Below are 144,179 nucleotides of genomic sequence, written 5' to 3'. Positions count from 1 at the left end.
GAAGTGATAAAATACTTCAGTCCAGTGACTTTGAAGTTCTTTCACAACTTCAGGAATGTTTTCAAGGTTTTCAACTAATTTATGGCCTGACCCCAAACAATCAGAGTTGATAGGAGTCTTTCCATTGACTTTAATGTACTCTGAGTCAGGATCCTGGACCCCAAGACTCCAGCTCTGTTGTACCAGCATTGTGTGGTGCTTAATTGAATGGGGATGCTCAAATATATAGCAAGCCACCTTTAAGCTCCCAGGACAAAGGTCTTAATATTCTGAAAGGAATAATGTTTTCAGGGCCCAGCTTTCTCAAATGAACTCTTTAACAGTTGTCCCAGATATGGGAGATATTTTGACCCTCGAAGTGCTAGGTTTTGTTTCAGTGCAGTGCTCACACACACTCTCTATATATGTAATTCTCAAGACTTTTATTTTATTTTGATCAAGGAGATGTGTATATCAGAAAGGGTAGAGAAGCAGAGGAAATGTTTCATTTAGCCTCTGTTATCCGATACGTGTTACAAGGATACAGATTTTTCTCTGCTAAGAAAGCAGTCCCACTGAAATAAGTGAAACTAGCTGCGGTGAATAAATTTAAATATGTCCAAAAAATTTTTGCAAGATGAGGGTTTTACAGGCCTCACTGATTCACTCAGGCATTCACTTAAATGATGTTCTGGAAACTCAAAAGCATTAAAAGTGACACGAACCACTTGATCACTAGGAAGGTTTAAACAGGGATCCCTGATTTTGACCTGTCCTCTCTCCTTTCACGTAGTAAAAAGATTCATTAAAAGAAAACTAAGCCATCACAAAAACTTTGAGTATACTGCTCTGGCTTCTGCCAGAAACCAGAGAGCCTTGCCATTCAATGGGAGTGAGATATCCAGCAGAATATGAATGATCACCTCTCTTAGCCAGGTATTTACGAGTATGCCTCCCTTCAAATTGATGAGGTGGACTGTCTCACAAACAGCACTAGATCTGCAAGATACAGTAATGTCCACTGAGTATGTATGATCTTCTTGATAAAATTCTATACTATTCATCATTATTACAGAAACTTGAACTGTTTGCATGAGGAACAGAATATATCCCCCTTTCTGCTATTTTCCTTTCCAAATCTCCACACATACCATTATTTCTTCTTGATTACAAAAGTCATTATTTTTACTAGAAAATACAGTCAGGTTGCATAAATCATGGTCACTGCCTATGCAAGATTGCTTTCCTATTTGCATATTAATAATTTTGCTAAGAAATAAGCCATTAGAGCCGACTCTAAATGAAAACATTTCAAATTTATAGGCAACACATTTTTCATTTTAGTGATGCTGTGCAGTACTGCTTAGCGTACGCTGTTGGTAAACAAGGTATTGCCATGAATCGCCTCGCTGCTAACTCCCTCTGATTGCCCATCTCCCACCAGGAACCCTGAACCAATGCAGTGAGTTAATTACCTCTTGACTGCAGACGGTTGTTTTGAAGAGAAACTTTGGACTAGTCAACATTTTCCTGATTTTGTTTTCCACAACTGTTTTCCAGTCAGTGACAGAGCTGAAGAAGCAAGTACACTTCACCACCAAGCTTCCTAAAGAAGTAAATAAGTATGCAGTCCTTTTGATTTAAGTTCAGTCTGTCAAGGAGAAATGTAATCTGGAAGCCACAAAATGTTATGCAATGAGACAAAGCAAGACAATTTATAACTGTGAAACATAAGTGGATTGAATAGCACTTAAAGCACAATTATGCTCTGAGATGCAACTTTGGGAAAAGTCACCGTCTGACTGAAGAGATCTGCTATTCATCCTCATTCAGAATCTTGTTCTGATTTAGACCAAACTTACATGTATTTGTGTTGCTTTTACTATATCTTGTGTTCCTAAGCAATAGAATTAAAGAATACACTTTTTAAAAATCTGAAATATTGCTAAAAATTGATAGAGAGTATAGCGAATTAAGCAGTATCAGTTATATACATATAAATGTAAATTATGTATTATATAAATTATTACAACTGAAGTAACATGAAAACCCTGATCAAATCAATGTGGCTATGAGAGAGAAACATAGCTTTTATCCCATCAACGTCAGAAATACTGACCGAGTCTCGCACCCATTCTGCTCACAGTTATAGACAGGTCTTTATGCACTATTCAGGAAAATTAAAATGCAAGCAAAGGCACTGCAAGCAGTACAGGCAGTACTGCAAGCAGTGCTGCAGATTTCATTGCTATGTGAGCCAGCAGAGAGATATCCAGCTCACACTTGTCCTCGAGCAGAGGAGCTGAATCATATGCCCGTTAAAACTGTGACTACACAGTAGTTCCACTGGAATGGGTAGAGTTACTCACATTTCTGTAACTAGATATATCCATAAGTATCTCCTAGAACGAGAATTTGAATCTCAGTTAAGTAAATTGATAGTATGGGTGAGTGAATGGGGTGCATATGTGTGTGGTGTATGTTTTTGTATGGTAAGGGAGAGGCAGATGGATAATCATTATTTACAAACTGAGCACAATCACTTTGGAAGTCCTTTAAAAGGGAGTAGCTGTGGACCTTCCAGTGTATTTGATCCTCACGATGTGTTCAAACTGTTATCATCAATGCAAATGACTATACTGTTATTTACATACTTTTTAGTTAGTTCAGAAAATTCCAAATCAAAAGTATCTAGCTGACTGTATAGCTGTACTTCAGCGAGAAAGAACCTCCCTGGACTGTTTTCTGTAGTTGCTTTTGTATGTCCTTATAACGCTTGCTCCAGATGWTCAGCTTCTGTAGATCAGCAATGCCTTCTCTTGGACTTAGTTAATGCACGTGAACTATTTGACTTATTTATCTAATAATAAACTAGTTACCTCCTGTGACACCAAAGAAAAATATCAGATGTGTCTTCCCATGTTTCTAGTGCATTTGTGATGCCTGAGGGGGTCTGAGAAATCAACAYGGCACCTGAGACAGGATCTGCAGGAGACCTGTGCTCTTCTAATGTGGCAGGTGGTTTGCAGGGAGGATGCCCAAGGGCATTTCATAGGCACTAAAGACATGCATGTGGGCAACTGGGTTGAAGCTCCTGTATATGGATAATTTCCGTGTTAGACTGAATGAAGAGGAATGCTCTCCAGTTCTTTTAACATAGTCTTCAACATAGGCTATCCATTCTTAGTATCATCCTGCTTTGGACAGGGTTAATTGACATTGCTGAATCTGTCCAAGCAGATATACTTCAGTATGTCTTTTGAATTTAAATATCATCTCCTATTAGATCATTCAAAAATAGTTGATATCCCTGAACCCAAATAAAACTGGAGGGTGAAATCTTGTTCCTCTTGAATGTGCTAAAAATGCTGCTAAAGCTCCTGCTAACATTAGCAGAGTAAAGTTTCAATTCACTGTCAGAATTTTTTGAAAGTGCTTAAACCTAGTATGTTCAGGCCTTCAAATCTCATTTTTAACTAACAACCCAACACAGATGTGTTGGCTAAACCTTAATTTGGATGTAACAGATTCATCTGAGGAGTAGCTAAGGCAACCAACTAATTACAAATGCCAAGAGGCTGAATTAAACTTTACTTCCCAGAGATTCTCAAGTGATTTCAGAATCTGAAATACCAGCTAGCTAGGTAAATGTTTCATAAATAGTAGACATCTCTCATCACAGCCACATAGCGCATTTGTAACTTGGCATCAGTATTTTTAACAATAATGATATCTCATTTGAGGATTGTTTCACAGTAATTTCTATCTAAAATGTTCTGAGGACTCTAGTCAGGAATAGAATGTGCCAAAGCATTATTCAGATTTCTCAAAATACAAATAAATGGAGAGAAGTTGGGCTGAGATTATTGAACTTTACTGTACAAAAGTTGTTTTATTCTTTTCAGGAGGCAATTTCAATCTGGCACGTGTATGTGTGTAATACATTCTGTAGCTCATCTGTAAGACATCTGCAGGAGTTACTTCCTGTCTGAAGCCTGGGGAGAGGAATTAGCATGAGAAAATTATCCCTAGTAGGGTTCTAGCTACCTTCAGTTGTCGTATGCTATGCCATTCTTTTTGTGTAAGGAAATGTAAAGTCTTTTCGGTGGTATCAGTTGGTCCACTGTTAAACTTTTTTTCCTGTATCTGCTTCATAAAAACTTTAATTATTATACCATCTTTGCTACAGTGTGAAATTGAGTTTGGGAGTCTAAGAAGGAACATCTGAGGTAGCTGAACCTGCCTTTCCACCCTCCAGAGCAGTATGGCAATGAGGTGCAGGTGGGCAGTAGCTGGCCCATGCTAAGCACTGGGCTATGAGGAGGTGCAGAGCAGGGCCCTCACTCTCCAGGGAGTGGGAACATCCTAGGCATCATCTCCGAGGGCACCTAGAGCTTCAGTTCAGAGATACACAGCAGCATCATGATCTGCCAGAGCTCCCAGCCGTGCTTGTCCCTCCCTCCCATCTGTTCCCGTGGTTGCCAAATCTCAGATACAACACAGTAGCAAGCACTTTTACTGCCYTTTGCTGCACCATTAACACAGCAGGGTGCAACTAGAGGGTATGAGTCATCACCCAGTGCATTTTGGCAGCTCTTGAAGTCATAGTCATACATCCCAGAGCAAATACAGGTGATGCTACCTCTGGTAGCTGGAGAGTCTCTTTTTTTGTTCACAGTGGTTCTGGCAAAGGTTTTGCTGTTACAGAGCCTTGGAAGGGTCCTTCAAGTGGATGACATGGGGAGCTTTCTGCAGTAGTGTAGGCAGAGTTAATGTTGCTTGAAGGGAATTGCCAGAGTGCTTTAGGCTTTCAGATTTTGAATTAGCAAGCCAGGGTAGTCCYCTGCCAGTCCATTCTTCCCTCCCCTTGTCCCTTCCTCCTCATCCTCAAGTCTGTTGCTTGTATCTCTCTGACATGCCCCTACTTCATCCTTGCASATTAGCCTTATTGGAAACAGTGACAGTGCAGATTGCCTGAGCTTTCTGCAGGTGTAAAGCAGTTTGAAAATTCAGTCTTTTTCAGTCTCACACTGAAAATTCAGTCTCAGGTAAGAGAGCACTCTTACCTAGGCACAGTCCCACACTAATACAGTAATACATGTATAGGACTGAGGTGGTGTGTGCCCAGATGCTTGAACTGCACTGCAGAGAGATACCCAGTCATATGAGATACAGCAGCAACGCTATTACTGGCAAGACAGAATTATAAATTAAGCACAATATATCTATGTGACTGAGATTTGTATTCAGGCTTGCTAAACTTGCAGTCCCAACTTGGAATAAGYTTATAGCAGCAAACAGTGAAGTCCCAGTAAATAAATCACTAAGTGCATGCTCAGCTCTCCCACTTCACTTCCTCCCCATTTTTAAATAGTTGAATAGTTGAATTTCCACTCTCCAGATGAAAGACTACCTTGCAGCATGTGCCATCTTCCTTAACAGTAACTAAATTAACCATGAGCAGGCTAAAGCATCCTGTTTATTTGTCAGCATAACAACACATGTTTACACAAACCATTATACTGGTGACTCATCCAGTTCATAAACAAATATAACTCTCACCACCTTTTCCTTGCTTCTTTTGCAGACAGTTCCCACTACYATTCTTCCACTTTAATTGTTGCTTCAACTGTTGGACAGATTAGGAACAGAATCTGGGTTGAAAAAGAAAAGCTAGCACAATCATAGGATTATTTAGCCCTGTTTCAAGGATCATAGAATCATAGAGTTGGCAAGGTTGGAAGGGACCTCTGGAGATTATCTAGTCCAACCCTCAAGCGAGTGGCCCATACAGRGATCAAACCTGTGACTTTGGCGTTATTAGCAGCATGCTCTAACCAACTGAGCTAAACCTAACCCCTCACCTGATCTCTTCTCTGTGCTTAGGTCCATCCACAYAGATTTATTATATCTTAATGGCAAATCTCCTACTTGCTCAGGTTGTGTGATCTTCTGCATGGACTTCTTGAACATGCTTAGCTCTGAAGCATCCTCAGCTTTTTCCTAGATCCTGCATAGCTATGTAGCATAATAAGATTCAGACRATTCTCACTCCAAAGTCCATRCAACACAAGACAATTGTAGCCACCAAGTCAAATTCCTCAGTGTTGGAGAAGAACTTGCTCTGTGGTCAGTTGACATCTTTTCTGAAGAAGCACTCTAGAAAATGTGACTTTCCCAGTGTTGAGTTTGTTGCACTTAATGAGTTTGGGCTAAAACTCTGGCTAGGTGTTTCATGGCCAAAGGCATCCAACATGACAAAAAAATTGTCAGTTCAGTGCTGGTCTGTATAAAACTACACAGTTGTAAAGTAGAATATGAYTATAAAATGCTGCCAATATACTGATATTATAGCTGTAGCTTTGTGTAGCATGAAGAGAGTCTGGTGTAGGGAACTGAGTATCTSTCTGACCAGCCAAGTGACAGAGATTACACCTACCTCTTCCCCACCAGGGCTGCCCAGCTCCTTCCCTATTCAGAAGTGTGTGCTCAGAAAACATATACCTTTGTAATGCCCTGTGTGGACATCCTTATTCTGCTGGAAGAAAGCTTTTTCTTTTTTCTTTTTGTTTTTTGAATTAGTTTGTCACCATCACGCTGTGTGCATGCCTATGAGTCTATTATGTGTACATAACATATCATTACATGCAATGGCAGCAGTGTAATTATAATGATACAGAAGAAAACATTTGCTGTGTAGACAAGTCCTTAATAGCACTCTGAATGCTGTGAGTCAACCCACTCCATCTCCTCCRCAAGCATGTCTGGGCCTTTTCTTGAGTGAAAAAGACCATGTCTTATCAGTCATGTTCACCCTTCCCCAAAGGCAAGCAATTAGCATCTCCTGATATAAGCATAACTAAATCAGACATTTAATTTAATTCAGAAATTTACCAACATAAAAATAATTCCAGCAGGASAGACTTTGTTCATCTCCATTATGAGATATGAATCCTTTGGATCATTTTTTAATTTCAAAATTTAAAAAATGTTTTCTATAAACACCTGAGCCATGYTCAGCTCCAGAAGTTTGTGCAGGTATTACACTGCATATTTTCACATTGCCTTAGCCCCATTCATAAATGRAGGAGGCTCTAAGTATATTAGTGACACAGCAGTGTTTAACAGTTCATCAGTCACAGCAGTTGCAGCCCCTCTGACTCTCTATAGAGAGTTAACAGCTCTTGTTAGCAGYCGGTGGACTATTACTGCAGTACTCTGTTATCTAACAGAGGATTTTAGGGCTATATTTAGTTTAATTGAAGAATGTCCTAGAAAAAGACTAATGAAAAGTTTCATTGTCAAAATACTAGTTCATATACTGATAAAATTTTAAAAAAGAGAGGAGGAAAACAGAACCAGAAATTATATCTGGCATTGAAGTTTCCAACATTTTGCTGATTTATAGCTTGCATCTAATCATTGATTGATACGAACCATGTGTGGGTCTTTTTCTCCTAGTCATTTTGAAACTAAAAACCAAAAACACTCTCACACCCACTGGATAAGCATTTATTTACTTCAGTAATCCCACTGAAGTGAAGTGAATCCCTCATGGAGGCAACTTGTTTACAGTATCATACAAAATCTGCCTTTTAGATGTAAAAAAACATTACTCTGCACTGTACCTGTGGAAGCRGTATTCTCCTCTTGGAAAAACTGGCAGAAAACAGCACATGGTTTTGCTCGTAGGAAGTGGGTTTTTTTAAGCCTTTCATTACCAGATTCCACAATGGTTTGCTTCAGAGTATCACAAGGTAAYTCTGGTGGAAGGGACCTCAGAAAGTCTCTAGACAAACCTCTGCAGTGCTGCAGCTGCAACCATCCTGGGAGCCCCTCTGCTGAATTTTCTTCAGTTCAGCGATGTCTTTCAAGTCCCAGGACAGACCATTGTGGCACTCCACTTTTTACCGGCCTCCAGATGATGTGTGACCCATTAACCTCTTGAGTTTCATTGCATGACTGTCTTTACATGGTATTTCTTAATATCTCCTGTTTGGGTAAGCCTACTCTATATTCACAGGAAGACTGAGTGYAGATATTTGGGGTAAGTCATCACAGCACATTGAGGTGTCAGGCAGAGACAAAGCCAACCTATGTGTTGGAAGCTGAATTATCATGGTACCCTGCCCACGTTCATTAGCCCTGCTGAGTGTCATATTAATGCAGCTATATTGCTTCTGACAGTAGAGCTAACTTAGGCATCCTGCACAGCACTGCATTGTGCTGATGTGTAGGCATGCTCTAACTCATTTTCTAAAACCAGCATCTGGGAGAGGAATTCCCAAAAGGTGCTAATAGAGGGTTGGCTGAGTCAGGTGTGCTGAACAGAGTTTCTTCCCTATAACAAGTATCATACTTAATGCTATGGGTTACTGGACCTATGAAAGAACATGAGTTTCAGTGAGGAAGGATGGGCGCAGGCTGATCTTCATGGAACCTCCATAGATTAGGGTATTTTTTACAGTTTCCCAAAGTCTGAATGCTTCTATGGATGGATGTCAATAAGACTTTCAGGCCTTTTTGATACTCTGGCATTGTTACTTTCATTTTTTTRTTTCCTTTTCCTAAGCTGAGGCTAATTTTCCTGCATTTTGTAGGGTTTCTGAGCAACACACACTGCTTGCTTCAGTATTAGCCAGGATTTAGCTCATGATCCCAATATATCTTAGGAAAGCTGTATTAGCTGCCACAGAGTTTGTGCTGCAGGACCAGTTACATCGTCCTCCCGTTGTCAACTCATTTACGTACCTCATGAATACAGTCGCAGACCCAGCGGGTGTTGTACTATTCCTGTTTCATATATGGAGGCAGTTTTTCCCCCTGCTGATCTGACTTTGCAGGGACTGGATGAGAGCACAATGAAAACTGTTTGGACACTTAGCGATTGCGGAGCCTGCTGGCTTGAGGATCGTGCTGAGAAAATGTCACATATCCTAATCCTTGAATCTCAGGCACCCACAGTGCAGCAACAAAGAAAGGAAGCACTACGACTTYAGGTCTGGCTCCAGCGAACTATGGATTACCATTAACAGTCTCATTGCTATGGGAGCTGTACTGCTTTATCTGTCTGCTTCCCTTTCCCAGCAGCATTAGTCAGCTTAACACCTCGGTTCTTCTTAAAGTCATTTCACAAGTACCAGCATGCTGTTCTTTCTGTCTAAATGATTAACCTACCTAGTCTAACACAGAGAAATTCTGCTAACTTGTTTTTATACTCACATGTATTAAGCTTTAAAGGTTGTTGCTTCCACTTCTGAATTTAGGAAGAGCTTTTGAGCCCCAAATCTCCTGTATTTTTCGTACCATTGTGAGCACTGGAGGTTTTGATAGAGTGGGGTCCATTTAACACTTTTCTTTGGCTCTGTGGTATTACATATTGCTTTTCCCTCATGCCTTTGTGTGTGTGTGKGGGGGGGAGATCCTGCTCTTTTAGGTGTTACTAGAGCTATTTTTACTACCAAAATCTAGAAAAAGACACTTTTCAGAATTTTTGTCATTATTTACTGAAACAGCTGTTCTATCTTTACTGAAAAGGGCTAAGATATTTGAAACTGAAAAATTAATACCTTTATCAGTGTGCCACCAATAGGTCATTTGTTTGCCTCCAACTGAAGCTTATCACATCACTGATAAGTCATATAGTAAATGTATCTGCTAGCACATAAACATTCTGTGTTTAGCAAAATGTAACCAATAACCGTAAACTATATGTGTATGATCTCATACCAGGATACAATGTTTTTTCTTTGAAATCTTGAAGTGCCTTAGATAAGGCAACTGAGAAGCAATTTTTCTGTGTTTCATTGGTATTCAGAGTCCCCATTTGTCCTTTTTGATATTACTGAAGATATTATTTCAGATTACTTTTAGAAACATTTTTGGTGGTATGATTTGGTATGTGTGCTTGTACGCTTTGATGTTAGGGTATTCCCAACTCTGTGCTGGCCTTTACTGTATTTCAGAAATTAACAGTGTGTGGAAAAAAGCACCAGAATTTGTGCAAAAATAATAATATGCTCTGTGCATCTTTGCCTTTCCACTGTTTGTTACGCAGAGGTCAATAAAATATGTTGTTTCAGGATCAGACAAAATTTCTAAGATTTAGCTTACCCAAAGATAYACACCGTACATCACCTGCTTACTGAAGGCAATCTAGATCTCCCAAAGAAGAGAGAAGAAATGGCTTTCAGTGCCATCTCTGTAGACACTATATGGATCAGCCGYCTTTAAAATCTTGAAGTGGTAGGAACCTTGTGATCATAATACTTATCTAGCWACCTAAATATGAATACAAGCCTAACACCCACGTACAAATAACTTTTTGTCCTCGGAGTATTCCTTTATGCATTGTCAGCTGGGCAGTTAAATCATTCACGTATTTGTTCTGTGGTACTAGAGCAAAGCAAAACAGGGGATCTCAGAGATCAGAATGTGGACATAAATGGGTGAAATTCACACTTGCTGAAGGTTAATTGGCTTCAGCTGAAGATTCACCCGAAATTAAATTAGTCCAATAGACGCAAGAATTTTTCTCATTTGTTTTCAGTGATCATGTCCCAGCATTGCATCAYAGGAAGTTGTTACCCCTCAGAAAGTACCCATAATATAAGGCTTCAGGCAGTTAAACTCYCTGTTTCACCAAGCCTGTGCTGACAAAATAGGGAGAGTAAGCATGAGAGTGGGTGGTAGGAAATGTGTAGGATGAGCTGTCAGGAGCTTGGTAYGAGCGAGCTGCCTTCATGTCCCTGATTTTTGCCTGGCCACAGGCAGCTTTATAGAAGCTGCAGTATGACACCAACCTTTGACAATTGGCAGTGGTCCTCAAGGGAGCAAGCTGAGCATAATCAGAGCAAGTACAGCAGTTTATTCTCTTCTTTTCCAACCTGTCCCTTACAGTGGAAGATAATATTGTAGGGAAAATCTGTATATAGGTCTTCTGGGGAATTATACAGGGCTTCTGGGGAACCTACGGTGGTGCAACCAGTCTCTGTTCCTTTTAAGGAATAGGTGAGGAACATATTCTGCCTCTAATTTTCCACATGAAATCCTGTTCTCAGCAGAGGACGTTAGTACTCACACAAATCACAAGTCATCTTAATGGACAGCAGGCTTTTCACAGAACTGTCAGCAACACGAACTACTCTGCGTACATTTCAAATGAGAAATGCAAACCGTTAGATTAAATAACACTAAGCAAAGGCAAAGGTGGATCATTTTAAAGTCATATGAATTGTTCTATAAATGTCTGTTATCCTCGGCAAGGCTTTTATGTCAGTGCTAAATGCCATACAGTGTAGCAGTGTTTGTTTGTTTCATTCTGTAAAGGCCAATTCTCAAGGCAGGACAAATGACAGATGAGCAGATCGTTGTAGCCAAATATTTGCCAAAAGGAAAATCAATCTTTTTTTCTTTCCTTTCCTTTTTTTTCTTTCCTTGCCTGCAATAGTTCACTTCGACACTAAGCAGAAGCCTGAAGTTGTGTCCCTTTTTTCTCTCTCYGTGTTCAGACAGTGGTACCTGCTGGAATAGGTCAGACTCCTCTTAGAAAGTCTTGTTGATTTATTTGGTCAGTAACATGGTCAGTAATAATCACTCCCCAAAACAATATTTTTTTACTATTATAAAAAGRTGAATCATGGAAATTATCCTGTCCCCAAATTCCCCTCAAAGGGGGAGTTTTTTCCTCAGAAAGAGCACTTCTTATCCCTTTGGCTCCTCCATCTGCTGTCTTGCATAAAGCAGGATCTGATCACAGATGCCTTTCTGCCAAATGGAAGGCTGATGACTGCACTGAGTTGGCTGTATTTCAAAAAGGAAGATGATTTAGGAAGTCTTTTTTTTTTTTTTTTTTTTTTTTTTTTTTTTTTTCCCAGCAGTGCCCTAAGCCTTTTGCAGAAAGCAAGGCAGAATTTGATTTGGCCTAAGCTCTCTGCTGTATGTTTTACAAAGGTCTGGATGGTGGGTGACACTTTGAAAAGATGTAGAAGCCCTCAGCTAGGACACTAACTCATGACACCAGAGCGTGGAGTCCCGACCTGAGCAGTGGCCATGACTAAATGCGCCTGGAGACTAAAGTCTTCTTGAAAGCAAACTCACTGGATTTGGCAAGCACAAAGGGCAACACATGAGCCTTTACATTGTTACTGTCCAGGCAGCACCTGACAAAAAAATAGCTTTGCTCTCTGGATTAAGGAAACTGTTATGGCCACCAGAAACTGAAAAAAAGCCTAATTTGGWCAAGTTTCTGTGATTTTTGGAAAGGTAAACTTAGTTTCCTGTCTTGTTTAAAAGCTATCCAACCTCATCTCAGGGGTTAACCTCACCGTCATTTCGTTTGCAACATCGAAAGAATCTGTCGTTCTCAATTTGTTTTGGGAAGGAGGACAAGGGCAGAGATAGGCTTGCCAGATGCAGATTAATTCAAGATATTAACAGTGCATCCAACCCATTTATAATGAAATGGCTTAATATTAATCCCATCATTAGTAATATAATTCTCTAAGAGAGGAGACAGTAAAAAATAGCAATGTTCCAGAGTGTGGAAGTGAATCTTATGAGCAGTGATAGCCTTTAGTGAAATTTAATTAGAAAGCTGCTGCTAATGCAAAACCAGCTACAGAATCTGTCTCTCTCTGTATGAGCTGAACATGAGCTAAATCCACCTGAGGCAAAATCACCTCCATTGACATGCATTGGAAAGGCCTGTCTGGACACTTCCAGTGCTCCTTTGGATATGGTTTTCTCATGTTTGAGTGTTGGTGAACCTTCAGCAAGATGCCCCTTCCAGAGATATGTATAAAGAGGAGAAATACATATAAAGGAAGAGAGCATCTTCTGTGGTCCTTGTGTTTGGAAGGCCCTGAATGCTGTTAAGACTTAACTAGAATGAACTCTCTCACATGCAGGTCTGGGTATTATCTCTTGTTATCCCACCCAAATATGCAGTATTTTGACAGAGTGGTAGCTTCTGACAAGATATACTGAAAAAATGTCAACGTGCAACAAAGGATGTTTGCTGGGATGTAGCTCATTTGGGGAGGAGTACAACATGCATGATAAAGGAAAGTCAGTTCAATACCAGATGGTCCTAGTCTGAATAGGTTTATTAAAACCTGGATAGTGCAAAGCCAAGCTATATTTTTATTGCTGGGTCTCATTCAGATTACGCAATGCATTCTTTTAGTATTTCAATTTCAAGTTAAGTGTGCTGAACTGAATTCCAGTTTTGCCACTTTGATGTCATATTTACATTTCTCGAGTCATGACTGAGAGGAGAACTTCCTTTCTTACCATGTCTGTGCCACACAATTTCATTCTCTCCGAAAGAGAACACTGCAGGCTGTGAGGCTGACTTCCTCTCCAGGTGTATTGCAGAGAGGGAAGAGGCTTTCTTAACAACTGTTATTTAGTTAACTGTTACTTGGTCCATCAAACAATGGATTGGCTTTGCTTAACCTTCTGGTTGTGGTGTCTTCTTCCACAGGAAACAAAAATGTTGATACACTTAACTCTTAGTGGAGAGACGTGGATTCAGATTAATTAAGCAGTATCTGCTGTGTGTATGGGACACAGGAGTTTTTCATGTCTAATAAATTATTTTATTGCATTTATTTTTCTTACAACCTCTCTTAATGCCATGTTCTAAAATAATCCATCGCCTTTAAGCTGACTCAGAGGCAATGAATAGCCATCCTGGTTCTTGTTACTACTGCTCTTGTTYTGTTTTGTTTTGYTTTGTTTTGTTTTAAGTATARTTTTCAAATGTAAAAATSTGTCAAACATTAGAAACAATTACATTTTRTTTTATGTTCTGCATTTTGGAAAAGTTGCACAACATGAAAAAAATGTAAATAACGATAAAGATTATTGTTCTGATACAGATTGACTAGGTAGCTGGGTAAGGCYAGAGTTTTTCATTTGTATGATGATGCTTCACTAAGCTAGCCACAAAAACAAAAATGATCACTTGGAGAGTATACTAGCATCTATTCCTCTCACCTCCTTTCCTTGCAGGAACTAAGTCTGTATTAAGACATATTAGAAAAAAATTAGGCTACCATAACCTCCCTTGTATGTCATTTCTTATATYTCAGCACTCACATATGCTTATCGAGAGATGTAATTGCCATTCAAATGAGAATGAGGGAAGTTTGTTTGTTCTTTTCCTTACCAATAATGGCATTAATAAAATCCTTTTGCCTTTCAGTTGAATCTCAAAGGGCTACATAAGTTATCAGTATGGTAGGCAGGGATTGCTTCCTCCTGCTGCTAAAGCACATATAATTCTGTGGGAAGAAGGAGTAGCAAAGCATGACAGAAAAAACAGCATCATGGAGCAAATGAGGACCACGGTGTAAGGCATGCCTGACTGAAAACACAGTGGTAGTGTTGATAGATTTACCTACGTAGATATTAAAAATCCTGCTGTTTTTTTTTGGGGGGGGGTGTTGTTGTTTGTTTGTTTGTTTTGCAAGCAGTTTAATTGCTTTAACAATGCTCTGTTCCATATTAAAATAATCCTTCTCAAGACCATCAGTAATTGCTCTTATCTGTTTTGGTTCAGTAGTTATCTATTACTGCAGTAAGACGAGGGGGCTTGATTTGTTAGACTTTGTACACCCCATTGCAAGCCCCTCTCCCTACACCAGGAAGTCTACAAAATCATTTTATTTCTTTTACATTAATGTCTCTTCCCTGCAGTTCTGACAACATAAGAAAAGTAGGATATTATTTTATGACTTCTGATTATTAAATTACCACAGCTTTGCAAATCTATGGTAGCAACTGTGTTCGTGCTCGTAATGCATCTGAACTGAGAAGTAAAATTGTCTTAAAGGAGCTTTGAACTTGTATTACTTAGCATGTTGAAAGCTAAGAATTATGGCACCCAGCTGACGTGTGGTAATTCCAGTAATTCAGTTGCTTTGGATTATATAACTATGGGCTTACACTTGTTTTAGCACAGTTTTCATGCTGGCGTAACTATTGTAGGTAAGGAGGGATTTGTTTATGGTTTTACTGGTACAAACCTTAGTATGGATTCATTCAAATATTGACAATGCTTCTTCCTTTACCCAGTAGGTAATAGTAATAATGAAATGCACATCTTCACGTCCATGTAGAYGTGCCATAGGATGGAATTTGCTTTATCTATCAGATTTGTAGGGAAAGCAGCTCAGTATGTGAATAAGCACTTTAAATGTGTGCAGAAGTACTATGGCTGCAGAAGTAATGCTTTCTAAAGCAGAAGTTTAAGTGGCCGTTAAAACAGAAATAGTCTGTTTGACCAGAGAGATCCTGAAGCTCTTCATAGGGGAGATCAGCATGGTTCTGCCCATTTCCCTGAGTGAGAAGTTGAGGCAGGGTTGAGTGGGGCTGATACCAAAGACAGCGGACAAGCTAGTGACAAGGCTGGGGAGAAAATCTGGTCTTTTGAATGCCAAATTGATGATCCTCACAATTTCTCACCATAGATCTTTGTGAAATCTATTTTTTGTGGGCTTGAGGTCTCTGAAAATGGAGAGTGGTTACTATTCAGCTCTGTTCAGTGTTTACCCTCACACATATCTGTTATCACACATATCTGCTTAACCTCACACATATCTGTAACATCGACATACCAACTTGTGCAACTTTTCTATCTCCTAACAGTCTTCCTGACAGTTGAGGCTTGATTTTTGTTTCCCATCTCTTTGCTGGGGAACAAGGTGCTTTGTGGGACAATTAGTTTTTATGAGGTCTATAATTGGCTTTAAACTGATGAGTCCTGCAGAACAACCATTCTCTTTAACAAAWGGTATTACATTAATCACATCCATGCATAGCATATGCTTCCTTTGGGAAGTGATCACCAACAAGTCGTGAATGGCAAAGCCAACTTCATCCGTAGTTTCATGCTSTCACCAGCTTTGATAGTTACCGTCCCAGCAGTAAATCCTTTATTTGTGTTGTGCAGCTGAAAGTATCTAGAAACACACTTTCTGAGAGGTTCAGGAAGGGCTGCAAATACTCACCTCTGTAGGCAGGACCACAATCTCAAATTCTGCAGTAGAGCCTCTGAAATCTCTGTTCACTTTCTTGAAAGGCTTTAGTCTCTCTGTAAGTTACTTTATTAATAATGCATAATTTAATTTTCTATTACTGACTTAAAAAAGAAATAAAATTTTAAACACTGCATTAAAATGTGATGTATGAAGTGAAAGCTGCTCAGAGGAAATTCATTAAGACTCTCAGTTCATTTTCTACTTCTCCCTGGTGCTTCCATTTTGTATCCCTGGTCGTATTTAACGTTGATCAAATTCTGATTAGATTTTGTCATTGCTGACAGCGACAGGTAGCACTGTCACCAGTGGCAGCAGCTATGCACTTGAGCAGAAGAAAACAAAGCTCTTTTAACTTCTCCCACCTAAGCTTGGTGCTACGTAATAGGTGGTCTTGCACATATTGCCCTGATCCACAGAACATCTTGCTTTTTCCAGGCCAGTGGGCATCTCTTATAGAAACACTCACTCTCACCAAACTGCTCAAGCACTTTCTTGTCTTCCCCAGTGGTGCTAAATGACTTGGGATTCAATTCCCTGCTACCACAGCTGCAGTGCAGTAAAGGCGTATCACTTTGAAATGGTTTGTATGCCATTGCTTGAAAGCCCCTGAGATAAAGCAAGATGAAGACAGAGGTAAAAGCCACTTCAGAGACTGTACTGGTCCCTGGGTTTATTTAGCAAGCACTGGCCCTAGTGACTGTTGAGAACAACATAAAGGAACCTATTACACGGTGAAGCAGAGCCTGCTGCATGAGGAGTATGCTAGACTTACCAGCTCGGCCTGGATCACAGAATCACAGAATGGTTGGGATTGGAAGGGACCTCTGSAGATCATCTAGTCCAACCTCCCTGCTCAAGCAGGGTCACCTACAGCATGTTAGACAGCGTTGCATCCAGGCAGGTCTTGAAGGTCTCCAGGAAAGGACACTCCAGAACCTCTCTGGGCAACCTGGTCCAGTGCTCTGTCACTCTCACAGTAGAGAAGTTCTTCCTCACATTCAGACAGAACTTTCTGTGTTTCAGTTTGTGCTTGTTGCCTCTTGTCCAGTCACGTGGCACCATTGAAAAGTTTGTCCCCATCCCCTTGACACCCCCCTTAAGGTATTTGTAGATATTAACAAGATCCCTCCCTCAGTCTTCTTTTTCCCAGGCTAAAGAGGCCCAGCTCTCGCAGCCATTCCTCGTAGGGCAGGTGCTCCAGCCCTCTGTTCATCCTCGTAGCCGCTACACTGGACTCTCTCCAGTAGCTCCATGTCTCTCTTGTAGTGGGGAGCCCAGAACTGGACACAGTACTTGAGATGAGGCCTCAGCAGGGCTGAGTAGAGGGGCAGGATCACCTCCCTCCACCTGATGGCAACACTCTTCCTAATGCACCCCAGGATACCATTGGCGTTCTGGCCACAAGGGCACATTGCTGGCTCATGGTCAATCTGTCATCCACCAGCACTCCTAGCTCCTTCTCTGCAGAGCTGCTCTCCAGAAGGTCAGCCCCCACCTTGTACTCATGCCTACTAGGTTATTTTTACCTAGGTGCAGAACTCTGCACTTGCCCTTGTTGGACCTCATGTGGTTCTTCCCCGCCCAGCTCTCCAGCCTGTCCAGGTCTCTCTGAATGGCAGCACAGCCCTCAGGTGTATCAGTCACTCCTCCCAGCTTGGTATCATCAGCAAACTTGCTGAGGAGGCACTCTGTCCCTTCATCCAGGTCATTGATGAAGAAGCTGAGCAGGATGGGACCCAGTACTGAGCCCTAGGGGACTCCACTAGCCACAGGCCTCCAACTAGACTCCACGCCACTGATGACGACCCTCTGAGCTCTGCCTTTCAGCCGGTTCTCAATCCACCTCACAGTACACTTGTCTAACCCGCACTTCCTGAGCTTATCTAGGAGGATGTAGTAGGATGTTATGGGAGACAGTGTCAAAAGCCTTGCTGAAGTCAAGGTACACAACGTCCATTGCTCTCCCCTCATCTACCCAGCCAGTCATTCCATCATAGAAGGCTATCAGATTGATTAAGCTTGATGTCCTCTTGGTGAATCCAGGCTTTGCATCTTTCCTTCCTCCTCAGGGACCACTTGTTGCCTTGTGCACTCTTGGTTACAAGTCGGGGGGGGGGGGGCCTTGTGCCCAAAGCACATATCCCCAAAGCATTTGCATGCAGATTTTTCCTAACAGGAGCAAAGAAGCTTTCAATGTGAGCTGGAGAACAGTTTATAGCATAGAGCTTTTGGTCATAGCACTGGAACAGGTTGCCCAGAGAGGTTGTRGARTCTCCTTCTCTGGAGATATTCAAAACCCACCTGGATGCAACCCTGTCTAACATGCTCTAGGTGACCCTACTTGAGCAGGGAGGCTGGACTAGAAGATCTCCAGAGATCCCTTCCAGCTTTACCAATTCTATGATTCTGTGATTCTGTAAGCACAGATAACTTGTTTTGATTATAGAAAATGTTCTAGATAGTTCTACAAATAATACAGTAAGGTTGGAAGTAAAGTTCATGCTTTAAAATATAGAATATAGCAGATTTCTTCCTACCAGAACTTTTCTGTAAATGAGACAATTTTTTTTTATTGCAATGGTACAATGATTTTTATTCCTTGTAGGTATAGCCAGACCTCAAGCTGTAACACAATATTCATTGAGCTGTGAGGCAACTGAGGAGTAGCTCGTGAAAGGTTGCTTTCCTATTGAATTCAGACAAGTTCCAACCCCTAGATTTAATTTGGAAGTTGAGAAAATTTATAAATTYAAAACAAAACACAGCTGAATCTGCAAAACTTTGCATGATTTCCAATGAAACTGTGCAGTTCCAGAGAGCTTATTCTGCTCTCTTTCCCAAGCCATGAAGTGGCTTCATGCTCATAAAATTCAGCCCAGTTTTGCTTAAAGTTTTATGAATGTCATTCAACCTGGAAACTAACTCAATCTTGAGGCAGATAACGTAATACCTAGATAGACAGTATGTGGGTGGGAAGATGGATATATGGCAATGGCACAGGTTCTCGTATCTGTTTGAATTCTATTTTAGAAAACCAGAACATTAATAATAGCTGGAAAACTAACTTCAAAATCAATTTTGTTCAACATAGCCTGCCTTGAGTATTTGCAGTCTAAAGCTTATGAGATTTTTTTGTCTTTGATATCACTGCCTAGAAACAAAAAGCGAATATTCAAATTGTATCTACAGAGGAAACTGCTTCCTGGCACTCCCACATAACCACTCACTCTTCTTCTTCAGTAACTGAAATAACTGAAACTCCCACAAGAGAAATTACACATTTTTGGTCAATTTATTTCTGATTGAGGATGAAACCTCACTGTCAAAGATGGTGAAAAAAATCCAAAGATTTTTATCAGGCAAATAAAAAGCATAAAACTAAGGAACTGAAGGCTGTGAGAATTCTGTCAACCTATTATTTGTTGGGAACAATTGCAGGTAGGCATGGTGTTTCCAGTTTATGCCTTACTTCCCCTATCGTAGTTAGTGATCTTTCAAATGGCTCTTTCTTGATGTTTTTTAATAACTAGATCAATCCTAGTTAAGGGCTGTATATTTTTCTCTATCTCCCCTATTCATGACAGTAAGGAGAGCGAAAGTGMAAGTGCACAAGCATGCTTGCCAAACTCCAGCATGAAATAATACTATTTCTCTTCTTTCTGTCCCCTGGTGRGTTTAAATTGCTAGGCCCATGCCATAAATTGCTGGATAGCATCGCTCTGTGTTGTTGTGGGCAGTGACTGTCAAGTGAGAGCAGTGCAACCCCTGGGCAGCTGCCATGCAATCTCCGTAGTGGTCACTGTGAACAGTAGTTGACATATTTAGGCAGAGCTCAGCAGGTGAAAAGGGCCATCATTACGCAGATTCAGCCACTGAGTTAAAGATAAGCTTACTATGTAAGTGTACACTCTTCATACAGCATTTTCATGTGYCAGGTTATTTTCTTTCATTGATGTGTCATAAATCATTGGTGCTGTTAAAAATCAGTTAATGTGTATAAAGTATATAAAATCCTTTATGCCATGAAATAATTTTCAAAATCATTTTCATTGTGATTAGGGCAGTTTTTCTCCCTGAAATAATTTTTTAAACGGTGTAACAATAAAACATACATAATGAGTCAAATTCATGAAGTTAATTAAATTGTACCAAGAAAAAAATTGAAAAAAAAAAAAAAAAAAAAAAAAAAAAAAAAACGAGCAGTTGCAGAAAAAAGGCATTATTCTTGCTGAAACAGCTAACTGGAAAGTCTAAAGACAAGAGCTCTGTAACGTTTTTAATAATTGAATTTTGAATTGCAGAAAAGAGCATGGTTATGTTTGACCACTATAAAGCAAGCAAGTCGGCTTTTTGAGGTGTATTATCAAATTCTTTCCAGAGTTGATATGTAAAGTGTATTAAAACTTCTATATTCTGATGAAAGAGAACTGTAGCTTCCCAATTAAGAGAATTACTGAAGGAAGAAAAGTTGTTCTTCAGGGATCTTTCTTTTTAAAACTACAAAAGCATAGGGTTCTTACATATTGAAATTTACTTCCAAGTTTTCCTTCACTGCAGTATCATGCAAAGTTTGGGCTTTCAGAATTCTTAAGGAACAATACTGCAAAACCAGAGGTAGTGTTTTTTTCTTTCTTACAAAAGATCTGGCACTGTTGTTAGGTYGTGTTTTTGTTTTTTGGTTTGGGGGGGGGTTGCCTATTTTAACAAGTTGTTTTGTCATGGTAGGGGAAAAGGTAGAAACTCCTAAATAATTCAGTTGTATGTGTTTACACAAAACCTTAAGAGAAATGAATCAGAATTTAGGACGTACCCAAACATTTCTCTCACTGCTTCCACCTACACATTTCAGGGCAAAATAAATGTGCCAATCAAGTGCTGCAGGCAGTTGGTATAAAAGACCCAAATCTGGCAGTTTCTATCAGAAGTGCTCCCAACCGAGGGTAGGCCTGCAGCCTGCCTTTCCTCACCACCTAAGGAAGTGAAAAGCTACTTTGAGCTTCTTTCTTTATTCYCTCTTTTTGTGCCAGCTGCCTTCATCTTCAGAAAGTAACGGCGCKAGTGAGCGGGCCTGAGCTCCCTGCAGAGCTGAGCAAGCTAGAAGGAATTAGTTGGGCCTGGGCTTGGGAACAGGTTCTTTCTCTACGAAGCAAGAGGAGGGAAGTGCGAGAGGGAACTGTCGTTGCTGTTCAGCTCTGGAACAGCCTGATGCCATTTTTAAGAATTTTACGGTCTCGTCGTTTTCTTCATTCACTCTCAGTATCGTGGGACACTTTACTTCAAACTACTGCAGAGCTACATGTAGTTTCAAAGGAAGGCCCAGGGTAATATATAGCCTGCGAAACAAAAWGGTACCGTGAGTGGGTGTACAGTTCAGATTAAGCGAGAGCTTTTCACATCTGAAAGGYATTTCCCATTCAATATGGATGGAGAACGAAAAAAGAAATCATTTTGAAGCAATGCCCTGTGCGGATGCTCTCGTCCAGTAACAAGTGTACGCACTTCAATGTTGATTAATTCTTCTCAAAAGTAGATTATGTTTTCARGGAAAGAATGAAGATGTCCAGAAAAGGAACTAGATAAGAAACAGTTCTACGGCTGATTTCACAGCTACTTGAATCCTGATGCAGATGGGCACATACCAATTTATTCTGTTCTGGAGGACTGTCCACGCTGTCTTTTCCACTTCTGAATCAGGCAGCAGTGTGCACCCAACACACAACGGAGTTAATTTTCTGCATCATCCCTAGGAAGTTGCTTAGCAACATCGCGGGACCCAGCATCTTGCGGCCCCAGCCACTTTGGCTGCCACTCAGTGCTGTGGTCCAGCACCCACTGTGCCCAGTGCAGGGGAAAGCTATCCGCAAGCTCATCATGCTTCCTCTAAATCCTGTAGCTTAGTTAGTCTCACCTAAAATAATTGTTTTCTAATTTTCTTCTAGTTACTTAATAATTACTTCACATGTAAAGACTGTCTGTACATGAAAACAAGCAATTATGTAGTTAATATCTGTTCATCTTAGATGTTGAAACCTGTAAGTCCTGCTTGAGATGAACAGAATTTTTTTGTGATTTTAAAGCCTTAGTTGTAATAAATGAACATAAGTATTGAYATCATGTAAATTCTAAAAGCAGATAAAATCTATCCAGTAACTGCAGTAACTGTGGCTTACAGAATTGAGCCTGACATTTTCCAATAACTTACTAGTTATTTTTTAGCCTGGCTTCCTAAGCAAAAGCAAGGTTTACCTGGGCACTTSTAAACTTTGGGCAAATCAGTGAGCACTGAAACCATTAGAAATATAGGACTGTGTACTCCATCACCCCAATTAGATTGCGGATCAAATCTGTAGGTTGGCTCCTGTCCTGATGCTAATGGAGGCACACACGAGGCTGTGTGCGCTGTGCCTCTTGCCCTTTGYTGAGAGTATTAAAGTCCTGAATTCCCCAGAGAGAGTAACCAAACTCCTGATCAGTAATTAATGTTATATTCATTCTCAAAACAAGTCATTCTGCAAATGTCGGGTAAGGTAAGGAAAGGTAAGGTAAGGAAAACTGCATTTTTATGGGTCAGTGTCTTGCAGTGATGATGCAGTCTAACTCAAGACAGTAYCATTTAGGAGGTCTGTTTCCTTTGTGGGTTCTTTGATGTCAAAAGAGGTTAAAATTTGCATTGCAGTTTCTCCCCTTTGCCAAGATACTTGTATTGTCTTGCTCTTTTCGCCTGCTTGAGCCTACAAAATTTGTAGGAACTTAATTAGCAGTCGGTTTGACTGAAGCGGGATCATGCGGAAGTTGCTGGTGGAAAGATGCATGCACAAGCACACAAAGACTATGAATAAATGTCTTTTCCTTAGGGAACTAGTCTAATATCTGAGTGACCAGATGGGAGCCATTCTAAAACAGCTTCCCTGTCTATTAAATGTGGACTGATTTCAGCTAGAGGAAGGCAACACAGATGCATAAAATTGCAACCAAATTCAAATCCCWTGTTAAAATGATTTGTTGCTTTGTATTTTTTTCTAATAAATATTTTGTGTAAATATTCATAATCCTCATGCTCTATGATTAGACAAGTGCAGTTATGACACCTTGTTAGCTCAGCAAGTTCAGCAATATCAAACCCTTTAAAACAACGATTCTTCAAGTTCTTTGAATTTTTGAACTGTTAAAAAATTTCAGAGGTAGTGCAGGCATTTGCAGAATAAATTTATGTTTACTGACAGTATATTTCCTTCTCTTCCTTGCCTTTTCTAGCTTTTCAGAAATAGTTTGTGGTACCATAGCCATTTGCAGGCCATAGGTAGAAATAGCCCCTATAAACTCACTTTTGTGGTCATTTGATTATATTGTGTTTATATTCAGCCGTATCTTAAAACTCAGCTAAAGTCTGAATAAAATACTGTAATGTTTTGGTAGAAACTTTTTGTGTCTTAATTTTCAAGAAAATTTGTCCTCCCTGGGTCTGCATCGGGTTAGTATGTGTAGTCTTGTGGGAGGCATAACTGCAACATCTCTGGAAATCAGATCGAAAGAAAGAAAAATAAGAGGAAAGTATTTCCAGAATCAATTGCATTTTAATAATGATTATAGCAGAGTATAAAATTGGCTGGCACAGTGTACAATGACAAGGTACTAGCCTRTAATTTTGGTCTCAATTAATGGAAGTTTTACCACTCTCTTCAATGGAACTAGGATTTCTGTCTTTCTGAATGTTTGTTTTTATATTTACCGAACACTAGAATATTTTCAGAAATCCAGCATCCTCCTATCTCCCTGGTACTGCTGTTCTTCCTCTCTCTTTCTCCAAGGGTCTTCTGAAGTTCGTTACARCTTTTCTTTTCAGTGAGCTAACCTTTATTTCATTTCTTAACTTTATGGAAAACTTCATCCTGTCACCGTTCACATACTAATTACACACTTTTTTCTCCTTCTGCATAGACAAGAGGTACATTGTCCTTTTCATGTTTGGGGGTCGAGTCTGGATTAGGCCTGAAGTCATCCGAGGCACAGGCAGGAGCAGCAGTGATGCTTTGCCTTGGCTGGCAGCTAAAGGCTTTTCTCCGTTTGCCTTCTGTCCTCTGATAGTGGCTCCATCAGCCTCTCTGGTGCAGAAGCGGTTAGCTCGGGGGACTGGGAATGAGATAAGGAGGCTTTTACAGAAATGTGCTGGAAGGGAGCTCATGAGAACATCTTGTTACAATTCCACTTTTACAAGTGAGAAATTTCTTTGCCTCAAAYAGAGATCTGTCCCTTCCTAGGTATCATTTAATCATGACTGTGAAAGAGGACTTGTCTCTGGGGCTCATAAAAATGTTTTGCCTTCTGACACACATTACATTGTGCAAAAGGCAGGAGACGTGACATAAAAATTCCCAGGGAAAGGAATCCAATAGAGTATTTTCCAGGAGCATTCATATTCCCAGTTCCCTACGTAAAGTCTCGCATCTATCATTTCTAACATCACAAATTGATCCCTGAAGTACATCATCAAAACATTGAGTATTTTCACTCATAAAATGATTGCAGATTGGTTAAGGCAGGGCAATGACAAAGAATTTTCTATTATTAAAGGGAATAAATGAGGAAATCACTACTACTGCTGTCCTGCTCTCACCAAGTAAGTGAATCCCTTGTGTACTGATTAATTGCTGATGGCACGCTGAGCGTTAAGCTAGATATAGAAAAGATACAGGGTGAACTTCTGGTCCCACTGGAACCAATGTTAAAACTTTACTGACTTCAGAGGGATAAAACATTGAGATTTCATTTGGATCTCTGCTCAGGGATTTTGTATCTCAGAGTCTAGCAGGCATGGCACTGAAAAATGCATGCTTGAAGTTAAGTTTCCATGTGCACATTTAGGCCCTGAAATAAATGGCCTAATTTTTGAAAGCATTGAGCACTTACCAGCTCCTGCTGATGAGACCATTCCAATGAATAGTCACTGCAGCTCATTCTCACATACACAGACAAGGGATTATTTAGCCCAAGGAAGCATTATTCACTTTTACTCTTTTTGTGTCTGTCAAACACATTAAAAAAATCTTTAGGTAAAAACAAACAAACAAACAAACAAACYAAAAAACAAAAACAAAAAAAAACTCTGCTTACCAAAAATGAAAGTTGTAAGACTCACCTTTTCTCTTTGCTATTTTCTTCCCTGTATGCTCAGGTATGAAATAAAATGACAATTAGCAACTCAGCTGCAGAATTACAAGCAGATGAGAATCAACAGTCTGTTCCCCACTGCATGGCCTAGATCTTCCACTGGGGACCCAACAGAAAACCTGGCTCTGGAGCATGACGTGAACATATAGATGAGAAAAGGTATTTGGTGTTGTATTGATTCTTTTTCTTTCTGTGCACTGGAAGGAAACATTCTGATGATCAAAATTCACATGTTTTAGGTGTCCTGCATAGGCTAAGATGATCTTTTCTACAAGAATACTGAATATAAGTTTTCCACAAGTATATAAAAGTCACTCATTGCAGGGATGGGGGGACACCATATGTATAMGAAATAAATAAATCAAGACAGAAAAGGATTAATGGAAGATATTAAATCCTTTTAAAAGAAGGGTCTGTTTATAATACAATGATCATAAGTCGATAAAGGAAACTTTCAGATAAGTCTTTCACTTGATCCTTTGTAGTTTTTACAAATAGACGAGCTCAGATCTGTCTCATAAAATTGAACTCAGATTGATTTGAATCTCTGGTTCTTTGAAAATTGACTGTCATCTGCAGGGTGTATGCATGTGTGTGTGTGAGAGTGAGTGTGTTTGTTTAATAATGCCTAACCTGCTATTTAAAGTGTTGCAAAAATGGCTTAACTAAATTCTGGTTTTAAGTCTACTTAAGTGAACTGGTACAGTCTCCTGTAGACACATTTAAATCAATTTATAGCTGCCATATAAAATTCCACCCTTTGAATTAAGCTAAATCAACATAAGCCAGTTGTAAATCAATTTAACTATGTCCACGTGTAGATTTGCTTCAAGTTTAATGAAGCTGATTTAAAGAAACAATCCTAGTGAAACCACTGCCACTTTCTTTTGCAGGCAAAGTCTATGTTATGTTGATTTATTTGGAACTAGAACTCTCCTGGCATACGTATTGAATAGCCAGCATAACTTTTCAGCTGCACTGTTGAATATCAACTGGAATTCTTGGTCTTGTTACGGATTTGGCTAATAAATTTTCTTGCATGAAATCATGTTTCTCCCTCAGTGAGATTTAACCCAGACATTTGTCTTCCCAAACAGGCTGGGGGGKTTTGTGAGTAATCCGATTAATTTAATACAAACAGCATTTCACCCTATGTTTTTGTCCTGTAAGAAGTAACATTGGCTCCTCACATCAGCTGTTATATTCTTACCGCAACAATCTAGCTTTACAGTTGATTTATGGACACACAAACAAGGAAAATTTTAAATTCAATCAGAACAAATGGCCATGAATTGTCTAGCCAGGATGTTCTGGTAGGGTTTCCATTGTACCTAGGAAATTTATGCTTCCATGAATTTATGGCTTCAGCTGACAGCAGTCTTTAGGTTGGTCCTGATTAAATAACAACATTAGTTCTAGGATTGTAGCTCCAACTATTTGTATTTTTGGAAATTGTATAAAGATTAATTCATCTCCATGGCATATGTTTTTCCTTCAGTGAGCAGAGTTTTGTTTTCCTGTCCAGAAGTCATAATACATTGTTTATATATGCAGCTCATTTTAGAAAATACTTTTAAAAAGCTGTAAGAAAGAAAAATCTCAGATCTAGCTGTCCAATTCCTTATGTCTTCTTTGAAAGTCACAAAAAAATGTGAGAGACATATTAAAAAAAAATGTGGGCACCTCTTTTCTTGCTTAGGTTGTTTTTTTGTTTTGTTTTGTTTTGTTTTTTGTTTTGTTTTTTGTTTTGTTTTGTTTTCCAGCTATGTCATTTACTCTAATAAAAGCTATCACCACTCTCTACAGACTTTACTTGACTAGCAGCTCTAGACAGTTGCAGCTACAATAACCCTGCTTCTGCTCTTACGCTCATCGTTGTCACACCTGCTGAAGAGCAGCCAGTCAGAAATTCAGTAGGAGCACAGGGCCACTAAATTATAGAAAAATCAGTAGTGCTGTGGCATTTCACAGTTAGTTGATTCAAAGTGATTTATAAATAAAATAGTAGTCCGAGTTGTGTATACTCACTAGTTCTTTTCTGTACTGCAGGACAATGGTAGATTTCTTGTTTCACAGTGCTAGATCTTAATGAATTTTGTCTGTAGAATAGGCGGTATTATTTTCTGATTTTCCCAAAATAAGGTCATGAGTCTTCTTAGTAGCATACCTGGCATTTTTGCCTGTGATAGTTTTATCTTTGTTTTCTCCTAGTGTAGTTTTCAGTGAGTACTCCAAATTGAACTTCAGTAATAACAGAGATCTGGAAAGGAGAAAATCTGTGGCAGGTACAGGGCATGAGCTAGACACTTGACTCATGCTGGAGATACACTGAGTGTTAGATATATCTGTCAGCTGGTGCTCTCTCAGGGCTGTTATTCCCATTCTAATGTGAACTTAACAGTCTCAGTGCAACACTAACACAATCATCCCAATGCTTTTAGATTTTAGGAGGAAAATTTGGAAAACTCTCCTGGATTTGCCAARAGTACTTTCTGAAAACCTGCTTTGATACAGATAATTTTAGTAAAAATATCCAAAAGAACATATTGAAGGAATGTGACCAAGAGAATAATGAAGATGTGGAGTTACTGACTCAGTGTTTCATTACCAGAAATGGAAGTTCTCCATTACATTTACTGTCTTGCACTACTTGAGCTGAGAGAGCAACTGATAGCAGAAGCAATAGATGGTTAAACTCTATGTAGACCAGTCCCAGAGAACACTTTGCTAGTTGTGTAGCACAAGACTTTGCTGACATCAGTAAATTAAGGAGATTTAGACTGCCATAGGCTCTGGTGATAAACCCTCCTGTTCAGCTACCTCTGTATTTGACCTGCTCCTGCCCCATCCTTTCCTACCTGTCTCTGGTCTTGCCCCAGATTTCCCGATCCCTTGTTCCTAGTCCCATGTCTGTATTTTAGATGTATCAGCCTGGTCTCTCAGATCAGAAAGTCCTGCTATGCTTCTGCCATCCTTCCAGGTTTCTAGTGCTGGATTTTCCTCCTCCTTTCTGGCAGACCACAGTCACTGTCTCCTTGTTTCCAGGCTAATGCCCAGCTCCTTCCTCCACTTCTTCCTTGCATCTTATTCCCTCAGGACTCAAGCTTCTAACATTGTTCAACTCAATAACTACAGATCCATGAGATAGTGGTGAATAGTCTATAAAATCATTTTATTTTCATATAAAGTATCTTTTCTATTCAGGTGGTGGCCCAAGAAGAATTCAGATGGCTGAAAGGTTTTGCTGGCCAGAATTAGTGTTCTAAAAGATGTTTCCATGGCTAATTTGATACACTTAAGGCACTTTTTCTTGCKACATATGTGACTTTAAATACATAGAAAGATTTTTTTCTATCTCAGATTTATAATTCTTTGGGTTGGCAAAACCTCGTATGAATTCCTTCTTTGTGCACTTTGGCCTGACTTCATCTCTCATCCAAACCGTTAATGCTGTTTCTGTTCCACAAACTCATCTATTTTTACATCGAGAGCTTTCTATGTTATCCTTGCTGTTGTGCAGGCCATCACACACTTTCAATCTTCCCTTCRTTCCCTCACATAGCTTCCAGACTCCTCTGTGTTTCCAAAAACTTCTGTCTCCTGTGACTTTGTTTTCAAGCTCTCAGTTTCTCTTCTCAGTTCTTTCTTACTCCTGAGCTGTTGTCTTTAGACTCAAGCCTCTGCCTGGTACTAATCTCACTGCTTCCAGGCACATATATCTTCTCCCAGCCTTCTCTTTCCCCTTTTAAACTCTTCTTTCTGTTAGTACTTTCAGATATGACTTTGCCCTTGTGTAGGGCCAGCAGACCTGCTCCTGCAGAAGCTGGCCTGTGCTTGCCTCTCTTCTTGCTCCAGCACCAGCTTTTGCCCTGTTGCATGTTTATGCTGCTGTTTGCTGCTCGCCATCACATTCAGCAGAAGCAAAGTACATTCTGGCAATGGCAGTGCAAAAAGGGACACCACTGGCTTTAAAATGACGAAGTTGATCACTGTGCCCTTGGAGAGTATGTATTCTAATCTGCTTGTGGGGAACTTTTGATTGATTTTTTTTTTTTTTTTTGGCTACAAAACTGGAAAACAAACGTAGCACGCAGTGCCATATATTTTTATACATGTTCCCAAATCCTGCAGGCTTCACAGGATCTCCGTGAGAACTATGCAATTATGCAGTTTTACAACTTGTCAAAGCTGCAGACAATACAAGACCAGACAATACAGCATAGACATAACATATTGGAGTGAGTGTTAGAGTTATAAAATAAGAGGAGATGTGCCATAATAGGGGAAGGAGTGAATCGAGAGCAGCAGTCTCACTGGCTCTTAAACAACTGGATCTGGCTGCGTGCTCCGAGTGGGTCTGAATTTGTCTCCTTGCTCTCGAGGGTGACAAGCTCGCCTGTCTTTGGCTGTTCCTTCAAAATGGCCAAATACCCTTGTGCTATTCTGGGCACAAGCTCATTTCTCTTTTTTCTGTAAACTCGTGCACTCAGCGCAGGCATGATCTTTGCAGCCGTTGAAAACTAAAGGCATTGTGGTCTGATTTAATACATTTCAGCAAATAAATATAGCGAATGTGATTTTCAGCAGACATTTGGCTCCCAAAGGCCATTTTAGTTCTTGAGTCTCCCTCTTCCTTCAATTGCCTAACTGCTGGACAGTCCCAGGCAACATTTACCTGTGTCCTATTTTTCCTTATTATAGCCCTAGCAGGCATTAGAGAAAAGGGCCCTTTGTCCAGCTCAAACTAGTGACTAATAGAGTTGATATTTACATTTTTGGTTGAAGCAGTCTGCAAGCCATTAAAAAAAAAAAGAAAAAATCTTATATTTGCAAGGTATTGTCTGCCACCGGGACCCTTTTTAAGAGCTATGACCTGTTTTCATAAGGAACTTGAGGCTAGTGGAGTCCTTCATTAGAAACAAAGTGCAGAGAAGAGAGGTGGTAGGCATTCTGGGAGCTGTGACAGTCCGGGAGTGTCTGATCTAGTTTCTGATCTAGATTCTTAATTCTTATTTTTTATCTTTATTATTGATGCACTAGTGAGGGCAACAATTCAGAATTCTGCTTAGCATTAGGAAAGGGAAAAGATCCTTGCCACTTTGCCTACACTAATTTGGATTTCTTTAAATGCAACACGAGGGCGCTAACCGGAATCACACAAGAGACCTGTATAAATGCTGTTAATTTTGATTTAATAAGTTGGGAGGGTATATGCAGGGAGGCAACAGAAGATGTCAGGATATTTATGTAGAATATTCATTTTTGTACTTAAATTCTTTCTGCAGTAGCTCAGGGAGAAATGATGTTCCCTGTTCCCTGTTCACCTCACTGTGGGAACTCAGGGTTTAAATAAGGCTTCTCAAGCTAGTTAAAATTTCTTGGCAGTTTATTACCTTGGTCCTTAATTGCATTCATTTCCCTGTGGAGATTCCTCTGAGAGAGATTCTCCATTACATGGCTCTTGGGAGATTTCCAACAAATCATACTTTTCCCAATTAATTTCAGACTCAAATATTGATTCATTTTTGGAATGAACTGATAATAGGACTGAATTTCTAGTCTGGAGCACTAGACATATGTATCAAGGGGTATTATCAGCACATACTATTAATTTATGTCCTATTGGATGATTCTGTAAGGTCTACTGTCTAGATGAACCCACCGAATTACGGCTTCAAAAACAAATCAAAAATRATAATGTGATGATGTTTTAATGACTCAGAAGATAATGGAGGTGTCAGAGGCTCTTTAGCTCATGATGTGAGAAGCTGGGGAAGAAACAGGGTCTGAATGCTGGAACCAAACACAGGCTCAAATCCAAGTTTGTAGATGGTAGAAGATAAACCTCCTTTTCTCCACATAAGCCTRAAATAGCACATTGAGATCTGTGGATTTCGTGCTATGGTACGAATAAGTTGTCAATGGCTGTCAGAGTTTTTAACAAATCCGACTTGATTTGGATGCAAAACAAAGCCCCAAAGCATTTTCAGGCTCATTGCTAGAATTTATTCTGTCTTTATCAGCTTTTAACCAGGCTTCTGACAGCACTGTTAAAAAGAGATATCCGCCTGAAGTTAAGACATAACACAGCATCCCTGCTTYAGTTGTGGAGCACAGTACTAGGGCTTTCCCCAGAGTCACTCTCCAAAAGTGATTCACTAAATGGTCTAAGCATCTTTTAACAAAAAAGTTCAAGGAAAGGCATGTGATCTCTGTAACCAAATCCTCCAAGGCACAAGCTTTCCCCACTTTCAAATTCTTCACATCCTGCTCTCTCATAGGCGATGAAAGTTTCTGGGCTGGGCTGCCATAGCTTTTGGCAGTTTTTGAATAAATAGCCCCAAAGTACCAGTGTGCTGACACCCAGCTGGTCCTAGTGCTCTGAGAACTGAAAGGATTCTTTCATTTCATCAGAAAGCTTTGGATGATGTTAGTAATCTACTATTTCTTATTACAGAAGATTACGCAAAAAGGCTACTTAAAGTAATCAGAACTTTCATCAGCTGAAAAATGCCTACTTTTTCAACTAATTCCTGGAAATAATACCTATGTCTATAAAGGAGAAATTCAGCCTGACCTGAGCATACTTTTCTGAATTCTTATTGCTATCTGTCAGAGACTGCTRCCTATTTGGAAATAGAACCTGCAATGTCAGGTTAAATCAAAGTCTTTTTATTTTCTCTCAAGGTCTCTTAAGATTTTTCCATAATAATAATTTGACTTTTCAACAGGGCATATCCAGTAGTAGATGTGCTACAGGAAGGGTTTTTACTTCCTTGTTTTCCACAAGCAAGTTCATTTTCCTCCATAAACTTTTTGAAATATCTATCTATAGAATCCCTTGTGTGTCTGTTCCTTGGATCTGTAACCATTCAGCATATTACAGATACAGAATCGGAGAAAACAGTTTTAGCGATGCAGATGTCAGCTAAAAAATTAACAAGCCCTTGCAAATCAGAAAGAAATCTGCACAAGCATAGAACCTAGATAATAGTGAAAGTATGAACAATCACCACCTATTGGAGATACCAACTGCCAGATATCACTTAGCTGTATGCCTTCAAAATGTAATTCCAGCACCATTGTAGTTTTGATTGGCTTACAGTGAAAAAGCGGCACTTGGCATCTCAAGCAAGCTAACCAGCCTGTGTATTTGAGGTGGAGGATAGCATGGGACATGCTGAGAAGATGTGACATGCTGGTAAGCGGTTTTTCCAACACTTAGTACCTTCTCAGATGATTCTATATTTCTCATATGGCAGGATAGCAAGAACTTTATAGGGACATGGAAAATGGAAACTTGGTAAATTTAGTATGTTTTAACTGATGTCAAAAGATTCCTGTGTATTATTGTTTCATCTTAATACATTTGCCAGATACAGCACATGAGTATTTGTAATGGAAGCTAAGGCTTGAACTGAGACATTTGACACTGTAGTAGCTCCATCTCCTTCTCCTCACAATGAGACTTCACATGCAAAGATCTTTTTCTTTCCTATATTAAAGACAGGCAGAAACGAGTGWAGAAAATAAACTCTATTGCCACAACTTATAAACGTTTGGAACATATCAACCACCCCAAAGCAGCCAGTAACTCTTCCATACTCATTTCATACACCAGGTTATTATATTCACGGCCTGAGTTTTTGAGCAGCTCTGGCTAGAATATAGGAGCAGGGAAACTAAGATGCTGGGTGAGAGGGAATGGGACAAGGGGGAAAGAGAGTGGACCTGTGGAAGAGAGGTGACTGGTGGCAGCACAGAGTGAACAGCTGAGAAGAACAAAATCCAAGAAGAAGTAAGGAAAAAAAGATATAAATAAAAGCTCTAGATGGATTGAAATCACTGTAGTCAGATGCTCAGCAACTTGTATTACCTTCACTTCCTTTCAGCAGTCACATCAATGCATCCTTCAGGATATTTACATCATATGGTCTTATTTTGCAAGAGTAGCCTCTTTCATACTTTCAACACATGGAGTAGCAAGCTACTGCGGACTCTGAGAAATCAGGCAGGGTGGCACAGAGGGGTTTTCTGCAGACACTGCTTTTAAAAAGTGGAGTTAGTGCTTTCCTGCAGGGAAACCATCTCTTTGGCGTATTTCAGTGCTGAGATAACATTGTACTGTCTGCAAACAAATTGTCTGTATTGATCTGCCCAGTTAGATGTGTCTGCCAACATGTCATTAACTCCCTGGCATAGCTAAAGGAGACAAAGATACCTCATATAACTGATACACAATTTAAATGCATTCTTCCTACAGGTATTTCATTCCCCTGAGAGCCCAGAGGAATTAGATATTCCTTTTACTTCCTTCCTGGGCCATTGTACACTCAACCATTAGTAAAACTTGCTATACCTATTCCAGGAGATAGTAGTGTATGTGCTTGGAGCTGAAACAGTAACCAGCCATGTTAGTCACAGCCACTGGACAAGTTTTTGTACCTGGGTAGATTAGACAGTTGTAACAACTAGAAAGAACTTGACATGAACCAAACAAAAAAAAAAACTACAAATATTTTAACCTTTTTCCAGCTTCTGAAGAGGATGCACTTTCTCAACAATGTCGAACTAAAGCTGGGCTGATGATCTCCCCTGCTTAGCATACTTGATTGAAAAGTCTGATCTCTCTTATTCTCTGCCTTTTGCCTAAATCTCGAAAAATAATCGTTTTAATACACTGTGTTCTCTGAAAGGGTTTCTTTTTTTATCACAGGCTAGCTGCATTCTTTGTTTTCCTTTTAAGGGGGAATTTGAAAAATGTACCAACCAGTTCCTGAGGTTTAGCATTTAATGGTGGTTTAGGAGCCAGTAACCTATCAACATTAAATGCATTTTTATCCAACAGGGTAAAAACTTCTTCAGGGAAGAGGGAGACATATTTTCAGAGGTGGCTTTCTGTGTCCTCTCAGGAACTCTTACAACTGCAGAATAACCTCCTTTGAAGTTCCTCCATTTAGATTTGATATGAAATATCTCAGACTGTTTCTCTTCAGCTCTTGTTCTTGATCCATCATCACTATTCTCTCTTAACTTCGCTCTTCTGTGGTATTAGTGTTTACAAGACCTTTAACTTCTTTTGTGTTTTAACTACTTTTTCCAGCTGAGTAGAAAGACAGGAAAAGGAGGCACTACTCTTCATATCTTTTAGTCACTTGTGAGCTTGCAACAAGTAATTGCCTTTCAGAGGTTTTGAAGGCAAGAGGGATGACCAAGGGTTTCACATGCTAAGTGGAAAAGAATATAGTACAGAAAACACCACAAACTCAAAAGAAACAAAGGAAAGTGTTATTAAAATATGTAGTTAAGCTGTGGAATTCCTTGCCCCAGGAAGCTGTGGGTGCCAAAAGCTTGCATAGTTTCAAGAGGACATTTGACAGCTAATTATAGGAGAAATATAACTGAATGTTGTTGACTATAAAGATGTCATCACTTCTGTCTCAGGACACCCCTGAGCCACAGGGGTTAGAAATGGAAAGAAATGTTAGAAAATGGAAGAATATTGCTAGCAAATGTTACATTGTGTTTATTCCAATACTTATAGTCCTCCATTGAACAGCTATTTCTGGCTACTGCTAGACACAGGAGATGGCAGAGGTGGMTCTTTAGTCTGACCCAGTACATGAGTTCTTATGCTCTTGAGCAAGTAGCCTTCTTAACCATGGTGGTCATATTTATTTTTATATTGGATTCTTTTCTGAGATGGAAGGTCAGAGACCAAAATGGAACATAAAGGATGGGGGATAGAAGTTCCTCTGCAAGGTTTATTTTTCTTAGCAAAATGTCAAATACCAAAAGTGTTCAGGTTCTTTAAACTCAGCATGTTTTCACATTTCATCTTGCCTTTTTTCCCTATCTAATCTAAATTTATTTAACTACCTAGGGAGTCGTAAAGAATTCCTTTCACGTAACTTCAAGTACCCAGCTAAAGAATCTATATTTGGATTAAGGTCACCATAGTGTCCCTCTGCAGTCAATGAAGAGTGATAGGCACCTCCAGTGGGTGATTCATATCATAGGTGGGCTGAATCTCCCTCAGGAAGCATGAATTAACTGCGTAGGAAGCCTAACATGACCTTGTTTCTAATTTAAGCACGTCAGCTAGGTGTCTAACTTATCAAGGCTTCAAAATAGTTAGGAACAGAACTTATCATCCTAGTACCTACATTTTAGAGGCTTATAATATGTGTGTAAAGTGAAGAGACATTGACTCTTTCAAACTTTTAACCACAGAAACCATGTTACAACTGTTGTGTCATGGATATAAAATCAAAATACACAATAAAAAGAAATAAGAACAATTGCTTGAAATCCTCCATTTGCACATAGTTTTCATATGCAGACAAAAAACAAAATCAGTATAAAACAGAACAAGCAGGATACTTAATAAACAGTGTATTTAATATCATATGAAATCATCATATTTTAACTATACAGTCAACAACACAGGTTCTGGTGTAGTATGTGGCTAATCATTCTTCATTTTCTAAGTATAAGAAAAAAGAGCCATGAGGTTTTTATTTGCCATACTATTGTTATATCTGTTTCTACTGGAATTCCTTTCTAATTTAGTAATCAATTTTGTACACAATAAAATGTTGTCATGATAACTTCATTTTGCCTTTTCCTAGGAAGCAGATGCATAAATGAGTTTCCCATAAGCAATTTTAAAAAATCTTTGGGAGTGTGTTTCTTAAAATGAACACTTAGCAGTTTTTATTTGCAATACACATAGAGACGCACACCATAGTCTCTCTTTTATAAGCATATAAGAATTTACAATATTGCTTCAACCCTAAGCAGCAAACTCTAGGAATCATTACTATGAATTGTACTTTTTTTTTTCCTGCAAGAGTGCCAACAGATGAATAACAGCAGTTTTGTGTTCTCAGTTTTTGGTAATATCCAAAACATGTATTTGGTAATAACATCCATTTGGTGTGAAGTTTAAATACTCTTTCTCAAGTTTTTACCAATTCAACTTTCATTGTATGAAGGGATGATTCATAAATACTTTGTGCACTGTTTTCACATGCTTTTTGTCTAGAAGTAATTTTTTTTCAGTGAGGCTTTTAAAATATGTTTATCTGGCATGCTCCAGCATTCTCATTTTGCAGATGAGAAAACTTCTATTTGAGTATTCTCAGATTTAGACAAAGGTTAATCTCTGTTTCTTGCTTGATACTGGCTATTTCTCTTGAGATTGTTACAAAGCACTAGTTGGCACTTGCCTTCATGTAAGTGTTAGTGGTCATACTATAGCATTTATCTGGCATATCATGTGAGGGTCCACTTTAGGCCCTCCATGGTAAACTTTTCAATGTGAAATAGAGACTTTTTGTCCCAGGAATAATATCTCAGTCATGAAACGGGGCAGAGTCTCAGTTTACCAGTGCACCACAAGATCAATAGATCTCAACCTTGATTGTTCATTTCATAAATTGATGTATATCAATGCAATAGTATAAAAATACTAAAAATACCTGAACTAATACTGAGCAARCTGTGTCTGTTCTAAGAAGCAATACAGTTTCATCAGCCTGTTACTTCTCTTGGGCTCTTTATCAGCTTACTTGGAGATAGCTGAGGCATGTCTACATGGTGTTGTGTGCTGTGACTCCAAGTTATCAACAGAAAAGTCCCCTGCCAATAAGCCATAAAAAAAAAAAACAGAACAGTTGTGATTGCCCCAGAGCTGTGGACCTTTCTTCCCAGCAGTTGGAAATCTAGGTCCTGATCTTGAAGCTGGGACAGAAGGAGCAAACAGATTCTTGTACTCATTAAATCACAATGGGAGTAAGAAACATTTGGCCAATTGTCAGTATGGCCAGGATATGGACATACTGTCAGGCTAGTAGTGTAATATCCTGAACAATAACCAGAGGTGACTGGTACCTTGATGTCTCATACAAAAAACAAAAGTTCTGTCATTTTCCGGCTTTTCTACCATTCTCAACAACTTGATGTTCTCCAAAGGTCTTCCATCCCAACGCTGACTTGGCCTGACCGAGCTTTTGCCTGAGAGCAGTTCAGCCACAGTTCTGGAGTAATGTCACTTCCTCTGAGCATGTCTTGGAATTACGTGTGAACACCAAGAGACAAACAAGTTCTTGTATGGCTCCCAAAAAGAAGACTCATTTGCAAAGACAAATCATAGACCATAAAAATAAGGTTGCAAAAGACCTCGTTTAGCCTATCACTCCCCCAGGAAAGAGTCAACTGTATCTGCATCATTCAAAACAAATGGGAGTACAGACTGTTCTGAAAAACTTCCAGTGATGTTTTCAGCACACAATCTGTCTTTAAAGCCTTATCTACATTAAGGAAACTTTCTTTAAAAATCTCTTACTATTGCTAACACAGATTCAAAAGCAGTGATTATTGCAATGCCATGAATCAAGCACCAATGAGCTGCTGGCTCTTCTAGCATCTTCCTTAAAACACTCTTCCTGTAAAGGCAGGCCAAATACTCCTTCATATCAGTGGGCAGAGAGTTTTATAGTTAAGAAATTCTTATGTTTTAGAATGATCAAAATTAGGGATTTCAACAGAAGCTGAACAGGATATTTAAAGCATAACCCCTTCGATAGCCCTCTCTCTCTTTTCCGAGAACAACCAGCTGTCCTTTTACTTCCTGGCTATTCTAAATTGACCATCTCACCCACTTTCTTCTCTTGTTTAGAAACCTAAGTGCTTTGTCACAATCAAATAGAGAAACTTCCCATGGGAAGGTAATCAGTCTTTGCTAGAGTAATGGGATGTGAAAGCTTCTTCCTGTCCATTTGCTTAAGATGCTACTGACCTTTAATAACCTAGTAGTAAGAAATTCACCACAGAATATTTAAAGAAGTTGTAAACAAAGTTGATCTGTGCTGCCAGATATTAGTGATCTTTAAAGGAATAGTTGTTGGTCTGGTCTCCAGACTAGATTCTGCCCCCAGACCTTGAACTGGTTACCACTCCAGTAATGTAAAAACAAATGTGTAGGAAGTGAAACACTACCTAGCGGAACAGTATCTGCTTTCTTGAAATAGCTTTTCAACATGAGTAAACTCTCTGTGTGACTCTGTGTGTGATTTGGCTTAGCTCAAATCATTAACTGATGACAACAAATACAACAAAGACAGTAAAAGTTAATCTACTTAAGAAAAAGCTAAGCAAGTTCTAATATAAATTTGTTTATAAGCAATCCAGGCTCTCAGCAGCAAAGAATTTCATATTTTGGGGGTCCTTGGATTCAGATTACAAAGACTATTATCTTACTAAATTATTTTTTGTTAAAAAAATGAGTAGTAAGAATTTAGCTAAATCTTCTTTCCTTCATTTGGAGTCATTTTTTTTCTCATATTTTTTCTTGTTTCATAAATAGCTGGATTACATTTAGCAAATAAATATCCATAGAGACAACTATATTTGTTTTATTTGCATGCCAGTTAGAGGAAAAATAGCTATCTTCTCCAGCTTTCATATTTCCTGGTAACTTCTTTGTATATATATATATATATGTATATATGTATAAATTATTTTTTTTCCCTTTGTGTCCTTCTTACTGGAAATGTAATTGCAAGTAAATATTTGAAATCTCCCACAGAACATAATATTCTTAATAGGGGAAAAGAGGAACTTTCTGTTATGATAAATGTCTTCTAAACCTCTTTTTTTTATGAGCATATAAACACAGAATCTTTCATCAGCATATTAAAACTCAAATCCTCATATGCCTCTAAGCCTATCATTATTTATAAAAATATTGAGGCCTTACATATGTCACAGCTGTGCACTACTGTCTTCATTTGCAATCATAATCGCTTCGGGTACTGGAGGTACCCACAGTGCTTTGGCTATGAGCTCCTTGAGAAGGAGTGCTCTTTTATTTGATGCRTGATTGTGCTGTGCCTACCACAGTCTGATCTGGATCTAAGGCTGAGACTCAAAAACAATATACTAATGCACATTAATAATAATAACGAGGAAACCGCTCAGTTCACACAAAACTGAAGACTCTTSTCCTGTTCTGCACCAGTAGCTGAGTGGTTAGTTTGATGCTCATGGAGACAGAGATTATCCTTGGCCACATTTGGAGTTCAGCATATAATGAAATAGTAACTGTGGCTTGTCTTTTCTTTCCAGCAACGATTGTCTTGTAGTAGCAACACACCACAGTGGGCCTCAAGAGAAGCTGGTTCAGTTTCTAATCTTCTCTACAGATTTCCTGCAAAACTTAAGAAAAATCATTCRCTCTGTGTATGCCTTAGCACTAAACTCCTAAAAAGCAGATTATTGTGCTTTCTTCTACGCTGATATTTTTAAGCACTTGTGCTATGAATGCTTCCTTATAAGGAAGGAGATCAACTGTGTGCGCCCATAGTCTAACCCAGTGGGAGTCTGATATTGGTGGGGCTGTACCCACTGGACTGACTCAATGGAAGTCCTGTATTGGTGGGCAATATTGATGAGATTCTACTTAGTACAAATTATGAAAGTCAGTGATCATCAATCAAATGACGTAATTCAAGGTTAGATATACATTCAGTGTTTTACAAATAAATCAAAATGAGACATATTTCTTTCCAATTAACGATCTTAGAAAATTATGACATGTAGTCTCTAGTGACTTTAGACTCATATATTTTACTAACAATCTGTTTACCAAAAATGCATGTGTTCAATAGTCACAACGCTTCACTGATTTGGCTGATAGCTGAAAAATGGAAAAAATATTGGAAGGATTAAAATGTTGCAATTCAGTGTTTCCAAACAAGATGTTTCAATTTTTGCTTTCAGGGTTATTTTAAAGTTGCTAACATTCAATTAAATAAAAGGAGTAAAAAATGAAAGATAACACCCCAGTTCTGGTCAGACAAAATATTTAGTAATTCTAAATAATTTATTTCACAATCTATGTTATTTWWAAAAAAAATCTTTTGAGTTCAGCCAGTAAAAATGTAAGGTAGCAGATACTCAGCTAGTCTGACTTAAAACAGGCAATTAGCTGTGAAGTTGGCATATGTTGTTGGTTAGACTATTTGGCTGGCTGGATATTCTTGGATTTTCTTTTAAGCTAAACTATTAAGAATACATATTAAGTAAGAATACACACAAAGCATAATATATTAAGAATCTGCCTCTACAGATTTCCAGAGCTTTATTGCCATGAATGTAAGAGCAATCACCAGGAACAGAATCTTTCTCAACTAAACAAGAGAGTGTCTCAAGATGTATAAAGAGCTCTGCTATTGTCCACATATACAATTCAACATTTTTCTCAGTATTCATCAGATCTGAAAAGATTTACTTAACGTCAAGGATGAACTAGAATATCATTTAATATGGTGTCATGGTCCCTATAAAAGATAACTTGGTAATAACATGATATTGAGATTTATTTTAGTATTCCACTCTAGAGTACTAGCTTTTCTGTTTCTACTCAGTAACCATATTTGACAGTGTCTAGTGCATCAAGTAATACTGCCATTCAATCAAAATTAAAGCCTTGATTAATTTTGACGAAGTAACAAGCTCCTTCTATTACCAAACTGTGGCCCCACACATTTTAGTGGGCTCTCAGTGATCTTAATGGCAGAAGACATTACCCAACACAAGTCAGCAGGAATTACGGAAGTGCATGGTCAAGGACAAGACAGCATGGCCAGAGAGATGATGCTGCCAGTGCATCCTTTTGCTGTCTGATCACGTGGGCAACCACAAAGGCTTCCTTGGCTAGGTCTTAAAGTAATATCCGCCTCTGTGCTTTAACAGTGGCATCACTGGGAAGAGCCAGAGATAGTCTCTCAGCACAAATCATCCAGCTTCTGCAAAAGGCTGAGATAATGTGCACATACACTTCACACAAATGAAAAGGAACGAAGATACTCATATTATTCTGTCTCTGTAAGTGAGAGAAAGGTTCAATTCCTTCAGACTGAGGATCACCAACCTAGCCTAAATTCTTCCTCTTTCTTCTCTCTAACTGGTCTTCCACATGCAGCATTAAAATTGAAAACTTGTTTAAATACTCCATACTCACCTTGTGGCCTCAGAAAAAAAATGCATGCTTTCCCCTCTCTCCTTCTTAACTCACTGAGTTTTGTGTCTGCCTGTCAGTGCAATGTGCATTGTGCATTGAGCATTACGCTCTTACTATGGTTTCTGGTGGAAGTAGTAACCTGACATTCTGGCAAAGGATTTGGAAAAACAAACAAACAAACAAACAAACAAAAAAAAAAGCACTTATTCTTCTGAAGGAGGGAATTGGACATCTTAGCAGCTCTTTGTCCACAAACCAGTCAGTGTGTGCTATAGGCTTGAATTTAAAATGAACAATGCATATGCTCTTGAGGAGGAAAAAGCACTAACACCAGACATGGTTATTTCTTGAATTCACAACTCAGTTTTCATTGTGATTCAAATTCAAGCTACTCCAGGAACAAAACGAATGAGATCAGGAACTAGATTTGACTATAGATGAAGCATGTGGGGTGAGTTGTTCCTGGAGATAAACCATCATCCTCACTGAATCACAGAATCACGGAATGGTTGAGGTTGGAAGGGACCTCTGAAAATCATCTAGTCCAACCCCCCTGCTCAAGCAGGGTCACCTACAGCATGTTAGACAGGATTGTATCCAGACGGGTTTTGAGCATCTCCAGAGAAGGAGACTCCACAACCTCTCTGGGCAGCCTGGTCCAGGGCTCTGTCACTCTCACAGGGAAGAAATTCCCCCTCACGKTCAGGCGGAACTTCAGTTTGTGTTTCAGTTCATGCCCATTGCCTCTTGTCCTGTCACACAGGGCAACTGAAAAGAGTTTGTCCCTGTCCCCCGACACCCTCCCTTCAGGTACTTATACACATTGATAAGATCCCCCCTCAGTCTTCTCTTCTCCAGGCTAAACAGGCCCAGCTCTTGCAGATATTCCTTGTAGGGCAGGTAATCCAATCCTCCGATCATCTTCCTAGCCCTACGCTGGACTCTCTCCAGTACCTCCATGTCTCTCTTGTACTGGGGAGCCCAGAACTGGACGCAGTACTCAAGATGAGGCTGAGTAAAGAGGCAGGATCATTTCCCTTGCTGGACTATGAGTATGACTTACAAAGTAATGTTTTTGTATAGCTCAGAGATCTCCCTGTTAACTTTACATTAGTAGTTGTATCTTTCCAAAGGAAAATAGTATGTTAGTTGATGCTGCTCCAGAATAGCTTTATGTATGTGTCCTCCATAAAAAAGTTAGAAATTCACCTTAAAAATATATTTGTTAAAAAACAGTAGAAGCTTTCTTTGGTCTAGTAGCATTGAAAATGTAGTCAGGAGACTTATCTTGAAGGGCAAATAGGGGCATCACTTAGGGGAGACGGAGAAGGAAAAAATCTTGTTAATAGGATAATATATCACAGCAACCCTCAAATTGAAACATCTATCATTATTTGGACTGAAAATAACACTTAAAATACTAATTTCAATTTATGAATGCAGTAAGACAGTAGGAGAATGGGGCATCTTGCTGGTAAAATGACATTTGTCAGGAAATTGAAGACACTTGGAATTTTCTTTGACTTCATGATCTGTGCCCTGCCATGCCATACTGCTTAAATATGGCCAGTTAATTATGAGTTGCCATGTGGTGTATGCTGCATGCATTGACTTTGATGAAAGTAGCACACTCAGTTCACTTTTTATTTCTAGCTCATCTCTTTCTGCTACACTGTCACCAGTTTCAAAAAACATTTAACCTAAYGTAGTGTTTAGTATTCTGCTGTTTTACAGTGCAGCACAATGACTTGATATTATAGGGCCAGTATTTCTAATCTTCCTGCATTTCAACTGAGGCCAATGGGAAAAGCTGGAGCCCAGAACTTCTGAAAATCAGACCCTGCAGGCCCCACATCCTGCAGCCATTCAAACCAGTGTCAGTCTTCTCATGGATTTCAGTGGAAAGAGCATAATCTTTTAGATCTGAAGTAGAAAGTCCCTTTTCAAAGACRCTACATGAGATGAATAGATCTATAGTGATTTATATCACCTGAAGACACAGAGTTAGGCACCTTGGGAAAAAAAGTCTGGACTCTCCCTGCACTTGCCTCCTAGGTGATTATTTACAGTTGTATATAAACCATAAAGCACTTAATTTGGCAGCATTTTACCAGCTTATTTAAGAAAAAAATATGAAGCCTCTTGTTTACCAAAGAAATAGAGGGACAGTACAGAGATGGAGAGAAATCAAGGAGTCATCTTCTAATCTCATTTATGCTGGTGCATGTCTTGAGTAACTTCACAGAAACTATTGAGATAAACTGATAGTAACAAAGGATAAAGGAGGGTCACAGAGTGGACAAGGCTAGCTAGTTAGTTCAGGATCTTTGCATGCCCTCTATTTCATGGTGTACTTCTGCATGAAATTGGCCTGTCGCTTCAGATGGTGTCACTGCCCAGCCGTGTGACAAGCAATGCCACCATCATCATTAATCTCAGCAAAGTGACAAAGGTCCTAAGTTCATACCAGCTCTACGCATCTACAACTGACCTCCATGAAAGAGAACCCTATTGATAGACACAAATTGTTACACTACTGCTGTATTACCTTAAGAATTGTTTCTGCTACCAACATCTAAAAAGCATCATCTGGCTTCTATAAGAAATAAAAAGCACGTTCTGGCTTCCAAAACAAATAATAACCTACGAGAAGCAAATATAAGTTATTTTGAAATGCTAATCATAATGCTGAGCAGAAAGCTAAGACAACTAGTTGTATTTCTATAACTCAGTGTTTCATTATGATCAGGGACCATGTTGCTCTCTCTCTCTCTCTCTCTCCCTTTTTATATATATATATATATATGTATGAATGTATATACACGCACACACACACACACACATATATATATTTTAAGACTTTGCCAACTTCAGCCCAGGATAATGAAAATAAACTTTGGCCTTTATTCCTTTCCAGGAAAAGTTAGCAGTGTCTCGAAAGTGAGAATACATTTCAGCTTCTCTGTGGGAAGAACTTGGGAAGAAATTTCTCCCAGGGGGAACTTACCAGTTTTACCTTTATCAATGGCATATGTGAGTTTGTTCTGCTCCGTGCTAGGGTTTTTTAATGCCTCTTGTGCTGTTTCCATGAGGCTAGTTAGCATACTGGAGGAAATACATTCTGGGATTTGGGGATGTAGATGACACCATCATGATGTTCACAGCCATGTGCTGACATGTTTCTTATTTATGGCACAGGCACTTTCTTGTTCGTTTTGGTGTACAATGGACCACAGTGAGCTTGCTCCTGATTTTGAGCTCAGTAATCTGGGAGAGGAGGACATAGCCAGAAAAACAGGGGACGATGTCATTTCATTCTAGGACCTTCTTCTTGAATTCATTTAATCATTTGAATTGCATAGGTGTCAGATAAGGTGGTACTGAATGTCCAGTCAATGAGAGTTTTCTCTGTGCATTGAAGTTCTTGCACAATATTCAGACGTTTCTTTCAAAAGCTGTGATTAAACAGTTTCCTGAGAAAGTACATTAAATGTACTGTTCCTTCCTTCTTCCTCACTTACAGACATCAGAGCTAGTTAAAAGCTGCCTGCTAGAGGACAGCTACAATAAACATTCATAGTAACTGAAAACAATAGGAAGACATAGATGCATATATACATAAATTTCCAAAGGAAATGACTATTTTTAATAAATATTTTTTACACTATTTGCAATTCAAATGTCATATGGATGTGTGAGTGCTAGAAAGCCCTAAAGTGAAAATGTTTGCAAAGTAACTATTTTTATTGCAAGCAGGAAGAAATGTACAAGGTAATCAAACAGCATATACAATGAAGAGTAAATTAGATTTCTGAAACTCTTCCTGTTTTCAGTGACTCCCATGTGGCACTCGCAACACAAGCAAGACAACTTGTTTATTTTATAAATAGCAGGCTAGATCCTCACATCCTCCTCATTCCCCTCCTGCCACCCTAATGTCATAGGTGATGGCAAGCTGCTTTAACTGCTGTCTTCCCAGCTAGCTTGCGAAGGGACATCAGCTCCCTTCAGCTGCATCCAGTGTAGAGGGTGAGCTAGAGGAAGGAGGAGAGTTGGTCACAGCCAGAGTATAACAATTTGTTTTGAGCAAGCAGCAAAGCCAGGCACAGCCAGCTGCATGAGAAAGACAACCATCTTGGGGCTGCTTTGAGCTGTCACAGAGATTTGAAATAAAATACATATGAAGAAAACATAGATCTAGCCCACCAAACATGTTAAGATATAATTCTATTCTACTGCAAATTGTAAGAGATGCTCACTTTTTAATAATACCTGACTGCATATGGGAGAGTTTATAAATATTGTTAGAAAGCAGAACATTATACCTCAATAGTGATATATATGCAAATTGATCACATTGAACTGGTTGCCTGGGAGCCACTTTACCTAAAGGCTTACCATTTTTCACTATCCACTATCTATTATTCACTATCTCACTATTTTTCAGCATTTTTCACTATTTTTCAGCATTTTTATGCTTTCAAGACATTTTTGACTCTGTAATATCAAGGAAAGTAGGCAGTGACTCCTGTAATCTGATATCCCCTCCTGCCTCTCCCATCATTTCCCTAGGTGATCTTGAACAAGTTACTACTTCATTAATTTTAATTGGATGCTGTCATGAGAAAAGGCTTGTAGGGTTGGGCTGCACGATTGCAGTCATTCAATCCTTGTTCAGGCAAATTCCTGTTAATTCTAACGGGAATTCTCTCTGTGTCAGGGCTGCAAGATTTGCCTCAACTGCATGTGCTTAAAAGGCTTTAACAGTTAGATATTGTTTCTGATCCTTTTTTCTGACGATTTATTAGGATCTGCTGTTATTGCTTATCTTCTTGTCTGCCACTTGAACATATTCAGAAAGGCCATTCCTTGGTCCTCACTGGCTGATTGCAATCATGGCAGGCATTGTCAGGTGAATATGTATTTCTTTTAGCAACTCTTCCTAATCTGTTCAGACTCTGGGCAGGTCTTGGCAATGCAGAAAAAAGCACAAAATAATGTGCTCAAAAGAGACTCAGGCAAAGACTAGGCTGGCTTCAGATACAAGAGAAACCTAGCCAAATGTGATTCTTCACGAGAGGAGACCAGAATCAGTATAAATAGTGCTTACAAGGTTCTTAAAAGTATTGCAAACAAATAGAATGCAGAAATCTTATTAGACTGGAATGTGAGAGGGTCTTATTTCCAGAGCTTTGTAAGGAGAATATTACTATTATAATTAAAGCAGTAACAGCCAGTGATTAAACAAAATCCTTTTAAATGCATAGAGGAGTACTATAACAATATATACCAGAAAAAAATTATTGGAACTGTGTAAGATAAAGATGAAAAAAAAGCATTATATTGTGCTCAGATTCTCTGCAGTTCCTCTCACATCCGGTTCTGGTCTCTACTAGACTGGAACAAGCACTTGACATGTGGGAGGGTTGAGGGGGATGTATTTGTGAACGTTTGCCTTGAAAACTGAGAAATAGCTCTGAAAATATTTGTGACTTCTTTTTATTTGCTTATTTGTACATTTTCCTTTGCATGTGTTCTTGCCTCAAGAGAGTGTCAGGATTTTCAAGGTGTTTGACCAGTCATGTCAGTAGCATTCCCTGGCTATCTCTTTCTTCAGTATGAGAGTCAAAGCAACAGCATTCAGAAACCCTGACATATGAATGCCACCATGCCTTTGGGTAATCACCAACCATGGTCACTGCTACCCTGAGTAGTATTTAGGAAAACCAGCCCTCTAATTCTGCACACACATTGTGCAGGAGCCCTCAGATCCCTGTAGTAAACTGCTTTCTGTTGCAGCCCTTATGCTTCCCTGAGCATTTTCTCTTGGGTCACTTCTCTTCCTCGTTCTTTGCTTCTCCTTGTGTTTCTACATTTCTTCCCTTCTCTTCTGCAACCTCTTCTTACCTACTTCTCTTTTGAGGCTCTGCCACTTGYTATCTTTCCAACCTTTATTGTCCACTAGCTCCAAAGCCTGACTTCCCTTTTCCCGCTTTCCCTGAGCTCCTCATCTATCTCTTGCCCCACCACATACTGCCCCGATGCCCAGGTTGCTCTCCTCATGCAATGACACAGTGCAACAGAAATTACTCGGTGAGCTGGGCAACCTGAGCATGTCTGAACACTGACTGACATGTTTTCTGGCAAAAATCAGCATTTCTTCTGTGAGAAGGAGAAAGAAACATTTTAGCTAAGATGAATCAAAGCAGCACGCAAAACAGTCCTCTGGTTTCTAGGACAAATAAGGAAAAATGAGCTTAGCATTATGACATCTAATGGCACATAATTACTACTTACAGACATTGATACCATCTAACATATTTCATCCTGAAAAAATCCTATCAGTCAGTGCTCACAGAAAGTGGATACTCAGCCATCACTGAGCAAAGGACTGTAGAACTGCAACATCTGTTAGGTCTGTGCTGAACAGAAAAGGATCTTAATTTTTAGAAATCCCTTTCTGTAGGAAGCCACACTGAGGGGTATTTATCTAGCTCAGAGAGAAGTGGCCGAACTTCAACCTATGCTTCCAGAAAGAGCAAGAATTTTAAACATATTCAGGCAGATCTCCTCTATCTGCTTTCTCACTGGGTTTTACTCTCAGTACATCAGTGAAAATGGTTTCTTCTATTTTCTGTCGGTAGAGTGTCTTAATATAAGTCTCCCACAAAAAATTACTTTTTTTCCTCCCCTCAAGATAAACACAGTGCCCCAAGAGTAGGAAGTCAAGGCATTGAAATACAAGGTAACTGATTTGTTTCTTTTCACTAACAAAAAGATATCTGGTAAAAATCAGCAAAAAGGGACACAGCAGCATGAAGCAAGGACATTTGTATTGAAGTTGCACTTTAAAATGAAGATAACATTTTCTAGTATATCTGTGACCCAGATCCTCAACGATATGCTTCACACCAATGCCTAAATAATTATAAGGATATGGGCCGAGATGACTGAAAAAGACACCTAAAAGGCTGTTCTCCAAATTGCTTGTGGTAGGTTTATTTGTTCATTTTTGCAAAGGTTTTTAAACACCAAAAATACTGAAGAGAGTATAAATACAGTGCTTAACAAAAAATGAAAACACTGTACAAGCTCCTGAGAATTTCTAGGAAATACTTGGGCTCTGGCGAATGTACTGGTACAGTTTGGGTCATTTGTTCTTCACACATATTTCTATGAATGGTTACAGTAAGTTAATTGTAGAAGGGATGATTCAGCAGTACCATGAGGGAGAACAGTTCCTTCACAGCTAAGGTAATCATCCCAGTTTCCCTTTCAGACAGAAGAAGAATTTTACCATGGGGTTAAAGCAATCTCTGTATCCTTTTCTAGTTCATTATTTTTATCTAGTAACAACTTTCATCTAGTAACAAGTCCTAACCAGGAGGATGGAATATTGTTCTGGATTTAATCACTTATTAGTGCACAGGGGATTTGTATTATGAGTCACTCTCATTAATAGTAAAGACAGATATTTGTTGTATGCTAATCCTAGCCCAAGGATGGCAATCTAAAACCTCTGAAAATGGAATATTGTGGAAGAGAAACCTATTTACAAGACGGTTTTATTATTTATTTTCTCTATTTATCCACTCTGCACTGATAGATGCCATGGAGATTGAATATAAAGAAAAACATAGTGATTCTGTAAAATACGCTTTAGTCTTTGGGTTTAACTCATACTAAAAACCCCTTCAGCCAGCTTTTTGCAGTTTAGTATCATATAATAGAAAAACCCTTAGCTGGCATAGCTCAGTGCTATACTGCATGTTTCTCATTCAAATACATAGTTTTTCCTCTGAATACCAATTTCAAGGAATATTTCCAGTGAAATATTAAGAAATAAAAAGTGTAAATCTTTATTATAGTGGAAAGAGTAAGGAGATCGAACATTTTGTCCTTTTCTGTTGAGCAGGAGACACTGACACTCTCGATGTTTTAGGTTCTGTCTGCAATAACAGGGATTAATATGATGTGCCCGCAAAGAGATTATGTGAATGAATTACACAGGAGATTAGGGGAAAATCTCATTTTGCACACTCATCAAAATAAAACCTTTTCCAACTGAAAGAAAAACAGCACTTCTTTTCTCCTGTATTGGATGAGATCCTCAAATGTAGTAGAGCACGACTAAAAGAAACAGGCAAACCTAAAGCTAACCTATATATATATTTATATATGTATGTATGTATGTATATGTGTATATATGTATAACCAAAGATAACCCAACAAAACTATAAATAATCTATTCTGCAAAATTATCCTGCAAAAATCATTTACACCAGGTAAGATATATGGACATGCTGTCAGCCCATCTGTCTGTACCCCTCTCACTTGTACGATATGTGTCTAACACCCTCCAAACCCCATGAAGTGAGCAGGCAGTTAGGAGGCTAGCTGGAGAAGAGCTCTTACTATGTCATAGCAAGCAAAATACAACAATGCAAATTCTTTCTCACTCAGAGAATCTTAAAATACTTCACAAACAATATGTCGCCCAACACATCTGGGAGACCAGCTATTTTTGTGTTTATGTTATGGATAGCTTAGCTCAAATGTAGTCAGCTTGCCAAAGGTACCCAGCGAAGCAGAGACAAGGCCTGGAAAAGAACAATTCCTGAGCTTGTGCAGTAACCACAAAAAAACCCACCCTATTTGCTATCCTCCCTGCTTTGGTTTAGTATTTCCTAGTAAAATATAGTCATCATACATTTGTGTAGCTCTTTCCTTGTCAAGGATCTCAGCCGCCTTTAACAATTTTAAAAGATATAGTTCAGCAATAACAATTCCAAGGCTAAAGTGCAGCCATATTTGGAATGAAATGTAGCCACTGTTTAACAGTTGAACTCTGTGCAATAATTTCTGACAGGAAATGAACAGTGACAAAACTAAGCTTCTGGAAAAACTATTAGTTCGTATGCATTGTCCGATCATTACAACTGTAAATTGTGTGAGATATATAACTTATTCCAGCTTTCTTTTCTCTTCACACTTCCCCTAGTTTCTTTTTTTTGCATAATTCTGCTCACACTATAATTGCTCTACATCACTTTTTTTTCTCTCTCTCTCTTATTGAGGATTCCACATCCCAGTCGAAATACTGTATCTTTCAACATCTCTTTCTTTTTTTTTCGGAACTGGATAGTTTTGCTGGCGCCTGTGGCCACAAAGACCTACTTGGATTGTGTAGAGCCAAATCTTTTTTTTCTTTCTTCCTGCTTCCTCTCTCTTCTCTCCATTAACACAAGCAAAGTTATAAAGTCCCATACAGTTCTGACTCCTTTGGAACCTCTAACTTCTCTGCACCTGGAAGCTTACAGGCCATAGACAGAGGTTTCAGAAGGGTGGGTTATCTTTGAAAAAATGGTGCCCTTACCGCAGTCTGTAAAGCTACCTTTATTCCTAATGTCAGACAGGAATGATATTCCAGCTCTCTAGCACAGATCTGTTATCCTTTCTGAATCAATGGAAATCACACATTTTCTTCTAAGTGGTCAGTAGAAGGGGAAAGAGCAAAAAGTATCTAAGAGATCAAGGAGTTACAGCTAGGCTGGGGGTAGCCTCACACAGCTATTGAGGCATAATCAATCTATTGTGTAGTATTTGCATGATTAGTATTAACAGGTTTTAAATGTCAAGTGTTGTAGCCTAACCCACTATCTACACAAAGATGTAAACAATCTTTTTTTTATTTGTTTACACAAAAATAGTTACCTTCCTGCCTCTTCTCCCTTCTGAACAGCAGCTGGCTGGAGTGCATGTGAGTGGGAGAGAGGTGCTGCAGCCTGACTGGCTTAGCAATTGAAGAGAGGRGAGAGAATCCTGAATTCACATTAGGCAGCTCTGGGGGTGGACGAGTGAATGTCCTTCCCTCCTTTATAACAAGACTAATACCAACCCCACACGTTCATGTGTATTCTGAGGTAAATTTATCAGCACAAGCCCTTAAAAAGCTAGCTAGCATCACAGAAACATCTGCAGATATGATGTAGCTGCCCTTTCGGTGTCCTTAGATGGGGGCATGAAAGTAGATGTGTGTATTTGTGTACATGTGCATATGTATGCAGAGGTAAAACACACAGATTTATGTGCTTGTAGTACTATCATTACTTTTTTATTTCACCTATATTATTTTCCCCTAAACGCYAGCTTTTCCACCCCTGCCAGAAGGAAGAAGAGATCCAAGCTAATCAAAAAACTAACAAAACATTTCTGCTGTAACTATTCCTTTCCAAAGTCATGGCTCCAGTAATGTCTACAGTAATATACGCCAGCATTGTTGGTTCTTGTCCACTTTTTAGATACCATGGTTTCTTCTTGCAAATCATATATACATATGTAACATATGCACGTATATGTAGATACATAACCTGGCCAGGAAGTGTAAGACCTGTCCGTTACTCATATCTGTGACGTTTGGTTTCAAAAAACTTATTTGGCAACCTTTCAGGACCATGTGATAGCCAGAGCTATGTCCAAACCACCTGAGTTTGGACTTTGCTGTTCATAGTCAGCACTTTGATTGTTAATTCACTGCAGATGTCAGTACTGCTAGTCTGGTAGTGTCTAATGTCTTGGATGTACCTGGTTAGCATGAACAAAAAAATTCCCTGGAAGTTCCCTTGATAGTATTTAAAGTTAAGAAAAATAGCTTAAACAATACTTGAAAATTCTCCCTTTTCCAAATACTATGTGGAAACATTGTACATTTCATAATAGTCCAGTGACTATTTAAAATATTAATTTAAAATACTAGCAAAGGTGAATTAGCTATTTCAGAAAAGAATTAATATAGGCACATGCTGTTCTTCTGCATTTGTACTGCATTTTTTAGGATTTTATAATGTAGTGGGTGCAAAACCTCAGAATTCCCAGGCTTGAACAGTATAGAGTTGTTGGCTTTGGCAAACTGTAATCTGTAGTGATGAAAATCTAAGAATTTTGGGGTCAGTCCCACAAATGCTTACACATATGCTTATCTTTATGCATAACTCACACATGCAGATTGTTTACAAGATTTAGCCACCGACATGTCTACTTCAGCGGAAAGTTCTCTRTTGTAAAGCCTGAGGTGCAATCTTGCCCTTATTGAAGTCTTCCGGACTTTTCACATGAGCAGATCATCTGGGCCTGCAGAACTGGCCCATAATTGGCTAAAACAGTAATTTAGCTGCTCAGATGCTGTGAACTCTAAACTAGTGTTTTTTTCTAAATTTAGGGGAAAGAAGGCATGAAAAATATTTGAGTAGTGCCTCTATGCTATTTTTTATTTACTGTAGTATCAGTCCAAGGTCCAAATTAGGTTCATATTCAAGACTTATTTATACCACAAATAAGCAAGGAATTCCTGCCTGGATTCTGATCATCTTTTGTATTTTTTATAGAACTTAAAATTTGGAAACCTTGAAGTAGTACAGGTTTAATTGGGAGCACTGTCATCAAACTTAGGAGACCTGATCTTAATATCAGTTCCACCAGTGGTTTAGGTGGAGTGATTGATAAATCACTCGCTTCTCTTGCCTTTTGTTCAGTGTTACTCTCCATACCAAAGTGCATACTTTAAGTCTACACAGTGATAGAAGTAGTGATTTAAAACAGCACTTATTATATAGGAATTTAATTTGGTGCTAGAGGGGAAAGACCTGTACTTAAAAAAAAAAAAAAAAAAAAAAAAAAAAAAAAAAAAAAAGTCTGTTCTAAGTGCCTAAAATATGAGATCAGTTTAATTTAATACTTACTGCAAAAGAGCCATACAGCATCGAGCAGACAATGATGAGGCTGTAGGGACACAAGCATTTGGTTGCTGCATCTGGCATTAGCATAGGATAGCAGAACCACTGATCAGGATTTAATTCTCATTTCCTGTTCTAATTTGCATCTCCTATTACTTTCTGCAGCATTGCAGCCTGTATGTTTAAGATCTTACTGAAAAGTCCATCAAAGGCTCAGACCAGTAAAAGTCTAGCATCCTTTTCTCTCCTCCAAAAAGACTGGAACAAAAATATACACCTTCCCTACTGCTCTTTCCCCTCACACATACACACACTCAGAAATATTTGTTCCTCAAGAAATAGGCTTGAGTAATATAGATTCATCTGTGCCTTATTAAAGGAGACTCTGGCCACAGCTTTTCCTTTGGTCATCTGCAATAATGAAATGGATGAGAATGAGTATCACTCKAGTTAAAGTAAAAAGCACTCTAATTGACATAATAAGAGAAGCCCAGAAAAACAGAATGGCTGAAGCCCAAGTGCCTCACAATAAAAATCTTAAATCTTTGTGTCCAATTGAAGACAGCTTCCTTGACACCATCTGCTTACAAAAGAAAACATGGAAAAATAGGAAATGGAATGTCTCATTGCTCTTCTCCTTTCACCTTTTAGGTTTAATTTAGTTGAGGAATCAGCAATAGTATGGAATTGTAAGGAAAATAAAGCGGATGAACTGGTGGTCCACTTTTCCTGTGCTTTGTAATTATTTTATGAAAAAAAAATAATAACAGCAGCAGCCTACCTAGTCCTAAGGAGTTCTATTAGGTGTCTGTAAAAGAATTAGTCCCAGTGGGACAGTAAAGCCTTGTTTTATATGACTGTGTAATGAGAGATCCTACTATAAAAAATTGGCACAGGCTGAGAGGGGACCTTGATTGCTGTTCGAAATCGTTCAGCATTTACAGCTTTTAAACAACTGACTAAATTTGCTAGTGTGAAGAAAGTTAGAGTTTATATTCTTGCCTGACTTGGGAAATACATCTTAAATCACTCCTTTCCATGTGCAACAACTGTACAAAAAGTATATTTCAGCTGCTTGAATATTCTGTAGCCAAAGCATGTACTTTTATACAAGACCATCAATTGAAACATGTCAGGGACAGAAACCAGGGTTAAGAAATCATACTTCACTTCCTCCACATCATAATTATAGGGAAACAGTTTAAAATATGTAGATTATGTTATCAAGCAGCCTAATTTAAACATAATTCTATCGCCAAAAGTAAATAATACACATGTGGTGAGCATGAGTCATCACTCTTGCAACTGTCTGCGGAGCTCCCTGCTTTGCACTGCTTATGCATTAAAATGCAAATGCAAAATAACTTTTATTACAAATTGAATTTACATGAGAAAGATCATTTATAGATATTGCTTTAAGGCAGTCCTTTTCTCTGAGAGGTCATGACAGCCTGTCAAGACTATGGAGCTGTGGGATAAGGAAAGGAGGCAGGAAGAAGCCTTAGCCATTTTTGGAAAAGTGAGCCCACAAATTACTGTGCATTTTCCTCATCAGCATCTTCTTAAGGTTGCTGTAGGCTTCCTCTCAGAGTGGTAGCTTCTGCCATTGTGAGCAGCAACGGCATATTACATGTGTAGATGTGCTTTAAAATCACCTCTTGGTATGGAGCCATGAGAGCTCACATCGCTGTRTGTGTGCAACTGTCGAGTCCCGTCTTAAAAAATCAGGCTTTGAGCACTGCAAGATGTCCACTTACTCCAGCACCTAAACTCTTGTTGAACAAATTAAGGACAGTTTTGTCAGACTATTATTCAGACTCTGCCTAGCCTCAGCTATTTTAATTTGTAGCAAAACGTAGGAATCAAACTATTATACTGTTACTAAGCAGAGACCGGCTTGCCAACAGTGGTACCAGGCTATTACTTGCGTCACTCTGCTCCTAGGAGATGCTATTCCAGTGCCTTCACATATCCTCGTAGCAAACTCTATTTGCACTTGCCGTGGTGCGTAGCAGCTCTAATTGATGCTCGGTTGTACCCTGTACAAACACACACACGTCCTTTACCATAGTAACCACRTCTTCACCGGCAACGTGTTTCGCTCCTGCCGGGATGTACACATAAGYATAGAGGGCAGTGCTGCCACCTCGGGGGCTCAGCAGGGCCACCAGCGGGCTACCCCCGGCCTTCCTGACCCCACTCCTGCCGACATGCACCCAGCCCTGCTAGAMCCCCTGGTAGCTCTTTTCTAATGTATTTTCTTAAGGACTCTGAAGGAAATGGAGATTCGCTGAAGCCTACTCGAGCTAAAACTGAAGCCACCCAAATCCTCAAACAACCCACCAACCAACCACAGTGAAAACACACAAGATAAACACACTCCAGTCGGGAGGGATGCTGGAAAACATAATGCCCGGAGCTTATCCCAGCGATTAAAACGTCCTCGGGCAGGATTGCTCTTAAAAGGTTGCTAAATGTCCCCAGAGTAATTTAAATTTGTTGAATCACTATTTATAATATAATGCTCTTAAAACTGAAAGTACACTTAATCCCAGGAGCCTTCGTAACAAGCGGGGGAGTCGGCGTGCAGAGTGCGCGGCGGCCGTTACCCCCGCGCGGCGGCCGTTACCCCCGCGCGGCGGCCGTTGCTCCGCGCCGTGGCCGTTGCCCCCGCGCGGCGGCCGTTGCCCCCGCAGCTCCAGCGCATAGGGCGCACCTCGGCGCCGAGCTCTCCTCACCGCGGGCTCGCCGCTCGCCGGCAGCGTGGCGGACCGTGACAAGGCAGGCGGTAAGGCGCCCCGCTCCGCTGAGGCTGGCCTCCCACAGGGATGGTTTAGCGCCCCTGCCGGCGAGCAGGCTGCCRCTCCGCTCTGAGGTGCCGGACCGCACCTCGGAGCCCCGCGCTGAGGACGGAGCCTGGGGGCGCCCTTGGGGAAGGAGCCCAAGAAGCAGAGGGACAGCACTCCCGCTTCCCAGTACGCCCGAGAAGGTCCAAGCCACCCGCTCGCTAGTGACAAAGACCAACAACTTCACGGAGGGACGCTGCCGCGGGCACGCCCAACGGCACCGCACGCCTACCCCAGCTCGGGGCCGCACCTGACCTACTAATCCCTGCGCCGCTCCCCAGTGCGCTCCCTTCCGCAGGAGGACGGCCGCGGGGAGCCGCAGAGGTGCCGCGGCGGCCCGGCGGTGCCCGAGCAACGCGCCCCTCCGCAGGTAGGGGGGCTGCCCGCCCGGCTCCACAGGCGGAGGACAWGGGGTGCGCCCCGCAACCCCGGTAGGCTGCTCCTCCCTCGGTGATGCCGCGGAGGCCGCCGGCTCTGCCTCCTTTCCCGCCCCTGGAGGACGCCGCCGGGCTTTCCTAAGGTGAGTGACCACCACCAGCGGAGCAGGGCTTTGTGCAGCACTGYCCGCGCCTCTGGCAATGTCGCTAACTCAGCGCTGACCCACATCTTCCTAGGTGACCCATCCGCTCCCTGTTCCGCCACCCCCAACCCCACAGGAAAAGGAGAAGAAGGGGTGCCGCGCTGAGCGGGGAAGTTTGTGTACGGGACAGCAGAGCTGACACCCGAGCTAGGACTGGCAGAGCGCCTGTTTTCTGCGCTACATCTGTTATGTAGGGGACGTGTGTGGGAGGAGGGAGGCACCTGGAGAACCAGCCCCAGGTGGAGGGAGAGCAGCTGGTTGGAGCAGAGGCTGGGCGGGGGGGAGCGGGCGGAGAGAGGAGGGGATGGCGGAGCTGTAGAGCGGGGAGATGGGGAGGAGGGTTGYGACTCCTGAGCACCGGCGTATCGCCCTGAGGATAGTGCGCTGATCGGTACTGTGCCTTGCCCGCGCCTCGGGAGCGCAGGGCGCTCTCCTCGCGGCGCCGCCACGGCTGGCGGTGGCCCGCCGCTCCGGGGTGGCAGCACTGCCTTGGCGCTGGGGCAGCCCCCTCCACGGCACGGTGCCATCTGCAGGTCTCCCTTTGCGGCTACCCGGAGCGACTGCTGGAAAAAGTGGCTGTGCCTTGAGAGACACTTACTATAAGGTTAGTCTTTTAGGGGACGGGGGAAGAAGGATGAGGATCGCTCTTGTCTGTTAGCGGCTCTCTGCTAAGAGGAGACCTGCGGGCGCCGTGTCCCGGTTCGTGGMACCATTGCTGTGGCATCGGGGGTCGGGCAGCGGGGCCAGCCCGGGCCCGGGCTCGGCCGGGCTGGGCAGCYGCCTCCCTTCCCCTCCACAGCGCGCCGGCAGTTCGCGTTCAGGAAACTTTGTGTGCCTGCTCGCGTGAAAGGCAGCCAAGACGGTATGTAAACAGCGCAGCTCAGGGACTCGGTGGAGAGCGCTAACTGTGGAATGGCTATTTTGTTTGTTTGCCCATTATCTAGATAGCTGGCACTAGCTTTATTATGTGTGCATTTGGGCTGTGAATCAATATTTATTTACAGGGCTCAGGTATTAATCACTGGTGTCTCAGAAAGCTCATTAGTGGTGACTTGTTTCCATGACAACAAGACCCCTCTGAATCTTCGGGTTTATCTGCCCGATTTCTTTCTTCTTTTTCTATTTRCGAAGAGAAACATATCTGTCCTATGTCTTGTTTTGCCAGCAAGAACAAGTAAACAAAACCTGAGTGATSCTGTGGTCCCTATCCAGTGTTCCTCTATCACCCAGCTATTTTGCCTGCCCTAATTAATGATACATGGATGGGACTAAGCAGAAGTATGAGAGTTGTACAAGATTTCTTAATGCCTGTTTCTCTTAGGTATAAAGCTCAAACTAAAACGTGATTTGACTTGTCACTTGTTCAAAGTACTCTTTAGACATGTTCAGTGTCACTGAACAATGCAATGTTTGTTATCTTGTTCTTGTGTCATTTAGGAGCATGAAAACCTGTACGTTTGCGAGACTTTATGTTTCAGTCTCTAGCTTCATTGCTACAGCACAGAGATGACTATCAAGAGTGACTTATTGGGTAACTTTGTCACCTTCTTGTGATGTGACCTTGGCAGGGATCTTAACTTCTCTATATCCCATTGTGTGTCGACAAAAGGAAATGCTACCCACTCACACCTGTGAAGTGCTCTGAGCTAATCGAGCAAAACACCATTTCAAAGAAAAATGGACTGCTATTAAAACTGAATATATTATTTTCTGAGTGGTAAATATACCCTATATTAATACAGAAGAGGGATGTATAATGTAACATTTCCTTTTAACTTTGGTCTTTACTTAATATAGCACAATTGTGCTTGCTCTTCAAATTATGTGCACAGGTATCACCCAGCTGAAATCAATGTTCTAACTCCATTCATACTAATTAACCATCATTGCTTTTTTGGGTTAGCTTCATCAGATTCAGATGAAAATGATTCTAGCACTTTTAAACTTAAAGGAGTATCTTTAATATTAGAATGAGAAATAGCATATATCCAGCAAGAAGATACAGTAGTAGAGAAAGAAAGGGCTGTAAAACTGCATATTGGTTTTTGAGAAATATTTTAATATTTGATATTCTGTACAGAAATACTGAAAGGGAATGTTTAATGAATGTTTTAGGATGTACAGTTCTTAAGGCAGTATTTTGGTTCTTTTGTTCAGTTATAACAGTAGTAGTAAGCCTTAATAGTAGGGGAACTTAAGAAGTGTGTATATGTGTGTGTGTGTGTATATATATGTGTATATTGTTGAAATGCTCTCTTTATGTGAACAAACTRCTTCTATTAAAAAATAAGCATGTATTTCATACCCTGAGGAAGAGCCTATCTGCAGCTTAGTTCTGCAAAGTGCTAAAACATATGCCTTGTTTCAAATGCATTAGTGCTCTCTGATATCAATAGGCAACTTGCCCTTCAAGCATTTAAATATTCTGAAGAATCAAGTCTAATGACCTGGATTTTTTTTTTCGGTACTGTACTCCTTTCAGCAGCTTAGCAGTAAGACACCTGCTTATAAAATATTCCTTGAGAACTGATGATTGTCTGACCATTACCAGCCCTATTAAAGTATGACAACCCCATAAAGAGAAAGAAAGGAAAAGAAATGATATCTTAGTCAGCATCTCATCTCCTTTGGATGTCATTGAACTATATTTCCATACTGAGCCATTAAWCTTTTACTACTCTATTGCTACTTTGTTAATACAGGTGGAGAAAAAATGAGCTCAACTTTATTCTGCTCTATACATCCTCAGTGAAGTTCAGCACATTTTTTTTTTTTCCTCCCCCAGCAATAGCAAGAAGAACAGATATTCTAGTTCAGTTTTCAGGCTCCAAAGTACGCTATTGGCATGAGAGAATAGTTTCTGGGGTTCTTTGAGAGCAAGGCAGCAGGAAAGATAATTCATAAAAAGGCTGTATTAATTTATGCTTAATTTTCAGAATAATCACTTAAGCCTGTAGGAAGACATCTGAGTGTATGAGCTGTCATTGATAAAGGTGTTCTGCTTCAGGGAGGGAAAAGCATATAGATGTGAAGGCTAAATCCACAGGATGCTATTGATTTACATAATATTTTACTCAATATTTTACTACCAAAGCTCCTTGGATATAATGTACATCTTCATAAACAAAACTTTTTCTAGTGCTTCTCCACAAGCTACCTACTACTTAAGCTTTGCAGGCATGTGGAAATAAACTTAACCATTGTTTGCTTTTTTATCTGGTGTTGGAAGTCCCTCAACTGATTTGATGAGTAAGGTACTGGATTGGTATCTAGTGGAAGTGGCTGAGCACCTTCGTAATTGATCTGCTTTGGGCAAGTCGCTTTACTCTTTTTCGTCTTTTCCATATTCATCCTCCATCAGTCTTATTTATTCGGAGAGTAGAATCTTCAGTGCAGAGTGTTGTTTTGTGCCCATGTTGTACCCAGAGAAATCTCTGTTGGAGCAGCAAAATGTTACTGCAGTGCAACAATGAGGAATGATAGTCGGTGTTTTTCCTGAATTGGTCACTGTGGTCTTTGCATGATCACTGGTCGTTGTCTGAGAAGCACTGAGATTGTTACAGAGCAGTGTGATTCCTCTCCTCTGTTTGTAGGTGGAGAAGAAGGGAGGTGAGTTTCCAAGAACCCTTTTTGTGCTTGTAAAATGCCCAGCTTCATTTGGCAGACAGCAATAATGACATTAGGACGGTATGAGAGCTGTTTCTGTATATTTTGGTTAGGGGCTTAATTACACTTTTGATAAACTGTTATAAAAATGTTTGCACTTTCAAATGCAATGTATTTGGTGGTAAATCTAGATATATTCTTTTGTTTGATCTTACTTTCCAAAACCACGATGTTGGAGAATACAGATGCTTTCTGATTAAACTCCTCTAAAAGACAAGATCTCTTATGTATGAAGATCTTTCTTACCATCCTTATATTGATTCGCCATATTTTTAAGGAACTCTGTACAATGATTTCAAAATGACTGAGCCTTTTAAGGGGCAAATTTGAAACAACCCAAATAAGTCTGGGKTTTTTTTGTTTGTTTTTTCCTTATTAATAATGTACTTTGGAGGAAAAGATGCYTTAAAATGTCTAAAGTAACACACTTGCTAGCTGACATGGACAAACCCACTRGTTGCTCTGGAAGGTTTTGGAGCTGGGTCCTTTTTCTACTTGGAAAATAGATGAGAAGATGTCAGCTTGATTTTGTTACTCTCAAATCATTCTATTGTTCAAACCAATAATAAACAAAGTTAAGGAGGTTTAGGGGTCAGCCAACCAATTAGTACGTCACTGCAATATAATTTATAGGAAACCTGAAGGGCAAAATATTTTTTTTTCCTCAAAGTTGCACTGAATACAGTATGGCCTTTTGCATGAAGGTATAGAATGCATACAGGTTTCTATGCTTAAAAACTCAGCTAAAAGTAATGGTACTTTAATGAAAGCAGATATTATAAAAGAGTCATTCAGAAACTGATGAAGCAGGTAGTACTAGATAGTCGTGTTACTAGAGTCATCAGAAATTTTGTAAGAGTGGAAGTCAAATAACAAATGTTAGAGTAGATGAGATCTGAGGGTGAGCACACCAGACTACCTTATTGTTTCAGAAACACCAAACAAAAGGATTAGTTTCAGAGGCCCTGAAAACAAAGCTGTATGCTGGACTCTGTAGACTCTATGGCATGAAAGCATCATTATCTCTGTTGCTTACTTAGTCTCAGTTGTAGAGAGTTTATCTGCTGGTTATTGGTAATATGTCTGTGATGTAATTCTTATTCCAGGAAGCTGAGCATTGGCCAGAGATAGATGTTAAACTGTTCACCACGTGTTTTTGCTTTGCKGTATTGTATGTTTGCTCCAACATCTAGATATCATCTTGTAGACTTCAGAAGGCCCTGCTTTCTGGAGAATCCTTTAAAATCTAAGAAAAGCACAGTGCAACCTTTGGAACAGTTCAGAGTTGAAACAGCAGAGGGAATAATTATGTATTTATAATTACAGGGAAAATGTAGGCAAATTTATTTACTAGCAGTTCATACAGCACAAGGTAGACTTCTGCTTTGATTTGTAGCCCAGAGGCACATAMACACTGCTTGCCCTGAGGAATTGAACAGCTGAAACATAAACAACGAGAAGGAATAAACTCTTAAAAGTCAATACAGAGCTAGCAAAACTGGTAGCACATWCCTTGTTTACAGCTCAGTAACCTTTGTCAATATATAATGCCTAGAGAGAGGAGTTATTGGGTAGCTACGTGAATTCAGGTGGCATCTCAATGTTTTGATGYTAACACAGTATCTGAGCTGCCTGTTATCTTCAGCTGGCATAATATAATGTTGCCTTTGTCGTAGGACTGATTTGCCTAGGTGTTCTCACTTGCAAGAGGCTTGCTAGTCGGTGGRCCTGCCTGGCTGCCTGTTTAGCATGGAAACCAAGATGCTGATTTGTGGTGTTCTGTGGGTGTAAGTCAGTGAGAGACCTAGCCTCTGTGTGTGTAGTATGCAGGCTGTTGCTGGAGTTGCTTCTCCATTTTGAGACCCTTGATTTGTAGGCTGACCATTTCACACTGGTGAAGTTTAGCAGGCCCACCCAATTCTGTCACTTCATGCTGGCATGTCTGATACTGCAGACAGGGAGCCTGTGTCTGCTCTAGTTGGAGTCAAGGTCAGAATTCTCGCCAATTTCCATAGGAACAAGATGTATTCCTAAACATACTTCAGTAGCTAGAAAGAAACTTCCTAATAAAGAACCGTATGACAACATTACAAAAAACATCAAGCATTGTTTTAGGGCTCAAACCTCCCGACAGTAATACACTTGCGGACAAAGCACTGCAAATAAAAATCCCAGGGCATTCCTGGCAGGACTGTGGAGGATTATGAGCTCTTTCTGTTGTGAGAAACAACTGAGGCTTGATCATGTTACCGATAAAATCGTATTTATTCTAATGGCATTAGATCAAGCCCTTAGAATTCCATTCCTGACACAATCTAGAGGCAGTGAAGTGTGACATGGTGGCTGTTTACCACATCAAGCAGAAAAAGTAGAGTGATTTCAGTTTACCTGAAGAAGTAAAAAGCCCTTTTCCATACTGATATGGAGACTGTTGGAAGTTACCAAGGAAAACTTTGAACTGCGAACTGGTACTTGGAGTTACAGTACTTCAGAATGACTTTTTCTTAACCCAAACAGTTGATTTACCTTTTGATATTGGATTGTAGGGGATTTTTTGGTGTTTTGTTTTGGTTTATTTTTTTGTTCCTTAAAAATCTCACCCTTTGTGGTCATCTCACTGACATTCCTATGCTGCATTTAAAGCAACTTCTTCAGTTTATCTGCTAATGTATGTAGCTGATGTGCTTTCCCATTATGTCACTTCTCAGAATTAGTTAGTTGATGTTTTCATCATTCAGAAACATAGTCAAAAATCTACAGAGGAACTTTTTTCCTCAGAGGTGTTTTACATCCACCACAGACATTTCATCTTTAGTGGTAAATGTAACTGTTCAGAACACTCAAACCCAAAGTGTTGGCATTGTCTTGTTAGTGTTGGATTTCTTTATTGTTGTTGTCTTAAGTTTTTTTGGGTGTAACCATGACATACAATTTGGGAAAAAGCTGCCAGAATAGACCAAACAAATTATTCATATGAAATTTCATAAAACACAGAACTTTCAATACAAWGCTGTTTGCCTGGTTTACTAGAGAGCTATAAAAGATAATGTAGGCAGAAGTGGTGTCAGCTCAAACAATGAGACTCTTATGGTCGTGGAGAACTTGCACTAATCAAAGATAAAGAAAAATCAGGCATTTGTGAATAGAAACTGAATGACATCTTTACAGGACTGTCTTCATTGCTAACTTTGTGGATAAAGTGATAAGATCTTCACTCTGCTAAATATAATAACTGGTTGCACCAGGAATTAAATTTCCCCTTCAGATACAGGAGTGTGGGAGCCCTGACTTTAATACAACACCAGTGGCATAACTGTTTCTTTGGAAGAGTTGCTCACAGACAGATTTGGCTAGAATTGAAAAGATATAAGAGAAATCAATCTGTAGCTGTTTCCAGTATTGGAGCTATGTTTATAAAGTAAACTCAATATAATCATGCTTGTTATCCTTTTTGATTGTGTGACATTTAAGAATAATCCATTGTGATACTTCAGCATTTCCCTGATTAAGATATATTGGTGATTTTTCATATTCAGAAATACCATTGGCAGCATTTCAGAAGTCTGGATTCTGGCCAGAAAATAAACAATCACTGAAGCCAACTCTGCAAAGAGATTCTGTACATACAAGTCAAACTGTTAATTATTACTTTGTGTTGCAGACTGTCTGCTGTGTTTGGGCTAATCTATGAATTCCCTTATGAGGTAACTCAGTAGCCATATAGCCAGCCACAGGATCATTCTAGTGCAGGGACATTAGCCAGTTTAATGGTTGCTGAGCCACATCCTGTCCCACAGCCTTGTGGCAGATGGAGAGGGATCTTTGCTTTTTTTCTGCTTCTAATTTGTAATTTGGGATAACCTTTTTTAAGTTTTTGTACTGCTAGAAAGCAGCAGAGCATACAGATCATTATGCTGAGAGCATCTCCACTGCAGACAAGGATCAGGCCAGTCACTCAACTTTCCATTTCTGTTTCCTCTTCCTTTTACTTGTATGTGAACATTATTGTTCACCTTTGACCAGTGTCAGTCAAGTGCAGCTTCACCAAAACTCTAGAGGGATATAATTTCTGTTAGCAACATATGACATGGGCTAGTTTCTTATGTTATTTACTTTGTCTCATACATGGAACTATATTTAAAAATAAAAGCCCATCTTGCAACACAGAAACAATTCAGCTTTATTTTAGAGTGGAAGAGCACAAAGGAGTTGTTATTCAACAGAGCTCAAACTTTTTTTAATATGAAATAACTATGTTCAAGACATGGGTCCTACATTTAGAAGTCCATGGACAAATTCCCATTTGAACAGAAGCTGGGTCAAGCCCTACGTGTCAAAGGAATGCTATTGTGAGAGCAATACCTTGCCTAGTCCCCTCAGCAGGAATCGAGATGCACTTCTGGCCAGTAATCTAAATATAACAATGAGGAATTCATAAGGAAGGGAATTGGCAGTAATAATGCTGCTTTTTTTTTTGCCTTTCTACACTTTAGCTTCCCACACTTCTGGGTCATTCTCGGCAGAGTCCTATTCAGTCCATTAATTGTCTTTGTTAGACTGTCTGTATGTTCTTTCTCATATTAACATATTCATAGCAAGGAGAAAGTTCTGTCCCTCACTAGTCATTTAAACCCTAAGGCTGTAGACTGAAGCCTCCTCTACTTTTTTTTTTCCTTGAATCTATTATATATGAGAAATCAGTATGTACCAATTTGTTCACACATGGCATATGTGCACAGCTTTCATTATAACAAAAGTGCGTAATATGCACTCGTTTTATAGTTTTGTAATTGCTGTAACCTCTCAGTGGTAGCATGAGGCGTATAGCAAGGTTACTGCTTATGAGAATTTTTGATCAGAATTTGTGCAAACCTTAGCTTTTTTTTAATATGTAAAATTCCACCAAGCCTCATGCTAAATCTTTTGAGTTTGGACTGCAGTGGAAGATTGGCAGTAGCATGAACATCATAGAATCATAGAATGGTAAGGTCGGAAGAGACCTCTGGGGATCACCTAGTCCAACCCTCAGCATAGGCCCCTGCAGGGATTGAACCCCATGACCTTGGCATTAGCAACACTATACTCTAACCAACTGAGCTAAACCTGTTCTAAAGAATTGCATCAAGGTCCACACACATCTATTGTCTTTTTCTGGGCCTATTTAAAGTTTGCTTTTAATACAATGTTTGTGTTCAAATTGAATCTGCTCTAATTTAGAATCAGTAAGGTTGGAAGGGACCTATGGATATCATCTAGTCCAACCCCCCTGCTCGAGCAGGGTCACCTACAGCATGGTAGACAGGGTTGTGTCCAGGTGGGCTTTGAATATATCCAGAGAAAGAACAACAAGGACTCCCCTTGCTGAAGCCTGGGCTTGAACCAGGGACCTTTAGATCTTCAGTCTAACGCGCTCCCAGCTGATTCCATATGATTCAGAATTGCCAATGAAGAACAAAATTTATTACTTCACCTATTGAATATGAGTAACAGCTTTGTAAACCTATTGTAGTCATGGAAGTGAAGATGCCTTCACAAGAGTTCACTGATTTTTAAATGATCAATAGATTACTTTCTGCCTTTTCTTTCTCTGAAGTGTGAAATTTAATCTAGTAGTCTTAAATCACTGTTTATAATCCACCCTTAAAACATTGAGCAAGAGCCCCAACAATGTGGCCATGCTTTYCAGACTATATCTGTCATGCAGTAAAGCCTAGTCAGAACTCTTAGTGCTTTAGATGCTCTTAGATGCTTTTAAATGTAAGAAAAGAGGAGCAAGATTCTCAAGAAAGTCAGCACCTTTCTTGCAGGCTGTGTTTATATTGGTGTTACTTGATATTTAAGCTTTGCAAAAAGGCTGCCCATTTTTAACGTTCTGTACAATAGATATATTTATCTACAATAACCAATTAAAGCAGTACATAACATAAATGATGTCAATGAAACTGTAGTTACTTCTCTCTCTTTGTGATCAAAGTGGATGTATCTTTCCTTTAGCTTCTGAACTTGCTGCTCTTTTCTGTTTCATCTAACCTTTCAGTCAAGTGGCTTTCAGTCTAGGTGGGTTTGGCCAGGCACACAGTGGAGAGAACCCTTGTCATTTGTTTTGATTACCAAAGGCAGATCTAGCTATATTTTGCAACATACCGATGGCTTGGACTAGGCAAAGGAAGTTTGGGTGTCTAGAAGCTACCTATAATCTTACCAAAGTTGACTGACTTCTGACTCAAAAATATTTATTGTGCCTTCTTTTAATCTAGCCTTGGAAGTAGTAGTAGAAACAGTGACAGTGGTTTTGTTTCATGCAATGCTGTTTGGAACAGGGAAAGTCCTCCTGTTTCTTGAATCTAGTCCCTATTTCCTTTGGTTTTCCTCTTTGTTTGGTGTGAAATAATGTTCTGGGAGCTCAGTTTCAGCAGAAAACCAAATGTTTATCTTATTTCAACACGAATATGTCTTTTCTTAATTTTTTCATCTTGGCTGCCAAAACAATTAGTTGATTTGAATAGCTTTATTTGAGAATTTGTATGTGACACAGAATGCCAGAATGCCTCCTGAAAAGAACACAGGTTTCCTTGTGATTTGAGATTTTGAGCATATATACTATCAGTCAGTTTCCAAAGTCACAACTTTTTTTTTTTTTTTTTTTTTTTTTTTGGGGGGGGGGGGTGGAATCAGTTTCTATGATTGAACAGCCAGAGAGGCTCACAGTTTATGAAGAATTCTGAATTTAGGAAACTCACTAAAAAGAGCAAAGCTTATTTTAGAGGAATAATTTACCCATGTTCTATTCTTGGGGGGCAGTGGGGGTGCAGTTAAGACATGGTCTTTAAATAACCTGGTAACTTGAATTTTTTACCCATACTGACTATGCTTATGATAAACTCCCAAGCTTCCTGTTGTGCAGATGCAGAAAAAATGACTGTTATTATTAAATGTAAATATATTTTTTTTTTGCTAAATGTTCTGTTATATGGTGGCATTATCTCACATGTAGCTACTGCATCCATGCTGGATACAGTCAATCAGTATTAGTGTTTCCCTTTTTCTAAAGGGGGGAAGATGATGTCACCTGAATTAAATTGCCTAGCTATTAGCAACAAAGCAGACCTAATAAAGCAAGCCATCTGTTGTGGGGCTTGCTTACTGCTAAAAAATGTGATAACAAATATGGAGCTGAAATTTTGAAAACACTAAATGATAATGGATGCAATTGAAACTCATTGAAGTAGCAGCCTCAGGCCTTTGCACCTTCACCCTTTAAAGGGATCCAAATTTTGAAGTAAAAATGAGCAGAAATGTCAATGTTTAACAAGATGGAATCAAATATACACCCAAGCAATACTGAAGTTCATTTTATGGCAAGAGTGAAGGATCTCTGAAAATGTAATGGTGTAAGTAATTAGCAATAGATCTCCTCCGTTAAAAGAGTGAAATAATGTCTGAAAATATATTTCTTGAAGCTAGAAGTAGAGAGGTCCCACTTAAGTAAATGTAGACTTGGGGGTGGGGGGGAACCTAGTGCACACACGACCCAACAAAACAGAAAGACACTATGCTGAGTGTGTCTTATTTCTGTAGGGTCTGTTTTCTTAGCAGTGTGCTCTCTGTCTTTTTGGTCAAAAAGATAAGTAGGACACAAATGCTTTCGTTGTTCACCGTATAAAGCACAGTGCTATAGGAAGTAGAACCCCCATGCAAAAGATCAGCAGAGCACAAATGAGACACAAATATATAAGATTAGGCYGTGATCAACAAAAAGACCCTAGGGAGATCTTCTTTCTGTCCTTAGAGCCTAAGTGGTCCCTTTTCTTAGTCATAAGTTTTTTGCCTGCTCTGCACCCTCAGCAGACTCTAGAGTACACAGTAATTGTCCATACACAATAATAAAGACCACCATATTGATGTGTAGTTAACTCTTTTAACAGGAGTTTGCTTTCAGGATATGCAAGTTTGTCTGAAGAGTTCTCTTACCTTTTCTGATTCTGTGTTGTGACTTCATTATATTCTGTGGTCATAGAAGAACCAAGGCTGGGTCAGCTTTTCAGTAAAACATAGTGAAGGGTAGGTTATAAGTATCAGATTGTGAAGTTTTGAGTTCTGTATCTAAATGTTAGAACTTGAGTCTATGCTAGTTTGTATTTGTCCAGAAGCAGACTTTCAGGCAGCATGGAGAAGGGCATCTTGCATCAGATAGTTTCAGAAAACTATGATTCCTGGGGCCATCAAAAGGTTACTTCCAACTGATGATCTATTCTTATAGAATAATATGTTTTTCTATACAGGCATCCTGCAGAGACTTGAGGGACAGGGCAGGGAGGCTCAACTTTGTCTATTTTCTTTTGGATTGTGCAGATGGTACAGAAGAGGGACATAAGAATAGATTTTTTGGGTCAAGTTAAACATCCRTCTAGTTCAGTGTCATGTCTCTTGATGCTGGCTGGGGTAGATACCCTATAGTATAAGTATAGGGCAAACATACTTCTCTAGATGTACCCTTCAAGATTTTGGTCATCTGTATTGCATGTATTTTCTGAGTTAGAAGTCATGCTTTGTGTTTAATAGACCTTGAAGGTTGGGGGATGGAGGGGACTGTTTTTAGAATACAAGGAAGTTTTTGTCATTAAACAAATCCAGTTAAACTGCGTGCTATGTGAAGGGAAAAAATGCTTCTAAAACTGCTGTCTGATAATACTGTTTGGCCTGTAGTTCTTGTATTATAAGAAGCAGTGAATGATGTTGCCTAGTCAGTTTGTCAATGCCACTTGTAGATTTTGTCCGATCTTCATCAGATCTCTTCCTAGCTGAATCTTCCTGGTCCATTTAATTGCTTTTATACAGAAAATAGCCTATGCTTTTTACTAGCCTTCTCATCCTCTCRTGTTCTCTTTCTAGCTCTACTGTATCCTTTAAGAAATGAAGACCCAGAAGAGCATTATTCAAGAAGAAGAATATATATAAATTTATACCATGACACAATGATTTTTTTTCCTGGTTTGTTCTCTTTTCGCCTGTAGCTTGTAAAATTCTGTCTGCTTTTTGATTGCTACAGAGTACTGAACCACTATTTGCATAAATTATTTTTTATAGCTTTAAAATATCTCTTCTASGCTCTGACATACCTACTGTGTCCTATCACTGCACATGCAGAGCTGGTGTGGAAATGGAGTTTCCTCCATGCATTACCTTGCATTTATCAACACGATTTGCATTTGCCATTTTATCCTCCAGTTGCTCAGTATCATGAGTTAGAGATTCTACTTCAATGATGTCTAGGGGAGTGCAAATAAGTGTTCTGTCAAGCCATGGATACTTTGAAGAGGGAGTCAGCTCAGTATAAGGGAAGGTTTCAGGCTTGCTATAGTTGCGATACAGTTTTATGGAGCTGGAATTCTGAAGTTCTGTAAAACAAATTTGGTCACGAAATCCTACTAAGCCTTTGTTTCTTGCCCTTCTGCYACAGTTTTAAGGGCTTAATGGGCAAGACCTGAGAAGCAAAGGCGGTTATGGAGGTGTACTGGTAGCAGGAATGTGGGAAGTCTGCCTCACTAGTTTCAGGATTGAGGGCAGTAGCAGGAAGAGAAGGAAACACAATTCCAGGACATGAGTTGATGAGGAGATGAGAAGTGACCTAGAGACATCAAGATAAGGACAGAGGTTGGATTCTAGATAGGAATTTGTTAGTTTAAGAACACAGTGTATTGATACAATGGTGACAGTATAGCCAGTTGCTTAACTGATGGCAGACACATTCAAGGAATCCACACTGTGGCCGTAGTGGTTCTTTACATACTAATTTTTTCTCAGCTGGTAGCAGTGATAGTGATGGTGATTCTCCATCATGGCTTTATGCTATCTTTCTTGTAGAGATTAAAGTGTCAGAGATGCAGAGATAGAAGTAGTATTTGATTTTTTTTTCTCACTATGCAGTGTTTTGATCAGTAGTAGGAGTTGGACTTCTTAGTGTTGAAAGAAGGGACATCTCAAATGATGGAAATTCCACATGCTTATTCAGACTTTAAAACTGTGTCTTCTTGGGAGTGCAGTATTTGGATTTCCTGTGCAAGGGAATCTTAATATGTGACTCCTCATAAAATAAATGCCAACAAGAAAAAACCCTTTTTTTAAGGTTGGTAGATCTTCTTCTATTAAGTCTTAAGCTTTTGCCATGTGGAGAATATATGCATTGTCAGTCAATCAGCAGATTTTTTTTGTTGTTTTTTTTTTTGGTTGGTTTTCTTCTTCCACCCCCCTCCCTCTCTCCCCGCCAAGTCTTTCCTTTGACAAGGTCATAGGCTTTATGACTCCTTTGGGAAAGCAAAATTCAGTTGCTGGTGTTGCAAAAATCTGGTTCAGTGCATATTCACATAGTAGCCTCCTTAAGAATTCTGACTGAGCACACTAACTGGATTGTCTTTATGTGAGTTTATCTCAAGAAGACAGAGCACTCACTGAACCTCATCAACAGCAAACAAGATCATTTGGGGTCAGATTTGGAAGAAAGAAGAAAATGAAGTGACTTTTATAGGAGTCCTTTGTTCTGGCATCCTTGCTGGTAATAGATTTTTTAGCTCAGCAAGGTCACCTGAATACTTTGAGGCATCTTCATTTCCAAGTATAGTGCTTCCTTTCTGGGAATTCACTTTTTTCCCCCTCTTTGGCTTTGCTTTAGTCTGTCAACTCTAGTTCTTTCCAGAGCTGATTAGAACCTCTAGCCAACCTAGAGTGTTTGTTTGTTTGTTTGTTTATTTTCCCTATTTCTTGTAGATTAGAGCATCAACATTGTCTATGTTAACCTTTTCTATCATCAAAAGAAATCTGTGATTTTTCCCTTAATTACTTTCTTTGCTGTGTCCAAAGGAAAGTAATCTACAGAAAAGTTCCCTTATGAGGGTATYAAAAAGGTATAAAAGTGTTCTGTTTTTCTAAGAGCTTTAGACATAACCTTGGGCTGCCTGAAGTATAGGAAATATTTGGRATCAATCTATTTCTCCATTTTTCCCCACCTTGTTGTCTTTTATATATTTAATTGCTTCTTTATGGCCAATGTCTAAGTTTCACTTTCTTTTATACTGCAGAGGCATTCACTCTTTGGTTTTCAGTCTGTTATTCTGTTACCCWTATGACAAGAGATTCCTTTTGTAGCCTGTATTTTAAGGCACGAACTGTGGAGTGCTTGAACTCTTYAAGCTCTGCTCTGTGCCTTCCTCTATCACCATTAACAACTGTCCTTAGATTCTTCATTAACAGTTTTAGATACACAGTAACAGGTTGTCCAGTGAGTATATGCTTTTAATTAGACCAAGTGCTGAACGTGGTTAAACCCAGTGATGGGTAATTCCCTCTCCACTCTGTATTGTTAGAAGTTGTAACTTTCTCAGTTTCTCAGTTTAGCTGTAACTAAATGGAGGTCTAAGAGTACTCAATTTAACCTATTTCCATGGCAGTCGGTGTTGATAGCATTATTTTGCTAACCACGTCAATCCATAAACTTGGATTTGCTTCACTTAATAAATTTGACCTTTTACAAAGAAATGAGGATATGATTTCTTTTCAGAAGTTTGATTTCTTTTCTATTTATTATTGTTTCAGATTCTAGTTAGTCTGATTTCTAGTCACTGCAGTATTCCTCACTTATCTATAAGGATGTTCCATAGTTAGTCATCTCTGCTGGATTTGACTACAAAGGCACCATSACCTTTTCCCTGGAAAGGTGATTGAACAGCTCATTCTGGACATTATCTCCAAACATAYGGAGGAAAAGAAAGTGATTGGGGTAGTCAGCATGGATTCACCMAGGGGAAATCCTGCTTAACCAATCTGATAGCCTTCTATGATGGAATGACTRGCTGGGTAAATGGGGGAAGAGCAGTGGATGTTGTGTACCTTCATTTAAGCAAGCRTTTTCTGACACTGTCTCCCATAACATCCTCCTAGATAAGCTCAGGGAGTGTGGATTAGATGACTGGACAGTTAGGTGGATTGAGAACCGACTGAAAGGCAGAGCTCAGAGGGTCGTCATCAGTGGCATCAGTGGGAGTCCAGTTGGAGGCCTGTGGCTAGTGGAGTCCCCCAGGGCTCAGTACTGGGTCCCATCCTGTTCAACTTTTTCATCAGTGACCTGGATGAGGGGACAGAGTGCCTCCTCAGCAAGTTTGCTGATGCTACCAAGCTGGGAGGAGTGGCTGATACACCAAAGGGCTGTGCTGCCCTTCAGAGAGACCTGGACAGGCTGGAGAGGTGGGTGGAGAGGAACCTCATGAAGTTCAACAAGGGCAAGTGCAGAGTCCTGCACCTAGGGAAAAATAACCCTAGGCACCAGTGCAAGCTGGGGGCTGACCTTCTGGGGAGCAGCTCTGCAGAGAAGGACCTGGGAGTGCTGGTGGATGACAAGTGGACTATGAGGCAAAAATATGCTCTTGTGGCCAAGAAAGCCAACAGTATCCTGGGGTGCATTAGGAAGAGTGTTGCCATCAGGTGGAGGGAGGTGATCCTGCCCACCCAATTCAGCCCTGGGGAGGCCTCATCTGCAGTACTGCATCCAGTTCTGGGCTCCCCAATACAAGAGAGACATGGAGGTACTGGAGAGAGTCCAGCGTAAGGCTGCAAAGATGATCAGAGGGCTGGAGCATCTGCCACATGAGGAACGGCTGCRAGAGCCGGGCCTGTTTAGCCTGGGGAAGAGAAGACTGAGAGGAGATCTTATCAATGTGTATAGGTACCTGAAGGGAGGGTGTCAAGGGGATGGGGMYAAACTCTTWTCAGTTGTCCTGTGCGACAGGACAAGAGGCAATGGGCGTGAACTGAARCACAGGAAGTTCCACCTGACCGTGAGGGGGAATTTCTTCCCTGTGAGAGTGACAGAGCCCTGGAGCAGGTTGGCCAGAGAGGTTGTGGAGTCTCCTTCTCTGRAGATCTTCAAGGCCTGCCTGGATGCAACCCTGTCTAACATGCTGTAGTTGACCCTGCTTGAGCAGGGAGGTTGGACTAGATGATCTCCAGAGGTCCCTTCCAACCCCAACCATTCTGTGATTCTGTAATAGTGGTTAAGAAGTAYTCAGTCCATCCTTTTGATGCAAAGTTCTCTGGACGAGCAAAACAAACTGAGGTTACAAGGCTCTAGTACRTAGAAAACCTAAGCCTGGCAGTAGCAGGGCTAACTTTTCAAACATCCTTTGTAGGTATGTGCTACATTGTATTACTAGTTAATCTAATAAACTAATATTCTGTTTGTTTCTTTTTAAGTGTCTTAAATTTTGTATTTTGTTAATGTTGATTGGTAATGAATATTATTTTATTTCTTTGCAAATGGGAGATTGGGAAAACGGGCCATGAGTGAAAGTCACATAAAGGTGCATGTTGCATGATACTGATCAAGCAGATGTGGGCTAAAGTGAAGCAGAGGCTAGCGAAGTAATTTAGACAGGAGATTCTGGGCAACAAAACTGTCAGCATTTCAAGTGCTGACAGAATTGTTCTTTTTAGGTAGTGTGTTTAGTGATTTAAAATAGTGCTCTATGGTGAGGTCATCAATGAATCATCACTGAAGATGATTATGGAAATAAAATATTCCTTTTGTTATTGCTTATGCCCTGCTTCAGCTATATTAATTATTATAACATTGAAACAGGCTTTGAATTTTTGTTCTGCAAAACTACACTTAGTTTCAAAGGGTATTTAAAGAAAAAAAATCTCTTAACCATTAGTGTTCAGAAATACTTTCCCTGCACCTGGTAGTTCAGTTATCAGTAGTTACTGCAATTACCTTGTATGTGCAGCATCATTTTCATCCTCTATCTTGCTGATGAGAAATCTTCTCCGCAGTCGGTTCATCTTTTCACTCCTTACTTTTTAATATCGTTTTTCATATCACTGTCTTTTTTTCCATTTTGTTTCAGCATAATTAATAGGTGATGCTATTTAARAACAGTAAAAATGCTTTTAGAGTAGATTTTGAAACACTTTTAATTGGTTTGCAAAACCTAATTTTTCAAATCTAGCAGTTCGAGATGATGTGATTTTTTTTTTTTAGCTTAATTCAGACAGATTCCAAAAGATCAAGCTATTAAGTGGGAACATCTTCTTGAACTCACCAATATTTAAGCTTTTATTAGGTGGTACTATGCACTGTAATAATGTGGATCATTTCCTTGCTGGTCATTCAAGATTCAGGACTGCCCAGWGTTGTCCCTGTCTCCTGTTTTGCTCAGCCTGCACTGTGCTCCTCTCAAAACATAAAAAGACCAGATCCTGGAGGAGGTTACTCTGGTAGTACACCACAAATCTCATGAGATTCTATGAAGAAACAAGGCCCCTCAAATCCTGCAGGACAGTATATCTTCTGCTTTGGCCATTGACAGGAAACAGCTAGAGTATTGTTGGCACTTGTACARCCCTACCTAGAAGGGAAGGAGTTCCCTGCATTATGGCTTGCTCGAAGTAGTAGTGTTTAAGAAAAAAATGTGCAACTTTGATTTGGAATCATTTTCATACAACCAACTGAGGACAAATGATAAAGCAGGCAAGCATGAAATGTCATTGCCATTCCATTGTGATGTGCTTGTGACAGTAAACCTTTAGAGGTGAATTTTCTGTAATTAACTTTTAAGTGTTGCCCGATCTTTAGCATTTTTTCCTGTTTATGTGTGTTGCTTAGATTAAGCATTCTGACTCTGTTCAATGCAGAGTCCTCCTCGGTGACCAAAGGACTAATAAAATCTAAAGAGTGAAAGCTGAGCTGCTATACGGAGATGGGAACTTTTTTGTTGAGACAATATGAATAATATATGTCAAATTTTAAGTCTTCAGAAATACTTTGGATAAAAGAACATTAAGATCCAAGAACATTCCTTTCACATCAGTTGAATACTTGAAAATACATTGTGCTAAAATACTACAAAGATCTTCCAAATAACAGGAAGAAAAATCTTTCACATCACCTACTTCATATGTAAATTCTCCTAATATTTGCACATAAAATAGTGCTACTTATAATTAACGACTGAACCAATCTAAACCTTAAATTTATTCTTAAAAGGTGAGACATCAAAAAGGTCCATATCCTTTAAGGGAAGTAGGATCTTTGATATATATATATATTTTTTTTTTGATCCAACTGTCATTTACTCTGCAAACCTTGAACGAAGAACATTGCATTGATACTCTGGTATTTGAATACTATGAGCAGTACTGTCATAGTATTGCAGTTACACGAGGGGAGAAGAGGTGTGCTTATGGTGACTTGCAAACTGTTGTAGTTGCTATGTATTTCTGTTATGCTTGTGGGGTGTGGGGCTTTTTAATTATTTTTTTTAAGTTTTCAATTGGTTGTGAAGTGCTGAAGCAGCTGGACAAACTTTTAGCCTCTGCTTAGCTAAAAAAATAGATAGAGTACCACCTGAGGCTGTTAGCACAGTCTGCAGGCAGTGCCTTAAATAGTTGGAAATTATCTATATGCACACTTTCAAATTGAATCAGATTTGGAACAGCAGAGAAAATGTGTTTGCACAAGCAGTTGTGTTGTAATACTGCCTGCCTTAATTATTTAATTATCCTTTTATAGTAAGGAAGTTTCTGAAGGAGTGAACTACTTATCTTTTGTTATGTTTTTGGGTTGCTGTATAGTAAGTTAATTTTCTCATATCATTGAGTCAATGGAAAAATAAACATGTTTATCTTCGTATGAGCAAACAATATGAATGATGTATTTGCATGACAACAACAGGAATTCTACAGGAAATTCAAGGAGTTTATTAAAAACAAAGTTTATTCTTGAAAACAAAAACAAGCTTGCAAGRCTGGCTTTTAGTGGTAGAAATAGGTAGCAAATACATGATGTGCAATATAAATACTTAAAGTTCATGAGTGTTTTTTCTTAGACACAATGAACTTTTCCAAAATATTTTTCATGTTCCAATTACAAAAGCAGATTGAAATATGATGCAAAGTGGATAAAAATAGCAAGCTAATTAGGTGCTGTGTTGTAGTGTTGACAAGTTGATCGATCTGTTATAGCGGAAATGCCTTTGCTGTAATGCCCACTATGTAACTGCTTGTAATAAAACCATTTGATTTTTTTTTTTAAGTCTAAAAACAACCTCACCACCTTAAATACATGGAGACACTTGCATATTTTCCTTTGTCTACTCCCTGCTCATGCTTTGCCAGACACTTTCTTGCATGCTGGAAGAGCAGCCTTTGTAGCCAGGAGTCGTGTTGTTGGAGGCAGTGATGTTCAAGGATTGTATGTTTTCATGCATCTCACAGCTGGCTCCCTGTTCTGTTATTCTGCTGCTCCATGAGCATATTGCTTTCTTGCTATTTAGTAGCTTAATTATACAAGGTGAGGCCTGACTGAAGAAGTCGTGGTTAATTGGGATGCTTTTCCTTTTTATAAAACAGAGAAGAGAATTTCACTACTGTCCATGGTGATACAGATGTTTGCTCTATGCAAGTAGTTTCAAATACACACTAATATGCTAGTATGCTGAATAATAATAATTAATTTGACTCTTGTTTTCATCCACCTGTAAGACAAACAGAACTTGAGCACTTACTTCAGGTTAACTGATAACACTTTTGGTCACTGATTTACTCCAAAGCCTTGTACGTGTTCTTCTGTGGGAGTTCTGCCTTTTTAATAGTAATGCTGCTTTTGGAAAAAAACATACTGATCACTTTGTTTCACAAACAGTTTTAAAATGTCTGTGGGTAGTCATACAAACATGACCACCAGTTTTTAAATGTATGACTTTAATTACAAATGCAGTATTAGCCCTTCGTATGGATATTCTTCTGGACTAGTTGTGTTTTAATGCTGCGGTTGAGACAGTGCTTTGTTAGTTGTGGGGGTATCAGCTCAATTGTCTTGAAGCAAAGCTGTTATCTTCTTTAATGCATCTACTTGTTTTGCATTGCAAACGTTTATCAGTTAGAGATCTGTAGTTTATAAGTCTATATATTGCAATCACATATGTTGCTGCTTTGGCTCTTCTCATTGCCTGTTGGGCTATAAATATGAATAGTCATGTTGTCTTAATTCCCAGCCAATTTTCCTTTTTGTGCACTTTAACAGGCAGTGCCTTTTGGATTTCTTTATCACTTGTTTCATCCACTTGAAGATCAAAAATATTTTTTTACTGGATAACCAGATAGGCTTGCCCTTTCATAGGCATCACTGGTTCTTAGATGCATACTTGCAACTTTTATCTTTGTTAATTATCAGATGACTGTGCCCTACAAAGAAGCAAACTGTGATGTTTAAGTTCTGATTGCTACTTCTAGACTTCCCTGAAAAAGAGATTACTACTACTTCATGTGAACTTGGGTCTTGTCTCTGAGCATATTTTGCAATAGCTTTCATTTGGAAGCCCTTTGTGACAAGCCTTATGAAATTGGAAGGCAGTTACAGTGCAAATGCATAGCCTGATTATGAACCTTTCTGGAAGGATTAGGTGGAACCTGGTGCCAACATTGTTCAATTTCAAGCTACAAGCCTGATCAACTGAAATATTTTCCTGAGAGTGATATTTTTAAAATAAATTCTTTTTTACCCAGCGTGGTACATAAGGTGGGTTTTCTTTTCAGACCGGAAGATGTTTCTGATTTGTGTAAGTTACAATGGCATTCTCAATTGTTATTAAATAACTTGCAATATGAGGGAGGTAATTAATTGCTTGAAATTGGAATTCATCTATTTTATAAATGACCTTCAGAAGCAACTACGCTTAGAGCTTATAAGCAGGATGAAATGGCAGTTTTACCTCTTTTTCTTCAACACTTTCAGTCTACAGTTAGTTTAAAGACAGTAGTGGAAAAAGGATATGAACTAAAAGTATTCTGAGGGACTAAATAACTCCTAGCTAGGAATATATCAGGTAAAAATCAGGACTTTTTATAAACTGACTTTTTGCTATTTGCTGGATGATGTTCATAATGCACAGGATTTCTGAACTACTTGTGACTATAGTTCCATCTTCCTGAGGAAAACACTTCTTTTTTTTTTTTTTTTTTTTAAGCTAGGTGAATATCAGTCTAATCTAAAATATTTTGAAACTACTTTTTTCCTTTTTCAGATTGCTTTATGTTTCAGTGCACTTCCATTTTCTGAGTGCATTTTTTAGAAAAATACTATGGTCCAAGTAGTCTTAAAAACAAGTTCTTGTGCGCTAGTCAGAGACTTTGAGTTTCCCCCGTGTTTCTTATGCGACAAGTGGCAAAAAAAACTTGCACCAAAGAGAACTTAAAACATTGAGATTGTTTTTGGGAGGTAAGTTACAAAAGGGCATATAAAATAACATACAGCAAAGAAAGCTCAGCCCTTTTATAATGCATGGTATWTGATCAGTTGAACATTCTCTTGAACAATAGATGTCATTGAGATAAACAGTATCCATGTGGATAAGAGCTTCAGAGAAGATCAGACACTTTTAGAAACAATGAAATACTTCACTGTGACAATAATTAGTTTTCAGGAGTAATTTTTTTTTCTTGGAGACATTGAGAGTCTCTAATTTAAAGAGTAAGGAAGAAATTGACCTCTAAGACAAACTCTTCTGCTGATGTCCACTCTTGAAATTCTAGAAGTTATTTTGGAAAAGGGAAAACTGATTTGACCAATGAAGTTGATGTAGAAGGAGCTTTCTGAGTTAGTGGCAATATAAAAATGTTAAAGCATATTGTATGGAGACCAGAGCTAAATCAAATATGCTTAAAGAAAAATGGTTTGCCTTACTGAGAAGAGAGGGGGAAAAAAAAAAAGTTTAGTATTTCATTTGACCCCTAAAAGTGTTTCTCCTGCTCTATAAATTAAAGAGAAATAAGCATTTTGATATTTCCAGAACAAAGTCTTTGGGGTTTTGTTGTTGTTCTGAAATACTTGCATTTAAATTGTGAAACACTTCTTATTTTAAAAAATCATTTTTACCTGACTTTTATGACTATGTCTTCTTATAAAGCTTCATTTTTGGTGAATGAAACAGAAAAACTGTTTTGATTTACACTCTAAACAAGTAGGGAATCTTCTTTAGGAAAAAAAAAAAGTTGATTTGTTCTTAAGAACTTAAATAGATTTTTTTTTTTTTGAGTTAAATTACCCATGAAAGAAATTTAGGCAACTGGCTTACAAGAATAGACCTGAACTTAGCTATCTAGATTATTTCACAGGGCTACCGTTCTGACAGTGCTACCAGCCTGGCTGGTGAGCAGAAAAACAGAATGATTAAAGTCCTGGCAATCATAGCAATCTATACTACTACCTGGAAGAAAAAAAATAAGCTTGTTCCAGTGATTAGACTAATGTTTCACTTCTGTTTTGTTTAACTCTATCATCAATACACATTGCTCTCACATATCCCACTTGAAGAAACTACTGATCTTATTGCCCTGATCTTAATGTGAAGAAGAGGCAAAAAAAAAAAAAAAAAAAAAAAAAAAAACAAATCCACATAGATGGAATAAGGAATTATTCTGCCTTTTGAGAGCTATGCAAACCATTCTATGGTCAGCTGATTTCCTGTAATCAGTGGAATTTGAGAGTGTTTATAAACTTTCCAGCATTTTGGCCATTCAGTCTTCCAATTTCTATTGAGGACAGTTTCCATTTTTTCCATGGATTTTATTGCAAGATTGATAAGATCCAAAATAAGGGTAGTTGATTTTATCTTGAAGTAGAAGACTTTGGATTCCCTAAGCCTTCTTGGGAAGATTGTCTTCATTTGATATACTTTTGCTATAACTRTAAAGCTACCTTATTAAAGCAAAAATTCTTGACAACATATTTAGAAGTTTGTTTCACTTATGGTGACAATTAAAACCTACAGTAGCTATAGCAGTCAGTGCACTAACTGTTCAAAACCCCTTGGAAAGGGCTGAAATGGATAAGCATAACCAGGAAGAATAGAGTAATATATGGGCTTTGCTCAAATCTCTTAAACAAAAGCAATGTGTTAGCTAGTAAAGATCATTCGTTTCTGAACTTAAAGGTGACAGAGAGGTGAAGCAGATTTTGTAGACACAACCAGAATGCAGAATAAAGTTAAAGAAAAGAACTGGAGGGTTCTTCAGAATTCATCTAGTCATTTCCTCTCCCATCATTTTGGCTGGAGGGATTAAAGCATGATTTAAGCAGCTGAAGGGGGTAGAAGTTGAGAGGAACAGGATAGGAGTAGGCAAGAGTGAAGAAGTTGAACTACACTCTGACTTAACTAGGAGACCCTGTTTTATGTGACACTGTCATTCTGTCTCATCCCCTTCTTTGCCTCTTAAAATGTTATCTATCTCCTTAGTATTTTCCAGTGACAAGACTCTGAGTTGACATTCAAGCTAAAATTAGGAAGGCAGATTTCAATCCTTCTTTCTAAAGCTCAGATGTCTTTATAAAAAGTGCGGTACTTTACTTTTTTCCTCTCCATGTGGAGAAGGTTCTGAAACCTGTAGCTGGAGTTAGTTAATCCTGAATAAAAAGCCCACTGCTCTTCACAGACCTCATTAGAGGAATCTAATTTGATTTTAAGGATTGCATAATTTGGTATATTGTGAGTGTAATCTACTGTCTCAAGATGCAGTTGATTTTCTGGGATATATGACTTCATACATTCTGATAAATGTATTATGTACAAGGCATAAAGAACATTATGGTTAAAGAAAAAAATCACTGCAGAATGAGCATCTGTGACAGCTGCCAAAGGGATTATATTTTTATTAGACAAAAGTGACAGTAGATACCATATTTTGGAACAGACTTTGAAAAATCGTTGAGAAATTAGGGTTGAAATAATATTCTGGTTATGTATTTTGTATGCACACAGTCTGCTTCAGGAGCTGTAACACTAGCTTATTTTGTCATTTGCTAGATTTTGTGCTCTGTTCTCTTTGTGTTTCCTGTTGAAGCAAAATAGCTAAAACTGTCTTTATTGTAGGATAATAAAATTATMAGTTAAAAATGAAACTAGTCACATTTGTTCTAAAGCACCCAAAAGAATGGTTCATTAGGACCATTGGGAGAACAAGTTCTCCATGCTAATACAGGATTCTTTACTTAGACTCTGATGAGGTAATGCATGTGAAGTGTTATTACGGAGAAGAAATGTAGTTATTCAGTCAAAGTTTTCAGAAACAAAGTATCTTACTTCTCAGATCATTCCTGTAACTTAAAACTCTAAACTCTTATTTGGCTTCTTTACAGTGTCTAAATTGTGTCCTGTTTGTCACTGTCTCTGAATTTGGAGGTTGTGTGGATCTCCTAAGATATCTAACTATAATAATAATAAATAAAAAAAAAAAAAAAAGAGGTTGTTTTGTATGAGGGTAGTTTAAACTGATGCTAGCATCTTTTCATCAGTCTTTCAACAAATTGTGGATATTTAATTATACCTAGGTTAAATCATTCTCCTTGAAGTTCTTTTGGGTCAGGGACTTTGTAGAGTATCTTAAAGATGCAATGRCTGTCATCTAGTCTCCATCAAAAGGTCATGAGTTAGACTTATAACTCTCACTTTCCTGCTTTATTAGTACAGGAAGCATCACTGTAATGATTTCAGAATTGATCTTTATTAAATAAGGTAAGCAGAATTACGTAACTGTGCTCTTTCATCTGTAAACTATACAAAACCCATTATTTAAACATCAAAATGAGTTTATATTCTCATAGGAAATATGTGAACTTTATTTTGTTCCCCCGCCCCCCTCCCCCCGGTCAATTTTCACAGCAACATGGTACTTTCAGTCAGTGTTTCCTCTTTAGGGTATCAGATCGAGAAACTTAGTATGTAGTTCCTAATTTGGATATATTCTTCCTTTATGTCCCTAACTGCTCAGTGCATTATTCTCATCTTTCAAACATAAATAGAGCCATCTCTTTTTTTTTCATTTTTTGGTTCCTAAAATATCTAGGAGAAGATACAGACTACATGGCTGAAATACAGCTTTCTATTAATATCTTTGCTGTGCRACATATAATGAATGCCACACTTACCTACTTCCTTATGTATGAGTTATTTGGAATTGATATGTTCTCTGTATGACGTTGTACATACTGGTCTACAAGATAAAGAGGAAATAAATACTCCACTTCAAAAGGGATCATTTCAGAAAGTTCTTAGGGGGGCAGGTTTAGCTCAGTTGGTTAGAGCATGGTGCTGCTAATGCCAAGGTCACGGGTTCAGTCCCCGTACAGGCTATGCTGAGGGTTGGACTAGATGATCTCCAGAGGTCCCTTCCAACCTTACCATTCTATGATGTGGTATCTATCAAATGAAACTGGCTGCTGTAACCTGAAGATAAGTAGTAGTATGTTACTACGGATGTGAATGGCTGATGCAAAAGCTGATCCTGTTGATTTCAAGACAGAACTCCCACTGCCTTCAATAAAGCCAGGATTTCCCCCTGAAACTTAATTAAAAGTTACCTAAGGAGCTAATCAAAACACCATGCTAAAGTTACGTTGTGCAATATGTAGAAATAAATGCCCTTATCCGTGAAGAGGGAACTTATATAGCATAAAGCAATTGAGATGGATAAAATACATGGTTAGGTCATGTTTATTTTGTGTGTGACTCAGTGCGCTTTCCATCTGCAAGTAATAAGGTGCTTACAGTCAGTGCATGCTAATGTGAGTAGGATTTAAAAGTTTTTTGTTGTTGTTGTTGATTGGTTTTTTTTAGAAATRTTTTCTTTCCCAGCATAAAGCACAATTATCAGCTTAGGGGGGACACCCTAATTTACTGTTGAAGGGGCAATTCCCCAGTCAGTTGCTTTGTAATCATGATGTTAGGGTAGCTTACTGTTGATTAGGGTGGGCAATGCTGGTTTTATAATAGATAGTGCAAGCCCATCCAGTTCCTACCAGAGACTTGCACTTGTATCAAACAAAGGTGAAATTGTAGTCCCACTGTAGTTGATAGCAAAATTTGATTTCAGTAATTTTGCACCCGGATGAATCCAATAGGATTTAATTCTGTAATTAAAGCTAAATATATTCATCTGTCTTCATACTGGCACTTAGTGCAGTAATATTCTTGAGGAATTTAATTTTTGTCTTTAAGCTTCACTGTATTTAAAAATGCAAAACTAATCCCTGACAATTCTGGAGGTTAAAAAAAAATAAAAAAATAAAATTTTAATAGATATGCACAGAAAAGTGTGTATGTATAGGTCACAAATAGTTGATGCTAGCTTTGCACTGGAATAGCCCAGAACAGCATGCTAGAACCTGTTCCAGGTATCAGCTGAGCTGCAGTCCCTCCCTAGCCTATATTAGGTTTTCAGTATCTCTTTCCAGCATCTCTTTCATGCAAATTGATCTCTATATATTACTGTAATTATAGATACATGAATGGCAAGTAATTCAGGTAGAAGCCCTTAGGTATGTGGCTCTGTGGAGCACAGTACAACGTTGACGTTGGTGGCTCATGATTAGGGTCCATGGATAAGGCTGTAGTACCTGAACACCAAGGACTACACTGTGTGTAGTGTGTATGTTCCCACTGAGCATACACAAATAAATACTATAGAAAGGACATCAATTCTATGTCACTGTGACTTCAATCTGCAATTAAAAAGTTGTAGATCCTTGTGTTTTTGCTCAGCTCCTGTGGGTTCAATGGAGGGGATCAATGCAGGATCCGTATGAGATCAAGAAACAGCATTTTTATGGAATTCTGTGCAAGTCTTTTCAGGTAGCTGCTGCCACACTTACTTCTGGGCACAGCAAAAAAATCTGCAGAAACTCCAAGTGCTTTTTACATCGTGTAAAACAAAAGATATAAAACAGAGGTTGAGGCATATGATGTCTCCAGCAGCAACACAGCTTTTTTTGCCTGGTCTGTTATTTCCAAAAATGCACACACTGAGATTGGGGGAGGGGGAGATAAAATTGTTAAAAACTGCTCTTCTGTTGCTCTGCTTCCCTTTTTTCCTTCTGCTTGGCAACCTCCACACCTGCTGTTCTGACTACTAAAAATTGTCCTTTCTTTTGTCCCAAGAGTGTTGCTGCCTCAAAGAAGAGAATAAAGGGTTCACACTCATCTTTTTCTTGTTCTTCTGCCTTGTAACTTTCAAAATGAAGTTCTTGTTAACAATTTAATGTTCTTGGGGTTCCAAAATTTAGTTTTTTGATTAGAACAGCTATGACCTAGCATGATTGCAGTGATACAGGCACTTAAAGCTCATAAAACTGGCTTTTAAAGTATTCCTTAATGTGTGGCAGTCAAAAAGTCAGTTGCCTGCTGCAGTGTAAAGCTGGCACAATTTAGCAGGAATGAGTCGAAGGAACGGGTGAAAGAAAACTCCTCCCCTCTTCTGCCGTGTGGTTTTCTTCTCCCCAACATTTGTTGATTCAAGGCTCCCACACAGTCCCCCTTTTCCTTAGCTGATGCAGTAACAGCTCCCTATGCCGTCTCAGTAAGCTTTAAAAACTGCTTTCGTATGTGATGTTACCAGGAGGAATATATGGAATATTTGGATGTACCATCACTGATAATCTTAAGGAAAAAGGCTAGTCCTTTCTCACTGAATTCTGACAAGTATGTTCCATTATTTTCATTAATGAAAGGGGTAGGCAAGTCTTGACTGAAATGTTTTCAAAATTCAAAGTTATTTGACTCCAAGAGAAGACTAATGGCCGGTTTCCGATTTCAAAAGTGAAAAAGGCTTGCCCTTCGAATGAATTCTTACAAAAACTACTCCGTCCCAAAAACAACACATACATACACACTCCAATAGATTAAGTGCAGAATTTTGACAGTTGACCCCAGGCAACCATGTGGGCTATTTTATTTCTCAAAGCCATATTCCTGCCAGCATTAAGGGTATACCAACAGTACCATGTAGTATAGAGATAGCTAAACTGCTTCTAAATGAACCTAAATACTGGAAGCCACCCACCCTTCTCCCTAGGGTAGATGAGCCTGCACAGAGCTCTGAGCTCTGTCCACAGCTAGGATGCTGACCTAGCCTGCAGTGTATTGTTGATATTTTCCTTATGAGGGCTGGAGTAATTCTGGCAAAATACTTGTAATGTGGACCCATCTATGCCAGATAAACTCATTCTCCTATGCCAATGCAACATGTATACTCACAAGAAAAAAAAAGTATTTTTGCTAGTTTAACTGTAGCTGGCAGGTTCTTCCAGCACAGTAACATTAATCGGGAGGTGCACCCTTTCCTGACAGAGCCAAATGTCCCCAGCAATTTTAGGTAATTTTCCCATTATGAAGCATTCTTTTCTTAAAATAAATTAAATAACACTGTAACATCTTTGAGCAGGAATGCCACTTTCCACTTCAGTACTTGCAGGCAGGAAAGCCATTTGACAGCCTTTTGGAAACACTAGGTGTACTGCTGTAAGATGTGGATGGCATACTTAAGGTGATAACTTTGTATGAGTTGGTGCTTGGTAGGTAGGCAAAGCTTAAGTATGACTTGCTGTCCATACAGGAATTTGTATACATAAATAAGTAATACATGCTAACACAAAAAAAAAAATCTGGGTTTTTTTTTCCCCTTCCTCCCTCCTACAATGAAGGGAAAGTCTGATATAGTCTGATATATGTGGGTAACTGYGCTTGCAAGTGTAGTGGTATTAACTGCTCATTTAAATAAAAATTAAAATACATGATTCCAGGATCCAGACAAAAYCTAAACAACTTTTTCTCTTTTCATCTTTGACTCAAGATTTCTATACTTCTTAAGTTTCTTTTTTTTAATTAGAGTGTAAAGAAATGGAACAGCATTCATATTTTTAAAAGCAAGTATCCTTTCTACAGTTGGTAGAAGGAATGAAAGGTTTCCCTGAGAATTCTGAATCCCTTTGAATTTGACATTTTTTAACTTTAACTTTTGCTCAATGTTGCTCAGTATTGAACATAATGATTTTTTTAAATTGTTTTCAAATCCATATTAACAGAAAATTAGAAACTAGTCTGTTTAGATATACATAATGATTAAAAATGTTCAAGAACATTCAGGCAAAAAAAAATTAGATGTCAACAGATTTTTCACAGAGAGCTTTATTTTTTGGAAGGAAAATACACTAGCCAGCTTCACTGTCATGTGTATATATACATGCTCTCTGGCTCTAGAGCAATACAGTAATATATAGATGAGCAATATTTTTCTATGACTATTAGACTTGAGGTTTTAACTTGTCTGCAGTAAAAGCTGTAGTCTTACCTTCATAACTTCCTTTAAATTCTCAATAATCTCTTTGAAATTATGTGAAATACTGTTCCCACTGGTGGAATGCATATTATTAATTTGAAAGTTGGAATAGTGTAATATTTTAAAATAAAATGTATTTACTCTGGATCTTTACTGAATGTAGTTCAAAACACAAGCTTAAGCTTCCCTAGAGAAGAGCTCTGCATTTTTTAAAAAGCTGAAATAATATCTTGATTAACAGTAGAGGTTTATAAACGTTTTCAGATGAATCCTGTCCTGCTCTCAAGCTCCTTTAGAAACTTACTACAAAACTGCGTATGTCTCCATATCGTGTCTGCCTCACGGGAGACCAAGGTCATTCATGACTTCAGAGTCAAAATTGTGTTGTTTTAGATCACTTYTGTTCTATGAATAGGCAAGGTGTGACTATTCTTCTTGTTAGATTGATTTATTTATTCAGTTAATGAAGCAGTCGGAATAACCAGCCATGAGAGTTGAAACTAGCAGCTAGTTGCCCAAAATAACTCAGCAGCTTTGTCTGACTCTAGAATCTAGATATTTATCTGAACTGAAGTTTGTATTCAGAAGATTGGTTTAGTTCATTGAAAATAAGGATTCTGGATGACCATAGTAAGTCTTTGTCAGGTATCTATGCCTATGCTGATGATAAATGAGAATGTACACATATTTCAATCTTTTTAAAAAACTAGGTGCAGTTCAGAGGATTAAGAGGGCTTGCAGAAGGAATTTTGCAGAGACAACCAAAATGAAAAAGTTGCCAGTATCTTGTAGCTGAAGTTAATTATTGACATTAGTAAATCATCACAACAACCATTTTGATATTATTTTTACACAGCTGACCATCTCCAAGAAGTAATTTAGGTGTTTTTTTCCCCCAAATGAGATCTAATGTTTACAGTGAACGGCCAGTTATTTGGCAAACAAAAATCCTACATTTTCTGACCTTTGTCGGTTATAAATGTAGTAAATATTTATCCTACTAACTATAATAACTATAATGAATGGCACCAAGAAATTAATCACCTAAACTTTATCTGTAGTACTGCAATCGTAACAGTCTGTGTGTAGATGTACCTTTCTCAGTATAAAAGTGGCACAGTATCATATCTTTTGATTATCATTATGAGAATTAACAGAAGCTGTATGGCTCCTTACAATTTTGCAGTGTTATAATTTTATTTATCTTGGAAGAATTGGTAGCTATTTAGGACCTTCTGGACAAAATACAGAATTATATCATAACCTTACCAAAAATTGTGGAGCCAGAAGTAAGAGGAGGTATAGAAAATACATTCTTAAAGGAAGGATTATAAGACCTGGAAGTTGTTAGTCTAAGAAAAGACTGAAGATATGATAGCACTTTCTGTATGTATTGATTAAGGCTGACARAGAGAGATGTAACTGATGTATCTGCAGGCAAATGGTTCTCCAGCTCTGTTGAGGATATGATGGGCTTGAGTTGTGGCAAGGGAACTACAAGTTAGATGTGACATTGGAGAAACACTGGAAGTGGATTGCCCAAGGAGGCTGAAAAAAAATCTCCAGTAAAGAAGATTCTGAGAACTTCTGCTGAGAATGGTTTAGATGTATCCTATGATAGAAAGATGGATTAGATGGTTTCTTGTATCCTCATTAGCCTATTCTTCTGTTATTCTGTGCAGAGAACTAACTTCAGAGAGTGCTGATGTATTTAATAAGTTCTCTTGTTCTTTCAATAACAAAAAATGCAAAATGTGTAACGTCTCTCAAATATTTCTCTTCCAAACATAGCTTTTCTTTTTCTTCAAAGTAAAGGAAAAATTATTTCTACATAAAATCTCCTTGCCTCAAAGAATGGCAGATTTTCTTTCCAGTGATTCACTGATTCCCTTCTAGAAAACAGCTAGATAAAGCCATAAGGGTAACCAAAGTAGTGTACATAGCAGCAAAGTAAGAGCTAAAGTGTCACAATGTGTGACTAAAAAGCAAAATACGTGATGAGATGCATAGAATTGATCATTCCCTCATCACTATGTACTTCAGGTGTAAGTTAAAGGCAAACAAGTTCAGTTTCTGTAGTGGTGAGGAGATTAGAAGCTATARCACAACCAAAGACCTGGTTAGTARAAGCAGAAAGCTACTCACCTGTTGTGTCTCACTTTAATGTCTGTTCTCCCTGATCACATCATCACAGCAGCATTCTTCTGAATTTTTCATCATTACATCATCTTTTGAATCATTCATCATCACATCTCCTATTCCTAACATAATTCCTTACATATTTCTAATATAAGCCTTATTCCATGACGAGGTAGTAAAGCACTTCTAAAAAGCTAAGCAAGGACCATTATTTCCATTTCGCATTAGAGATGTTGAAACACGGGGCAGAGGGGACCCTTCTATAGACAGCTGGAAGTAGCCTCACGATCACAGGCCCTGGTTCTCCTGGGGGACTTCAACCACCCTGACATCTGCTGCAAGGACTACACAGCAAGGCACAAACAATCCAGGAGGCTCCTGCAGTGCATTGATGATAACTTCTTATCACAAATGGTAGAGGAGCCTATGAGGAAGGGTATCCTGCTGGATCTTCTCCTTACCAACAGAGAGGGACTGATGAGAGATGTGAAGGTTGGGGGCAGCCTTGGCTGCAGTGACCATGAGGTGGTGGAGTTCAGGATCAGTTCAGGACTGGAAGAAAGCCAATGTCTCCAGTCTTCAAAAGGGGCAAGAAGGAAGACCCAGGCAACTCCAGGCCAGTCAACCTCGCCTCCATCCCTGGAAAGGTGATGAACAGCTCATTCTGGATGTCATCTCCAAGCATATGGAGGAAAAGAAGGTGATCAGGAGTACTCAGCATGGATTCACCCAGGGGAAATCCTGCTTAACCAATCTGATGATAGCCTTCTATGATGGAATGACTAGCTGGGTAAATGGGGGAAGAGCAGTGGATGTTGTGTACCTTCACTTCAGCAAGCGTTTTCTGACACTGTCTCCCATAACATCCTCCTAGATAAGCTCAGGGAGTGTGGATTAGATGACTGGACAGTTAGGTGGATTGAGAACCGACTGAAAGGCAGAGCTCAGAGGGTCGTCATCAGTGGCATCAGTGGGAGTCCAGTTGGAGGCCTGTGGCTAGTGGAGTCCCCCAGGGCTCAGTACTGGGTCCCTCCTTATCAGCTTTTTCATCAATGACCTGGATGAGGGGACAGAGTGCCTCCTCAGCATGTTTGCTGATGCTACCAAGCTGGGGGTAGTGGCTGATACACCAGAGGGCTGTGCTGCCCTTCAGAGAGACCTGGACAGGCTGGAGAGCTGGGTGGAGAGGAACCTCATGAGGTTCAACAAGGGCAAGTGCAGAGTCCTGCACCTAGGGAAAAATAACCCTAGGCACCAGTGCAAGCTGGGGGCTGACCTTCTGGGGAGCAGCTCTGCAGAGAAGGACCTGGGAGTGCTGGTGGATGACAAGTGGACTATGAGGCAAAAATATGCTCTTGTGGCCAAGAAAGCCAACAGTATCCTGGGGTGCATTAGGAAGAGTGTTGCCATCAGGTGGAGGGAGGTGATCCTGCCCCTCTACTCAGCCCTGGGGAGGCCTCATCTGCAGTACTGCATCCAGTTCTGGGCTCCCCAATACAAGAGAGACATGGAGGTACTGGAGAGAGTCCAGCGTAAGGCTGCAAAGATGATCAGAGGGCTGGAGCATCTGCCACATGAGGAACGGCTGCGAGAGCCGGGCCTGTTTAGCCTGGGGAAGAGAAGACTGAGAGGAGATCTTATCAATGTGTATAAGTACCTGAAAGGAGGGTGTCAAGGGGATGGGGACAAACTCTTATCAGTTGTCCTGTGCGACAGGACAAGAGGCAATGGGCGTGAACTGAAACACAGGAAGTTCCGCCTGAACATGAGGGGGAATTTCTTCCCTGTGAGAGTGACAGAGCCCTGGAGCAGGTTGGCCAGAGAGGTTGTGGAGTCTCCTTCTCTGAAGATCTTCAAGGCCTGCCTGGATGCAACCCTGTCTAACATGCTGTAGGTGAYCCTGCTTGAGCAGGGAGGTTGGACTAGGTGATCTCCGGAGGTCCCTTCCAACCTTACTGATTCTGTGATTCTATGAACCTCCCATGCTGTGATTCCTCAACTATTTTTTTTAGCCTGATTTATGATGATGTGGTTGCACAGATACGTATGATTGCTAGCAGAGGAAGGAGGTATTGTGAGGTTGGAAATGGATGGTCAAGGGATATGGAAAAGGATTCTCCTTCCCATACAGAGACTGCAAATGAGCTTAAAATGCTGGAGGAAATACTTTAAGGAAAGGAAGAAAACCTGTTCTCTTAGCTTCCAGGCCCTTCATCTTCTCCACTGGATTTGTCGTGTTGTTCATAAAGAAAAAACGACTTTCCTCTTTCCTTCAAATATAATTTTTTCTAATTTTCAAGCCCCTGGTGAGTTTTGATTAATATTAATGATAACAAATTATTCAGCTATGTCACTGCTAATTACCATGTCCCTATCTTGTTTCAGTTTTGTTGGCCTAGCATTTGGAAGTATTTTGTGTGATTTAAGTACTTCCTGCTACTGTGCCACCTGTTTTTCTGCCTATCAGTTCCTCCTGGCTGATTCAGTTCTAGATAGCTCAGAGATATCGTCAGTGACAACTGTGGTGGTGTTAATTGGACAACAGCATTCTTAGGGAGAAAATAGAAAGTCAAGTAGTGAATAGCTAGTTATATCTCTCTCTTCCTATGAATGGTTGTAATCTGTTTAATGATCACTGAATCAGTAGTTATAAAAGTTATAAGAGCATCTCCATATCATCACAAATATATATGTGTGTATATATCTGTACACACACATATGTGTTTCCTGGCTCTGATCTTGCAAGCTGGCACATAATAAAACACAAGCATCACAGGACTTGGATTAAAATTCCAAGTTCATTGTTGCCAGTTCTATTGAACATAATTCAATAAATTTTTCCTTCTCCTCCCTGAAAAGCTTCTAGATTTCTATATACAGTAGTGATTAAAAAATTACCAATAAGACTCTACTTTAAAAAGAGGCATCTTTTTTCCAGTCCGATTCAGTCGTTCGTGATTGATAATGCTACATTGTTTTCTCACTATGCTTTCCTGGTCGAATTGGTGCTACTAAGTAAAATATTTTACAGAAGTCTACTGTGGTAATATCTCGTTAAACAACCTTCATCAACAACAGTGTCAAGAGAGATGAAATTTACTTTCCATAAGCCCACGTTGATATGCATCAATTATATTATTCTATTTAATTCTTTATTAATTGAATTCTATATTAACCATTCCATTAACACTCTCTAGATCTGTTTCAGGCTCACAAGCTTGTAATTACCTGGATTATCCCATTTACTGCTAAAAATGTCATTAGTTTTCTTCAAGTGCTCTGAAAGCTGCCATAGTTTCACCCCCAAATAACTGAAAAAAGAATGTATATGCTCCCCAACGAGCTCTTCTAAAATAACTGTGTGCAAATTATACAGAATTCCAGATTTAAAATTATGAATGTTAGTATCAGTTCATTAATGTCCTGCTAAATTATTGTTGAAATGGAAATATTTAAGTCTCAGCTATACCAAGCATCTGTCTCTTTGCAGATGCACAACAGAAGTGCTTATTGATTGATTCTCTTTTTCATGAACTACTACTGAAGCTAATATTTCCCTATAGTAATGGATCACTCTCAGAATTTCTGCAGCTTTGGTTTACCTAGAGCAAAAAAAGTCTTACTCATTTTATTCTAAACAATATTGGCAATACTTGGCTCTTTTTATCTGTTTGCTTTCTTGATTAAACTTGTAAAGTCTTAACCTCTTGCTTATATTCAGTAGTTTTCTTTCTTTTTTCCCTTTAATGCAATTTTATCTCTAAATCTACTTAATATTTGAAGTGTTATTCCCTCTGAAAAAAAAGAGTGACTTCTTTTGATTGGTGCTCAGTCAAATATTCCTAATCTGTTCCTAGGTGACATTCATAGTTTTCTGTACAATTATTTTTTCTTCCGAGTGTTTTGGTACCTAATTTTTTTCCCCTTAGATGAACTGACTTGTTGTAAACCTACAAATATTATAGCGGTTTGGACTTCACTCATGTTTGCAGATAACAAATGTAATTTATCATAATTTCTTGTACAAAAGTTACCACTAATTTTTAGCTTTGTGATCTGCTTGTCTTCATCTGCTAAGATGATTTGTTACAGAATCTGCTTGTGCTGGACACAGCATTTCTTGTTAGTGAACAATCTGTTGTCTATAAAAGTTTTGTAGGTAGCATTATGTCTTCCCACATATGTCCAACATGTGCCCACACATGTTGCTCAGAATTTAGTTATTCATGATAATACTATTTTTTCTTTTCCCTCTTTATTAAATAAAGGTGCAATCGTCTTGGGGTTTTAATTGATTCAGTAGCCTACAGTAGTCACCAATTAGTAAACTATATATTTATCTGTTATAGCACTGATTTTAGAAGCATTTGGCATCATTTTGCTCTTGAGCTGTCAGTGTCTTAGAAACAAACTGTAATTTTTGATACAAATTGCCATTTTTCTTTATTTTTTCTATGTTGCTCCTTTATAAACACTGTAAGTTGTTGTTGTTGTTTTTTAACAATCCAAGAATGTGACTCACCGCTGCCAGCCTCCACTGTACCAGCTAGATGGAATTTATTCTTCTAAATGAGCAATTCCAGACTTTCTGGTTTATAGCCAAAGCTCCCAGGATTGCTATGCAGGCTATTAAAATACCTCTTTATTATCCTCTGCTGTCAATGTGAGTTTAGGATGCTAAAGAGCTTATACTTCCATTGTTAGTCTGTGTAGCAATGACAACAGGATAAGGTATCAAGACATTGCTGTTGATGTTGATGACAATGTTTGTATTGGGACAGAACCTCTGCTACACTTACAGAACATACAGCTGGTGAAGTTGAATCAATGTGCATATAAGGAACATTTTGAATCGCCCAGCTGTGGAGCTGTTCTGCAAAAAAATAGGATAGCCTTTTTATGACTATTGCCAGCCAAACTATGAGGAAGCCAGATGAGGAAGTGGACAGAGGAAGCAGATGGCAGCATATAAGTATGCATTGCRTCTCACCCTCATTTCCAGGAGCATAAGAAATAAGAGTAATGCCACAAAATGCTTTGATTCAAATGGAAAAAAAAATTTTTTTGAGATGTTTCCAACAAGCTTAGTTACTCAACCCACTTTCTGAACGACTGCACCCTCTAATGGGGTAAAAGAGTGATTTTCAAAGCAAACTTATTTTTGTTTTGCTTGTATTCTTACAGTTCTTACAGGCATAATACAGCAGCCCATTCCAGTTAACAATAAAACAAGCATACTTTTACCGAGTTTAGATTACAGGGAAAGTGTGAATATCCAAGAACTTCATATAATTCATCTCTGCTCATTGTTAATGAAAGGTGTGTAAATAGCGGTTTACATTCATGGTGAAATAAAAAGGAATTTTAACAAAATCCTCAAAAGGAGAATTTATTTTGCTTCTAAAACCCAGTCCAGAAAAAGTATATTTTTTTCTTATTATTTGAAGTAGTTTCTGCTTTCCAGAGCTTTGTGTAGAAGCAAAACTTTGAACAAATGAAGGTGAGATGAAACAGACATTTAAACATGATGTCATGTCTTGTCCAACAGGTAATTTTCTAATGGACCAATGAAAGCCAACGATGACAAGTTGTGGTCAACAGTCCTTGAACGTGCTGATGGTTCTGCTTTCATTACTGTTGTCAGCAGGTAACTTTTTTGCCAAAAATTTACGTTTCAGTGACGTGCATCACAGGGAAAAAGTGACAATCCTGTATTACTTCAAAACTAACAAGAACACTTCATTGTTCATTGAGTAGTAAATAAAAAAACAGCTATGCATTTAGTAATTGGAAGCTGGAATTTGAAATGCAATTCAAAATTCAATTTAAGAAGGCAAAAATAATAGGACACTGACAAGAAAAAGCAAACTGAAATTTTAAGACACAAAGATACTATTTTGATATTCTAGTCTGCACCACTATACAGTCCAACCATTTTGCTAAATGGTTATCTGTTGAAAACAGAGCAAAAGACCCTCTGTTGAAAACAGACCAAGTAGGGTTCCAAATGTATATTTTTGTACATGCATGTAGGAGTATGTGAGCATATGAAGGACTGAACTTGGAACTTCAACTGTTCTTGTAATAAATGCATGTCAGATTTGATGCAAGTTGTCTTACATATACGTAAAGAAAAATGCATGACATCATGTTACACAAATAGGATGTCATTTTCCTGATCAGTATTATTCTATGTAAATGTACAATTTTACCTGAAGAATTCACTGGACTAGGGAGTGAGTCCAGGGTTTTTCCCTCTAGGTGTTTGCTAGATCTGCCCTGAATGTTTGCTATTAGTGCACAGAAAGGATTTGTACTGAAATCTGTCAGCTGTTATATTGAGAATTAATGGAGCCCTATGATTATTAGTTGCATTTTTTTCTTTGGGAAATATCTATGACATTAAGGTTTTCTGTAATGATGGAATAATTTTATTTAAGAAAATTAAAGGTATCTCAGTCCAAATAATTTGGTCCTAGGAATTTTAAACTTCTAGCACAACCTCTTGTACCTTCCGTTCCTGAGCTGTTTTTAATTCAAAGAGATGTTTTTTATCCACCATTGTTTCTTATTCATATCCCCAAATATTATACTTAAAACTTTATGGAACATTGTATATCTTTATGCTCCAGTAACAATTGTTACTGTAGTGTCTGTGTCATCCTTCAAACACTCAATATGGTATCCTTATTTATTAAGTCAAGTGTGCATTTTGTTGCCCACAGTCTTGTTAATCATTTGCAAGCATTCTAGTTGATTTTTACTATTGACAGTTCATTTTCTAGCTGTGATTGATGCAGTCCTTCTGTTAATAGTATAATACTACCAACTTGACCACTGCTCTGCCTAATCTTAAAACGTTCTCTTGCTTTACAGTCCTTCCATTGATATCCCTACGTATGGTGCTGCATCCCTAGTTATGTAACTACCCTTCTCCTGTGTTCTAGAATCAGGGATGGGGTTTACAGCAGCCTATTAATCATTTTTCAGGATAAAATCTTTTCAGAAAGCTGTTTCCCTGGTACATAAATAAAGCCAGTTATTCAAGAAGAATTTGGTGTACATAGCCCAGAAATCAAACAGCTCAAAACTTTTCCAGCAGCTCCAGTCTTTCTGTTCATTTTTATTATGTCTTCAACCCCTCACCATTCTTTTTAGGGAAGTTCTAGTAGATGCCTCCTGAGATTCCACCTCTGCAAGCATTTTCCTCAAGATAATATAACTGTCTCTGTTCTAACTGAATGGGACACTAGTATTAAACTGTATGTGCAAATAGAAGTAGTCAGCCACTGGTATATATACACTTATTCCCTCAGAACCAAGCAAACAGCAATTGTTCTGACTTGTTTTTCTTCTAAGGAGAAGAAATATGCTGCCTCTAAAGTACAGCTTCTTTATTTGAAACTAATTACATAGAGTTTTTAARTTGTTTGTCTGTAAATGCCAGAAACTTGTCTTTGTAAATGTGTGCCGCCTTCTCGCTGATCTTCAGTTATTTGTATTCTATTATCTGACATTCRTTTACTACATGTAGAGTGCAGGCTTAATCTGGACGCATCAGAAGCCTTTCATGCCAGCCTAACTCTGCTTCTTGGGGAGTTTTATTACTGATATCTGTAGGCATGAGTTTAGACCTTTGTTAACTTATACCCACATTTTACAAGATTTGAATGAAATTCATTATATATTATTTTGGAGCCAGCATAAATATAAAATATGTGTCCAAGATGCATCAGCTTCCATAGAGGAAAACTATTGGCTTTATGCAGTGAGAATGGCAGAACTAAAGGATACTGCTCTTTTTGAAATAATACAAACGTCATTCTCAAAGTGAGCTGAAATGAAAACCTAATGGCAAGACTCTTTTTTGACTTCACTAGATTTATAGTCTTCTATCTGTAAGATCATACCTCACTTCCATGTTCTTCATATACTAAGATGTGCAAAGTTAAATATTTTAAAACTGTATGTATGGTTGAAAACTACATTTAATAATTGGAAGCATAACTATCATAGTTCCACAAGGCACAATGAATGTTAGGACGCAAGTAACAGAGAAGTTCCTGGAGCAGGAGTTTTCAGGGCCTCGTTTTCATTGCGTCAGTGAAAGCAGCAATAGAGCAAAGGTGTTTGGGTACCAAGCTAGCGGCTCAAAATGAGGATAAAGTTTGGCAGCTTTAGCTGTGTGTCTAGGAAGAAGATGAAATTGCCCAAAATGAGCAAAATTCTCTCAAGAACAAATCTGAAAAGGCCTAAGTTCAGAGTGGGTAGGCTATGGCTCCATTTAAAAAAAGGTTGAAATCAAATTGAGAATACAGGAACTCTTCAGGTTAATTTTATTTCAATGTGAAAATATTAAAAGCGCAAGGCCACACAGTTTTAGGATATGTAGACACATTAATTGTACTGATGGCATAGAGAATGACTAATAAGAAAGGAACAGCATGCAGTCATGCTAGAAAAATATCAGTCTGTCCATTTAACTCCTAAATATATACTTTGCAATAATGTTGGTATTTAAATTCCTTGAATGGATAGAAATGCATTCATTAAATCAGTGATGGCAACAAGGCTCATATTAGCAAGCAAAATTTTATGGATTATTTGCACAGTACAGTAGTTTTCCTTTAGAGCAGAAAATAATGTTCAGATAGCAGAATTATCAGAGGATCACAAATGACTGGGATTGTGCCAGGTGAAATGTGTATATGTGAATATTTCTATGGATACCTATAGAAAGCTTATAGAGATCAACCACCTCTGAAAGCTTTTGGACTTCACAAACTTGGTAGCTAAATTAAAAATTTAATCAGCATTACACAAATTTAACTAGAAGCAGATAGGAAAGTTACATCAGAGTTTGATGTACACCATCTGTTCATTTTTCAAGTAGAGTAGATAAATCTTAAGCTGAGCTGAAATCAGTCATTTGAAGCATGACAGATTTTTCTAGAAATGTATGTGAACAGAGATAGGAGGATCTGTACTACTAACCTTCTCAGTAATACATTTCAAAAATAGTGTGAGAATTTACACAGGCAATTCCACTTCAAAAAGAGCTGCCATCTTTGCAACAGGCAACTTAAAGCCTTTCAGTCACACTGCTTTTTTCGAAAGAATTTCTGCAACAATAAGGCTTTCTAATATTCAGATTGTCTTCATATACATGCAAGATTGAAATGTACTTATTTGCAGAAAAAAATATCTAGTAAAAATGTATGCTTTGTTTACTAGATCTCTGATTCCCAGAGCAAACACAAACAGCAATTAAAATGATGCAGATTGCAATAAGTTGATTTTTTTTTTTCACTGACTGGCAAATTCAGAACAAAATTCAAACATCATGCTATGTGGTTTTTTGTGTATGTATTTTAATCTCTGACACATTTAAATAAGTCCTTGCTTAGAAATACATCTTTATTACAGACTTAGTTCATACTCTGACCTGATGTTGTCTTCCATTCTCCCTCTCTTCTGTAGCCACACTTCCCCTAGCTTTCACTCCAAACAAGCTTGACTTTAATTTTGCTTTTAAAATGGGCAAAAGATCTGTGGAGGGATATAGACTAGGAACATGGACTAGTAAGAAAACCATTTTGTAGTGAGGAGTAAGTTAAACCTCTCAAGGTCCCATAGCCCTCTAGCRCATTCTCACAGCTTGCAACATGCTCAAGAAAGAGCAAGTTCTCTCTCTGAGTGCCGGGGAAGAATAATGTCAGAAGCAAGGAAATAGTCATTAGCTATGAAACATAAGAAACCAGTTTTGATTCTGATAACATGAGCTAGCTGCACATACAAGTCAGGTATAGCTTGGCAGGGCTGATGTTCTTTTGGTGTAGTCTAACCTGGATATAATTCACCTAAACTAAGTGACATTTTTTACTAACCTATTCACAAAGCTATACTGGCAATAAGTATTTTTCCCTTAGAGTGTCCCAAACTTCAAACCCTGTTCCGTGCTAGAGATTTAAAAATTACCACTATGTAAATGGTAGTTGTGATGTTACTTTTTAAAGGAAAAGTAAGTTAACATATATTTAGCCATAAAAGCCATTAGACTTGCATTTTGAAGAAAAAAAAAAAAAAAAAAAAAAAAGTTGATGGCTCTGCAGATAATGCATGAAAAACAAAATCTATACTGCATACCAAGGATTTGAAGGTAACGAAGAAGATGAGGAAACTCTGATTCATGGAAGTACCTAATATAACCAAAGTGCAGATATTCCAAGTAAGAAGGAGCAGGTCAAAATGACTAAAAAGTGACAACTGCCAAATTGATCAATTTAGATTGATTATATAATCTTTACAGATACAGAAGAAGTAGTACATACTTTAATTCACAGAAATCAACTGCTGTGACATCTTACTCTCGTAAGAGATCTGTAGTTTCAAATAACTGTCCCATCTTCTGGATAGGGAGAACACTAGATAAGATGGAGGAAAATAAAACCCAGAAATTGAAACACAGGCATGTTTCAGGACATAACCTGTAAAGGAGAAAAGTGGAAAGAAAATTTCCTTACTAGAGAGTTTATTGGACAGCTTTTTCATTATATAAAGCATAGTTGTATCTTCCTTGGAAGCATCAAAAACTGACCGTTATCACAGAAGGATTAGGTGGATACTCTACTGCTAGATAGTGTTGATAAAAATACTATGGATAAACATCACTACAAAAGTGCARTGTGAAGATTGTCACCTCAGTTGTATTTATTAGGCCCAATAATATGACTTAAAAGCCAGCTCCTTGATCTTGAAGAAACTTACAGTAGAACATTAGGCAGGTGTTATCTTGACCCATCAATCCATCAATTTGTAAGACTATACAAATTGAGGTCAATTTACTGCATGTTTGTTGACACCAGGCCTATGAGGTCTATACTCACCTTTTTCCTAGTAATGATGACTGGTGGGACTATGTGTAATGTTTAAGATAAGCATGTAATGCATCCTTGTAAATTGGCAGTAAGCACTTGAAAAACACTTGAAGCCTTTAGGTGATTAACCACATATATCTAAATGCCATTTGATTTGTCCTAGAACATCCAAGTGTGGACAGGACCTGTAAGAGACCTGCACCTCTTAGACTGAAAGCCGGAGGCCAGGCAGAACAGGTTGGGGAATTCCAGCTGGCACTGAAGTCCTATATTTAAGCAACTAAATCAAGCTGCTGTTCTTGCTAAAAGTCAAATACATATCTGTAATAGCCCTACATGGTTTAGGAATTTCTCCCATGCCCGATTTGGCATCCCTTATTTTTTTTAGGTCAGCTTCTCAAAGAAAAAAAAAGATACATAGATAAAACTAAAATTTCCAAAATTTGGGACCTTAATCTTGGAATACTTAATAATATTACYGTGTTAATTAGGAGTGATGTAGGGAATTACTTGTTCAAATAAATACGTATTTGTGTAATTATCTCCTTTTTGTGAATTTTATACCACAAATTGAACATGGACATTTGTTGCAAGAGATGCAGAGAGTCCTAATTCTGAAAACTTAAGTTTAAAGAAATAAGATTTCATTACCAGTTATAGAATCCTGAGATGAGAACACTGATTCCCCCGTCCCACCCAGCCCTGGCACAGCAAGAACAGTTATGTAATTAGTTTTCTGAAAATCTATGTTCCTTTGGAAACAGCACTTTTATAGCACTTCAGTTTCTGACTCAATTCACCTACAAAGGGATTTTCTCTTCTGTTAAAGCAATGATGACAGGTATATGTATGAAAAAAAAAAAAAAAGATATCACTCCTTACCCAAGATTTTTTTCTCTTCTGTATGTATGTGCTTTCCTGATACTAGAAGATGGTTCGTGTCTAATTTTAGGAACCRAACTGAAGAATGGGAAAGGAGCATAGCTGCCATAGGATCTATAATCCACAGAAATAGAGGCAGGTAGTAATAGGCACTTCTAGAGGGTGATTCAGATTGTTTTGTAGTGGTTGGCACACAACAGTCAGCCTCGAGTCTGCATTTGGAGGATATATATGGAGAGCATTTAATTTTTTTCAGGAAAATTGATAGTGAAGTGAATGTGACATACTCCTGGGAAAAAATGTTTTGAAAGATGCAATAACATGAGAATTTAATAAAGAAGAAAAGCAGGATTGCTCAAGAATATCTGTGTTTCTGTTAGTTCTAGATACTTGCAGATCCAGAGTTGTTCAGGTCTGTTACACTGTTTTGTACTTTTTATTTCTAGCAGAGTGAGTCTTATCAAAAGATAAGGCCTTTACAATGGAGTTGGTATTTTTGAAACAATAGCAGTGACTATAAATCATGTACTGGCAAACTTTTATAGCAGTTTTTATTTAGGCTTTTAGCTATAATCAATCAATCTCAGGAACATCTAACACAAACATTGTTTGGTCTACTCTAGTATGTATACATTTAAAACAGCAGTGTGAAACTGTTTCCCTAGATATGTTCGTGTTCCTTGGTGTGGAGGGTATTTCTTCTCTTACTAAAAAAAAAAAAAAAATCAGAAACACAGTAACAGTAGAAGTCAAAATATTGCAAAATGCTAAGATATTTTAAGTGCTGAATATTAAGATGTTGAAATCCTGAAGTATCTTATTAATATTTTTCAGAAATCAAAGGGCAGTTTTAACTTAAGCTTAATCAAAGAAAAATTACAGTTCTCAACATACAGATAATACAAGTGACTCACTAAGCCAGTATCATTCTTTGTTTTACAGCATTGTCTGCACATTTTCGGGTCTGCGAGCCATATACAGACTACAAAGGTCGCTACCACTTTGGTTTTCACTGCCCACGTCTTTCTGACAATAAATCTTACATCTTTTGCTGTCACCATAACAACACAGTATTTAAATATTGCTGCAATGAGACAGAATTTCAGACTGTTATGCAGATGAACCTAACAGGGAACGCAGATGGATATATGCATAAGTAAGTAAAAGAGTTTTAAAGTATTCTTCACTGAACTGTTCTTGATCATAGTCTGAGGTGAGGTGTTCTTAATGATGGAAACCGTTAGAATGATTGTACATATATAAAAATATTGCTAAAAGATTTTTGCTGTCACAGAAGTTTTCTAAAGGACAGGATATTTTACCTTTGCTTCTATTGCTTTGACACCCTCTCCAGACATTGCTAGAAGAGCACAGATGTAAAAGTTATAATAAAAATTTTCTCCTTACCCCAAACTAACCCAAACTATGTTGAAGTGTGTATCAGTCAAAGTAAGTCCAGAAACTGTCAGTAGGGAAGAGAGGGAGAGAGTTGATATTGTCCATACCAGTCTAAATGTTTTGTATGGCCACTGCTCTTTTGAATCTGTGCATGTTTTGCATATAAATCTCTTGTAATCACTGAACTTGGGTAATAGGACATCCTTGCTTGTATACTCATGTTACATGGTGTCCTTGCCTGCTACCTGAGATACTTTGCTACGTGCGTATAGCTTCCATGCAATTCTGGGGCCCGTGCTCAAAGACGAGTATCAGTAACTTTTTTTCCAAAGAGCTAATAAGTAGCAAATAGATCTTCATTACTGTTTTTGTATTTATGATGACAAATTCTTCATTTGTGTTTTGTGTCCTTTCTACTGTTTGATGTTCTGGCCACACTAATCCACTGTGATTTCTGTGGTGGAAGGGCAACTTTCATCTGGTGTAAACCCCCAGGGGTCATTTCAGATCTATCTGTTTTCCTCTGCCATTTTATTCTGGTATTCAGGCACTCCAGGACAGAAAAGGGCAGATTGAAGAAGACTGGAATTCCAGTCTATTCATTTCTGGCTAGTACAGGTATTTTAGTGCTTTCTTGTGCCATGAAAAACTCAGCTGGAGTTTTGTCATTCTTTTCTATGGAAGCAGATGCAAGGCAGCTAGGAGACTATAGCGTTGGAATACTAACATCAGCTATTTTAAGTCCCAGTGTAGAGCTGCATCCAGCAGCAGCCAGCTCATGGTCAGCTGTTGTCTTCCTTAACAATCTTCTCTCTTACAGCTCTGCCTAGAAAAGCTTGAGCCATGTGTAGTGTGTAGATACAGAAGTTGCATGCTATAACTTCTTTTACAATTTTAGAAGTGACAATCACCCAGTTATATTGATATGAAGAAACTTTTATACTATGTAGTGTAAAAAATGGTAAAAATAGACTCTGCCCATATAAGATACCTTTAAATCAAGATGTTTCTATACTATCTTGTTACAGCATACTCAGCTATACACTTGAGGTCAGTTTTCCTGCCTTGGCCTTGTGGTGCCTTTGGGAACATCATGGGAACTTAACCCTATGGAACACTGGAGAGATGCTTCAGGTCCAGCAAGCCCATTAAAGACTGTCCATATTTTCCCACCCTTTGTGCACCCTGGACATTCCAGAAATTGTTAGCACCCTCATCTGGGGCAACTCAGCTCTGCCAAAGTATATTCCTTGAGGTAACCTGGTAGTCTATACCACAGCTGCCTCATATGCTTCTATGCAAAAATTTGCTCTATATACATTCTGTAGTAAAAATGTGATGTGCTTTCCCTTTGTTCACTGGGATGACCATACTGTCACAACAGCAATTAGGCACCTGGCTGAAGGGAGGTCCACACAGTACTCTCAATACAGAAGGGTTATGCACATAGTCATAAATGGAGGCAGAAACTGCTTCACACTCAGAATCAGAAAAAAAGAGAGCCCCAAGAATGGATTTGTGTGGTAGTAGCCCCCACACACTTCTTCCGTTCTTTGGTTTCTACGCAAGAGGTTTGCTTTATTTCTTCTGTTCTTGATCCCTGTGTCAGAGTCCAGTACTCTGTGACCACATTCTCTTAGATATTCCACACACATGGAGAGTGCAATATTTAATACAAAAGTTTACTTTGAATGTATTTGATGTTACACATTTTTTTTTGATTTAGCAGAGTGATCCAGCAATATATGTAAGTCACAATAGAAGTGTACACTTACACAGTTCAGTCACAATACCAATGTGATTGCCATTACTGATGTCTATAATATGCTCACCATCATGACGCTGGTCATCCACAGTCACCAGGAAGGAATACGTAGGTTGAAGGCAGCTCAAGTTCATTGCTGTCATTGAAGTTCCTTTGTTAGTTGTTCAGATTTTATACTCTGTCTTGGGTTAGGCCACCTATATGCTTCTCCCATGCTGGTCTGGCTAATTCAGGGAGACATTTTAATAAAGGCAGGAAGAAACATTTACACCTTGTCCAATTAATGGCTATGGCTGCTTATCTAAAACTTTGCACAAAGAACTGACTTTATCTCAACACAACAGCAAGAACTAAGGAGCCGCACCCTGCACTGTTCCTGAACTTCCTGGGGCACATCACCTTCTAATTCTTCCAGCATTGTAGGGATTATTGGTCCATCACACCCAGTGAACCGTGCACCAATGCTACAAAGCAAACAAGTCCACCTAACTAGCCAAGCTGTCTAAAGGCACCTTTATCACGGAGTTTGAGATGTTAACTGGCCTATCATAGTACTGCCAAGTAGAAAGCCAGTGCCTCAGGCTTTTCTAATATCTCAGTAGCTACTCACTGTGGCCATGACCAGAGGCTACTAAGGTAGGCCACGGCACTCCATCTTTCACCAACACTCTGAAATGGCCAGGGCAGTCACCCATTTCTCAAAACAGACATGCACAAGAAAACAGATGTGGTCTTTGACTGGGATGCACAACCTTCCTCTGCCTCCAGCCTCCTCTGTGTGCATGCTCACTCACGTGTGTATGTGCACGTGTGCATGCATGCACACACACACACAGAAATAAATATACCTTGCCATTTGATACTCTGGCATAGATGTCAGAGCCAAGAGACCTTTATGTAGCGTGTGGCATGAACAGGTCTGGTGCAGCTTGGAGGATGCAAACCAACTACTTCAGCACATGGTGATTCCGTAGGTTACAATAGCAGGACATCATAGGGAGTACATGGTGTCTTTGACAATAAAAATAGCTTATATGTCAATCTCATTACAAAAGACAAAAGTCAGCCTGTCTTTGAGTGATGCAGTTATAGTAGCACAACTAATATGTGGAGAAAAGGCCRTTGGATATAGGAAGAAATCCAACACTATTTTTTGAAAGACTCTCAGATTTTAGCTTTTTATAGCTTTGCAGGCTGTTGTCTGGGGCTCAGTTCATGGCCTGGCTATTCTCATTATGGTACAAACTTCTTATGTGTTAGGTGTATGTTGGATTTTGCAAATGCAGTCCCATCTCCGCAAAAGGTCAAACTGCTTTAATCAGAGACTGTTTTTTTTGTGTCTTTTGATATGAGGTTTTAAATGACATCTCACTACTTAGTATTGACAGAGGAAGGTGTAAATTTTACTCTTGGCTGTTGTATGTGAGCAGTTTCAGTGGGAAAGGAGGTAATTTTATATTCTCTGGACTATGCTATCGTCTTTTAGTGAACATATTTAGGCCCTAGTTGTAAGAATTGTTTTAGTTTTAGCATTTTTTCCCCTTCCTTTAAAGAAGTATCCCATTCAGTTTTAGTGGGGAAAGATCTCTATATTCTGTGTGTAAGATTCACCTCTTAGTTGAAAACTGCTCTTCCATCCAGAATCTTTTTTTTGTGAGCATTAGCTACATGCTGATAGGTAGGTAAAAAAGTAGGTTCCAAAGGTAGGTGAAAACATGCTAAATACAAGAAAATACATTTAGAGCTTRGAGAGGTGCAAGAGTGGAACCAGTATTCCCTTCTTGTAACTTTCTGAAACATCAGCTTTTGATAAATCAAACTGAGTCAGGAAAACAAAGAGAAACTAATTCCCAGCATAAAACTCTGGCAGTGTAGTGAGAGAAAGGGAGAGAACTCTCCTCACCCTGAGCTCACAGAGATCAGTAAGAGATTTCCCAGGAAGTTCAGCATACTTTGGAGAAGCAGGAAGAAGTGAAGCCTAGATGCCTACATGAAGACTGTGGTAATAAGCATCTTATTTAACGCACACTGACTTTATTTAGTACATATTATTATTTAACTTTATTTGGATTCTAGTATGTCCAAGGTTCATTTTATAGTAACACTCTCCAGTGTTTCCTTTATGAAACAAAGTCAGCTATTTAGATCTAATTTCATACACCACTGAAAAAAGATTCTGGTGAAATATTTTGCATTTGTACATGTGGAGAATGATTTAGAATATGGGAATAGCAATGAACTGAAGGAAAGATTATAGTTTTAATGGAAGAGTGATTCAATGTTGTTATTTGGTTTATTTCCCCCTCTAGCCATTCTTATGATCATCAAAACACATTTCTTGTTTTGTTGTACAGCTGAGGGAAAAAATTAATGAAGTGACTTGTAACTTCTCTGTCATGGTATAGCTGAAAAACATCACATTTATCTTCTGCAGTTGTATAGTATACAAATAGCCAGGTTTATTTACATTTTTTTTCTATTACCATAATTAAAGATTCCTATGTTTTGGTAAGTGCAAATACTGGTATATATATATAGTTATAGATATGTTTGTGATCAAGCAGATAAATCTGTTTACATTATTTGTGAATGTAAACAGTTCTTTTAGTAATAAATATAAAAATACTAGTATAACAGCGAAGAAAAAAATCTGCTATCCAAAGTCAATTTTGGATTCACTTGGATTCATATTTATCTGAAACTTAGTCTAATAAGTTCTTTAATTGTTTTTTTAAAATAGTATTCACTTGAATCTACTATTTACATTCTCTCCAGTTTTCTATTATGTATGCTTTGATGGGTTTCAGCAATAGTGCTATGTTTTGGTTCCTTAACCTGATATTGGGACAGCATTATGGCACCCTGTGAGGCATCCATTTTTTTTTTCCTTCTCTCTTATTCTAGATTTTCAGGGTTGAATGGCTTTTACACACCACATTACAACTTTTTGGTGAAAGCAATGTGAGGACAGAATAGTACTATCATCTTCTCCGTGTACATTATGTCCCCTGCAGAACTGGCATTTACTTGAATATCTCTTAGAAAGCCTCCTCTACAAGAAAGGAATAGAAATCTCTTAGGTATACAAAGATGATTTCTCCAGGAAAAACATTAGGTTAGAGAGAAGACTTTAGATTAAAAAAAAAAAAAATCTGCCTACATATAAATTCTGCAGCTGTAGAATTCTGTTCACCAGTGTTTTGATTTACTGTTTTTTAAAGCCCAGATTCCCAAGTGAATTACTTTCTGTCCATGTACAAGACAAAAATATACAAATCCTTCTGAAAAATAGCCTAGACCAAGCCTGCTTGTCATCTATCTCAAAAAGTTAATGAAATAGAAGGAATTACATGGGTAAAACTAATAATAAAACGAACTGTCTATTTTAATTTTTGTGTAGGATTGACAAAGAAATCTAAGTAGGATTCTGTAAATGAAATAGGATGAGATGAGTAAGAAAAATATTTCCTGTTCTCAAAGGGCCCAATTCAAGGCTATCTGAAGTCAGAACAAATCTTTACATTTACACAAGTGCACTTTGTAGCAAGTCTATAGCATATCTACATCATATTGCTACAAAAGCTAAAGTATCCTAAAATAATGGTGTTTTCTAGCAGATGATAAGCTAATTAACTTTTCTAAGAGGTCCATGAATTATCCTGATTTACACGGAGGCTAAAAGAAAATTGCCACATTATGTTTACCCCAGATTTAGCTTTTGTATTTGTGTGCCATCAGAAGCAGAGGACTTTGAAAGTCATTTCTAACACTGCTAAAAGTTACACTGAACCTAAACAGAATTCTCCAAAATGACAGATTAGGAGGGTGGAAGAGTTAGGAAGAGAGAACAAGTTTTCCAGTTGGGGATGAGGAGAGAAGATGCAACCACATCAAAATACCTTTTCATATTTAATTCTCTCCATGAAGGACTAAACCCCCCAAATTTCAATTTCAATAGATTTGGAGTCTATTCACACTTTATTTTTAATTGAAATGAAACTTCTGTGCAAAAGTATGGGAGGATCAGGCAGTAAGATGAAACTCTTACAATTAAATCATTCAGTTAAATGAAATAAGAACAAGTCCTAGGTTTTTGGATTTCCAGTTCTTTGCCAGATCTCTAGCCTTAATGTCATTCAGTGGTCATTTTCCTCTTAAGGTATTTTCTTAATTTATAGGGAAGTTTTAATTTTTTATATTATTAGTAACCATCAGCAAAATTAGTATTTTGCACCATGTTAATAGTTTCAGTAATAAAATAGATCAAAGTATGGAATTTTTCTCTGTGTACAAAACATACCATTTATTAATTTTGCTTGAGATTTTTCACAAGGCCCTTTTGATATCGGTGTTGTCCCACTGTTAATTAAAATAAAGCAGTCTTTCATTTTTGTACTTGTAAAAAACAGATAATATTTAAAAGGAGCAGATGGAGAACTCGCATATGGCACAATTAATAAGTTGTTGCTTTAAATTGGAACACTCAAAATAGCTCTAACTTTCCCTTTGCAGAATTTTTATGGGTAATGCCCATAATACAAGCAAACGCCTTAAATACAAGCAAATTCTTCAGAGGTAACTGTAAGAAATGTTCCTGCGTCTCAAATTCTTGCCAAACAAAAATAATATGATTTCTGATATTTCCATTCTTACTATGGATCAAATACAGCTCACCTATTGTTAAAGTGGATCCTATTGGCATTAGTGATGAAGATGAACAGGATTTGTCACAGTAGATTTCTTCCCGAGTTCTCTGGTCCTCACTTCCCTTTTATTTATAATAGCAGCAGATAGAAGAGTTTTTTTCCAAATAAGAATAAATCTCCTGAAAATCCAGAGTAACACTACAGAGAGGCCTGGTGTAACCTGGTTATGTTATCTGAGTGCTAGGGCTACAAATGTGTTACCAACATCTACCCACTGTTGTGGGAAGTTAGGCACACGTATAAGTCTTTATCTGAGCCAAGACCCTTTAGGTAAGGGTTTTCAAAAGTATTATACTTTATCTATCTACTTACAGTCCTCCTGGAAATTTACTGAAAGTTCTTGAAAAATCTAGGCTTGCATAATCCTAAAGTTACACAGAAAGGTACATTAGCGTGTCAGATTTTCCTGTCATTACTCCCGGTCATTTGCCATGGAACTTTCATTTAATTTGATGGAGTTGTGTCTGTGTGGAAGAAAGGAGAGTCACAGGAGAGGAGAATCAGTGTCATGAGGTGTTGACAAGCAGCAACACAGAAATTAAAATTCTGATTTCTTATCTGATTTCTTGTTTCAAATCCTTAATTTTTTTTAACTGTAAGTGAAAGAGTTGTACAAAACTTCAAACTGAAGTAAAGGGTCAAGGTAAAGTCTTGAAAAGTTTTAGGTCTGAAAAGGTTTGAGACATATTTTAAAATTTCCAAAATATCCTTCTGGCTTGCATCTATAGGATGTGCTCTGAGCTTTTCTTCTTCAAAGCCCTTCAGTGATGATCGATGTTCTGATAAAATACAATTCCTCAAAGCTTCTCTGAATGTCTGTTAAAAAGAGCATGACTGACTCTGTGTTCAGTTATATTTGTTTAAGTTCAGGTTTACACAGATGGGAGATGCCCACCTATTAACTGGTATCATCCTTCTCCAAGACGATCATCTTCCTAATTATATTTTTGTTACCATCTCTTCTTCTTGTTTTTCTTTTTATAGTCTCTGCTACATGTATTTGCATATAAGCTCTTAGGTCTAGATTAGCCTTCCTCTCTGTATACCCAGTTTCATTCTTGCACTTTTCTTTCCTTCTCTGTTCTGGCTTCCTCTTTCCCACTCACACAGTTTCCAGTTCAAAATACGTTTACACCACACCTAACAGTTATTTCTATTTTAATATTATTGTATCTCCAGCAGAGCTGTAGCACTTCTTTCTTTTTTGGTCTCCAAATTCTTGATTTCTTACTCCTTTTCTCACCTTTCTCTCCCTCTCTTTCCCCTCCCCTCACTTCGGTCTTTTAATATCTTTAGTCACCCGTCTTAGCTTTAAAGCTTTGTGAGCCACCGCAACAGACAATAGCTGAAAATCTTAATGGTCTTTCCCCTAACGTATATTATAGGTATACCAGCATGTACATATAAGCATAGTACACATTTTCCTTCCTGTTGAATTCATTTAAAAATACAATCTTGTCAATGTTCTTCCTTCCTGAGTTTATTACCAGCAAATTAAGGGATCTTCAGCAATTGCTCATGAAAGCCTACACTTCTGATAACATGTATTCTGTATCCAGCAATGATTAATTATTAAATTTAGAGCAGCGTTCAAAAGAGCAGAGAAAAAGGTTTAACACCTTTCAAGAAAAGTTTTCAGCAATGAGTGCTTTCATTGGTATAGACACACCCCCCCAGGGCTCAGTTATTACAGTGTATTTTCTTATTGCTACTCATGTTAATCCGTACTCACGTAAATGTATTGCCACTTTCAATAGGATGACTCTCTGAGTGAGAACTTGCAGAATAAAAGCCCATCAAGTGTGTGCGTATCAGGCCTCACTTAAACTAAACTAACTAAGCACTGAAACTAATCATATACCAAATTTATGCACTAGTGTGTATATAAAAAAAGATTTGGAGGAGAAGCGGGCCTTTGTTTCTAAAAATGTCCTATGTCATGCATACAGCAGTGCATAGATGGATTAAAATAACAGATAATTTTCAGTAAAACATTCTTTCAAACAAAATGTTTTGTGTGTGTGTGTGTGTGCGTGCACTCGCTTATGTAAAAATTACATGAACCAAATTACCTTGCCAAACTAATGCAATGACTATTGTGGATGTATTAGATGAATTTTTTGCTTCCCCTTTTTCTTCTTTCATAGCAACTACAGTGCACTGTTAGGAGTATGGATCTATGGCTTTTTTGTGGTGATCTTGCTGGTACTGGACCTTTTATATTACTCTTCAATGAACTATGATATTTGCAAATTTTACCTGGCACGGTGGGGAATCCAGGGAAAGTGGATGACACAAGGACAGAGCCGATGGATTAACCCTGCTCAGGATCCAAGCCAAGTACAGACACAGCCTCAGCCAGAGATGCTGCCTCAGCCTCAAACTCAGTCTCAGCCACAGCCTCAAACATCACAGACAGTACATACTTTAAAAGGAGATGCTTTAAGCCCATCCCTGATGTCATTTCAGAGTACATCTGCCTGGTAAGTAAGTTAAGCCATATTGTGATATATTTTTTGATCTATTATTTTTCACTGTGAACAGTCACTTGTATTTGGAAACAAGACTGCAAATTCAGTTGTGCAGAATGGCACCATCTGAGTAGCTGGCCCATGATTCTTTATATCATTAATTGTCATACAGAATTAGGATTGATTCCTTTTTCTGAAATACTTTAAGTCATATTTTATTATTGGTGTCTCAGAGAAATAGGTGCTGCCATTTTTCAGTGGTAAGTAGTTTTGCTACACTGTAGTACAAATAAATGCAAAATGTCTTTGTTTCTATACTGGCCATTTTAAAGTTAATTTTAATCTGGTATTGAGGACTAATTGCCAAATGTATCCATGTTCAAAGACTATATAAATAATAGGACTGAAATAGTTTCAGTGTCATAAATCCTCACTATTTGTAGTGTCAGACACAGAAACAACATGAAAATGAGGTTAATTTTTTCTGTGTGTGTGTGTAGGCAAGGAGCATGATTTAATCTCATTTGACAGGATGACACAAGTAGGCTACTGTAAGTTTATGTGCCACACACAACAACAACAACAGAAAAAAAACACACCTGACAGATTCAGGAGCAGACAGAGCATACTGCACGAATGGGAGAAACTAAAAGTGGATAACCAGGGGATAAAGTGGCATTGGCAGATGTTGGACTGTTTTTACCAAAGACAAAGGAAAACAAAGGAAAGAGCTGAATATAAGAATACTGTGAGTAAGGTGTCAAGAAAAGAAGGTGCTTTCTTCTATGAACAGTTTTATAGAGAGTGTAAAGATGGAAGGGAAGCATATAGTCACCAGTGTATTTTAGAACCATTCCAAATGGCTGAGTGCTAAGTTTTGGCAAAATAAAGTGATTGAAGAATGAGTAGGGTGAAAAATATGACAGCAGTTCCTGATGCTTTATAGCACGTAAAGCCACTAATCTAATCTAAAGATCTGAAACCTTTGGGTAGCATTGTGTTGCAAATAGGATGATGATATAGTAGTCCTTTATAACTTGCTTTTAATTTTAAATATAAATCTATAGCGGAGAAGATTTTTCATAATAGAAAAGGCAGTGACWGTATGACCAGGGACTAGGATCAGGGAAAGATTTGGTCATTTGCCATTGTACTACTGGCACTGTTATTCAGTGCTCCTTTGAACATGATAGCAGGCCTTGTTCAAACAAGTGAAGAGTACTGGTAATGCTACTTAAGACAGATGCTTGCTTGTGTTTAGTTATAAGCATGGATAGTCTCATGATAGCTTGTACCTTATGTCAGTTTACTTGTTTACTTGAAATCCTATAACTTTGCATATCCAAAATGGATCCAGCCCTGAATCTGCTAAGCAGCTTCCATCTTCTAAAGTGTTTCAGTAGAATTCCAGCACTGGTGATAGTTGAGCTTTTAGGTTCTTTAAATCCCAGTTTTAGAGCCAAATCTACATCTTAGCCCTATTTTTTGACTTTTGCACCTCCTTTGGTTTCCAGCAGTTTTATCTGATTGATGAGATAGTGCAATAATCAGAATAAAGATCAATAGTTTCTATCCCCATCTAAAATAAATGTTCTGCTTCCTTTAAAAATAGCCTTCAGTACACTAGAGCAACAGGATGGATCTAATTATAAAGCAAAGTTTGATTATTTGCAAAACTGCTCAGAAAAAGATATAAATGAAGAACAACCAATGAGTTTTTTTTATTTCATGTATGGTTGATATTTGCTTTTATTTTGAGCTCTTTTCTACTTACCCTGCAGTTTCATTTAGGTACATCTGTGTTCTGTTCTTAACTATTCTGTGGTGTATATGGAATTAAACGGCTCCTCTTCTGATTTGGAAATGCTTTCTCCCTATGTACAGGCACATAGTTGATGCAAGAGGCCTTGTGACCATTCTGGTTTGCATTCAATGAAATGTTTAGGTCACAGTGTCAGGATCACGGATGGGAAAAATTTAAGTGCTTAGAAACTGAATATACTTCTGAATAACTAAATTAATAACAGAGGAGTAATGCTACACTGAACGAGACTGCATAAAAATGACAGCTTTTTTCATGACGTGTGTATATGTATTTGTGTGCATGAATGCACATGAAATTATGTATTTTAAATTGTTACTTCTGTGTGATATTAGCATGGGCTTTTATTTACTTCTCTATTTTTAAAGAAAACAATCTATGTGGGAATAGAATTTATGCTTGAGCGCTTGGCATTTACATTTACAGTCATGCTTAAAGTAAATACAACTATCAATATATAGACACTGAGAAAATGTAATAATACAACCATTGGCCCACTTGGTGTGATTGGGCCAAGAATTGTTTTTCATTTCTACCACTGCAATCTTGATCCATGCCAAAATCTTCCAAACACTTTAGTATGATGATTAATTAAAACATTGACTTAATGTAGAATGGTTATAACTGTAAAATAAATTCTTAGCCCTTCACCTGTTCCTGCTTCTCCTATTCTGCTGCGCTCCTTCCTTGTCCTCCCCTTCCCTCTAGTCTTCTCTCTATTCTTCCCTTCTCCTCTTCAACATCTTTCCTCCTCCTTTCATCATTCATTCTTCTTCCTCTTTTCCTTCTTCCTGTCTCCTCTTCCCTCTTTCTTTCCCTTTTTCTTCCTTTTCCCTTGTCTCTCATCTTTCCCCCCTCATCTCCCCTTATTTTCTGTTCTTCAACAGTTTTCATTAACCTCCTCCAGCTTTTCTTCAGCTCCACTTTACTTATTTTTCTCCTCTGCTTTTTCTCACATCTTTCTTCCCCTTTTCTTTTATTACTCTTCTTTTCCTTTTTTTCTCCTCTCCTTCTTGTCTTTCTTACTCTTCTCTTTTTTTTTCTTTTTTCTTCTTCTTCTCATTTTTTTTTCATCCTTTTATTGTCATCTTTCCTGGTCCACTCTTATCCTTCTTTATTTCTTTTCTTCTCCTACTCTTCTTTTCTCTTCTTTTTTGTCTTCTCTTCCTTTTTCTTTTGTCTCCCAATCCCTGTAGAATTAAAATATTAGGCCTTGTTATACTGGTTGTTAGCCTTGCTATATACCATTATAAATTAAAGGAAACCCTTCAATAATTTTTAAAGGATTCTCAATCACTTTCCACTACTGACTTTTTTTTGTTCTGTTTCTTTGCATTGTTTCTGAAGCATTAAGCGAGGATTGTATGTTAGGATCAGGTGAGCATATTCCTGTCCCATATGCTCTTCCTCTGACTGCAGGAGATGAGCATTGATAAGTCGCTGCAGTAACCCTCACGCCCTTCCCCACTACCCTATCTGTGCTTTCCTCGGTTCCCATAAAGTTTATTTTTTTCTTCTAACGGCTTTTATTGCTCAATGATAGAAACAAGTAGGTGTTTCCCTTAGAAAATCTGTATTTATTCCTTGTATTTCATGTAAGACTGCAAGAGATGCCATATTTTCAAGCTTATAACCTGCAACTTCAGGAACTTACAGCCCTTTATCTAAGTCCATAGATAACTCAAAATATGAGCTGGACACAGGAAAAAAAAAAGAGAGAAAAACAACAGCTGGCATTGGTGATCACAGAAAAGGTGTTTGATGTGTGGAAAAGGCTTTTGAATAAACAATTCCCTCAAATATCAGATTAATTTAATACAGCAAGTGCTAAGTCACTAGGGAGTAAGAGGAGGTTGCCTGGCTATTTATTTCTTTATTAAGATAATTTGCAGGTTATATACCAGAAAATACGGTAATTTTGCCATACAAAAGTCAAGTGCAGTTTCAGAGACTGTTTCTGCAGCAGCCGTGTTTGTTGAATGACCTCAATATTGGCTTCTTAAAATCTAATAACTCTATCAGAGAAGAAGCGCAATGAACTTAACATTTATCATTTCCATCACTAGTTTTAAAAAAGTTATTTGCTCAAATTATTATATTTTATATAATATGTTTTATACTTGAATGTTCATTATTCCAGATGATGACACCAATGTCCTGAGATGCAAGATTCTAGTCTGTAAACTAAACTTTTGAATTTGTGTTGGCAATTATAGACTATACTAAGTCTATCCCTTCATAGAGAAAGTAAGCATTTTTCTTTAAACACACACACACACACACACACACACACACGCACTTATATGTATGCATATGGTGGTATCTTATCAGGAGTATAGTTTCTTTTATAGATCAGCTTTCTTTCAATTCAGCAATAATAAAATACTATATGAAAATACAAAACAGATTTTGTAATGCTGAGAGACATGCATATAAAACAAGGCATAAAACATTAAGGACTGCTAAAAACATTTTCCAAAAGAGTTCAGAAGTTCTCCTGATGACAGAAATACCGCCTTCACAGATCCCTCACCTCCAGTTTCATAGGTCCTATTTTCTGTAAGCAATCCAAATATTAATGTTCAGTCTGTGAACAGTTATAAGATGCAACAGTGACTTTAAAATAACTAACTGTGCCCCCTGCAAAGTATAAATAGACTTTATGCAAGTACTCTAACAATGCTCACAAACCAGGAGGAAGGAAGATCATTTGGTAGGTTTTTTATTTTGGCCACAGTAATGCAATGATCAATGACTAATTTTCTTTTTATTGATAGAAAAGGATAATTCATAGTGTCAAACTCGGATTCTGGATTTTTATCACACTCAAAATAATAAAAACAAAAACCAAGCTTACTACAAGACTTTTTAAATTAAGTGTATGGAGCGCAGAAATGGATTTCCCTGATTTCCTTTTGTCCATTTTATGATGTGATTGGTTGGCATATATGTAATTGTTTTGTGGGGTACATTATTGACTTAATTATCCCTACTCCTAGTCAATGAAATCAGCAGAAAACTGAGGCTATTCAGCTTCATTRCTTGCAGAAGAATTACTCATATCATATAATCGTGTTCTAAAAATGCTTTTTCAAATATTTTGAAATATTTCTTGTAAGATGAGATTACCCTAGGTTGATTTTCTAGTGTGAAGGGGGGGAGCATTATTGGTAAATGTCAAGAATACTGGACGTGATGCTCTAAAACCGGTCATTGGATTTCTGTTTTCAAATTAGTGTTGATTTATCACAAGAGTAATCATATTGAACGCACTGTAACTCAACTGGTACAGAAAAGCCAAGCAAACCCATAGCCCTAATACACAAGTCAACTATCCATTTACATGACTTTTGAATTTCACACTTGAGTTTTTATGCCACCTAATTTTCTTTGCTTCTTTCACTTAATTAAATTGTTATCTTCCTGTACTATATTTATACTACTGACATTAAAAAAATGCCTATTCTAGAAGAAGATACACTATGATAATACGAAAATGATTCTTGTATATCAGAGTCTCTGCAATACCAAAGACTCTGTACCTGCTTACTGCAGAGAGCTCACAGTAGAAGAAACTGTCTCAAGCATAACAGCATTAAGATTAACCTATGGTTTGTAAAGCAGTTTGGGATCTTCCTGGATTAAAAATTTTATGCAAATGTGTATTATTTTATGATTTCGGTTTTTAAAATGCTGTGAATCACCTATGAAACCAACGGAAACAGAGATGTCAGAGAGAAAAATCAAGTAGATCATAGTATTGAGTGGGTAAAATCATCCCCAAGATGATTAAACATTTTGTTTTAGCAGACCAAATTTTAACTTGAGACAAAAAGAGGGCCATATATAGTCATAATACTATTATAACTAAAGGAGTCTGGAACCCATTGTGCACATTCTGCTGACTGCTCTGCAGAGGGCTTCTATTGTTATATAAGGACAGGAAGGAAAATCATTACTCTTAGTAACATTGAGCCTAATTTAGAACAATGTTGCTTCATCAAGTAGTCTATGGCTCTTATGGCCCAACTAATGTTGATTTCTTCTTTAGTATGGAAACCATCTGAGGCTGTCCAAAGGCCTATGTGGGCTGAAGCGAGGTCCTGGTGGATGTACCTTCCACAACCCAAACGCCATCACAGATTCRGAAACAAGGCCTGCAAGTGAATGAGGTTAAACTGTTCTGCCTTGCTTTGCAGTGCGTCTTCCAGGTCATTGCTGAGATACATGAGCTGGGCCCTTCCACACTTACTCCTYCTTAAAAGAACCTGCAACCTGTAGCCTGAGCAACGTTTTTTTAACATCTGGAGATCAAACAGCAACAAGTAGCAGGCAAATTATTACTGCTGCTCAACAAAGTACAAGCCAGGGAGGCAATAAAATGAAATACTGTAAGTTAAGCGGAATAATCAAAATCCTCACTACTGAAGAAAATTTATTCTCAGAGTCACAGGAATAGTRCTAATTAATAGCAACTACAGAAGTTCAAATTAGCAAAGAAGATCCTGTAAGAGCAAATGAGGCTAAGTCAGCCTGGCTGAGATAGTTTCTCTAGGGCTGTGCCATGTTCCAGCTGTGAGAGGGGAACAGATGAACTATTTCTCTGCCTTGCTCTGTAACACAAGGTAGTGATGTTAAAACTCCTTCCCACTGCTACCAGGGATGCAAATTACAGCAACTATCTTGTCAGCAAATATCTTGAAGGTTAACTCTTGCCTCTGTAGTCCCTGCCTTTCTGCACAACAGCACACAGAGACAATGTCTGTGCTGTATGTATGTGCTTGTATATAGTATGCCACATGACTCATTGGGTAACTCCTAGGATTCAGTAATTTCTTTTTGGGGCAGGCATCCATTCAGTCTGGCTTGTGTCACCTAGTTCGGGCCATTGGCTTTGAAGTGGGTGAGTCAGATGTGCCRTGTGAACATGGTCACAGTCCACACCAAAAGCATGTTTCTACCACAGGGTATTAGGTACTGGTGGTGTTACTGCACAGAGACTGCTCTAGGTAGAAGATATTTCGGTAACAAAATGAACAAAAAATCTGCCTGATTCTATTTTAGGCAAAGTGTTTTGAAAATAAGAAAAATCTCAAATTTACATTTGCAAAATATGAATACAGTAAACAGGAATCTGACAATACAATTTTAAAGATTTTTAATATTTGCAAAATTTTATGTTGCAGGGCCAGAGCACTGTTTTTATTTACATCCCCAACTACATTGTTATGTTAGACTAAGCTTGGCAAACCAGAGCACCAATGCTTTTTTAAAAAAGTGGTAAGAAATAACAAAATGGAATACTCTTGAAAGAACATTGAAAAGAACTTTTTAAAGACCTGCCTGGACATGAATGTCTTTGGAATATCYGTCAAGTACCAAGATATTAAGTATATAAGATCAAACATACACTTCAAAATATATTGGCTTAGAGTAAAAGATGTTGTCTCTGAATATTCTTGTCTGTTTGCAAGGAGCCACATTATTGTAAGACTATCCTTGATTTTGTTTTTAAGCAGTTCCTAAGGAAAGCACTTTTTTCCTCCTAAAAAAAGGCAGATGCTGAAACTGGTTCTACATTGCAAATCCCTACTCCTGCTTGGGCTCCTACCTGATGTGAAGGCAGGAGACCAACAGTATAAACAAATTGTAGGCTTCAAACCTAAAACCTAAAATTCTGCAAGATGCTGAGTCTTTTTTACTTGCTTCAGTACTATAATAATATAACAAATGGAAAGATTTAGTTTGGAATTGCATCATTTGTATTTAATTCAATATATATATAGTTACTGAGTGGGTTCAGTCTTATTTTTTAGAAAGTCACTATAAGCACATGAAATTAAGTCAATATGCAAGGTTTTCACTGACATTGCTGTGATTACAAACAATCCTTGTATATTTTGACAGACACTGTCTCTTTTGTTGATATGTAAATAATATTTATTATTTATTTCATGTTTTATTTTCCTTTTCCTTTTGCCCTGTAAATTAGAAACCCTATATCACAACTTTTATTTCTGTCTGTTCTTCTCCACTGCAGATTCATGGGATAGGGGATGATCAATGATATTCCTTATTTTAGCTCTTTCTCAGCCTCTCCATCAGACTATCACATTCATCAGCTTCATGAAAGTCTTTTAAATGAACTGTACAGGTGAAGTGATTAAAATAACCTGAATATAGTGATGAATTGTCAGAAAATAGCAATTAGAAGAAAAGTGAGTAGTTAAAAGGTCATCTGAAGACTATTGCTAAATGAACGCTGCAAAACGAGAAAAGTTTTCTCATATAYTTTGAGTAGATTTTCTTGTATTCACATCCTTAGCTCATTTACATTAGAACAAATCCAGAGTAACAGAACTGAAATAGCAGTGATAGTAGAGTAAAATTGGTATGAAACCGGAAGAATTTAACTAAGGTGCAGCTGCATTGCATAGTGTCACAGCTCTAGTGTTGTGCACAGGAATGATGAGTACAACATCACAAGTTTTATCAACCAATCCCATTCTCTACATCATAATAAAAGCCATTTATTTTTAAAGACCCTATAATTATTTTAATAGTTCTTTTTCCTACCCCTTACATCCCCTTAAAAGCCAGATACTCAACAGGATCCTAATAGCACATAGTACATTTTACACATTTTATATATGCACTGAGAAACAAAACAAAAAAGTTATTCTAAAGAGCCTCAGTTCGATTCTGAAGTATCACAAAGAAACTTTAAAATAGCCCCAGCCACTTTCCAATACAGCTGAAAACAATAGCTGAGTTTGAAAGAAAAAGACTTGCATACTTCATACAGTCTGGCCATTTCTCTCAGCAGCACTTCAAAGGTGTCCAAGTTGGCTGATATCAGTTTCATGTTCTGCATTTAAAAATTTAAGTCAGGAGTTCACAGGTTCTCCTGATTTAGCTTTATAAATATAAGTGTAACTTAAAATCATATACACATGTTATATATACACTATACATGTATATATATACACACACACACACACACAATACAATAATAAATACATTATATGCATTTATATAAAAATAAACAAGGTTTGATATATAAAATACAATACCTATTTACATATGTTTAATAACATATATTTCTACATGAAATCCTCAGGAGCTTATGTGATAATGCCAAATGTATGACTATAAATGGTAACAAGATTAATTACTTGTAATGAGACCCAAGGTCAAGTATCTGCTACGCCATTACTTTTATTGACACTAGCCCCTGATTAGCTTATGAGGAAGAAAACCACACTGAGCAATTCAGCATTTCATACAGAAAATGATAAAACATATTTTTACAACCTTGGCTTTGTAACGTCTCCCTGAAAAGTTCAAGAAAAGGCCAGCAATTAGACATAGTCAGTTTGTTCATCATTAAGAAAATACCAAAATATCAGCTATATTGCTATTTAAGTCTCTAAAAAGAAAAGAAAAAAAAGTATTGGAGTTTGAGAAACATTAGAGTCATTTTATCTGTTCATCAAGTCATGAGAGTACAACATGATAGATGCCAATCAACAACTTTCAGGTTTTGGAAAAAGGTTTTGGAGAACTTATATGATCAACCCTGTCATAAATTCATATCTTTCACACTAGCATCATGTCCAATTTCTTTAGAGATGGAGCCACAAATATCTATAAACATAACTGTAAAGAAAATCTATTCACTGAAGAAAGAGTGCTTTTGAAAAGACTTTGAAGTTCACTATAAATTTTATTGGAAATCAGAAACACTGAAGAGAGAAACTAGTTTAAAACCTTAATTGGCAGTAAGATGACATAGCTAAAACACAATTAAAAATGCTATTATTAATGTTAGTTCCATGTCATATATGATCCCAAAACAGAACAAGTAGGCAAACCTGAGGCATTTTAAAGATCAAAAAAAAAAAAAAAAAAAAAAAAAAAAAAAAAAAAAAAAAAAACCACACAGTTTAGTCAGTGCAACACTATGTAGTCTTAACAAAGTAGAGTCAAAGTAATAAAAGATGGAAATTGGCCTCCCATCTGAGAATACAAGAAAATAAAAACAAGTGTAAAAATAGTTATATATAAAATAAGCTACCGCACTTCACTACATAGTAGGGTAATCTGTTTCCTGGTGTTGGCATCTGTTGGTAACTTTTGCTCAAAGATGTAGTGATGGTGGAAACATAAAATAACCATTTGGTAAATTAAAAGCAGCAATGCAAAGAAGCTTGAACAGAGGTTCATGTGATCACCTTGCAGAACAACCACTAGTGGGCTCTAATTTAAAAAGAGAAAAGATCTATCTACAATTTTTCTTCTTGAAGGACTGGTACTGTAGTACACAGTTGAGCAGCATATGCACAAAGGAACCTTCACATTTAAGGGAATTTTATGTGAAGACAGTAAAAGAGTTGAATCCTGCATTGGAGAAATCTCTTGCAGTCATTAAAGGGATGCTGCTGTGATAGCTGAAACACACTCACTACACAGTCTGCCTTCTTCCTGTTTAAAATCATTATATCATGTTGTACCMTTTGGAAAAGTAATTGCAGTGAGTTTCATCAAGAACTATAGTAAATTAATTAACCAGTCATTAACTATCTATCTTCTATGTTGATTAGTGATACAGTTTTTAATCAGTCACTCAGATGAGGGAGGAAAGCAATTTTCCATGCTTTCCCACTCTTAAAAATAATGAGTCAAAAGAAGCTGCCAAACACAGTACATTCCAGCATTGTTCTGCCAACAGCACATCACGATCACAATTTCACCTAAAATATACTGAAGAAAGGATGATTGGAAAGCACCTGGAGTTCACTCTTTTCTATCACAAAATAAATAAATAAATAAATAAAATCTGAAGTTCCTCTACTGCAGCTGGAATTAACAAGGCTGAAATCATCTAGAAAAATGCTTGCTTAAAGCATGTTTTCGGGACATTTCAAAGAAAATTACACGAGGGTTAGAGGAGGTGCTTGATTCTTTTTTACTATGCAGTGAAATCTCTCAAAGCTCACAAGAAGAATGATATATCCCAAATAAAAAGAATCCCAGTTTCCATACAGAACTGAAAGATAAGATGAAAACATGGATGAGTTTTTTTTATGCTAAAAATACAGCCTAACTGTGATACTATTTTGAAYAAAAATAAATTTGGACCAGCATTTGCCAACTCTTGCTCAGGTTGACTGTTCCTYTGTTTTCTCCGGGAATACATAAAGTAAAAGAAACCAAGGAGTAAAAACACCTGAAGCATTCCAACAACTACTCCAAAGACTTAACAACAGTAAAGCCACAAGACAATGCTAGCCATAAGGGAACACAGTTTGGACAGGTTAGAGACAAGTGCACTAAAAATGAGCTTGTAAAGATTTAGAATGGTGACACAAGTAATGCAAGTCTTCCTTTTATAAATCCTAATCTTCCAGTGTTCATTACACAGGTAAATTTCACCAACTTGGCCAATTTCTGTCTCCCCCCCCCCCCTTCATTTGTTCCGTTTAGATGAGAGCAAACAGAGTCTGGAAAATTTAGAAAACAAAATTAGTGAAAAATGAACAGATTCGCTAATATTTCCCTACCTTTGTAAAATAAGTTCTCACAACCACTGGTTATACCTGGGATTATATGCTGCTCCTACATGCTATAGAAGTAAATGAGTGCTTAGTAATCTGTGATGTATTTATCCCACAGGATTCATCTGAGATAGATAGTAAGTTCTGCTGTTTCTATTTGACACATGAGACACAGAAAAGCTTGTATGGTTATTACTGAGGGTCACACTGGAAGTATCTAGCAAAGGCAAGAATGCGCTCGCTCGAACACACACACACACACACACACACACACACAGACACAGACACACACACACACACACACACGCACACGGTCTCATATCCCCATTACCACATTTTCATACCTCCTGTATCTAAGAGGCAGTAATCCTGAGACTGTGGAAGTACATTGAAATCATAGACTCCAGCAGTCCCAAGTTCAGCATGCTCTACACATATATATGAACACTGACTTTCCAGCTGTGTTTTGCACCTTACCTGGCATAGTATGAGGAAACCACATGGCGCAGTGGCATCCAAATAAATGCATTCACTAGCACAGCACAGGATGTAATCTAGTACTTTGGCAAGGGTTTATTAGATTGTCAAAGAGAAGATGAAGTGGTCATTAAAGGATTCAAAAAGTGTTTGCACTGCATGCAATTTCTATACATCTGCCTTCTATAAAAATTTGCAAATGCATTACAAAAATTAAATACACAACAGGCTATATCTAGTACCTAGAGACAGATTATAGAATCCCTACCTGTGCAACAAAGTTCCTGCTACACAACCCTAAGATTGCACATTTTACATTTTGTAGTAGAAACAGGAATGTAAGGTTCAGGGTAATAGCACAGCTCACGCTCTACTGCTATGTTGTAAACATCGWTGATGAAGAGCATCCTGGAACCATTATGGAGAGTAGGGAAAGAAATAAAATACCCAGGGATGCAACAGGTAACACCACACCAATAGCTACCTGTTTAATCCGATGGCTAAGCAAGCTAATGACCTCCTTGAGTATACAGTGAGGAAGTTAGAAGTGGGGAGCTGTTAACTCACTAGCAGTGGTGAGATTGCTGGAGGGAAACACTTTCTTTAGTAGTGTGGTAAAGGCAGATGGGAAACCATTCAGAAAAGAGCTGCAGAGTTTATTTGACTTTTGGAAAGTCTGTCGACCTGAGAAACTAAGACACTCAAGATTAAAGGAAGTAGAAGGCATTTGACCCTAATCTGAAAATTCTTTGTGGGAAGGAGATTTCAGATAATGGAGGACTGTAGCAAACAAAGAAAAGGTTCCAATGCCTAGAAGATCAATCTATACAAATCTGGACTGGAGATAAGGAGCAGGATGGACCTGAGTCAGTTTAGCCACCTAAAAGTCAAGCTAGTCACTTAGGCCTCATGTGTAATATACTGAGAGGCATTTCCAGGGGACCAGTCTGGCCACCTCTCTTAGGATGGACTGAATCACTTGGAAGCTTCTCTTTATTGCTTTTTATCATTATGTTCAGTGATGAGTTTTGACAAGTCACTAACCATTTAAGCAGCTAAAGTTTGGAGAGAGGGATTCATTTCACCTAGTATATGTTTCTTTTCAAGGATGGTAGTTCACCAAGGGAATATTTGAAATGCACTATGACACCCAATACTTGTGATTTTAAAACTAGGCAAGATGCCTTGTGAAATACATGCAAGATTCGTTGGATGGGAATCTAGATTTGCACAGGAGGCTGAACTGACAACCTTAAGCAGAGTGGTTCCTTAAAAATCTACTGATTTAGCTGGGAATGAGTCAGGTTGGCTTCCCAAAAGAGTCATACCAGCATCAGCTTTTGTAGGCCTGCTGCATTCCATTCTCATCAAATTCACAGAGCAGTGGGAAAACATGGGTCACCAGCTGCGCATCAGACCCACACAATGCTTTTTTCCAATTGTTTCGTCCTCTACCATTTGTGAACACAGGGGTCAAATGTGTCCTCTTCCTACCCACCCCACTCCAATATAGGCCTGATTATGCAGCTGCTGCATAATAACTACTGATGTCAATGGGACTATGCAGTGATTGCATAATCAGAGCAAAGAATATAAATCTCTGGGCAAATTCTCATCACAGCACCACCTGCCAAATCCTCTTTGCTAATGTTCTGCAGGCACAGAAAGCAGTGGTGGTAAGACAGCTGAAGAGGTGAAGATTATTTCTGTATGTAAGTAACTGGCTTCCAATTTTTTATTTAGACATGCTGCAAACATAGTGGACACGAACATTGACGTAGCACAGCAGATTTGTCCATTACAATGCATACATGATATCTACWGTTGAATTATTCATTCTGCATCATTACATTCTTTCTACCTCTCATCTGATACTAAGCTTCACACCTGAAATCCACAGTCATCACTGGGCAAGTGCAAAAAAGCCTAAAATCCCTGTCATGAAAAAATGAGCATACAATGGATCCACAACACAAAACGCCTGCACGTGCACGCACACACACACACACGTACGCACGCGTGTGCACACAAAAAGAATAAGGAACAAATGCAGAAAAAMCATCAGCTGGCAGTCTTAATTGTTCAAAACAAAAATTTCCATATTTCATAAATTATCATTCAAACCAAGCTAGACCAAGAATACCTCAGTCAGATAACAGCAAGCAAGCACTTTCTTTCTCTTTACTTATATTGCTACTCAAGAAGAGCTGTTCAGTAGGGGTCATATACTGCACTTAATCCTTGTACAAGGATCCTGCTGCACCCAGAGGAAGTTTTATGCCACAGCAGATCAATATCTGGGTAAGGCTCTGAGACAATTTAAAAATTACAAACCAGTCACAGCTCCAGCACTGGAGTCAGAGGGTATGTATTTGCAAAACCAGCAGTATAGTTGAGGTAACCACCAAAAAAAAGAGGGCGAGAGAGAGAGAGAGAGAGAGAGAGAGGGAGGCAGAGAAAGAGAACTTGCTTTCTGTCATCCTTCAGTCTGCTAAAATCACCCAGGGTCCTTGGGTGCTGCTTTTTCTACCCTACACCTCAATTTCTCCCATGTCTGTTTATATGGGGAAGGCGGGGAGGAAGAAGGAAGAAATGTCCCTGCCTAAGACTGTCCTTTTCTTCCCGTATGTAATGCTGTTGCCAAGGATAGTGTTGCACAACTCTTCTGCTCCTAAGTACTACTAAAAAAAAAAAAAAGTTTTAAAATGCTTAATGCCTGGATAATTAYGTGCAAATAAACATATACTGGATCTACAACAGGAAGTCAAACACAGTAACCAGATTGAATTGCAGTAGCATTACTCCTATTTTTTAATTGTTGCCAAGATAATTTTGTTGTTAATGCTAAAAGGATGTCCTGTGCTCTTATTTGAAGCATCTTCTGATTTTTATTTTAAAAGGAAGAGATTTCATACTGCCAGCAAAGCTACACAAATTCAGTTGAATAAAAAAAACATACACAAAGAACAGCAATAGGCAACACAATGACTGCTTCATCTTACATTGAAATCTAGCTCTCAACACAGTAGTTGCATATTTTTTCTTAAGTTCTGACTCAAAAGACTAATAYTTTTGAAAAGTAAAAGTAGAAAAAAAAAGGTCCTTTGATTAAAAAAGGAAAGAAAAAAGGCAGTATTTTTTTCATGTGCCATTAATAGGCATTTTATTTCCAGAAATGAAAAAAAATCCTGTTTTGTTCTGAGATAGATAGAAAAGCTGGCTCTGCTGAAAGTAAATACAAGACACCAGGCCATACTACAAGCTTGGGGATCAAAATTCAAGCGCTGAAAAAGATTCCTCCCTTCTTAATTGACCATTCYGCAATTGGAGCAAGTTCAGCCTCTGGCTAGGCTAAAAAAAACAACACATGCCTGTTGCTTCAGCTCTCCTGGAGGAAAGTAACTATTACGTTAGGTCTTTAATGTGCAGGAGAGAAAATGGAAATGGCAAGAGGAAAGAGGAGTAATTTAGTAACTGAAAAGAAGTACAGGGACTAGGTGGGGATTGAGGAACAGTATCCGGTGAGATCCACTGTCTATTTCATTGCTGGACAGTTGTTGAATACAAGATCRGAACAGGCCACCCTTCCTGCCAGAGCCACTGCACAATCCTCTCTGCACAGGGGTTATCCAGGACTCACCTGGCTGCCACTGAAATGAAGAGCCRGAAGTATTTTGTAGTGTTATTAGGAATTGCTGCCAATCCAGCTGGGATGCAGTTCAAGCAATATCTTAATCTGATTTACTTTGCTACCTTCTTTCAAATGGAATCCAGAGAAAATTTTTCTGTTGCTGCGATTTACTCTGAAATTTCCATGTCTTTAGGCTTTATTGACTTCCAAGAGACTGAAAGAAGCAGCACCTTGAAGTACCAAACTCTGATGCCAGCACACTCAAATCTAATATTTGGATCATCCTCCATCCACCCAGGTGCTGCATTTTCCAGCAGTTCCATTTCCATGAGAAGATTTGTTTTTATGCTCTGTTGGTTTCAGGACATGCTAGACAGCAATTTTAATAGACTAAATTTTGGCTGAAGCCAGGRTGGCAAAGAGAGCTAGAGCAAAAAGAGATGTTCTAAAAGGGGCAGAATATCAACGTGATGCAAGTTAGCCCAGTTTCACTTATCCCAGTAGGACAACCTTGTACTTCACAAAGAAACTAACTCTACAGTTTCTAAACTCTCTGTATATTTACATACAGAATCTGGGCTAGAGAAATAGAAATTATAAATAATAGACAAAAATTAAGTGGTATGCGCATGTGTACATTTACACCCATATTTGCACACCCACATATTTACACATGGTCACGCTTCCCCATCTCCCCTTCACCACAGCTCAGTTAACTTCAAGGCACAAACCATATACATAGTCCTGCATAATAAAACCTGCATTTGACCTCATTTCTAGATTGCAACATGTAGAATTGACCATCCAGCTGCATAAAAATCCCCTGCACTGAGTATAGCTAATACAAACATTTCTTTGAATTGCGTCCTTCATTTATGAATAAATTATTAGTCATTTCATAGTGAATGAATTCCAAAAAATAAGTTACTACACTTAATAAAAGACCTCACTCTATAGCAGCTCTTCTTTCTGAATCAAGAACTACTATTATACCAAAGTTTTGGTAWTTAGTGTGGGAGGGTTGGGGAATGGGTGTTTTAAAATATGCCCAGTAAAGTTTTGGGGGAACACTAAGAGGTCATGTAAGCAGGGAATGGCAGTAGAGCAGCAAGCTACCTGACATCAAATGGCAAGTTTTACTGCCTGCTTTTTTTGCATCTACAGCAAAGTAGTATCTTACAAATAATATGGATATGTTAGATTTGAATTGCCAGCCAGCATGAAAGGAGGCTTTTTTCTCATATCACATGCTTGAATTTTACATAAAAGAGTAGGCTCTTTTAAAGCCTCTTGTACTTTTCATTGTGCTCTCTTGGATTTCAGATGTATGGGCTGACACTACTGTATAAAAGAGCTTAGGAAATGTGAAGACTACTTGAATATCTTATGTATGTCAAAGCCTCTTTGTGGCAACAGATTTTGAAAGCCTGTAACACTAGCTTTGGGGAAATTGGCATGAGCTGGAATTGGAGACACTTACATAATTCAGTACCCACCACTAACGTAGAAATATCCAGAGGTTCACAGATCTTTTTTAAAGGTGTTACAGCAGTACCAACAGCTTTCACTGTGCACAAATCAAGTGTCAGTTCATGCCCCAAAGACCGCCCAGCTGTTGCCCCACATACAGGAGTATGTGGCACCTGAAATGTAACTGTTCCTGCAAAGCTRCTGTCACCTGGCTTAGGGATGCACCTTTTCTGCCATTAAGCTGCTGGAAATTCATGAGGGGGAAAAAATCATTGAGACTGCATATATAGTGTAAGAAGCTGCTTCTCTTTCCAGAGGTAGCTGTATGTGAGGAAATTCTTACAAGCCTTGGGTTTTTCATCAAAATCTTTCAGCTTGTTATAGAATCATAGAATCAGTAAGGTTGGAAGGGACCTCTGGAGATCATCTAGTCCAACCTCCCCACTCAGCAGGGTCACCTAGAGCATGTTAGACAGGGTTGCATCCAGGCAGGCCTTGAAGATCTCCAGAGAAGGAGACTCCRCAACCTCTCTGGGCAACTCTTAAACCTGTGGATCACATCTGTTCATGAATAAGCCTAAGGAAGGAAGGTGTCTAATCAGAACATGGAGACTGCAAAAYAGCTTCCACTTAGTAATACTGGATTGTAAATAGCACAGAGTTGGATATATTTAYATAGAAAATTATGTATTTGCCTGTGACAATAACAGACTGAGCATCATGATACAGGAAGTCTGTCCTAGTACTATGCAATTTTATAATTCAGTGGTTTGGGGGGCTGGGAGAAGAGAGGGGGATAGTGATGCCCTAAGTCAGCCATCAGAGTTCTAGGCACCTGCATCTGAAATCACCATCACTTTCTTTTGGAGTCATTAAGGGATGCTTGCTTAAAGAGAAGCAAGAAAATATTTCCAATTAAAAGTAATACTGCTATGCTTCAGTGATGGAAGACATACAGCTTTTCAGTGATAATCTTTCAATTTGTGTCCTCAAACCTTCATCGGTTTCTCTATTCAGCACTCAGAAATTAAAAATTTGAATGTTTTAGGTTTCTATTTAAAAAATCTCAGGATTTGTCCAAGAGAAGTTTGAACTGGATCTTTTTGCTCCTTAGAACTGTGTTCAGGACTATTACCAATTCASGAACTATCAAATGAAAAGCCATTGCTATTAACTGAAATAGACTTGACTTCCAGAAGCATAGAGTTACTTTTGAAACTTTTATTCCTCGTAAGTAATATTTACGTTAGCAGCCCTCTTGGTTTCACATCACTACTCTTTGTGAGTGAGAATTGTAAAATACTGCCCTTACTGAAAAATAGAGAAAGTTGTATCCTGTGTAGTTTCCTCTCTCTCCTACCCAATCCATCTGATGGGACAAAAGATGTGTTTAATTTGAACAATTATAGCTAATCCAGAAACCCTACTGGAAACCTCCTTTCCCTGTTAGCTTTAGTTTGGTAGGTAGGCAGTCATATTCATAACAAAAATTAAGCCAGCTGCCTCTTGAACGTACACAGTTCTGATGAAGGAGCTGGGGGAGGCGGCAGCTATCCAGTCCCACATCAAATGCCAAATCCCTTCCTGCATTCATCTGTGAGTCTGACCTGGGATCTGAACAGCTCCACTGAAAAATCAGCCAGAGCAGTTGTGCTGAGAACATACTCCAGGCCAAAAACAGCACCAGGGCAGGGCCTCCCCTGTGGAGCCAGAGCGACCTGGGAGGTCACTCCCAGCTCTTTGCATTTCCTCAACTCTCACTGCCAGCTCAGAGCCCGAAGCAGCAGTCCCCACCAGCACCAAGCCCAAACGACTGTTACAGATATTCCTCTTAAATACCATCTTTGAACTCAAGATTAGCAAAAGGACATCTTGGGATCAAACTGAAAAGTAACTTAGAGAAACAAAGATCCTCCACTGATATAAATCTCTTCTACTCACGTATGATTTCACATCAGTGAAGGGCTTTGCTGTCATAACTTAGCCGGTCGTGGTATTAGATTCAGATTTATGTAGGAAATAATCAGCAATAGAGTGTAGGAAAACCTGACCAGTCACAGTTTGTTGCTGTATGACCCTCTGGCATTGAGAGCCCCTGACCTCTTCCTGCCCACCATGCTCTGCAAAGCAGCAGCAAAAGGTGGCAAAGCCAACCAGCCAGTACTGACCCCGCACCAGCGGCTCACTCTGTGCGAGTGCCTGAGCCAGCCTCCCCCAGGAACACAGCATCTTCCCAAAGCTTCCTTTAAAGCCAAAGAGCATCTCTCAGCAGTGATGCGAGCTGATTTTATTTTATATCTCACAGTCTTCATAGAAGAGAATCCCATGCTAATTAAAGTTAACTAAGTTAATCAAGCTTCATCCAGGCTAAAACAATTAACATTCTTAAGAAATGGAGAGAATCATTTAAAAGCCAGATTTACCAACACTCCATTGCAAAAAATGACATTTCTTAACCATTGAGTTTCAAAATTCATGCCCTTAGACTTTTTCAGGTAACCCTTTCTCAGGCATTGTAAACTCTACTGTAAATTTCTGCTCATTAGTATGATGATGCAATATCCAAGACAGTTGACATAACATTCACTTTTATAACATATTAAAGCCTTTATAGAACAATTAGTTTATATAACACAGATCAGCAATTCTACCCTGAAAGTGTACAATTTTAACTAATATGTAAAATAAGGACATTAAAAAAAAAAAAAAAGGTAAATACTTTCTAAACATCTGGCCTGGAAGATCAGTTTAATTTATGAAAACAACTGTTTAACAATTATTTCATGCATCCTGTAGCTACAGAAAATGAAAAGCTCCTAGCTTCAATGCTTTCCTGACTAGGAAATAATAATTTTATGTAAGAATATTAAGAAAAAATATCCATGAAGTATGTATCATCTGTTCAGCCTGGCATTTTCTCTTCCCTATATTCAGCAAACAAGACTCAAACTTTAAGCCATTGTCTCTTAGGAGATGTTCTGCACAAAAAAACACTAACTTCATTTTTCATGAGACCTGCATTTGCCCAAGATATAAAAGCATACCGGTCTTAAGTACATTCAAATAATTCAGGACTAGTGAATTTACTGTGTACATAAAGAGAAATCTTGGTTACCAGCCTCCTAGACTGGGTTCTTATATGCCAATACTCTACAGATTCTTCTGTATTAATCCTTCTTATTCTAGCTGTGCAGATTCTGAAAAATGCAATTATTATTTCTTAAAGCTATCCTATCACAACATTGCAGCATTTGAAAATAAGGATGATACACTGGCTAGAACTCTTATTTTTGAAATGTAGAGACTCTGCTATCACAGCTCTCTCCTCATAGCAAAATATTACATATATGTACATAGGTACATATATGTTTCTACACAACCTCAGTTGCCAAGATGTAGAATTTAGAGTTCAATTTCTGGTTCAGTTGGTATTCCCACTGATGGCCTGTTTTCTCACCAACTGACTTTGCAGGTTAGAGGAGGTTCAGCGCAGTTTTCAGGTGCTAAGTTTTTTTCAGCATCTGTATTCTCCTGCTTTTCTACCTGCTTTGTTTTTCTGTACTGGAAACGGTGTGCACATACTCATTCACACAMAGTGTTACACAAAGACAGCATTTCCAGTGCCAGGCCTTGCACTCAGAACAGTGCTACAACAGAGATTTYATCCAATAGTTCCCCAGCTCACCTTTTGCTGGCCAAAGCTCATATCCAGGTTGTGTTGGCTATCCAGTAAATATCAGCGAAGTCCATGATATAAGATGTACTATCATCTGCTACTGATCMTCACTTCCATGAGGCTATATCCTAAGGTGAGATTAAGCAGATGAAAGTCAGATTCAGGACGGCAATAAAAACAAAGCTGAAGAGCTTATAAAATGRAAGACTTTAGTTGAAGTTGGAGTACTCTAGAGGAAAACACTAGAGAGGATGGTGGCAGAGTCCTTGAAGTACACGAGAACACTGACAATAACTCAGTACTCTTCAGGGACTCTTTCTGTGTTACCTTCTGTGCCAGACACTGGACAATTCAGGGCTGAGAAATGACCCCATCATTGCAATTTGGAGCAGAAGTGAGCATGGGCTGTTGTGTCCAGCACACCTGTTTCTGCTCAGGTGGAAGGGAAGAGAACAGATCAACAGGTGACATTCAACCCCATTTTCAGTGAAAAACACTGATAGGACATACTCAGCGTGCACTTTTGAGTTAGTCCTATTCCTGCCTTCTACCTTGTTCCTCACTGAGTACTCAGTTGTACAGTGCATTACAGTGTGAACAAAAACATTGCTGTAAGCATAATCCAAGAGAAACTCACAAAACCTATGCCTTTTTCCTACCTGCAAAGCAACAACATCAGCACACACAGTCTCATATGATCGTGACTTTCTGAGTATCAGCTGCAGAAAGCAGGCTTTCTTGTTGTTTTAATAGGACTGTAATAAATACCATAATCTACATGTAACTCACCCCAGTGCACATTGCCGAAGACCTGTAAGGAGGCCTGTCCTTCCAGCATGCATCAGCTAATTGGTCATTCTTCCACTCTGCAGCAGCTTGCTCTTGCAACTGGCTTTCTTCTGCTTGATGATCTTAAATCAGGATTCGTGAGCTATCATAGCAAAAGGCTAAGTTACATCCTCCAAAAGAGCAGCAGGACCAAGAAATCCTCCACAGAAAGTTCTTTTCCTGAACTAACAGGGAACTGTTCCTGAGCATTCCCAAACTGCAAATCCCACACATGGGGCTTCACAGTTCTCCAACTGTGCTTAATCTAGACCGTGTAATAACCCTTCTAGTTGCAATTCACACATGCACTGAGTCACTGATGGGGTCCCAGCTCAATACATTTGGCACCTGTCCTTAAATGGGAATGCTTCGAAAAGGTCCCTGTAGAATATGAACAAAATTCAACAAAATCTGTCCATCTCATGCCTCCCTGGGACCTAGGGGTCTACTATTAAGTCCCATGGCATTTCTTAACAGCTGTTGGAGAGAAGCATCCCAGACATTTCTGACTACTTAGTAGAAGGAGCCGCATTAGGCCTATTTACATGTTCAAGTGCCAATAGCATACCTACCACAGCAAGAACTTGTATTTTCATTCTTAACACATCGCAGATATTTCCACCTTCTTTTCTTAGCTCTGCAGCTAAGGAACTACTTAACTCTCTGATAAATCCTGGTGTTTGTTACACATTCATTCTGTTCAATACCTAACACTTTCCTGAGCTTTGCTTTCAAACACATTTAGACTTTTCTACACCTTTGAAGAATTGTCAGCTTTCCTAGCTAAAGTAGAAATAGTACGAGTTGAAAATTCAGACTTCATTTTTTCAAGTTGAAAATTACCAGTGCCCATGGTTTTATCTTAACTGGTAAGTACCAGATGTCCATCTTCCCTGAACCAACTATTATTTTTAAAACATTTGCAGTGGCTACCAGTGATGGTGGAAACTTCACATAATGATTGTCAGAAACCTGATTTGTCTCTGTTAAGGCAGCCCCCTCATTTGACCTCATGCAGGTGCCATGATACATGATTAGATCAGAGGAAAATTTGTGCACCATCAGAAGTGACATAACACAGTAAAAGATCACACAGGCTAGGGATGAAAATAGAGGTCAAAATTACTCCTTTATGGCAAGATAGCAGCATCTAACGTCACTGCTTAATCTTGAAGTGTTCATAGTAAAAATACTGAAATATTCTACCTCTTTAGGACAGAACTAACCTGAAGCAAATTTAAATTGTGGTTGATATGTTTCCCCAGATTTGAAAAATCTGAGACATTTAGCTATTTTGATGTTTTCCCAAAACAAGTTATCCCAAAGAAAAAGGAAGACAAATGTTATCTAAAAAGTCTGAGACTTTCAGCTTTCTTTCACACGAACAAGGGGTTCAAATTAAGATTGCATGGGCAGCATCCATACTGGCATTTCGTAAGTTGTAAGAATGAGAACTGGTAACCTCAGCAGTACTTTAGCACACATTTTGCATGTAATGTTATATGCTATGTGTAATATAGCAGCTTGAGAGCACAAATGCCAAGCTCTGAAAATTATTTTCCTGCTCTTTAGCAGACTCCATAGGCAGAGGGATTAGATTATGTTCTATTTCTTTCTGGTTTGTAATATTTATTTAGACAACTGAATGGCTTTTCATTTGGTATCTGTCCTGCAATTCATTTCCCATATACTTTTTTTTCAATCATCATCTTCTGAAGCTCTTTTTTTTCAACATCTAGTGCATTGTTCTCCCTTGTCTGCCTCCATTTATGGTGAAAGAGTACATCTCTATTGCCTAAAATAATCATATACACCAAGGTCTTCTCTTTACCAAAAATTATCTGTTAGCATTGTATCCAAGCTCTTTTTATGAAAAGAGAGAACAAAAGTCTTCTTTCACTCCCAGCATAAATGGATTTAAAGGCATTGCCCAGAATCTCAACAGACATAGAACAGTGCAGATCTGCTTAGATCAGTGGATTACAATTTTATACCAGAGAGATATGTGGACATTTGTAGCACTTGTTTTGTTATCTCAGGTCTGAAGGGGCTGTTATTGCTGATAGCACTCTTACATCTCCACTAACTTAGCAAGAGGCCTTGGGACTGTGAACATGGCAAACATTTACTTCATTTGTCAGGAAAATGACAAAAGCTCCTGAAGAAAACTTTGTCTCCAGACAAACTGAATCGTTCCTTCGTTATTAATAAATAGATGTCATTTTTTTTTTCAATGGAACTAAGCTGTCATGCAAAGTCACTCCTGTGGTAGAAGAGGCGATCTTTTAGTTAGCTACTTCTTTGCTGGGCAATGAAAACTAATGCAACCTGACTGAATGCTGTTCACTGCGTAGTCAGAGTGACACTAGCAATCTGGGGTGCTACATTGATTGTAACTTTCACCAGTGAGTGGGAGCAATCCAGTCAAGCTCCGGAGCACTGCACTTTAGGCATACATAGATACGGCAATATACAGTCCAAATGACCAAAGGTGACAAATATGGAGTTTCTGTTGCCAAGCACAGTGTGTTGGGAGTATGAGATGCAATACTCTGCACCTGGAAATTAGCATCTCCTTTTCCTTCCACAGGCATTTTCAATGACCCCAACGCTGCAAAACAATCTAAGACGGTTCCTCTAAACTTTATGAGCTCATGTTTCACTTTAATCAATCAAATCCTCCCTTACTTCCCACTATAGGACATGGTTCAAGCTGAGAGGAAAGAGAACATGCAGAAAGTGGGCTTTTGGGGGCCTTAATTTGCTATTCATTAACAGCTTGTAAGGGGAGATTTGTTCATTTAGTTAAGCACTTCTCTCACTTTATCCCAGCTTTAACCGTGCCAGGGTTGTGTTTCAGTCAAAAGCTATAGATTGAGCACCAGCTTCAGCCAAGCACGTGGAAAATGCGGTGATGAATATGATATACTTGATGTAAGAGACGTTCGGAGCTGTGTGTGGTCTATGTCTTTCTGGCTCTGCTGTTCACATCTGCCTACTCATTCTCCCATAGCTTATACACACATTAATGGAAGTGGCAGAGAACTGAAACTGATACTAATATGAGTGTGATTTTTATCTACTGTACTGCATGCAAAAAATCATAAATGGCCTTGTAAACTTTGGACCCGATTCCCCTCAGTTTTCACCACTTGCAGACCCTCTTGATTCCATAGTACCACTGGGAGAAGGATCTGCCCAAGAGCCTCCTCTGGTGCTCTCACACACAGGAAAAGAGTAACTGGCTGATGGATCTGACACATTTATAACTGCGGTCTGTCCTGGCACACACAAATCGCTGCTGTACCTCTTCCATCTCTAACTATTTCTTCTTCTTCAAAAAAAAAATCATATCTAATGATTTAAATAATGCAGACTGTTGATTAGTAAAACATTTCCTCTGAACGAAAGCATGCACAGCACTCTGCAGAAGAGTGCAAAGAAACAGTTTCCCCCTGCTCTGAAGGACACAGGTAGCTCCAAGCCAAGACAGCAGCTTTTACTCTTCATTTCTCTCTCTCTCCGGGTATGTTTTAAATTAGTTAAACTAGGCCTCAGGAGGCTCTCTTCTAGATACAAATAAACTTGTTCTAAGCTTTCCCTGTCTGCAGCCCCATGAGAGGCATGGTTTGCTTGTTTCATTAGTGTCTATTTCTGCCAAAAAAGCACAGTGGAAGAGCAACATGATCCTCAGTACCTTTGCTGTATTTCTAATCTGAATTAGGCTGTCTAGGATACTTGGTCATGTAAAAGCAATCAACTCTGAAAACTCCACATAGGTTTCATTTTACTGAGTTTTGGGTAAAGACTTAAATCCTCAGAGCTAGCTAGAGAGACTTGCATGTTTCTGTCCAGAGCCCCATCCTAACTGACTCCTAGCACTTGGAGAAATGCCTAAATCTGAATTAACATAATACAATTCAGCTAGAGCTCAGGTGGCCACCTAACTGACCCTATACTGCTAAGCCGATTCACCACTGCAATTCCAATGGAGTTGGGCTGACACAAAACCACAAGGTCAAGCCTCATGAACTGAATAGATTTGATGGGTAAACAGTAGACAAACATGCTGATTCCCATAGATACTCTGCTGTCTAAACCAGATGTTTCTCCATACTTTATACATTAATAGAATGCAGTATGAATAATTTAGCAGGTAGACTTGGGAATACCTACTATGTAAAGAACTCTGTCTGGTGGAAGAAGTTAATTATGTATTGTTACTACTAGAATACCAAATTGTGCCTCCAACAGCTTGTATTCATATGATTATGCTTGCCTAGTTGAGCAAACAAGTGCATTGCTTTAATTTTTCATCGTTATTATTAATCCTGGGCTGTCTCAATATTTTACCTAGTTAGGATTTTGTCCTACTTGCCTACATGCTACATACCTACCATAGTCCATATACGAATGAATCACAGCCAAATAGGTGCACACACACACACACTCTGCACAAGGTTAATATAGGCAGATTTATAGCATTTGTAATGCTCAGGATGCATTGCAAGCAAATAGTATTACGTCTTCTCTGAGGAAAACACGAGTAAAATACAATTTTAAATATGTGGAAATAGAGATGCATTTTTTTATTATATGAAAGGAATTGGGGTTGGAGGAAGCAGTCTGTGCTCAGTCTGATAGATATATTGTTAACAACTGCAATAAGAAAATTCCATGGAATTTGTTATAGGCAGTTACCRGACAGTCACAGGAATAAACTTTATTCATGTAAACAGTTCTTTAGAGAGTGTCCTACCAAGTAGAATGTTTTTAGAAGTAAGCTTATTGTTGCAGAAAGTAGCCCACTGCAGTTTGTACTTTGAGGGCACACTGCAAGCAGTAGAAATGAAGAGTTTAGCAGGTCTTTTCCTCTTTCACCTTTCCAAGCAAATATTTCACCTTAAAAAAAAAAAAAAAAAACTCACAGTGCAACAGTGAGGAATGTTAAACTGGCATGCACACGAAAAATGGAACTTGGGATGAAATTTGAATCTGAATCAGATTTGTATCTCTATCTCAGATTCCAGCTATGTCTAAAGGGTCAACTGCTGCCAGCATCTCTGTGGGGTGGGCAGCATACACCTCAGCCCTGCCGTCTCCAGTAGCCAAAGCTGAATGACCTGCAGGAAAGTGTCACCTCTTCTTTCCTGCCATATTCCCAAAGTTCCCTTTTTGTGCTGCTCATCCTGGTCTGCCTCACCCTGATGCACCCTCGGCAATTAAGACACGAACCCAGGCCCGGGAGCAAGGCATCACCTCACGTTCCCCCACGTTTCATGTAAGAATAAGCAATTTATACACTCAATGTTAAATATCATTAAGATTTTGCAGGACTAGGATAAGTTTAATATAAACCAGGAGAAACAGGGTCAGCCTCCCACCCTGACTATGGAGGGAGAGAGAAAAGGGGAATGCAACCATCCGTATTGCATAAGGTCACACGGGGAGGTCAGCTTTATAAGGGAGAATAAAGGCCTCCTAACACCTCTGCTTGCTTTCTTGCCCTCTTCCTTCCTCTTTCCTTCCCTCCCAACTAAAACCACAACTGAAAAAAAGTACAGGTTTATCTATACAGAAAATACTTAGATGGTGCATGGTCATGAAACATAATGGGAACATTTGCCTTTTTTTTGTCTTCCAGAAAACTATATTGATGTGCCTCAAGATGGGAGAGGTAAGATCAGACTCCAAGGAGCAGCTTTCAAGAAAACTAATTAAATGACAGAGCATAAAAAAGGTGGATAAGCAGGAGAGAGAGAGAGAGAGAAAGACTACAGGATGGAGGTTGATCAAGTCACCTAAAGAGAATCACCATTCAGACAACTTCTGTAGGCAAACAACACTGAAAGAGTTTCCAGAATAAAGTAGCCTGTAAGCAATATTTTAATTCTAGACTGAAAATACTATGAAAGGAAGCATCATATCTGAGGAAATGCTCAGCAGAAAGAAAATCAAGTTGCTCTGGCAAATCCACACAAAGGTGGAAAAAGCTCACCAGACAAACCTTTGATAAATAACCTTTCTTTGCCTCCCCATCCAGCTATTACCATTTGAGCCTAATCTGAGTGTCCGAATAGTGAATGTGAGTTTTGCCAAAGCTCTCTGGTGGATATGATGCCACAACAGGGCAGATGCTGCCAATCCCAGTCACTGGTGCCCATGCCATCGCATGTTACTAAGTGAAGCCCTTTCATCAAATCAGGTTGCAGGGTAGCAAGCATTTCAACCTTAATATACATTTTAAGACAACAGAAATATTAAGATAATATTTCTGCTAAGACACCAAACATGAGTGTGCCAACTGGCTCCAGCTTCACAGGTCCTCCCAAAAGGGRAGCTATATTCAGGAGCAGGTGCCCTGCTCCACCCCTCATACCACTTGAAGTGGAAAGAAAAATAGAAGAAAAACAATAAACTACACTGCAAAAGCAATAACACCATTGTCCCTCTGGTTTACACGGCAATAATCCAATTCCTGCAGCCACTGACTGGCTTCAGAGATTGCTCCCCACAAATTGAAGGGTTCCTTTGTAAGCCAGAGCGGCAATGATGCTGCTGTAGAAGGGTAGAGAGTGCTCAATCAGCAAATTACAATAACTTAACTTGCCATGGGACAGGCTTATTTTGAACTCATATGCTATAATTTACAGGAGCAACTCCTGTGCAATTCAATCATACATGAAGAACCTGGCAGTGACAACCAAACAGAGAAGTTCTTCTGGAAATCACAATACAAACCCATGCTAATGCCAAATTATTTCTTCATCTGTCCTACAAATCTGAATAATTTTATAGTAACTATGTATTTTATGGTAAAACTYGTTTCAGGAACACCTTGTCAGTGAAGTAGCATCAAGTTTTCTTTTTGTAGCTCTTTGATTTGTGACGTCTTAGTCTTCTCCTGAACTCTTAAGGGATAGATTACTAACTGAGTGATCTGAGCTAAGTCATAGCTCCCATAGTGCATGATGGTACATGACTAAACCTACCCAGAGAAAAATAGTGCTGAGGGAACAAAGAAAGTTGGAGGCCACAGAGGGGGAGGCCAGTCATGTTAGCCTACAGCTGCTCAGTCTTCAAATAATGCCCAGTCTGAGTAGGGTGAGAATATGCTTATGCCCCTTTTCTTTGCAAATCATCCAGTAAATAAAAGCAAAGTATCACTGAGGGAGGAAGGGCAGGCAACAGCTATTAAGTGTTCAGACGTCACCAAAAAGTGTGCAGTCCTGCAGGCGTTAGACTCCATCTTATAAGCATAAGATCTGGTCCATTCACTCTTCATCAAAGCTCCTGGATACACATCTCCGCACGCAGCTTGGCTTACTGTGGAGCCAGGACAGAGGCGCTGCAGTGCAGCTGGTGTATTTATGTGATGAGAAATGTAGCACTTCAAATAAAAGGGAGACTGTTTTTAAAAAAAAAAAAAAAAAAAAAATCTTGATTCATTTTAAACCTAAGAGATTTTAGTTTTCTAAGAACACTTCATTAAAGCATTGAAGAAGCAGTCAAAGCACTTCAGTTAGATTTGGGAACAAGCAGGATCTTCAGCAAAGACATACTGTAAAGAGCTGACTCACACATGCTCCTTGCCAGGGAGTCAGAACTGCAGCTAGGACAGGGCCTGGCTCCAGGCGGTGGAAGCCAACAAAGTGAGGGTCTAAACTGGTGCTATTAGTGGCAGCTTGCAAGAAAAGCAAAGGAAACCACGTAGCTGCAAACCATCTCGTTCCATGCCTCTGTGGGCATCACATCTTCCCCCTGCTCCCACACTGCCTATGAGACCTCTCACCCCTGCAGACACCCACCAAAGCACGTATCCACARTTACCAGAGTCTTCTCACACTGGCACTTTGCGGTACCTGATTGCTCCTTTTACCTGCTGTCAGCACCTGCTTTTGTTGTGAGGTTACAACCACCACAGAGATCTTTGTAAAAAGCTTGTGTTCATGAAGGAATTTGTATTAGATACTGGTTTGTGTGACTTACTGTATTTTGTAAGGGTTTTTTTCCCTTTGGGAATTGTGCGTTATTAATGAGCAGTTTTATGCTTTACTTCTAGTACATGTATACCTTGTAACTGATGTGCATTTTTCTTTTTCTTTTTTCTTTTTTCTTTCTTTTTTTTKGGGTGGGGTGGAATCTCTATATGGAGCCAGTTACCATTTAACTTAAGGTAGATACTCTGGTTGAAATTCTGATTTTGCCTACCAATTAATTTATGGATATATCCATGTCATAGCAGATGAACAATTTTCATCAATTATATTACCATGATCATCTGATAGCCTATCTAGGTCAGCAGAATATAAGATCCTAATTAAGTCTAATACTAGCTGGGCCTTAAGCTAAAGGGAAATAGTACACCATGTATTGTTTCCCTACTACCATCACCATCAGCGCCTCTCCCGTAGTTTGAGACACTGTAGAAGAGAGCTGGCAAGACAAACAACAACCTGAACATCTTGATCATCTAAAGTGGTCATCATTCACCATCTAAAGTGGTGCTCTGTGATCTCTGTACATTCAATTCATGAAATATAATTATGGCAACCCAGATAAACCACATTGAATTCTTCAATTAATTCTGCAGAAAGAGRTTGGTTCAAGTACAATTTCACTTAAAAGATTTTTGAACTAAAATAAATATACTTTCTCTATGTCCATCCTAATATAATTGGAAAAAAATGGATATAAATTTACCCTTTACAGAAGTATGTAACACCATTGTACACCCTGTTTAGCAAAGGCAACAGCCCACTTCAGGGGCTGTTATGATACTCATGCTCCAACAAGCCTCTTTCCTTGTCCAACATCTCTTCTCTCTTATATTTTATCAGGAAGTGAGAGTCCARCTTCCTAATTATTGCTGTGTATAACATAGGACATGAAAAATATGTTATAAAGCTTGTGCAGGAGTCAATGTTGTAATTAACCATCATTTGTGCCTGGTATCAATCTTACAAAGTGAAAACAATTGGCCTCTTAATGTATACTTCAGCATATTGTAGCAGCTATTTTAGATAACTGTTTTTGATAGTTTTATTATGGCTGTAATTTCTGTACGAGGACTGTCCTTATGAAAAAGTTATGAAGTAACATGTCACAGTGATTTTTAAAGTCGGTTCTATTTAACCACCAGTAATGGTCTCTGAAAAGAAGGGTAACAAAAACRAAAACCCACCCACTCACCAGAAAGAAACATATTTTCCAGCCTTGAAAACTCTCCAGTGTAAGACAGGCGTTTCTTCTATTTCTCTTATATAAATGGTAAATTACTAGGAATATAAGATATATGGTACAATAGTCTATTTTAACAGTCTGCAGACAAGTTTTAGGCTAATTAAGCTAACTAGAAATTCTAGGGTTACAGTAGTTACTCTTTATTAATACATTGACAATAATACTGTTTACATGACACTCGATGTTTGAATTCAATACGTGCCAGTGTCCAGTGATTTGCTAATCTAGTTTTTTGATCTAATCCTGTCCTATTTTTGGCGGTATACTCTAACTTCATATTATGAATCATGTTGTCATTCTACAGTGATTACCAGGTAAACCAAAAATGTGTTTTACACTGCTATTGCACTGCTCTTGTCTTTATATACAGTAGTTTTTATAAAGATGTCCTTAGATTTTAATAAATGAGTGTAATGTAAACTAACCTCTATAATAAAACTTGCTTTAATGTTTCAAGATTGTCTGAAATGGCTTTAGGGACTTGAGCTTCCACTTCCTCTGATAGCTTCAAATTTCTTCCTTTTCCATGTGCAGGGAAATCTGTAGTTCATACAAGTGGAAATGAAGAAAGTGTATTTAATGCAAAAATAATGCTTGTATTCAATAAAAACCAAAAGGCTAAGGCAATTGCCTCAGTCTCATAGGCAGGTACTGAATTTGCCAAACTGATAAAAAYACGGTCTATTTAATCTGCATCCTAYTTCCAGCAGTTGCTAATACCAGATGCTTCAGAAGGAAATACAGAGAAATCTAACCATTAAAGAATAAACACTGTAAGTAATAAACATCACTACTCCAGCTGWGAAGGCCAAATGTGAAACGGAGCAGAAGGAATTATGCAACATCTCACTTTCTATATCTGAAGTCCTCTGCCCCCTGTGTATTTTTCTAGTAGCTCCATTTTGCTTGCTGAGGCAAGAGTGAACTCAGGTTAACTTGCTGTGTGAAAACAGGCAGGATGAGCAATTCACAGAGGCCAGGGTTTCGTGTCCCTTTACTGCCAGGCTGAAGGACTGAAGAGAGTCTTCCAGAAAGGTTTAGATCCCCTAAACATACTGTGCTCTCCAGGCCCCTTTTGTCACATATCATTTCAAAAAGCATCATGCCAGCACTATGAAATACTAGTTATTTTGAGCTGAAACTTCAGCTTTCGGACTGTTAGGAGGGTGTATTTTTGACAGCTGGATTACATATGGATGCACACAAATTGAAAAACTGTTGCTGCTTTCTGTTGGTAGCTCTTGGTTAAGTTCTTCCTCCACCCAGACTTTTTCACCTCTCAGTGAAAGACTAGAACTTATAAACACAGAATGCACATTTCCACATTCAAAATCATGTTGATGATATTACATAACTAACCTCAGATTAGAGGCTATCTTGCAAAAACACACCTAAATGGGCAAAATGCTACAGGAACTTGGAAGCAAAATTTTAAAGACAACGGGAGATATCTTTTGCAATCTTGGTTACTTCATGTAGTATAGATCATTTCTGCACATCAGCTCAAAAACAGAAAAGGATCATTTATACTAAAGTAACACTTCCACTGTTCCTAGCTTATATGCAAATGTAAGTGACTCCAATCAGATCCTGCTGTGCTAAGACTTGCACAGACATATTGCAGAAAGAAAAGATGGTTTTAAAAATAGTTACAAACACACACAGCCCACTCCCCTTCTTGGACACTGTTTGCAGTGATGAAAATGGACGAATCTTCAAATCCAGACACACGAGAAGGGAAATGACAGAGCATAGTGAATCGACACATTAGGTGTGTTACAGCTCTTCTACCAAGTTTCAACAAATTTTTCAGCACTTCTCTAAGTAACTGAGCAAGAATTATATTCCACATATTATGCTCAGCAGGAATATCTTTTATACACCAAGTAAGCAAAATAAACATGTCTGAAATTTCCACAAAAGCTGGTAGTATTTTGATACTGATTTACAGGTTGGCTTTACCAAGCCATTACCCTTGAATTATAAACAAAGAGAAGCATCAAAGCCAGTTCCTTTTAGTTAAGGGTTCCTCTCATTTTTACTAGAAAGGAAAAATTATGTTCATTTGCTTGTCATTCACACATACAGAAGGACAAAGAGAGAAAAGTTATCTCAGTATTTTTATTTATTTCCAAGGGAACAAAACCTGGCCATCTCACCCGAGACCATTTCACCAGTTAATTTGACCCAGGTGGAAATGCAGAGTATAGGGGGGAAAACCACACCAATATATTAGGTAGGGGTGGGTGTGCATACATAAGTGTAAATTGGCATGGATTTCACAACCAGAACTTTAACTCCCTTCTTGGAAACCCAAGCTCAATGCTGAGCCTTGAGCTCCTTTAAAAATTCAGATTATCGTATCATCCTTATGGGCAGTTCCATCATTTGTGTTTATTTGAAAGGAAAACGAGGAATCAGTCGGCTTTCATAAAGAACTCAAAAGTAATCTAAAGAGAGGGAAATTCTGGCACTCTTCTGTACTCRCTACATTTTCATCAGCTAGCCTTTYCACCTTTCTTTTTAYATCCTTTTCTAACCAAATACAAAGTGATTTGCTCTGCTAGAAATGAAGCAGCCTGTTAGAGGTGCTCGTACTTCTCSCTYTTGCACCTGCGCTGCGCAGGACSGGGCTCTCAAGAGCGAACCTTTCCTGAAGCACACACTCTCCCAGCTCCCCAGGGCTCATCTCTACCTCCCCAGAGGCTTGTGTTCGGCATGAAAAACTAAAACGACACCCTCGCTTTCATGCCAGGGCTGCGCCTCCATACCTGCCCCTACTATTGTGCAAATCTGCGTTATTTTTCAAGTAGTTTTGGCTAGGGAATGTTAATGTAACATTTCTCAGCCGCCCCTGTGCCTCCTTGTCCTTTCCARTGCTGCCCACTGGAAGCAGCTCTTCCTCTAGCTGCTGAATCTTTCATAATCAATCAATAATTAAATGACTAAATAAGGCAATTAAGGGAGGCAGACTTAAAATGGACAGGAGCTTTGAAAAACAAAAGAAAAACAACAAAAGGGGAAAAAAAGCTTGATCTA

The 144,179-nt window shown here is 38.6% G+C and overlaps 1 protein-coding gene across 1 annotated transcript; it reads left to right on the top strand.

The window, feature by feature from the left end:
* Positions 1 to 25,282: 25,282 nt before the first annotated feature.
* On the top strand, positions 25,283 to 116,336 carry SHISAL1 (shisa like 1). The gene is made up of 5 exons (XM_085324432.1): positions 25,283 to 25,352; positions 93,886 to 93,984; positions 101,039 to 101,252; positions 110,113 to 110,448; positions 116,310 to 116,336. Exons 2-5 carry the CDS (start codon positions 93,918 to 93,920, stop codon positions 116,323 to 116,325), a joined length of 633 nt encoding a protein of 210 aa, XP_085180558.1. The 5' UTR covers positions 25,283 to 25,352; positions 93,886 to 93,917; the 3' UTR covers positions 116,326 to 116,336.
* The last annotated feature ends 27,843 nt before the right edge of the window (positions 116,337 to 144,179 follow it).

This window comes from Rhea americana, unplaced genomic scaffold (genome assembly GCF_003343005.1).
Source record: "Rhea americana isolate MKP2758 unplaced genomic scaffold, rheAme1 scaffold_91, whole genome shotgun sequence".
Classification (NCBI taxonomy): Eukaryota; Metazoa; Chordata; class Aves; order Rheiformes; family Rheidae; genus Rhea; species Rhea americana.
This window is presented reverse-complemented; position numbering and strand designations above follow the sequence as displayed.

Coding starts and splice junctions, on each gene's coding strand:
- SHISAL1 (XM_085324432.1), top strand. CDS start 93,918: ATGACAAGTTGTGGTCAACAGTCCTTGAACGTGCTGATGGTTCTGCTT. Junction 93,985..101,038: donor TTCATTACTGTTGTCAGCAG/GTAACTTTTTTG, acceptor TTTGTTTTACAG/CATTGTCTGCACATTTTCGG. Junction 101,253..110,112: donor GCAGATGGATATATGCATAA/GTAAGTAAAAGA, acceptor CTTCTTTCATAG/CAACTACAGTGCACTGTTAG.